Source organism: Erythrolamprus reginae, chromosome 8 (assembly GCF_031021105.1).
Source record: "Erythrolamprus reginae isolate rEryReg1 chromosome 8, rEryReg1.hap1, whole genome shotgun sequence".
Lineage (NCBI taxonomy): Eukaryota > Metazoa > Chordata > Lepidosauria > Squamata > Dipsadidae > Erythrolamprus > Erythrolamprus reginae.
In genome coordinates this window covers 29,685,068-29,829,246 of record NC_091957.1, presented here as the reverse complement: position 1 = coordinate 29,829,246, position 144,179 = coordinate 29,685,068, and the positions used below count along the sequence as shown (strand labels likewise).

Sequence of the window (144,179 nt, the reverse complement as noted above, 5' to 3'; positions counted from 1 at the left end):
CAAGATACGAACCCCTCGTCTTACGAACAACTCGTGATACGAACCCGGGGTTCAGAAAAAATTTGCCTCTTCTTACGAACTTTTTTCGAGTTACGAACCGGCGTTCGGGAGACAGCTGGGAAGCCGCGCGGCTTCCCAGCTGTCTCCGAACGCCGAATGCGGAAGTTCGGGTTTGGTGTTCGGCTTCGGGAGACAGCTGGGAAGCCGAGCGGCTGTTTTAAAAGGTCACAGCCGGGCTGGGGGGCTTCCCAGCACCCCCCGAACCTGGAAGTTTGGCAAAAGTTTGGGGTTCGGGGGGGTGCTGGGAAGCCCCCCAGCCCGGCTGTGACCTTTTAAAACAGCCGCGCGGCTTCCCAGCTGTCTCCGAACACCGAACATGGAAGTTCGGGTTTGGCGTTCAGCTTCGGGAGACAGCTGGGAAGCCGAGCGGCTGTTTTAAAAGGTCACAGCCGGGCTGGGGGGCTTCCCAGCTGTCTCCAAACACCGAACATGGAAGTTCGGGTTTGGCGTTCGGCTTCGGGAGACAGCTGGGAAGCCGAGGGCTGTTTTAAAAGGTCACAGCCGGGCTGGGGGGCTTCCCAGCACCCCCCTGAACCCCGAACCTGGAAGTTCGGCAAAAGTTCGGGGTTCGGGGGGGTGCTGGGAAGCCCCAAAGCCCGGCTGTGACCTTTTAAAACAGCCGCGCGGCTTCCCAGCTGTCTCCCGAAGCCGAACGCCAAACCCGAACTTCTGGGTTTGGCATTCGGAGACAGCTGGGAAGCCGCGCGGCTGTTTTAAAAGGTGACCGCCGGGCTGGGGGGCTTCCCAGCACCCCCCCGAACCCCGAACTTTTGCCAAACTTCCGGGTTCGGGGTTCGGGGGGTGCTGGGAAGCCCCCAGCCCGGCTGTCACCTTTTAAAACAGCCTGGGGGCTTCTCGGCGGCCTCCCGAACGCCAAACCCGGAAGTTCGGGTTTGGCGTTCGGCGTTCGGGAGGTCGCTGAGAAGCCCCCAGGCTGTTTTAAAAGGTGACAGCCAGGCAGCAGCGTTTTTTTTCCGGGGGGTTTTTTTGGTTGCACGGATTAATTGACTTTACATTGTTTCCTATGGGAAACAATGTTTCGTCTTACGAACCTTTCGTCTTACGAACCTCCCCCTGGAACCAATTAGGTTTGTAAGACGAGGTATGACTGTATTTGTAGTTCAGGGTTGAAATGAGGAGTCTTTGGTGCTCTCTGAGTGTTGTTTTCTTGCAGACCAGTAGCGAGTTCCAACCGTTGTGGTCAACATCATTGTACCAGTAGTGAAAATTGAGCTGGGAACGCACCTGTATGTCTCCGGCGTGCACATGTGTTCATCCGAGCAAGATTTTACTTCTCCACATGCCCAGGAAACAAAATCTTGTGAGGGGACACGTACGCACGCAAAAAAGATTTCAGCTATTTTTCGCTTCTACATATGTGCAGAAGCAAAAAAGTCACTGAAATCTGTCTTGAGCACTTGTTCCCTTGCGAGGTTTTGCTTCCTGCACATGCAAAGAAGCAAAATCTCGCTGGGACACGCATGTATGCCGGAGCTGTATACACATTGCACAAGGAGTGGCGGGAATGGAAACCCCTGCCTGTTGCATAAGTTTCATTACCCAAACTAGGTAATATCATCGGCGCTAACAATGACTAGCAATGATTTTGTTCCCTGGCCTGGGTAATGAAATACAGTAATCCCTTGCTTCTTCAGGATTCATCTTTCACGGATTTGCTATTTCATGGGTTTTTTCAATGGGAAAAGAACACTGGGGCAGTGACGGAGGAACACCGGGGCGGGGGGGGAACTGCAGCGGCGGCCTCCTTCAGCCCGCGTGATAGCTGTCTCTCTCAGCGGTCACCAGCGATACGTTGTTAACAATACAGGGAGGGTTTAAAGTCCAAATACTCGTTAAATACATAAAAAATATATTTCCTCTACTTTGCGGAAATTCATTTTTCACAGGTGGTCTTGGAACGCATCCCCCATGGAAAACGAGGGATCACTGTATCTGCAAGAAAACAACTAAGCTCAGAAAATATCAAGGACCCGATCCTTTTCCTTTTTTCATCTGTCAGCAGATATAAGGGAGAAGGTTTTGCATTGCCTGATTTTTCTAAATAAGACCTTGGCAAAAATGTGTGTGTGTGTGTGTGTGGAAATCTTTATGCATTTAGGAAGTTTATATATCTCACTCCTTTTTCTCCTCACAAGCTTTTAGTTCCAAAAAGTCTTATTTTCTGTTTCCAAATGGGCATGTCAACATACAGGGGTTTTAAGGGCACTTCCACAGTGAATCTCTCAAAAAGAAATTTTTAAAGGGGGGCGAACGATGGCAAAGATCTTCATTTTTTTGCCAGGCTTGGAATATTAAGAGCAAGGAGCAAAGAAAGCCATCTCGTCACTGCTTGTCCTTGACTCTCGTGAATCCTGGGGTAAGAAAACCGTCTCCTTGCCACTCTTTGCAAAAAAGAAATAAACAAAATATCTTGGCCCTTCTCCCAACAGCATTCTTACTCTGTGTTTAATTCTCGTTTATCTGCCTGAAAGCCAAAACATCCAAATACTGCAGTTCCTATGAGGCCATGTTTCTCTTTAAAAGACCTGTTGGGGTGACTCCTGTCTGGGAACCGGGCAAAAGTTCCTACAAAGCTGATTAATTCAGCTTTTCTAAGTAACAGATAATGGATCCCTTCTGAAATGAGAATATAATTTGGTTTTTAAGTGTATCCCAGTACTGTATAGGGAGTTCTCAATTTACAACCACAATGGAATCCCAACATTTCTGTTATTATGTAAGACATTTAAGTGAACTTTACCCTATTTTACCACATTTCTTGTCATGGTTGTTAAGTGAATCACTACAATAGATAAGCTAGTAACTTGGTTACTAAGTGAGTGTGGCTTCCCCATTGACTTTGCTTGTCGGAAGGTCACAAGAGGGGATTACATGTTCTTGTGACACAACAACAGTCATAAATATGAAACAGTTGCCAAGCCTCTAAATTTTGATCACATTATCATGGGCATGCTGCAAATGTCATAACTTTGAAAAATGGTCGTGTCACATTTTTCAGTGCTATTGTTACTTGAAACAGTCAATGAACAAACTATGGCAAGTCCATGGCTATCTGTACTTTTCTCTTTACCCATGTGCAGCTGATTTGAAGAATTAACAAATGGACAAGCTTCAGGGCTGCATAAAAAATTGCTAAAAGGACTAAAAGAAGGTTTGTTGCAACAAGGAAAACATGATTTGCTTCCAGAGCTGGGCACCTGAGCTTGTTGCCTGTGCAAACTGTTCCATCTGCAGTGACAGCCGTTAGTTCAGAAATATTCATTCACAAATCTCATTGCTCAATCTGTAGTCAGGCAGCCAGTATTTGGGCTGAAATATTGAGAAATGTCATTTTGTGCTTGGATCGCCAAGACTGTTGCCTTCTTGTTTAAAGCTCTGGGTTCCATCTCTATCTTGATCTGCTTTTGAACAGTGAATTCTTTCTGAAGGACATCTCAATATTTAAAAGTTCTTTTTTTTTAAATATATTTTCAGTTTTCAACTACATTAAAAAAAAAGAAAACATCTCAATAGTCATATACAGATCATTGTCCATTTCGGATTCGTTTTGTATATATCTTACCTCCTTATTAATTACATTCACATCATCATAAAATTGATAAAAACGTCAAAAAGATATATTACTATTTTATATTTATACATTTACTAATCTAATAAGAGAGTCTTGTATATATTTGTGTGCATGCTACGTTTGAGTATTTCTCTTTTCATTTCTCTGAATTGTTCTGTTTTGGATCCATTTGTACGATTTTTCCAAAGGTTTTTCTGTTTCATTGACTTTTATACCCTTGATAGCTCTCATCATTATGACCTATAAATCCCTTCATGGCATCGGACCAGAATATCTCCGGGACCGCCTTCTGCCGCACAAATCCCAGCAACCGGTTAGGTCCCACAGAGTTGGCCTTCTCCGGGTCCCATCGACGAAACAATGTCGTCTGGCAGGACCCAGGGGAAGAGCCTTCTCTGTGGCGGCCCTGACTCTTTGGAATCAACTCCCCCTGGGGATTAGGACTGCCCCCACCCTCCTTGCCTTTCATAAACTCCTCAAAACCCACCTCTATTGTCAGGCATGGGAAATTGATTCCCCTGGGCCGTTCCCGCTTGTGTATGATATGTATGAGATGCATGATTGTCTTTTATATTAAGGGTTTTAAAGTGTTTTTAAGTATTGGATTTGTATTGTTTCTTGTTGTGAGCCGCCTTGAGTCTACGGAGAGGGGCGGCATACAAATCTAATAAATAAATAAATAAATAAATTTCATCCATCTCCGGGCACCTATAAATCTTTTCAATTATTTGACTTTCTGATGGGATACATTGATTTTTCCATGTTTGAGCAAAAGTTATTCTGGTTGCCGTAATTATATGTGTCACTAGATGTAATATTTGTTTGTGATGCTTTTTATTCCATATTCCTAGTAGAAACCCTTCTGGGGAGAGTTCTATCTCTGTCTGCGTTATTTCTAACAGCCACCTGTGTATGGTCTTCCATAGGGATTTATTTATTTATTTATTTATTTATTTATTTATTTATTTAATTACTTAGATTTGTATGCCGCCCCTCTCCGAAGACTTAACATTAGAGCAAGACCACCACATGTGGTAGAAAGTGCCCGCCTCTTTCTTACATTTCCAACAAGTTGCTTTGGATTTGGGGTAAATTTTATTGACTTTTATACCCTTGATATCTCTCGTCATTATGACCTATAAAGCCCTTCATGGCATCGGACCAGAATATCTCCAGGACCGCCTTCTGCCGCACAAATCCCACCAACCGGTTAGGTCCCACAGGACTGTTCTTGAAGGGGAGAGGTACTACCTGTAAAATAATTTATAAAAGTTTTCTTTATAAGCTGCAGATAACATTATTTTGCTAATTGTGGTCCAGGATTTCTCCCATTCTGCTAAATGAATATTGTGGCCTATGTTTTTTGCCCATGCTATCATTGGGCCCTTTAAAGGATCTTTGAATTTATTCTGGAGGTGGAGTCAAAAGAAGGATCAGTCTAGAATCCTTAAGTAGCCGCTAGTGGATTAAATCCACCCGCCCCCAAGTGCCATTGATCCTTATCCAACACCTAGCAGGTGCCAAACATTACTTCTGAAGGTGCATTGGTATGTTTAGTAATAAATCAGTTTAACTGGATCATTTGTGGAGCTAGTCTTTCCCGACTGACAATACACATCCTGATCTCATAATAGGCCTTTAAGCAGAACCAACAGAAACCCTAAAAAGAATTACACTTGCCATACATCAAGAATATCTCAGAAACCATTGACCGACTACTATATCAGGATTAGGGCCCTACCTGATGTAGTATTCCAAATTGCAGAAAGAAGAATTGTAATCAATGTAAAGACTTTAACAATGTAAAACTGTTTAGTCACGGTGAATCTACAGTTTGTAATGTAACCTGATTGGTTGACAGAAGTATATACCATGATGCTCCTTTGCGTTGGTGTGGCTTAGTGTGGCTTGTTATGGCAAAATATTGTGGCTTGTGGTGGCTGATTATTGTTATAAGAATATCGTGGCTGAAGAACCTGTAGCTGCGTATTGTAACTGAGAATAGTAGATAGAGATTTGTGAGTCTTGTGTATAGTGTCGTCTAGAGAGATACAGGTAGACAATTATTCTAGGCCCTCAGCAGTCAGGATTCAGGCCCAGCTACAGCATGGAAACTGCTTTGGTGGTGCTGATGGATGATCTCTGGCGGGCCTGAGACAGGGATTTATCTTCTGTTTTGGTGCTTCTTGACATCTCAGCGGCTTTCGATGCCATTGACCATGGTATCCTTCTGCAACGGCTGGAGGGGTTGGGGGTGGGGGGCACTGTCCTTCAGTGGTTCTCTTCCTACCTCTCTGGGCAATCGCAGTTGGTGTTAGTGGGGGGTTAGAGGTCGACCTCGAGTTTTCTCCCTTGTGGGAGATAGATATAGATACCTCAGGGGTCGATCCTCTCCCCCCTACTATTTAATATCTACATGAAACCACTGGGTGAGATCATCCAAGGGCATAAGTTGAGGTGTCATCAGTACGTTGATGACACCCAACTGTACATCTCCACCCCATGTCCAGTCGGCAAAGCAGTGAAAGTGATGTACTGGTGCCTGGAGGCTGTTAGGGTCTGGATGGGTGTCAACAGACTCAAACTCAATCCTGACAAGACGGAGTGGCTGTGAGTTTTGCCTCCCAAGGACAATCCCACCTGTCCGCCCATTACCCTGGGGGAGGGAATTATTGACTGCTTCGTAGACGGTTCGCAACTTGGGTGTCCTCCTCAATCCACAGCTAACATTGGAACACCCTGTCTCGGCTGAGGAGGGCGTTTGCCCAGGTTTGCCTAGTGCACCAGTTGCAACACTATTTGGACAGGGAGTCACTGCTCACAGTCACTCATTCCCTCATCACCTCGAGTTTTGACTACTGCAACCCTCTCTACATGGGGCTACCTTTGAAAAGTGTTCGGAAACTTCAGATCGTGCAGAATGTGGCCGCGCGAGCAATCATGGGCCTTCCTAGATTTGCCCATGTCTCTTCAACACTGTGGCCTGCATTGGCTGCTCATTAGTTTCCGGTCACAATTCAAAGTGTTGGTAATGACCTCTAAAGCCCTACATGGCATCAGACCAGAAAACCTACAGGACCGCCTTCTGCCGCATGAATCCCAGTGGCCGATTAAGTCCCACAGAGTTGGCCTCCTCCAGGTCCTGTCGACTAAACAATTTTGTCTGGTGGGGCCTAGGGGAAGAGCCTTCACTGTGGCGGCCCCGGCCCTCTGGAATCAACTCCCCAAGGAGATTCAAACTGCCCCCACCCTCCTCGCCTCCTGCAAGATGTTGAAGACCCATTTATGTCGCCAGACATGGGGGGATTGATGCCCCCCCTTCTGACTAGTAGGACTTTAGTGTGGTGCGATTGTGTAGCTTGCCCGTTTTTTAATGATAGTGGGTTTCTTAACTTTGTCTTTTAACATTATTGTAACAAAACAGTATTGTTTTGCTATTGTGAGCTGCTCCGAGTCCTCGAAGAGGGGTGGCATACAAATCTAATAAATTATTATTATTATTATTATTAATTAGATACAGATACCTGTAGCTACAGTGTAAATAGTTAGTGTAGTTTTGCTACGAAAGAAGTAAATCTTTTCTTAAGAAACTCTGCACTACTTGTCTTCAATTGTCTTCAAGATTACAGTTCCTGATATCCTGGTCTGAGGAAGACTCGCTAGCTGCTCTCTGGGTGGGCTAGCTTCTGCAAAACGCTACTCCAACATACTACAACCACATGGAACCAGCATGTGCAGAAGCAAAATTGCACTTGGGGATGTGCGTGCATGAAACAGTACACCAGTAAGAGCAACCTGCTCCTGGATAAAATACAGAATAGAATTTTGTCCCCTGTTCTCAGGGCTTTTCAAAAAGTGCCAATTCTCATCAAGAGGTGGCAGACTAGCAACAGTTGTGAATGCCTATTGACGTGTTCAACCAAGTGGAAACACACTGATAGGAGCCTTGTAGCGATTTCTCCCTAGGTTTATCCCAGCATTCTTTGACTACCAAACTATCTCTGTTTTGGAACTGGGACAAAGGTCAACCAACTACCTAACACTTAGTCATCATACGTTGGCCAAAGTCTAAAGGCCAACCCTCTGTCAATTTACTTTCCACCTCAATTCCTTCCCTCCCCTTGAGTAGATCTTTGGTTTCAACTTGTAAACTGTCAGGAAGAAGTTACAGGAAAGTGGAATTTAGTGTGGGAACATCTTTGATAACTTCTGAACCAGTCAAAAAGCAGCCTGTTAGGAGTGGAAGGAATATGAGCTCTGCCATCTTTTGAGTGTGTCAACAAGGAAAGCATTGACATAAAAAGATGTCGTAAAGGGAAGTGCCACAATTTCACACTTCTGAAGTCGGCTGCCCTTTTAAAAAGGGGGTGTATCGATGAAGATAATTACCATGTTTAAATGGTTGAAAAATAGCAACCAATAGTGAAATAACAATTTATAATTGAAGGATTCTTCAAGATCATGTTGCTGAATTATGTTTTTCAGCCAGTATTGCTTTCAATAGTTTTATATCCTACTGATCCAAAGAAAGATATACTTCTGTTTTTCAACATTTTACAATAGAAAGACTGGCAATTGCTACTAGGAAAAAGTAGCTTATAAGTCCTGAGACTGACTGATTCCATATGAGTTTCATTGTTTCATATGAACAAAAACTCCATGATTGAATTAATTATCCTGGATTTTCTTAAAAGTAATGTTGTCAGTGTTCTCTTTTATTCTTTCTTGAAAAGTAATGACTCATTGATCTTTGCCTTTAGAGATAGTGCTCCCAGAGGTGGACTGCTAAGGTGGAACGGTGACATGTGCTCACCCCCGTGGCTCTGAGTACTAGCGGAGTCCAGCGCAATTATGCTACTGCACCTGGGTAGGTAGCCTGTGGCGCCCCTGTGTGTCTGCATGCGATTTCACTACCTTCCCAGGTGCAGTAGCTTTATTGTGCTGGACTCCACTAGTACTCAGAGCCACGGGGGCAAGCAAACGTCACCGTTCCACCTTAACAGCTCACTTCTGAGTGCCCCCAAAGAGGTGTCGTAGGGTTCATCTTCAAGGACTGTACCATATTTTTGGAGCACTATTCTAGCATCCTCAAACATGCAAGGGGCAGATGTGGGTCAGGACCTTTTAAGAAATAGCAAACATCTTGTCAAATGGTCTACAGTACTCATTACCCAAATTTGATCTCACATCATTATTTTGGGACACGTATATTTGCCTTCATTTCTGAGTAGCAATAGTAATAGCACTTAGACTTACATACTGCTTCACAGTGCTTTACAGACCTCTCTAAAGCAGTTTTACAGAGTCAGCATATCATCCCCAACAAGTTGGCTTCTCATTTTACCCACCTTGGAAGGATGGAAGGCTGAGTCTGGTGAGATTTGAACCTGGTGAGATTTGAACTGCCAAATTGCAGTCAGTCAACAGAAGTAGCCCGCAGTATTCCACTCTAACCACTGTGCCACTGTAGTTCAGTAATTCCCCCTATCATATTATAACAGCTAAAACAAGACTAGGCAGCTGTATCTTCCAGCTATTTGGACCTCCATTGAAACCCAGGACAAAGCAAAAATGGGCTTAACAATCCAGAACATTTGGAGGGTTGCCTGACCCCGAGAATGCTGGATTTTTCTCCTTAAATTAAAAATGTTCAGCGACCCAGGCTTTGCATTTAAGATCCTATAAAATGGAGAAAGGGGGGCAAGGAGGGATTGGAAGATTCTAGAACCAAAGGCATGTGTTACCCATCAGCTTCTACTGCCCTCCTCCAAATTCAGAAAAGTTCCTCCAGGTTTGCTCTTTAGAAACAAAGTATCTTTCTTCTAAGATCCACGAAGCAAACAAAATAGAAGTAAGGATACATCCAGTTTGGGTGGGTTTCACTTGAGGAAAGATCAGAAGGGTGGAGAACCAAGGAGAAGTTTTGAAGAAGTGTGGCTAGCTAGGAGTGCCACACCTGAGCTGTCAATACCCAGGACATTGCAGATCAGGATCCGGACCAGCGAAGGAAGACATGAGTGTTCTCTGAAACCTGGAAAGCCATTTGCTACAGGTTAGGAGAAGGGAAAGTTTCTTCGTTCCCTCTTAAATTGGCACCCCGATTTTTCTTCTAGTGCTTACAAGGGTTTTCTGAAAAGTAAGGTTACAAGATTTTTTAAAAATACAAAGAATGGATATATTCTAATAAAAGTTACATGGATTGCAGCATGGGTATTGCATTATTTTTCCACATAATCACCATTCAGTTCAATATATTTTGTCATCTGAGGGATGAGTTTTTGGATGCCTGTGTCATAGAGGTCTCCCTCTGCCTTTTTGAGCCAATTCTTAGCTCGTTGTCATCGTCAAAGTGTTTTCCACCAAGGTGTTCCTTAAATTTAGTGAACAGAACCCATTTTGTCACATGTTATCTTGATATTATGTCTCTCCATAAACTGATACAATTTAGCGATGAACCGCAGCAAAGTTCATTCCCTTAGCATTCAGGTAGTGTATTACAACACACGCTTTGCACTTGGAGGGAAACAGAATGAGGATGCTCATCTCTAATCTTCACCACAACGCCAGTCGATGATCACTGACCACTGTCACTGCTCGTTCTCTTCCGCTGGCTTCCTGCTACACGATAGTCATACCAACTTCCCTCACGAACATTCCCTGTGAGAGCTCTGTGCTTTGTAATATTACTTTCCGGATAATGCTCATACTTATGGAAAAAGCAAGGGTCTCCAACCTTGGAAACTTTAAGACTTGTGGACTTCAATGCCCAGAGTTCCTCAGCTGGCTTTGCTCTCTGGGAGTTGAAGTCCATACGTCTTAAAATTGCCAAGGAGAGCCCTGCTGTAAAGTAGTGTTTTCCAGCACCACCATGACTACTTATCCACCACCACTAATGTAGTAGGTTCTTGAGGTTCACCTTCACCAGCCTTGCAGCCTTTCAAAGAATTGAGACTGCAACTATCAGAACTCCTAATTAGCATATCTTTTGGGTCCCTTTGTCTCCCAAAAGTATTAGAAAGCATTCTACTATTTATGTTATTTGGTATGCCCCTGAACTGGGACAAGCATCTTCAACCAGAAGTTCTGGTTATCCATTATCCTTGTATGAAAAGCAATTTGGTCTCTCTGCAGCATTGACTGTCTTCACCAGTTATCATTTCTATGGTACCTATTATGTGCAACCATTCATCAATGCATAGGATTCGCCACCTCACTCATTTTCTTTCTTTCTATACTAGTGTTCTTTCTGCACTAGCTGTTTCTAACTTCCTTTTATTTACAATTTTAAATTCCTTCCTCCTTCTCCAGAGAGCTATTAAGAGATTTCTCAACAATGGTCATGCAAAATAGGACATTTGAGAGGAAAACCCCTGAAAGTTTATTTTTCTTTTCTCTCTCTCTCTCTTGTTCTTTGCTTCAAAAGAATCATAACCATAAAAATCTGCAAGGTAAATTCAGAAGTAACCCAAGAAGAAGAGGAAAAGGAGGAGGAGGAGAAGAAAGAAGAGAGAAACCATTCTGTTGGGTTTACAATTTTTAAAAACTGAAAGCACAAATTTTACCCCAATTTTAATTCTGACTTCTAACGATCAATAACAGAAACTCCCAGCAGCCGGTCAGGGCTCCCAGCTAAGCAATGTCGTCTGGTGGGACCTAGGGGAAGAGCCTTCTCTGTGGCAGCCCCGGCCCTTTGGAACCAACTCCCTCCAGAGATTTGGGCTGTCCCCACCCTCCTGGCCTTTTTGTAAGTTTTTAGAAACTCACCTTTGCCAGCAGACTTGGGATCATTGAGCACTAGCATCTTGCTCTCGCTGAATGTATGATTGTGATGAATGAATATGGATGAACTGTTTTAATAATTGAGGTTTTAGACTAGATTTTAAATTTGAATTTCTTACAGGTTTTATTGTACACTGCTCAAAAATATAAAGGGAATACTTAAACAACACAATATAACTCCAAGTAAATCAAACTTCTGTGAAATCAAACTGTCCACTTAGGAAGCAACACTGATTGACAATCAATTCCACATGGTGTTAGCAAATTCAACTTCATACAGAACAAAGTTTTCAATGGGAATATTTCATTCATTTAGATCTAGGAGGTGTTTTTTGAGTGTTCCCTTTATTTTTTTGATCAATATATTTTATTCCTACTTGTTACCAACCCTGAGTCTATGGAAAAGGACAGCCTAGAAGTCTAAATAATAAAGAAAGAAAGAAAGAAAGAAAGAAACAAACAAACAAACAAACAAACAAACAAACAAACATTTGAAGAACTGATTTGATAAACTTTTCACCAAACTTTTGCTTCCTCAGCCAAGATGGATTCCAAATGAAAAATGCTGGACATTAAAAAAAACAATGCTGTTGTACATAAAATACCCCTTGCTTTCCTCTATTGCAGCAACTTGACTTTTACGCTTCTTGTGTCTTTTAAACTCCATACCCTGTGGGAAGCAAGATCTTTTGTCAGCCAAACCAGCTTTCAGAGGTATTCTCCCATTGTGGCAAAGGAAGTTGTCATTCAAAGAGGAAGTTGTGTTCCTTCACTTGAGTTCCACGCACATAGGCCAAATGACACTAATACTCCATTTATTGTTTAGGGAAGTCATTTGGCGTCTAACCACATCTTTATGCTGCCTGAAAAGGAAACTAATTAATAATTCACAAGGCTGAATGAGACTTTGACACTTCCTGTAACACGGCACAATGTTTTCAATGAAACATTGTCTTCGCTGTGAAGATAGCACATATTTGCAGAAATGATTTTTCCACCTCTCCTTTTCATGAACGGCACCCGATTAACATGGTTAGGCTGATTATTATATACCTTGGAATAATACAGCAAATGTAAACTTACTTCTCTCAATCTTGATGTACTGTTCAGAAGTTATACAGGTAGTTTTTCAAGCAGCAGCAGAGGAAACAGTGTCCAAATAGTAAAACAAAATTGTCAAAAATTCAGAAAAAAATATGACAGTGCCCACAGATCAGCACCCAGGGGTGGGCAGCAGGCAGGATGGGGTGGAACGCATAAGATGTGTGCGCAGCTCCAGTTGATTGGTGGCTGTCACTTCCTGGATTACTGGTCTCGGCTTGGCTCTCCTTTTTTCCCTGCTGCTGCGTCTCTGCTCCTTGCATTTTTCCTCTTTCCTCCTTCCTGGCCTCGGACGAGCTTCCCTCTCTCCTGCCCGGCTCCCCTCCAGCCTCATGCGGCCACCTCCTGCCTGAGGTGCAAGCAGAAGGTGTGGGCAGCATTTATGGTTCTGGCAGCACCCGTTCGCCTAACTACCCAGCCTGAGGCGGGGGGGGGGGCAACCCAGGAAGGAGAGCACGGGAAACGCAAAGCAAATTGTCACCCCATTGAGCGAAACTGGTGAGGTTGGAAATCGAGGACTTAACAATTCACTTGAAAGATGATGATCATTCAAGCCACTCCCCCCTGGTCACATGGCCGGCAAGCCACTCCTACCCAGTCACATGACCATTAACCCACACCCACTAAATAAACCACATCCACAGTGTGGCAGTAAAAATTTTGGCTGCCCATTATTGCTGGCACTAACCGAACTGGGTCTGTGACACTATCCTGACACCACCAGGTCGCTAGTGGTTCAGGCGATCTGATCTGAACCGGAAGGAGCCCTCCCCTGATATTCACAACGGTTGCAGACTTATGTGTTCCCCTTCCGACAAGCAAAGTTAATGGGGAAGCCAGATTCTCTTGAGATCTGTGCTACTGACTTAATAATGGCAATGTTTCACTTAGCAACCATGCCCACCAAAAGTCATAACATGGGGCAAACTCACTTAACAAATATCTCACTTAGCGACATAAATGACAATTGCGGTCATAAGTCGAGGACTACCTGGATGCAATTTGAAACTGAGTAGCCGACAGAGCAAATAGATGTATGGACTGAGGGCTGAACTGTTTGCTTGCTTTATTTCAGGTGTTCATCCATCACTCTTTGATGATGAATGTATAATATTTTGCTGAGCCCTTGTGAGTCTAACCATGGCTTGTGGAATAAGACACAATTGGATGGGATGGCAGATTACCATAAAATAAGGGTTATATGTCACAGAGATTGTGTTCCTACAGCAGACTAGTTTAAAAACAAGCAATATTAATACTTGAATATTACCTGAAAGTTTTTTTTACCAGGGTAGAACAAATCAAAATGAACATAGCAACTTTGTAGGGCTAATCGCAATTTAGAATTTAGTTCACTTAATGCATAAAGCTCGTTATTTGTGGCTAGCAAAGGGGATTTTTCAAGAGAGGTTCTGGAACCGTTTTAAAAGAAACAGAACAAAACAAAACTGAAGATATGATTTATTTATTATTTATTTATTTATTAATCCTACTTATATGCCACCTAACTCCTGAAGGACTCTGGGCGGCTTCCAACAAAGAAAAATAACATATAAAAGCAGTTTAAAATACTTAATTAAAACCCTAATAGAAACATACATAATTGTCAATATGATGTTAATTGTCTTTCCTAGAATATGGTTAGTTACTTTTTTTAAACATTGAAATAGTAGGATGATTATGTTACCAATAATCCATTGTCACAAATGATAGTAACAGAATAGCAGAGTTGGAAGGGACCTTGCAGGTCATCTAGTCCAGTGATTTTCAAACTTTTTTGAGCCGCGGAACATTTTTTACATTTACAAAATCCTGGGGCACACCACCAACCAAAATGACACAAAATGACACTCTAACACAGTACATATTATATATATAGCATTGTGATGCATTGTATATCACCTTCTGTGGGGGCCGCTTATAAAAAGAAAAAAGGTCAAATATCTATATACAGTGATCCCCCAGTTATTGCGTCCCCGACCATTGCGAACGGGCTACATCGCGATTTTTCAACCCGGAAGTAAAAACACCATCTGCGCATGCGCCCTTTTTCCTATGGCCACGCGTAGATGGTGTTCCCCGCCGGGCAGATCAGCTGCTGGGAGGCTTCCCTGGGTCTTCCCCCTCTTGCTGGCGGGAGGGCGAGAAGCCCCCCCCCCAGCACCCGCTCGCCCGCCATTCGCCCGCCGTTCGCCCGGCCACCCGCCATTTGCTCGCTGCTCGCCCGGCCACCCGGGTTCGTTTGGCTTCGGGACTCAGTTGGGAAGCGGCACGGGTGTTTTAAAAGGTCTCCGCCGGCATGGGGGGCTTCTTAGCACCCCCCCAAACCCGGGTTGGGGGTTCGGGGGGTGGTAGGAAGCCCCCCATGCCGGCAGAGACCTTTTAAAACACCCGTGCCGCTTCCCAGCTGAGTCCTCAAGCCAAGCGCAGAAGTTAGCCTTGAATCCCTTTGAATCCCGCCGCTTCTGCTGGATACGGGCGATGGGCGGGGCGAGCTGTCACAGCCCCTGGCCGGTTTCAGCTTCACATTCCTCCAAGTCATTTCGCCGCTCGTGTCCTGGCTAAACCGGGCAGCAGGAGACAGGCTTTGAGTTTTGGCTGCGGGGCGAGGGAGTTAGGAAAGTCCTACTTCTCCCCCCGCAGCCAAAACTTCCTGTACTGTACGTAGTCCGGAGCAGCATTCTCTGTGGCCCAAATCTCTCATTTATATTAACGGAAGACAGCATATCGTTTTGTAGTTTTGAATTTCTATCGTTTCCGCAGCTAGCAATGAACTAACCCAGCAGCCAGGAGTCCGTCCAGATTTAATACTTTAAGCAAAACACAGCTTTCTGGGAAGCAATCCTATCAGAAAGATTGCAATCTGCTTTTTGGGGGGAGGGGGAAAAATGTACCCTCTCCTGGAAGCCGCGCGACTTCCCCAACAAAGGAGAAACTTCTGCAAATTGAGTGCCGCCCGGTGAAGCAGGCTCGGAGCTTTAGCAGCTGGCTGGAGGCCACCCGAGCAGGCTCGCGGGCGCCCAATGGGAAAGTCATGGTTTCACCTCCGAAGCCTTCCTTGCCTTGCCGCTGCTGCACTTCCCCCCTCTCTTTTTACTTCTCGTCTCTCTGCCTCCGTCTGCAGCAGAGGCTACCTTCGCGTGGAAAGCCGGATCAGGAGCGGCGCCCCGCCAATCCCGGTGGAATCGGCCGCAACCTTAAACAAGCTGCCGCCCATCTGGTTTGCGCCCCATGGCCCCTGTTGACTCACAGCCATAGTGTGGCTGCTGCGGGCAAGTGGGGGCCGGGGGATGCAAGCTGGGTGGGATTAGCAGCACGCGGGGCAGAGAGGCTTCAGCCGCTGCACAGAGTGGCTGCCAGGCAGAAGGGGCGAAGGAGCAGGGTGCTCCTCGGCAGCCCGCAGGGGCTGAAGCTGCAGTAGCGGCTATCTTGAGCACAGAGAGCGAATCAGCACAGAGAGGGAATCAGATAGGAAAGTCCTACTTCTCCCCCCGCAGCCAAAACTCAAAGCCTGTCTCCTGCTGCCCGGTTTAGCCAGGACACGAGCGGCGAAGTGACTTGGAGGAATGGGAAGTCCAAACCGGCCGGTTTCAGCTTCACATTCCTCCAAGTCATTTCGCCGCTCGTGTCCTGGCTAAACCGGGCAGCAGGAGACAGGCGGTGGGCTGTGAGCCGCAGGAGAAAGGAGCTCGGGCATTGTTCTCCGGACCCCGCCCGCAGCCTGGAGAGGGAAAGGGCCGCCGCGGGGCTGAGCGGGCGGGGTCCGGAGAACAATGCCTGGCGCCGCGCTCCGATGCCCGAGCTCCTTTCGCCTGCGGCTCCCAGCAGCACTTTGAATCCAGCAGCTTCTGCTGGATACGGGCGGTGGGTGGGACGAGCGGCGCGGAAGCCAGGGGCTGTGGCAGCTCGCCCCCCCCATCGCCCGTATCCAGCAGAAGCGGCGGGATTCAAAGGGATTCAAGGCTAACTTCTGCGCTTGGCTTGAGGACTCAGCTCGGAAGCTGCACGGGTGTTTTAAAAGGTCTCCGCCGGCATGGGGGGCTTCCTACCACCCCCCGAACCCCCAACTTGGGTTTGGGGGGGTGCTAAGAAGCCCCCCATGCCGGCGGAGACCTTTTAAAACACCCGTGCAGCTTCCGAGCTGAGTCCTCAATCTTCGGCTCCTCGCTAGCGCTGCGGAAGTAAAAACACCATCTGCACATGCGCAGATGGTGTTTTTACTTCCGCAGCGCTACTTCGCAAAAACCCGCTCGTTGCGGGGGGTCCTGGAACGGAAGCCTCGCAACGAGCGGGGGATCACTGTACACCATCAGGATAGACATAACCAGCTGAGACTTCATCTAGTGGTGGCAATATTTACCTCCAGTTCTGACCAGGATTAGAAATTGGGACCATGGGGAGGAGGAGCAGCTTCAACTACTTGCAGCGGGCGCTCAATGACAAGTGTGTGGCCATCCGAGTGGGGACCTTTGTGGGTTTAATTAGCCTACCTGAAACTAGAGAGGCGAGAGGGGAGGGAGCACTGATGTCTGGGGTGGCGGAGGGTCGGAATATTCCGGTCTTGCTGGGGAGAGGCAGATATGGCGGGGGCCACAGAGCTAGCCGTTCCAGGGGAACGAGGGATCGCTGCTTAATAACGATCCCTTGTTCCAGCTCTGTGAACCCAATCCTAGGTACTGGTGATGAGTGTAATTCTGGCCCTGGGCTCAAGCTGCTGCTACTCAATGCCAGGTCGGTGGTAAATAAAGCTCTCCTCATCCGGGATTTAATCCTGGATGAGGAGGCCGACCTGGCTTGTATAACTGAAACCTGGCTGGGCCCGGAGGGAGGAGTTCCTCTCTCTGAAATTTGCCCAGCCGGGTTTCAGATATGGCATCAGCCTCGACCCCAGGGAAGGGGGGGAGGACTGGCTATTATAGCCAGAGAGAGCCTTGGCCTACGTAGATTCATTGCTCCAAAGATTGCGGGTTGCGAGTCCCTCCTTGTGAAGTTGGACTTAGGGGTTCAGGTGGGCCTGTTTCTCACATACCTGCCTCCCAGCTGCGTGTCACAGGCTCTGCCTGTGCTACTCGAGGAGGTAGCCGGGTTGGCGCTGGAGTTCCCCAGACTCATTGTCTTAGGGGACTTTAACCTGCCGTCACTCGGCGTAACCTCTGAACTGGCACAGGAGTTCATGGCCACCATGACAGCCATGGACCTGACTCAAGTAGTACAGGGTCCGACCCACGAGGGGGGACACGCACCCGGCATGGTATTCCTCTCTGAGCAATTGAATAATGGTCTGAGACTAAGGGGCTTAGAAGTGTTACCTTTGTCATGGTCGGACCATTTTCTACTGTGGCTTGACTTCCTGGCTCCAATCCTTCCCTGCAGGGAGGCAGAACCAATTAGGTTGTTCCACCCCAGGCACCTGATGGATCCAGAAGGTTTTCAGAAGGCACTTGGGGTTATTCCAGATACACTCGTCCACAACTCGGCAGAGTCTCTGGCTGAGGCCTGGAAACAGGCTGCAGCGGAGGCTCTCGACCGAATTGCGCCGTTGCGACCTCTCCATGGCGCTAGACTCCTAGAGCCCCATGGTTCAACGAGGAGCTCCAGGAGTTGAAACGCCAGAAGAGACGTCTAGAGAAGCGATGGAGGAAGAGTAAGTCTGAATCCGATCGAACACTTGTAAGAGCTCATATTAAGACTTACAAAGTGGTGCTCAAGGCGGCAATATGTGCGTATCATGCCGCCTTGATTGCATCAGCGGAATCCCACCTGGCCACTCTATTTAGAGTGACCCGCTCCCTTCTTAACCAGGGGGGAGTTGGGGAGCCCTTGCAGAGTAGTGCTGAGGATTTTAACACGTTTTTCGCTGATAAAATCACTCGGATCCGGGCGGACCTCGACTCCAATTGGGAAACAGAGTCGACTGATAACGATTCAGTCGAGGTGACTGGGGCCCGTACTTGACCACCTGTCTGGGAAGAGTTTGATCTGGTGACACCTGATGAAGTGGACAAGGCCATTGGAACTGTGAGTTCCGCCACCTGTTTGCTGGATCCGTGTCCCTTCTGGCTGGTTTTGGCCAGCAGGGAGGTGACACGGAGCTGGGTCCAGGAGATTGTCAACGCTTCCCTGGGGAGGGGGTGCTTTCCAGATCCCTACAAGGAAGCACTTGTGTGCCCCGTCCTCAAGAAGCCTTCCCTGGACCCAGCCATTCTTAACAACTACCGCCCAGTCTCCAACCTTCCCTTTATGGGGAAGGTTGTTCAGAAGGTGGTGGCGCTCCAGCTCCAATGGTCCTTGGAAGAAGCCGATTATCTAGGTCCTCAGCAGTCAGGATTCAGGCCCGGCTACAGGATGGAAACTGCTTTGGTCGCTCTGATGGATGATCTCTGGCGGGCCCGGGACAGGTTTATCCTCTGTCCTGGTGCTCCTTGACCTCTCAGCGGCTTTCGATACCATCGACCATAGTATCCTTCTGCGCCGGCTGGAGGGGTTGGGAGTGGGAGGCACTGTTCTTCAGTTGTTCTCCTCCTACCTCTCTGGTCGGTCGCAGTCGGTGTTAGTGGGGGGTCAGAGGTCGACCTCTAGGTTGCTCCCTTGTGGGGTGCCTCAGGGGTCGGTCCTCTCCCCCCTCCTATTTAATAGCTACATGAAACCGCTGGGTTTCGAAGGGCATGGGGTGAGGTATCATCAATATGCAGATGATACCCAGCTTTACATTTCCACCCCTTGTCCAGTCAGTGAAGCAGTGGAAGTGATGTGCCGGTGTCTGGAGGCTGTTGGGGCCTGGATGTGTGTCAACAGACTCAAACTCAAACCTGATAAGACGGAGTGGCTGTGGGTTTTGCCTCCCAAGGACAATTCCATCTGTCCATCCATTACCCTGGGGGGGGAATCACTAACCCCCTCAGAGAGGGTCCGCAACTTGGGCGTCCTCCACGATCCACAGCTCACATTAGAGAAACATCTTTCAGCTGTGGCGAGGGGGGCGTTTGCCCAGGTTCGCCTGGTGCACCAGTTGCGGCCCTATTTGGATCGGGAGTCACTGCTCACAGTCACTCATGCCCTCATCACCTAGAGGCTCGACTACTGTAATGCTCTCTACATGGGGCTACCTTTGAAAATTGTTTGTAAACTTCAGATCGTGCAGAATGCAGCTGCGAGAGCAATCATGGGCTTCCCTAAATATGTCCATGTCACACCAACACTCCGCAGTCTGCATTGGTTGCCGATCAATTTACGGTCACAATTCAAGGTGTTGGTTATGACCTATAAAGCCCTTCATGGCATCGGGCCAAGTTATCTCCGGGACCGCCTTCTGCCGCACGAATCCCAGCGACCAATTAGGTCCCACAGAGTGGGCCTTCTCCAGGTCCCGTCAACTAAACAATGTTGTTTGGCAGGACCCAGAGGAAGAGCCTTCTCTGTGGCGGCCCCGGCCCTCTGGAACCAACTCCCCCCAGAGATTAGAATAGCCCCCACCCTTCTTGCTTTTCGTAAGCTTCTTAAAACCCACCTCTGTTGTCAGGCATGGGGGAATTAAGATATTCTTTCCCCCTAGGCTTGTACAATTTGTGTATGGTATGTTTGTATGTATGATTGGTTTTAAAATAAGGGTTTTTAGCTTCTTTAGTATTGGATTGTCGCATGTTGTTTTTACCACTGTTGTTAGCCGCCCCGAGTCTACGGAGAGGGGCGGCATACAAATCCAATAAAATGAAAATGAATGAAATGGGTGTGGATGAGAGGCGGTCTGCTATTTGTTCATCGCTAGTGGTCAGGATGAATCCTAGAAGGTGATTGGTCAGTGAGCGTTTCCTGTGACTACACTCTTCCTGTCGCTGATAGCTAGAGGGATTGTGAGGGGAATGTTTATGTTCAGTTGGAGGTGACTGGAGGCGGGCCAGATAAATGGCCTCCGTGGGCCTTTTCCAGCACATGGGCCATAGTTTGGGGACCCATGTTTAATTTCCCCACAACACACCTGACCATGTCTCACGGCACACTAGTGTACCGCGGCACACTGGTTGAAAAACACTGATCTAGTCCAATCCCAACAGGATGGTTGTTGTGGAGAACTTGGGGGAAGTAAAGTGCGGTGGATTGTCCCCTGCCTTGAGTCATTTGTAAAAATAATAAAGGTGTACTTATAAATAAATGAAAATAAAATAAAAGTTATAGATTTAATGATGATTACAGAATGTAGATGCAATTGAGAATCAGTTTTACAATTCTTGGAGGATTGATGGTGTGCTCTGTTACCTGTGAAATCAGACAGACCATGGATACCAATTTTGCCATCCCATTCATATTTACAGATTTATTTCATGAGTTATTTGCATGACAAAGAAAACCAAACAAGATTGCCTGTTGGTTTGATCCAGCAGGAGTCATCTAACATCTTCAGTTTTCTTAACAGTTCTTTGTGGGTTTTGGGGTGCTCTGATTTACACCGACATGGGCTTTTTTCCAGGGACAACCAAAAAAGCCAATTCAATCCTAAATTGCATTAACAGAGGGATACAATCTAGGACTAGGGAGGTGCTAAAACGACTCTATAAAGGTTTAGTTAGGCCACACCTAGAATACTGCATCCAGTTTTGATAACCAGACTACAAAAAAGTAAAACTCTAAAATTAAAACTCTAGAGAAAGTGCAGAAGAGAGCAACCAGGATGAGAGAGGGACTAGAAACTAAAACATATGAAGATCGGTTGTAAGAACTAAGCGTGGCCAGTCTAGCCAAGACAAGGCCAGGAGTGACATGATAACTGTTGTGGTTAGCTCTGGCCCAGCTCCTGCCTCAAGGACTATGGATGTGGGGAAGACATCCACATGCCGCAGGCCTGTTTTGCTCCTGGTGGAATCTGATGATGAAGGCTCCTCTGACCAAGAAGACATGAGTGACAGGGAGGAGGAGAGTGTGGCAGACAGCTCAGAAGGAGATCAATTATCTCTCTCCTCCTTGGATTCGGAACAAGAGTTAATGATACAGCCACGCATGCGGAGAGCGATGCATAGGCAGCAACAACTGAGAGATTATTATCAAAGAAAATGAGGCCACCTGTGGTTGGGTGGGGCTGTGGTAATTAGTGAGGCTGCTATAAAGAGCAGCGTGTGGGTTTGGCCATTGTGGAGGATTATCTGATCATTGTGTTTCATGCCTGCCTTGCTGACTTCGACCTTGGTGTGTTGCTTTTCCCCCGCTTTGAAACTAAAGCAGAGCAAATGGTGTTTCACTTTGTGAAAGAAGAAGGACTGTGTAATTGCCTCACAGCTGCAAGCAAAGTATCTCAGAACTGATAAGGGACTTGTACCAATTACCAGTTTGTTTGGAGATAAGTGCTCTTTGCTATACAAAAAGAGGGCTTAGTTTAAGTGAATTTTCATTATAAAGAACATTGTTTTGAATTTTCAAACGTGTGTGTGTCTGAAATTTGTACCTGTGAATTTTCGGGAGGATTCTACCAGAGAGCCCGACAGAACAGTAACTGTATTCCAATACTTAAGAGGATGCCACAGAGAAGGGTAGGTCAGGCTATTTCCCAAGGCACCAGAAGGCCAGACAAGGAACAATAGATGGAAACTGATCAAGGAGACATTCAACCTAGAAATAAGGAGACAATTTTTGACAATGAGGACGATCAACCTACCGAGGTTGTGAGAACTCCAACACTTGGGACTTTCAAAGGGAGACTGGACTGCCATTTGTCCAAAATGGTGTAGGGACTCCTGCTTGAGCAGGGGGGTGGGGGTGGGGTTGGACTAGATGGCCTACAAGGTCCCTTTTAACTCTAATGAATGAATGAATAAATAAATAAATCTGGAAGTGCTTGAGGTCACGGTCACCACTCTTCCTTTCTACAAGAGGGACATCTCAATTCTCCAGAGCCGCAACACTGACCATCCTGTTTGAATGCTTTAGAAATTGTCTTCCTCATCCCCCACCATTCTGTGTTCCTTTTTCATATGACAGGATGTGAAAGCTCTTTTGTTGCTAAGAATCACCACAATATTTGAATATATTCAAGGATGCTCTTGTGGATAATGTCCTAAATACAGCTGGTGATGATTCAGAGACACATGCAAAGAAGAAATATTAGTTTAATGTATTTCCTACCATCACCAACTTCTAAATCTATTGATTGAAAGTAAAATTAAGGCTGAGTTAAAGGAAAGTGTGTACTGTACATTGTGTGTGTGTGTGTGTGTGTGTGTAAGAGAGAGAGAGAGATGGGGGGTAGATGAGACGAATAGAAATCATCTTTTATTCAAAACAGGAGAATAGCAATAGTACTTAGACTTACACAGTGCTTCACAGTGCTTTACAGCTCTCTCTAAGTGGTTTACAGAGTAAGCGTATTGCCCCCAACAATCTGGGTCCTTATTTTACCCACCTTGGAAGGATGGGAGGCTGAGTCAACCTTGAGCCGGTGATGAAATTTGAACTGGTGAACTACAGTCAACAGAAGCAGCTTGCAGTACTGCACTCTAATCACTGTGTCACCCTGGCTCTTTGAGAAGTTTTGATCACATGTTTCTGGTCATCAATCGTGACTTTTAGTATCTCCTGTGGACATCCTTGTGGATAAGCAAAGCTGGCTGAGGAACTCTGGGAATTGAAGTCTACAAGTCTTAAAGTTGCTGAGGTTGGAGACCCTTTATGCTGGTCATCTACAGATGCTAGAGATGCAAAGCAAGGGGGCCCTTAACAAGGAACCCTGGACCTGCTGTCTTTTACCTCCCCCCACTCCAATCCTACTGCAATTAATCAATCTTGTTGACAAGAATTCCTTCCGTATAGTACTTTGTCTTTGGATCTGGGGAGAAAGTTCAAAAAAGACTCCCAAGCAAAATATAATCCATAATTACACATCTTTGGCTTTCCCCCCTCATAAATTGATCCTACGGCAGCCATCACAGTGCAACATCCTGTTTAGAGCTGCACTTTTAGTGTCTTTTGCATTTCGTAATTCAGCTCTGAAACTATCTTAGAAAGTTTCCACAAGTCCATTCAAAGCCTGGTTCCCTTGTATTCTTGACATAGGGAATTTAGGTAAGTCCTGGACTAAGAGCCACAATTAGGACAAGAATTACTCTCGCAAGGCAGCTGCTAAGTGAGTCACAGCTGATCTTACAACCTTTTTGCCACAGTTGTTAAGCTGCACTGCAGTTGTTAAGTGAATGACATGGTTGCTAAGCAAATCTGGCTTCCCCAATTGACTTTGCTTGTTGAAGTTGGGTTAACTGGGAAGGTCACACATGCCAATCATGCAACTCCAGAATGCTGCAACCATTATACCAATACCTGAATTTTAATCACGTGATTCTGGGGATGTTCCATTGTTACTTTGAACAGTTGTTAAACAAAGGGTTGTAAGTTAAGAACTCTCTGCATTACATTTCATAATTTGGCTCTGGACCATCTTATAAAGGTTGCTAGGTTCATCTATAATTAAATCAGACCCAAGTTTAATGCCGCTTCTATTTTTTTTAGCTTAATATTGTCAGTCAAATGTTATCAACTTGATGGCAACTGGCATAAATAAAGCCTCAGAACATTCTTTTCCTTTAAAAAAAAACACCAGGCATTGTTCTTGACGTGCCAGTCGTTCAAGACTATATAGCACTTGCTATTTACACAATGTTGTTCCTGCCTGGCCAAAGAGGATCCTCAGACTTTACACTGGAAATAGTTAAAATTCCTTATATTTTCAAAGTTGGAGCGCTTCTCCCCTTGGGCCTTTCCTATTTGATTTTCAAATATCCAGAAATAAGTTGTTTCAAAAAGTATATCTAAAGCTGCAAATTTTTGCCAAAAAACCCTCAAACAAACCCCAATCTTTAAAAGTTTTAAAAATAAAAGTTTTGTTTCTGTTGACCCCAAATTTGGTCAAAATTTATGAAAATGTGACAAAAACATTTAACAGATTCCTTATTCAGGAGAAATGGTTGCGTGCAAATGAAATATATAATAAAAATAAAATCATCATACTTATCATGTAAAAACAGTTGTAGCTTTGACGAAGACAAAAGATATATAGACCAAAAATGTTGGGTTTGTAAGAAGACAACTGAAAAGGAATAATTTTGGTCAGAAAAAGAGTCTTAAGTTGAAACACTGGATTCAGCATTCAATTACTTAAAAAAAGAAAAGAAACATGATATGGTCAAACCAAGACCCGAGTAATGTTTTAGAAATTGGTGGGGATAAGTGCCCATTCAAATCAACCTACAAGACTTTTCCTTTCTAAGTCAGCTGTTGGCATTGGACGCATGTTCTAGAGAAGGCACATGGACTGCAAAAAGATACACTGGTTTATAGAGCTGTTTCTTCACAACCTGGGATTTATGACATGGTTCCTTCTGCTTCTGATAGTCCAGGCAAATTGGACTTGTGAGACTAATGACTGAGCCGGGGTGGTGCAGGTAGAGTGCTGTACTGCAGACCACTGAAGCTGACTAGATCTGTAGGCCATTGGTTCAAATCTCATCACCGGCTCAAGGTTGACTCAGCCTTCCATCCTTTTGAGGTGGGTAAAATGAGGGTCTGGATTGTGGGGGCAACAGGCTGGCTCTGTTAAAAAGTGCTATTGCTAACATATTGCAAGCTGCCCTGAGTCTAAGGAGAAGGGCGGCATAAAAATAAATAAATCTTACTAGGCAGACCACACAGAAAACATAACCAGAAAACATAACCAGAACTAACCTGAAAATGTGAACTAATTTTACTTAACCAGAAAACTACATAGAATATTTCAAGTCTGAAAGTACAAATCTCCCCCTCTTCTTCTATACAGTCCAAAAATGAGGGTTCCTTGGTATCTTAGCATATAGTAAAATATAGGATATGCCCACCCTTCCTTGGCAACGTCGTCAACAAATAAATATCAAAACACAGGTGAATAATTCGTGTGAGAGCATCTTCAATGTAGACAAGGTGGCCTGACATTAGACTGAATGACGGACTCACTACATGAGAATTTGCAAAGCAAAATTTCAGAAGCAAATTCTGTTTCGAATTCAACCAAGGCTGACTTAAGAATTGGTAGAAACAATGCAAGAGAATTTCTCTGCCTGATGGCAATCCTTTTAGGAGCAGATCTACACAATCCGAGCGGTTTACTTTTACTTTTATCCTAAACACAAAGGAGGCAGCTTTTAAGTAAGTAAAATTAAATCATATAGTTTCAGCAGCTTTGTTTGAAAGAGCCATTAATTGCATCCACCCTTCTTTCTAAAACTGGTTTATTTTTCTCCATATTTGTACAAACATAATCAGAGCTGCACTATGTGCAACCAAGGAGAAAAAAAACGGTAAGTATTAGGTAACCCTGAAATTTGCATGGTTATGACTATGTCCTGAGGAGCGCAATGTAATGGAAAAATTAAGAAATCTAAATGATTACTCAGTGACAAGAATGAGGACAAGGTGAGGTCTAAAAATGGGCTGGGAAGAGTGATGGAATGAAATAGCTGGGGGGGAATGGAAGAAAATGGAAAATAAGATGGGGGGGGGGGAACTTGATGACCGGACAAGGAAAGCAGAGTAGAAATGACGTCCAATGCAAAGATAGAATTGCGAATAGAAGCCTTCTGCCGTCTCGCCGATACTTTTACATGGCTGCTCATCATCATCAACAAAATCAAATCCAAGGCACTATTTATAGCTCTGGGTTGAATTGTGGGACTCTTGATGTTCTCTGAGTTTGATCGTTTTCTGGTAAACGTCTCATCACCCAGCTAGGGAGCCTCATCACTGCTAGAAGAGAGCGGGGCTTCCTCTCTGTTTCTATTCAGCAGCTTTCTCTGTCAGCGATGGTGGGAATGTTCTTGGTGGTTCCTTGATTAGACTGATTGTTATTTGGATTGTTTGCTGAATTGGTAGCTCCTTGAATGGGGTATTGTTGCTTGGTTGTTGGTCTAGTATTCATCTTTGTTTTAATCTATGCTTATCTAGATATTCATTGCTGGTGAGCAGGGTTCCTTTTTTTTATCTAGCACTGATAATGTTACCTACATTTACATGAAGTTCATGCATTTTAGAGAATGTCTAACAGATGCACCCAATGCCCTTTCAAAATACTTCAGCCCCCAAACATTTCGTGACAAGGATGTTTTCAGTAGATCTTGTTCCAGGAATCCCTATCAGGAAGTATTCTGTGCTATTGGGAAAGCCTGTTCAGAAATGTTTTCACATGCAAATCCACCCCACACTTCTGCTGAGTGTCTGCAGGTACACATTCTTGTCTCTCTGATGAAGACAACAACACATTTCCCCTTGAAGACAATTCCCCGTGCAGCTCCCTGGTGACATGAGTTGACTGGGGAGACCTGTCCTCCCTTGCCATGCAGCAATTTTTGACTTTTTGACAAACTCCAGGAAAGTGGAAAAGATAGGAATAATACCATATATGTCTTGGTAAGATCACACTTGAAATATTCATCCAATTTTGGTCACCACGATGTAAAAAAGAAATTGAGACTCTAGAACAGGCGTCCCCAAACTTGGGAACTTTAAGACTTGTGGACTTCAATTTCAAGAATTCTCCAGCATAGCTGGCTGAAGAATTCTGGGAGTAGAAGTCCACATGTCTTAAAGTTGCCAAGTTGGAAGACCTCTGCTCTAGAATATACAGAGAAGAGCAAGAAAAATCATTAGGGGCCTGGAGGTGAAATGTAAATAATGATTGCAGGAATTGGGTTTGTCTGGTCTAATGAAAAGAAGGACGGGGGTGACATGATAGCAGTGTTCCAATATTTGAGGTGCTATCACAAAGAAGAGGGAGTCAAGCTATTTTCCAAAGCACTTAAAGCCTGGAAAAGGACCTATGGGTGGAAGATCATTAACGTGAAATACAACCTAGAACTAATGAGAAATGTCCTGACAGTTAGAACAATTAACCAGTGGAACAAGTTGCCTCCCAAGTTGTGGGTGCTTCAACACTGGAGATTTTTTAAGGAAAAGATCGATAAGCATTTTGTCTAAAGTGGTATAAAGTTTCCTTTCTGAGTAGTGGGGTTGAACTAGAAGACCTCCAAGGTCCCTTCCAACTCTATTATTCTTTTTTAAAATATATTTTTATTGATTTTATAATATAAAACACACACACAACATATAACAAGTGCTCAGTGATTAGTGCCTGCCACCAGACAACATTCAGACCTCTCCAACAAAATGGGGGCATATTTTGTATACAGTGATCCCCCGGGTATTGTGATCCCGATCATTGCGAAATGGCTATATGGCGATTTTGCAACCCAGAAGTAAAAACACCATCTGCGCATGCGCGCCCTTTTTCCTATGGGCATGCATGCGTAGATGGCGCCGGGCAGATCAGCTGCTGGGCGGCTTCCCTAGGTCTTCCCCCTCTTGCTGGCGGGAGGGCGAGCGGCGGGCATCAGCGAGGAGTTTCCCCACCGCCCACGCAAACTCCTTGCTGCCGCTCGCCCCCCCTTCGCCCGCCCACGCCGTTCATTCTCGCCGCTTCCCAGCTGAGTCCTGAAGCGAATTGGCTTCAGGACTCAGCTGGGAAGCGTGAGCGAGCGGCGCCAGCGAACGGCTTGTCCGCCGCCTGCCTGCCCGCGCGCCCGCCCGCCCTTCACCCGCCCACGCCGTTCATTCTCGCCGCTTCCCAGCTGAGTCCTGAAGCGAATTGGCTTCAGGACTAAGCTGGGAAGCGCGAGCGAGCGGCGCCAGCGAACGGCTTGTCCGCCGCCTGCCTGCCCGCGCGCCCGCCCGCCCTTCGCCCGCCCACGCCGTTCATTCTCGCCGCTTCCCAGCTGAGTCCTGAAGCGAATTGGCTTCAGGACTCAGCTGGGAAGCGCGAGCGAGCGGCGCCAGCGAACGGCTTGTCCGCCACCTGCCTGCCCGCTAGCGAGGAGCCGAAGATTGGGGGCCGCGCGGCTGTTTTAAAACATCGCCGCCGGCATGGGGGGCTTGCCAGCAACCCCGGACCCCCAACCCGGGTTTGGGGGGCTGCTAGGAAGCCCCCCATGCCGGCAGCGATGTTTGAAAACAGCCGCGCGGCTTGCCAACTGAGTCCCGAAGACAAACGTCAAAGGCGAACTTCCGCGTTTGTCTTCGGGACTCATTGGGAAGCCGCGCGGCTGTTTTAAAACGTCGCTGCCGGCATGGGGGGCTTGCCAGCACCCCCCGGACCCCCAACCCGGGTTTGGGGGGCTGCTAGGAAGCCCCCCATGCCGGCGGCGATGTTTTAAAACAGCCGCGCGGCTTCCCAATGAGTCCCAAAGACAAACGCGGAAGTTCGCCTTTGACGTTTGTCTTCGGGACTCAGTTGGCAAGCCGCGCGGCTGTTTTAAAACGTCACCGCCGGCATGGGGGGCTTCCTAGCAGCCCCCCAAACCCGGGTTGGGGGTCCGGGGGGTGCTGGCAAGCCCCCCATGCCGGCGGCGACGTTTTTAAAACAGCCGCGCGGCCCCCAATCTTCGGCTCCTCGCTAGCGCTGCGGAAGTAAAAACACCATCTGCGCATGCGCAGATGGTGTTTTTACTTCCGCAGCGCTACTTCGCTAAAACCCGATCATTGCTAGGGGTCCTGGAACGGAACCCTCGCAATGATCGGGGGATCACTGTATTCCATTTTAACTCAAGAGCAGTATATCTATTTACATATTATAAAGTGATTCCAATTTATTCCAACTCTATTATTTTGATATTTTAGATAATTCTAAATCAGGGAAAGATTTGGAGACAAGTTTGAGTCTGACATTCTGTGGTTATTGTCTTTTATTATTCTGTAGATATAGATATGTACTATTGCAATGTTAAGATGATGGGATAGATTGAACATAATTCAGATTTCTTGGCAATTTCAACTGGGACAGAAAGCATGCTTGGGAAGAAAAAGGGAGAAAGAATTGCTTTCCCTTTATTAAAACTGGCAAATTTGGACAGGCCAGTTGACAATGATTCCTGCGCATGCTGGGACACGGTTGCACGCATGCCAGTGACCCAAAGCTTTGCGCGCAGCTTTATTTATTTATTACTTAGATTTGTATGCCGCCCCTCTCCGAAGACTCGGGGCGGCTCCAGTTTTACTACTAGTACGATGGCATCAACTGTACTGGTAGGAATCCACTACTGCCACAACTGTTCATCATTCTATTTCGCCTCCAGACCCCTTGTCTTTGTTGCTCTTCTCTGCATACTTTCTAGGGTCAGGGACAGCCTTAAGTCACCCTTATCAGTAGCCATGGGGTTAAATGGTATACATTCCTTACTGCAATGTTGTTCTCCTTATTTTGCAGAGAGAGGGTAAAATGGTTAGGCTCTGTAATTCCTTCCTCTGGGAGCAAATCATGGAGTGCAGGAACTGGGCCCAAAACAGGACAGAGGTAGCAACAGAGTTATCAAATTTCATTCAGATTTAATTTTCTGACCACTGAAGAAAGGCAGAGCCCTGGTTGCAGCTGTGAGGAAGGACCCTATAACAGTGGAGAAGACGAGGATCGATTCAGGAGAACTCCCAAGTTATTGACATTTTATTTATTCTTTAAGCCCTTTTGCCCCTGCAAAAAAAAGGAGAGGGTGTCAGAAAATAAGAAGTATGCAGGGTTCTTTTTGCAGGCATTGAAAAATGCAGACGACAAACATTTGGCTCGGCTCGGCTTTGATGTGGTGTGATAAACTCGATCTGAAGAGGACATCAGATCAGTGATGATGGTGGTGGCGAGCTAGTTCCTGGGTTCCTTCTACAAGTAGATTGCTTGTGCCCTCTCAGGTTCAGCAGGGCGCATATTCACGTCATACTTTTCCCTCCTCCTTTCATCCTCCCATTCTCCTTCCAGCCTTATAGAAAAATGAAAATGAAGGGTGTTATTAATGTATTAAATGTATTGGCCACCCCAGCATCAAGCATTTCACCATGTACTGCATTTTACAGAGTATAAGGTCACCTGTTTCCCCCCCCCCCCCCCACTAAAAGAGGCTGAACATTTGGGTGCGTCTTATACTCCAAATGTAGCTTTTACTCAGCTTTTTTATAAGCCCTAATAAGGTGCTAATGCAATCTTCGGTGCTTTGCTAGCTAAGCGATCTTCCCTTTGCCTGCTTCTTTCGTTGCTGCTCCCTCTGACAATCAGCTGAGCCTTTTTTCATCTCTAACAGTGAAGTGATCTTCTGTGCTTTGCTATCAAGTGATCTTTCCTATTTTTCAGCCCTAACGAGGTATTGATGAGTGAAGGGATCTTCTGTGTTTTGCTAGTGAAGCCATCTTCCCTTTGCCAGATTTTTTCATTGTTTCTCTCTATGAAGAGAGAGAGAAGTGACATGTTTTAGAAACTTTTTTATTCCCCAATGAGGAGATAAAAAGCAAGCACGTGGGCTCAAAACCAGCAAACTAATGTGCTGAAGCTGACCAGACTAAGGACTAGCCAGATGAATACCTGCTAGGCAGATTTTTTTCTTCCATTTTCCTCCCCCAAAACTAAGGGGTGTCTTATAATCGGTGAATCTTATACTCTAAAAAATACGGTGCATGTGATTACAATGATAATAGCATAAAAATAGAAAGAATTGATACATTTAGCAAAACTAAATCTTGCACAGGGGAATTCAAAATCAATTTCATGGAGTTATAGGGATAGAAGGGACCTCAGAGGTCTTCTTGCCTGACCCCCTGAACAAAGCAGTTGCCCAGAACCTGTGTGTCTGCGCGCAATTTCTCTACCTGCCCAGGTGCTGTAGCATAGTTGCGCTGGACTCTGCTAGCACTCAGAGCCACAGGGGCACGCACACGTCACCGTTCCACCTTAGCAGCACACCTCTGCAGGAGCCTTATAATATCCCAGTCAGATGGTCGTCCAGTCTATTCTTAAAAACCTCCAGTGATGGAGCCCCTATAACCCCAGGAGGTAAGCCGTTCCATTGATTAATTGTTTTCACTGTCAGGAAATTTCACCTTCTTGGTTGGATCTCTCTTTGATAAGCTTCCACACTTACCTCTTGTCTTGCCGTCTGGAGCCCTAGAGAAGAAGCCAATCCCCTCTTCTTTGAAAACCCGATATTTCATATTGGTGGGCACGCAAGCTCAGATCTGGCATGCATGCGTGTGCTGGCCAATTGATTTTTAGGCTTTTTGGGTCCAGACCAGTAGGAGTTGGAAAAAAGCCTGTTTTCATTCTCCAGAGGGGATAGGGAAGGGCTGTTTTTTGCTCTACTCAAGCTCTAGAGCCTGGGGAGCCTGGGAAGGGTGAAAGTGGCCTTCCCTCACCTTGGAGGCTCTCCAGAGGCTGGAAACATTCCATGTGCCAACTTCTGGATGAACCGGAAGTTCTGTTGTTGTTTTGGAAAGCTCAAGAGTCTTTTGGGGAGCTTCAGAGGGTGAAAACGGCCTTCCCCACCCCTCCGAAGGCCCTCCAGAGGCCAATAATGGCCCATTTCCCAACTTGAAGAAGTTGGCAAACAGGCCATTTCTGGCCTCTGGGGGGCCTCCTGGAGTGAGGGGGGGGGGAGAAGACCATTTATACACTCCAAGGCTCCTAGAAAGGCTCTGAAGCCTGGGCATGCCATCGCATGCAGGGAGCAGGATGTGTGTGTCATGTATGCATCCATGGGAGGGCATGGAATTATGGGTGTGGGCATGCACGCACCTGCCCCCCCACGCCACCCCTTTTTGGTACACAAACAATAAAGATTCACCATCATTGTTCTAGAGCCAATATTTGCAAAGGTCTTCAAACTTGGCAACTTTAAGACTTGGAGTCTTCAATTAGGGAATTCTAAGAGTTGAAGTTCACAAGTTTTAAGGTTGCCAAGTTTGAGGACCCCTGTCCTAGGGGGTGAACTATTCCATAGGATGGGAGGCCTGGAGATGTCAAATATATAGGAAGTGGAGAGGGGAAAGCGATAGGGCAGGGACCATCAAACAGAACACAGATCGCGGCTAAGGATGGAACGTGTAACAGTAATACCATTGTTGTCGGGGCTTTTGGTACCATGTCCAAGAATTTCACAAAACATATCAAGAAATTGCAGCTTCCAGCAATAACACCAGTGGAACTGCAAAAAACTGTGCTACTTGGAACATCATATATTTTAAGAAGATACTTGGTTGATACCTAGGACGCTGGCAGCAATCCTTATCACATTAGCACCAGCCAGTGGTATTTGTGATACTTTTTAAAATATTCAGTTGACTGAGTTTTATGTTTAATGAATAAAAGATAACAACAACAACAATGGGATAGTAGAACAGAAGACAAAGTATTAAGTTCTGAAAACTGAGGTTGAAAGATTGTGGCATAAACTGGCCGTGGTGGTCCTTTGATATTGCCACACTGGGTGCCACACCCAAAAAATATTGGACAGCATTTAAAAAAAACCCCTCTATATTGACAAAATTTCCATCTGCCAGTAGCAAGAAGCCACAATGCTTGGATCTGCACTTAAACTATACAAATACATTGCAATTTCCCAGGTTTGGGGTAAGAATTAAATGCAGGCAATGTGAAGGCCAACCCCCAGCTAAAGAATTGCACAATGTTTTGTATATAATAACAAAAACACATTATAAAGATTTGCAAATAGAAGCAAAATGGCTATGGCAAAAGAAAGCAAATATAATACCAATAGTATTGGTGCCTTGGGTGCAATCCCAAAACATCTGGAGCACCACTTTAACACCATTATCACTGACAAAATCACCATCAATTGGTTGCAAATAACAGCTTCAGTTGGAACAGCTCACATTTTGTGACGATGCCTTTAACACCATCAACATCTGCCTATACCAGGTCCCTGAATAAGACTGGATTTGGATCAAATGCCAAATCCAGTCTAAACATCTGGTTGACTGTGTGACAAACTATAGTAATACCATAATACCATAATAATAAATGCAATGACATCACTGCCAATTTAAAGTAAAACTTAAACACCCACTGTTCCCAATAAAATATAACATTTGTAGCACTGAGTTGTTATCTGGTTTCAGTAAAAGAGTGTCTGCAAAAAAGCAACTAAGCTCAGCAAGAGCCAGAGAGAGTTCTCCTCCTTCTCCATACCTCACTCCTTTCCAGCATTGATGATGTTACCTAGTTTGTGTAATGAAATGTCTGCAAGAAAGCAACCAAGCCCAGTGTTCTTTTCAGGACTGAATATCAAGGTTTCAGCTAACATCCGAAATAAATCAGCCTCCGAGTCCAAGTATTCCTCAAAGCTCCAATTTATTTCCAGAGCCATTCTGGCATCTACACAGGGAAACCTGGATCTGAGTTTCCCACTCAGTTGAAAGTTCACATCTTTAGTCCCCCACCCACAAACTTGTCACGTTGCCCATTCAGATTGTGCCAGCATGGCCAGTTCTTTCCTCACTTCCAGCCCCAGTGGTTGCATCTGTTCCCACCTGGTAATTCACCCCTCCCAAGTTTCTGCAAACATCAGGTCACATAGATGGTGTGGCAAGCTGTTCATTTCTGCAGCCGCTTGACAGGTGACCTCCCCTCAACCTGGGCACCAAGCACTCCTCAACCTACTGTTTCCTTGTTACTTTTCAAGAGAGCCAAGGAATTTTTGTGCATTTTGTGAACCAACTGCTCCAATAAGTGCCAGAGATCCATAATCCAGAAGACAGAAACTTTTCTAGGCATGATCTTACACATTGTAGGCCTAAAATGTAAATGGTGAACTGTTCATAGCTAGCCACACACATTGCCTCATAAATTTAGAAGTGTCAACTGATTCATTTCATGTTATTTGGGGAAAAAATAGAGCTTTTGCAGCTATAACATGCTGTACTTTAAAGGTCACACAGAACAGGACTCTGATAAATCAGGTTTGACAACCACACTGTGAGTTGAGGATAATAAAATAACATACCTTAAAAGATGTAAACAGCACAGCAGATCTGTAGGAGTAAACAGAAATTCTAGATTATTTTAGATAGATAGACTGAGGAACACTGTTTAAAAACCAAAGGTTTGCCTTCAAAAGTTATTGTTTGATCTTGCTGTGAGTCAGCAACACCTTCAGGATATTCTTGAACCTAATGTCCAGATAGAGAGACACACACAACAAACTAGTAAAAGTTTCAGTAGTTTATCACCTGCCCCATTAGGGCAACATAGCCATACTTTTAGAAAGTTGTGGGACCATCTTAAACCATCATATGTCAGGCATATCGTGTGCAACTGTGCTTTCTTAAGTAGGTTAATGGTTATGTATCTTGGATGAATCCCCAACATCAGAAGGTTTGCTAGTACTATAGACAGCTTTCATGATTGATAGCTTTTCACTAATCTCCCACTCTTGTCTATATCTTCCTTAAGGAAGGTGGCTTATTTTTTCCCCCAGTTAAAATGGACCCTGGAAATCTTAATTTAAGGTTGTGTATCTGGTTTGACCTCTGGATTTAATTCCTCAATGGAAATAGTTGAAATATGGTAAGTGAAACTCTAGGGACTGAGAACATTCTATTCAAAATATTTTTTTAAACATTTAGATTTGTCTTGTTTTATTTATTTATTTTTTATGCCACCTTTACTATTTGTATACATAACTCAAGACAGAAAATCCCTTCCTTATTCTTCCGAAAATAACAACCCTGTGAGGTAGACTGGGCTGAGAGGGAGGCACTGCCCCCAAATTACCCAGCCAGCCTTCATTCCTAGGGCAGAACTAGAACTCACAGTCTCCTGGTTTCCAGCATGGTGCCTTAAAAACTAGAGCAAACTGGCTCTCAAACAAAAGGATGAGCAAGAAACTAACCCTGGACTTGTACAGGAAAGTAAAACGATTCCTTATTAATAAGGTGGTTTGGATTATGCGTTGCTTCTTGCTCAGAAGCAAGAGATAAAATTCAATTGTTTGCATCCTGGGAACAAATATAAACTTTAAGTCCCCAAACTTGGCAACTTTAAGACTTGTGGACTTCAACTTCCAGAATTCTCCAGTTGGCTTTGAAGTCTGTTTTAAGTGTAACCTACAGAGTGTAACCTACATAAAAGGAGAAACCACCCTCATCTCAGAAGATATTCTGCTCCTCCTTTTGAAGCTCCTCTCATCATATCTCATGGTAAATATGATCCCTGAGCAGAAATCCTCTGACTATGGAGTTGAAAAGGCAGATTTTATGAGAGGCAAAATGATCTCTTAGATAGCCAAAACCCAAATCATTAGGGATTACAGCATCTTGCATTTGGAAATAAATTGGTCAGCAATTGAGCTTCTCTACAATGGTGTAAAATGTAGTGCTAAGGTTTAATTGGTAAGCACCAGGCAGTGGGCCATGAAAGCAAGAGATGACCCTGAGTGATCTTGAAGCCCGTTGAAGACCAAGGTTTATGCTTCCAAATAGCATTAGCAATAGCATTTAACATGTAGACTTATATATCGCTTCATAGTGCTTTTACAGCCCTCTCTAAGTGGTTTACAGAGTCAGCCTTTTGCCCCCAACAATCTGGGTTCTCATTTTACCCACCTCGGAAGGAGGGAAGGTTGAGTCAACCTTGAGCCAGTGATAAGATTTGAACTGCTGAACTACAGCTAGCAGTTAGCTGAAGGAGCCTGCAGTGCTGCACTCTAACCACTGCACCACCCCAGCTCTGTCAGGGGTGTCTCAGTCACTCTAAAACTATTCAGGAAGTTCTTGAATATTGTGGTGTCACGACATTTCACTGCAGACTAGCATGGACCAAGTGAGGAATAAGCCTGATGTGTGTATATTGATTATGTCCTACTTTGCAAAGACTCATCTATAGTGTTGGGCGAACCCGTTGAAGTACGGGTTCGGTGGATTTGGACGAACTTGACACCGGAGTTTGGGTAGGTTTGCTGAACCCGAACCCCAAAACCTCTGGCCTGGCGGGAGATGAAGTGTTGGGGGGGAGGCAGCGATTGAGTACGAGCTGGAACGCTAAATTGCGCTTGCTGCCGCGGCTTATATTGTAGCATGGGGCTTTTGTTTTCTTGTTTTAAGGAAACACACAAACACACGTGTATGCGCAACACTGCAGCAATTTATTCTTCATGGGTCCCCGCCTCCCCCTTCTGCCCACCGCCTGCTTGAAGCTGCCGGCCGGGATCCTGAATAGCTGGCCGGCAGAACCTACCTGCCAAGCCCTCTTGCCCGGCGGGAGGCAAAACGCTGGAGGGGTGTGTGTCAGGCTCCCGGCCATCGCCCGTTTGATGGAGCCTGACACACACACCCTCCTGTACATACATGTGTGTTTGTGTGCTTCCTTAAAACAAGAAAACAAAAGCCCCACACTACAATATTTTCACCAAGACCTTCTCCCCCCCGGAAGCCTTAAGTCTCCTTTATGTCCCTTTTCCCTTTATTTGTTTTTTTCATTTTCATCCTTTGGTTCCAAACCCAGATCTTAATCTGCCTCTCCATGAGGTTTTAAATCCCTGCCACCTCGCAGTGCCTTTCTTGGGTGAGGTACATGTTAAAGAGGAATTCCTTTTTCCAGTTCCAGAGTCTGGAATTTGGTGTAAGGGCAACGCTTTTCCCTGGTGGAGCGAGCGTGGATCCAGTTCGTGGCTGGGTTATTTGAGCCAAGCTGATGCTGCGGCTGCTCCTCTTTTTGTTCCTTGAGGTTGCTGAGCGGGCTGCTTCCAGAGGCTGGCTTGGCCGGGCTGAGGACGGCATTGTTGGCCAGGGAGGCGAGAGCAGGTGCGCCCAGCCCATTAGTTGCCTTTCTGTCTGCCACTACCAGAAAGGAGCCGTCGCCTGTATAGTCGGCCCCGTGGGAACGGCCCGCAGGGGAGGAGAAGCTCTCAATCCGTGGGGCCGGGGAACCAGAGGCGCAGGATGGGACGGAGGCGGTGAAAGCGAAGGCCCGGTGCTCAAGTAACGCAGAGGCGGTGGGCTCCCGCTTGTCCATCCCGTAGAGGCGTCCGGGGTGTGTGTGTCAGGCTCCATCAAACAGGCGATGGCCGGGAGCTGCCGAAAATCCCTGCCCCTAGTTCTCTCTCATTTTGGCGGCTCCCGGCCATCACCCGCTTGATGGAGCCTGACACCCCTTCCTCCAGCGCTTCGCCTTCCGCCAGGCAAGAGGGCTCGGGAGGCAGGTTCTGCTGGTCAGCTATTCAGGATTGTGGCCGGCAGCTTCAAGCGGGCGGTGGGCGGGAGGGGGAGGGGGGAGGGCTCTGAGTCAGCCACCACGGTCATTGGCCACCATGGTGGTCTGTTGCTTGAGCTGCTCCAATACCGACTCTATCTTCTGCTTTTTCACTGACATGATCACACACGTTGTGGCGAAAGAAATTAAAGGAGGAGGCGCGGCTGCGGCGTTCAAGCCTTTTTCATTAGAAATAAAAGGAGATTGGCACTCATGCGGCTTCCCAGCCTGTGCTGCACGAAGGTTTTGTCTGACAGGCGGCCGCGGGCTGTGAGATGGTGGGGCCTACGCCAACAGAGAACCCGCCCCCCTCCCCTTTCCAAAGAGCGCTGGGGTGAGCTAAGGCTGCCCTGGGCAATGGGCGCAACAGGCGATTGGTGCAGACTTTGGTTTTGTTTCCTGTGCGGCAGCCAATCAGTATTGCTCTGGGTTTCAGGACAAGCAAGGTGGTGTCGTGGCCTTAACTTCCTTATTTATTTAGTCCAACCTTGGCAACTTTTAAGACTTGTGGACTTGTGGGTGGGTGGGATTATAATATGTATGAAATGAATGAATATGATATAAATGCAATTTCAGGCATACCTGACACTGGAAGGGCAGGAGGTGGGGGGACACTTATCTCTCGGGTGGCAGAGGGTCAAAACATCCCGGTTTTGCTGGGGAGAGGCAGGTATGGCGGAAGCCGTGGAGCTAGCCATCCCAGGGGAAGGAGAGATCGCTACTTAATAGCGATCCCTTCTTCCGGCTCCATGAGCTTAACTCAAGGCACTGGTGATGAGTGTAATTCTGGCCCTGGGCTCAAGCTGTTGCTACTCAATGCCAGGTCAGTGGTAAATAAAGCTCTCCTCATCCGGGATTTGATCCTGGATGAGGAGGCCGACCTGGCTTGTGTGACCAAAACCTGGCTGGGCCCAGAGGGAGGAGTTCCTCTCTCTGAAATTTGCCCAGCCGGGTTTCGGATATGGCATCAGCCTCGACCCCAGGGAAGGGGGGGAGGAGTGGCTATTATAGCCAGGGAGAGCCTTGGTCTACGTAGATTCATTGCTCCAGAGATCACGGGTTGCGAATCCCTCTGGTGAAGTTGGACTTAGGGGTTCAGGTGGGCTTGTTACTCACGTACCTGCCTCCCAGCTGCGTGTCAACAGCCCTGCCTGTGCTGCCAGAGGAGGTAGCCGGGCTGGCGGTGGGGTTCCCCAGGCTTATGGTCTTGGGGGACTTTAACCTGCCGTCGCTCGGTGAAACCTCTGGGCTAGCACAGGAGTTCATGGCCACCATAACAGCCATGGACCTGACTCAAGTAGTGCAGGGTCCGACTCATGAGGGGGGGCACGCACCCGACATGGTATTCCTCTCTGAGCAATTGAGTAAAGATCTGAGATTAAGGGGCTTAGAAGTACTGCCTTTGTCATGGTCAGATCATTTTCTACTGCGGCTTAACTTCCTGGCTCCAATCCTTCCCCGCAGGGAGGCGGAACCGATTAAGAAGTTCCGTCCCAGACGCCTGATGGACCCAGAGGGCTTTCAGAGGGTGCTTGGGGTTATTCCAGATGCACTCGTCCACAGTTCGGCAGAGTCTCTTGCTGAGGCCTGGAACAAGGTTGCAGTGGAGGCTCTCGACCGGATTGCGCCGTTGCAACCTCTCCGTGGCACTAGACCCCGTAGAGCACCATGGTTCAACAAGGAGCTCCGGGAGTTGAAACGCCAGAAGAGACGTCTAGAGAAGCGATGGAGGAAGAGTAAGTCTGAATCTGATCGAACACTTGTAAGAGCTCATATTAAGACTTACAAAGTGGCGCTCAAGGCGGCAAGATACGCGTACCATGCCGCCTTGATTGCATCAGCGGAATCTTGCCCGGCCGCTCTGTTTAGGGTGACCCGCTCCCTTCTTAACCAGGGGGGAGTTGGGGAGTCCTTGCAGAGTAGTGCCGAGGACTTTAACTCATTTTTCGCTGATAAAATTGCTCGGATCCGGGCTGACCTCGACTCCGATTGGAAAGCAGAGTCGACTGACAATGAGTCAGTCGAGGTGACTGGGGCACGTACTTGTCCACCTGTCTGGGAGGAGTTTGATCCAGTGACACCTGATGAAGTGGACAAGGCCATTGGAGCTGTGAGTTCCGCCACCTGCTTAATGGATCCGTGTCCCTCCTGGCTGGTTTCGGCCAGCAGGGAGGTGACACGGAGCTGGGTCCAGGAGATTGTCAATGCTTCCTTGAGGAGTGGGTCCTTTCCATCACCCTATAAGGAGGCACTTGTGCACTTGTGCGCCCCTTCCTCAAGAAGCCTTCCCTGGACCCAGCCGTACTTAATAACTATCATCCAATCTCCAACCTTCCCTTTATGGGGAAGGTTGTTGAGAAGGTGGTGGCGCTCCAACGGTCCTTGGAAGAAGCCAATTATCTAGGTCCCCAACAGTCGGGTTTCAGGCCCGGTTACAGCACGGAAACTGCTTTGGTCGCGTTGATGGATGATCTCTGGCAGGCCCGGGACAGGGGTTTATCCTCTGTCCTGGTGCTCCTTGACCTCTCAGCCGCTTTCGATACCATCGACCATGGTATCCTTCTGCGCCGGCTGGAGGGGTTGGGAGTAGGAGGCACTGTTCTTCAGTGGTTATCCTCCTACCTCTCTGGTCGGTCGCAGTTGGTGTTAGTGGGGGATCAGAGGTCGACCCCGAGGTTTCTCCTTGTGGGGTACCTCAGGGGTTGGTCCTCTCCCCCCTGCTATTTAATATCTACATGAAACCGCTGGGCGAGATCATCCAAGGGCATGGGGTGAGGTATCATCAATACGCTGATGATACCCAGCTTTACATCTCCACCCCATGTCCAGTCAATGAAGCAGTGAATGTGATGTGCCGGTGCCTGGAGGCTGTTGGGGCCTCGATGGGTGTCAAGAGACTCAAACTCAACCCTGATAAGAAGGAGTGGCTGTGGGTTTTGCCACCCAAAGGCAATTCCATCTGTCCGTCCATCACCCTGGGGGGGGGAAATATTGACCCCCTCGGAGAGGGTCCACAACTTGGGCCTCCTCCTCGATCCACAGCTCACATTAGAGAAACATCTTTCAGCTGTGGCGAGGGGGGCGTTTGCCCAGGTTCGCCTGGTGCACCAGTTGTGGCCCTATTTGGACCGGGAGTCACTGCTCACTCATGCCCTCATCACCTCGAGGCTCGACTACTGTAATGCTCTCTACATGGGGCTACCTTTGAAAAGTGTTCGGAAACTTCAGATCGTGCAGAATTCAGCTGCGAGAGCTTTCATGGGCTTTCCCAAAAATGCCCATGTAACACCAACACTCCACAGTCTGCATTGGTTGCCGATCAGTTTCTGGTCACAATTCAAAGTGTTGGTCATTACCTATAAAGCCCTTCATGGCACCGGACCAGGGTATCTATGAGACCGCCTTCTGCCGCACGAATCCCAGCGACCGGTTAGGTCCCACAGAGTGGGCCTTCTCCGGGTCCCGTCAACAAAACAATGTCGCTTGGCGGGGCCCAGGGGAAAAGCCTTCTCTGTGGCGGCCCCGACCCTCTGGAATTAACTCCTCCCAGAGATTAGAATTGCCCCCACCCTCCTTGCCTTTCGTAAGCTCCTTAAAACCCACCGCTGTCGTCAGGCATGGGGGAATTGAGATACTCTTTCCCCCTAGGCCTTTATAATTTATGCATGGTATCTTTGTTTGTATGGATGTTTAGTTTTATAATAAGGGTTTTTTAGTTGTTTTTAGTATTGGATTTACATGATGTTTTTTATTACTGTTCTTAGCCGCCCCGAGTCTACGGAGAAAGACGGCATACAAATCCAATAAATAAAAAAACAAACAAACAAACAAACAAACTCCCAGAATTCCTCAGCCAGCCAACCTTGGCCACTTTAAGACTTTGTGGACTTCAACTCCGAGTTCCTCAGCCAGCTTCACTGAGCCACAGCCCTCCCCGCCTCCCCCCCCCCCGCCCACCACGATGTTCGAGCGAACACTGAACCTGAACACAGACTTTTTAAAAAGTCCGGGTTCAGGTTCGGTATCCCGAACACCGCAAATTTCTTCACAGACCCGAACTATGCAAGTTCAGTTCGTCCAACACTACTCATCTACTTTATTTTTAAAAAGTAATAATAATCATGGCCACCCTCTAAATTGCATAGGAAATCCTGGAAGGGCGGGGGGATTCCCAATTGGCCATTTGAGACACTCTGCCCTTGCAAAAGAGAGGCTAAGTTCCCAGTGGCTAATTTTTTTTAAAAAAAGATGCATTTTAAATTTAATCCTTAAAAAGTTACATCTGTTTTGTAAATACCACGTAAACATATTTGGGAAACCAGCCAGCATCCAGCATGTATCTACTCAGAAGTAAATGCCATTAAATTCTTTGGGGTTTCTTCGAGGTTAAAGGGTTGAAAACTAAACTTCTGGCTGATTTGGCAAAAAGGGGAAAAAATACAATCTTCACTAACTTTATGGACCAGTCTGAAGTGCTGTGAGTAGATCACTTTGCTCCGATCTGATACCACCAGAGAGCTGAAAGCTTTCAGCTTCGTCCGTATGTAATTTCTGTGGACATGAAAGCTCCCTAGGCAATTTCTAATTTTCATTTAAGACTTCCTTTTCTTTGTTGAAAACTGAATGATTTCCTTCTGTGGTTTTATCAATGAACCAGGACTGATAAGATTGCTTCCTTCCTCTGCTCCGTGTGCTTGGACTTTTGCCATCCATGATGAAAAGTAATATATTTGCCTTCCTGTCTTGAGCTACAGCTAGCTGGAGTGGGAGATGATTTAAGTGCCTTCATTCAGAAAAAAGAAAAAAAAGGCAGCCAGTCAAAGGAAGAATAATAGAGTGGCATCCAAACAAATTAGAAAATTCTTTCTTGCATTTTAAAGCAATCTTTGATAGTGTAGGTAGGAAAAGACATAGACAGACAGTTGTCATGCTCACATTTTTGTTTCTCATTATTATTATTATTATTATTATTATTATTATTATTATTATTATTTATTAGATTTGTATGCCACCCCTCTCCGGAGACTCGGAGCAGCACAAGAGGTCATCCATTGGGAAAAGAGGTTGTGTCCTACTGTATGACAAAGATGTGAATCAATATTCCATTTTGCGGTGAGACAAAACTTTTCAGGAGTCCTACAACAGAAGTACAGGAATAGGATCAGAGAAAGAAGAGCAATTGAGAGGATTAAGGGCCTGGAGACAAAAACATATGAAGCATGGTTGCAGGAATTGGGTGTGGTCAGCCTAGAGAAAAGAAGGACTAGGGCCATGATGCTGCCTGCCACAGGTGGCACGCAGAGCCATATCTGCCAGCACGTGGACCGTTGCCCTAGTTCAGCTCCAGCATGCATATGTCGGACATTAACACCCTCGAAAATTTCAAAGATGCTTCACCAGAAGAGACCATCACCCCTCCACTCGAAACAGAATACCGTACGAAACTAGACTTACAATCCTGGGCCTAGAAAGCTTAGAATTACGATGCCTGAAACATGATCTAAATATTGCCCAAAAGATCGTATGCTGCAATGTCCTGCCTGTCAACGACTACTTCAGCTTCAACCACACAACACAAGAGCACACAACAGATTCAAGCTTAATATTAACCGCTCCAAACTTGACTGTAAAAAATACGGCTTTAGTAATCCAATTGTCGAAGCGTGGAACTCATTACTGGACTCTGTAGTGTCATCCCCAAACCCCCAACACTTTACCCATAGGCTATCCATGGTTGACCTCTCCAGATTCCTAAGAAGTCAGTAAGGGGCGTGCATAAGTGCACTAGTGTGCCTTCTGTCCCCTGTCCTATTGTTTCTCCTATAACTCATATATCTTTTCTTCTATTCTTTCATTATTATATTTTATTCCTATATCTTCTCTTCTCTCATTGATATATTTTACTCTAGTATATCCTCTATACAGGGGTCCTCAAACTTGGCAACTTTAAGACTTGTGGACTTCAATTTCAAGAATTCTCCAGCATAGCTTGAAGACCTCTGCTCTATAACCTTCATTGTGTATTGGACAAAATAAATAAATAAAATAAATAAATGTGTGCCCACCAGCTGATTTTTGGCCAGCATGGAGGCTGTGAGAGGGCAATTTCAGCCTCCAGAGGGCCTCCAGGATGGCAGGAGGGAGCGTTTTCGCCCTTCCCAAGCTCCAAGAAAACCCCTGGAGCCTGGGGAGGGTGAAAAACGGACCTTACCACTCCCAGTGAAAGTCGGGAAACAGGGGAGTAGGGGGGTCATGCACACATGCGCAGGGGAGTGGGGCAAGTGGAGGGCTTTGAATTATGAGTGTGGGCACACATTTTAGTGCGATAGCACACACACGCACTATTTCAGCACCCAAGGAAAAAAAAGGTTCGCCATCACTGGACTAGGGGAAACAAGTTAGCAGTATTCCAGTATTGGAGGGGCTACCACAAAGAGGAGGGAGTCAAGCTATTCTCCAAAGCACCTGAGGGCAGGACAAGAAAGATTGGAACTAATCAAGGAGAGAAGTAACATGGAATTAAGGAGAAATTCTTAACTGTGAGAAGAGTTAACCAGTGGAACAGCTTGCCTTCAGAAGTTGGGTGCTTCAGCCGTGGGTTGCTCCCAGTTCAGCCTGGTTCTAAGAACTGGTAGCGCTGGTGGCGGGATGCTTTGCCCACCCACGCAGAACGCTTCTGTGCAGAAGCTTCACGCATGTGCACGGACTGGTAGCAAAGGGTTTTAGACCCCAACATTGGTAGAGGGTATAGGTAAATGGTTCAGGTTCTCCTGTTTGAGCAGAGGGTTGGATTAGATCAGTGATTTTCAACCTTTTTTGAGCCGCGGCACATTTTTTACATTTACAAAATCCTGGGGCACACCACCAACCAAAATGACACAAATCTAATCTAATAAATAAATAAATAAACAAACAAACAAACAAATAAATGCATGCATGCATGCATGCATACATACATAACCCCCTCATATATACAATCCCATGTAACATCCCCTTATAAATACAGTCAATCATCAATCATCCCTCCTGAAATTTATACCACTGTCTTCATTTCTGGGTACTTCTCCTGTCTTTCCCCCTTTTCTCTCTCATGTTTCTCATTTCTCTCTCTTCCTCCCTTTTCCCCTCATTCCTTCTCCCTCTCACTTCTCCTCTTTTTCCATCCCTGTCTCTCTCCCCCCCTTATGTGTGTGTGTGTATACACACTCGAACCATTTCCAAAACCAGTTGAGGGCTGGGGTTTTTTTCTCTTTTATTCTTTTCAAAAACAGGTGTGGGCTGGGGGGGTTTCTTATTATTTGGATGCTTTTTACCATATGCTTCAAGAATCACCTCTCTCTCTCTTTTGTTTCTCTCTCCTCTCATTCTCTGCCTCAATCATTTTCTCATTTCTCCTTTTTTCTCCCCTTTTTGTTCTCATTTCTCTCCCTCTCCTTTCCTCTCCCTATCTGTCTTGCTTTCTCTCTCTCTTGCTATCTCTTTTTCTCTCTTGCTTTCCTTCTCTCTCTCTCTCATTCTCTCTCTTATTTTCTTTCTCTCTCTCTCTTGTTCTTTCTCTCTCTCATGCTTTCTCTCTTGTTCTTTCTCTCTCTCTGTTGCTCTCTCTCTCTCGTTCTCTCTCATATTTTCTCTCTCTCTCATGCTTTCTCTCTCTTGTTCTTTTTCTCTCTCTCTCTGTTGCTCTCTCGTTCTCTCTTATTTTCTTTCTCTCTCTCTCTCTCTCTTTCCTTTCTCTCATTCCCTCTTTCTCTCTTTCCTTTCTATCTCTCACTCTTTCCTTCTCTCCCTCCCTTTCTCTCTCTTTCCTTTCTCTCTATCCTTTCTATCTCTCACTTTTTCTTTCTCTCCCTCCCTTTCTCTCTCTTTCCTTTCTCTCATTCCCTCTTTCTCTCTATCCTTTCTATCTCTCCCTCTTTCCTTCTCTCCCTCCCTTTCTGTCTCTTTCCTTTCTCTCATTCCCTCTTTCTCTCTATCCTTTCTATCTCTCACTCTTTCCTTCTCTCCCTCCCTTTCTCTCTCTTTCCTTTCTCTCATTCCCTCTTTGTCTCCTGGGGCTGACTGCGCCTGCCCTGCACCCCCCACCGTGGAGGGAAAGCATTTGGCATCGGCACCGCCAACCCCCCCTCCACGAGCAGCAAAAGCCTCAGCGACGGAGCCGAAAGGCAAACGGCGCGATCCGTTGCTGAGGCTTTTGCTGCTCGTGGAGGAGTGGCGCTGATGCCGAAAGGCAAACGGCGCACCCCGCCGCTTAGGCTTTTGCTGCTCCTGGAGGGGGGGAGGATTTTCTCCTCCCCGCCCCCTGGGCAGCCAAACATCGCTGAGGCTTTCGGCATCAGCGCCCACCCCTCCAGAAGCAGCAAAAGCCTAAGTGGCGGGGGGCGCCGTTTGCCTTTCGGCATCAGTGCCTTCCCCTCCACGAGCAGCAAAAGCCTCAGCGATGGAGCCGAAAGGCAAACGGCGTGCCCCGTCGCTGAGGCTTTTGCTGCTCGTAGAGGGGTGGCGCTGATGCCACTCCCCCCCCTAGGAAAGAGGGGCAGAAAAGCAGCGTGTTTAAAAGGCGCACTGCTTTCACGGAAAGCAAACCCGGCTTTCCTGGCTGGCACAGGGCGTTCCTGCCGCTCTCCCCCCGAAAACACAACGGAGGATGACAAGCAGGACGAAGCGGGGTGGAGCAACGCGAGGCTCAAACAGGCAGCTTCCGCGCGTTTCTTTCGGTGGAAGAGGAGGAGAGGGAGCGGATCGGGCGGGCGGGGGCAGCGCCTTCTACTGCCGGCGCCTCCCCGCCCCCCATGGGCTGGCAGGGGGATGGGGACTGCGCGCCCATGGAAAAGGGCGCGCGGGGGGGTATTTTGGGGTGCGCGGGCGCTCACGCGCGCAGCCTATGGGGAACGGTGGTGCCAATAGCGGCGGCGGTGGGCAATAGCCGGGGGGGCGGCTTCTGCAAGTGGGAGCTCCAGGGCTGAAGCCTCAGCCCTGGAGCTCCCACTTGCAGGAGCCGCCTTGCGGCACACCTGACCATGTCTCGCGGCACACTAGTGTGCCGCGGCACACCGGTTGAAAAACACTGGATTAGATGACCTCCAAGGTCCCTACCAGCTCTATTCTGATTGATTGATTAAAACAGAGAAGGAACTACAGATATTCTCGGCTTCTCACAATGGGGAAGCCCGATTCAGTGAACAGCTCTGTTACTAACTTAACAAACTACAATGATTCACTTTAACAGCTGTGGCAGGAAAGGTCGTGAATTGGGACAAAACTCACTTATTGATTGATTGATTGATTGATTGATTGATTTGATTTGTATGCCGCCCCTCTCTAAAAGACGGCTCACAACACATGAAAAATACAAAACAGTAAACATTGCAAAAAATCCAATTAATATGACTAAAAAACTAAAACTCTAATATAATTAAAAACTTAACAAATGTCTCCCTTAGCAACAGAAATTTTAGGCTCAATTGTGACCATAAGCTGAGTACTACTATTACCCTACGTAAATAGTTTGTCAGATATCAGAGGTTTCATAAAAGAGGGTTCTCCTGGCGAGTTGGATGACATCCAGAAGCTTCCAATATGTTTTAAAGCCTTTGTTAGGATCAGCCAAGAATGCAGCAAAACTATAAGCAATAAGCATGGAATTTTCCAAAACTCTCTCAAGCGGGAAACAGTTTCTGGGTGTGTAGTACATTTTGTTCACCTCCTTGTTCATCTGTTCACACAGTTCTACCTTAAGCTTGTATAAAACTGTGCTTTGGCAGGCAAATGACAAAAACATGCTTTTTTAAAGGAATTGAAGAAAGAACAAAAAACCTACAGTTCTACTAAAAGCAATGCAAAAGCAGTGATGTGCTCCTACGGCTTCGGTCAGGTATACAGTACCGGTAGCAAAATTTTAATTTTTTTCTTTTTTTCCCTTCTGGGCTCTGGGTATGTTTTTCCTATTGCAGTAAATGAGGTTGAATGTGTATAATTTTAGAAGAGCTGTGTATATAGTAGATGGGGTGGGCTACTGCCTGGATGGGCGGGGGAATGCAGTGGGGTAGTGAAAATGGAGCTCTATCCCAAAGCACCTAATTTGCACTGAAAGATGTTGAAACAAAATGCATAAGTCACACCCACAGTGTGGTAGTAAAACTTTTGGTAGCTCATCACTGTGCAAAGGTTACAAGGACTAAGAGATTATTGCTACAGTAAATAGCTCTTAGTCTTATCTGCAATGAAATAAGTATGGAATCTATATAAAGGAGATGAAGAGACTTCCTTAACTAAGAGAAAAGAAAACTCAATGGAGCATACCCCCAAAAAACCCCACCAGAAGAGCCGGGCTGGCGCAGTGGTAAGAGTGCAGCACTGTAGGCTACATCACCTAATGCTAGCTATAGTTCAGCAGTTCAAATCTCACCACCAGCTCAAGGTTGACTCAGCCTTCCATCCTTCCGAGTTGGGTAAAACGAGGACCCAGATTGCTGGGGACAATAGGCTGACTCTGTAAATCACTTAGAGAGGGCTGTAAAAGCAGTATGAAGCAATACATATGTCTAAATGCTATTGCTATATTTCAACTGGTGGGTTGTATTGCTGGCAAAGGAGATTTTGCCAGGCGTTGGACTAGTACAGGGGTCTCCAACCGTGGCCACTTTAAGACTTGTAGACTTCAAAGCTGGCTGAGGATCTCTGGGAGTTGAAGTCCACAAATCTTAAATTGGCGAAGGTTGGAGACCCCTGAACTAGAAGACCTTCAAGGTTTCTTCCAATTGTATTAAATTGTATTAAAAATGGCTTGGAAATGGCAGTTGACTAAAGGAAAGTCCGTGACCGTTGATGACTGGAAGAAATCTGTGCCGCAACATTTCAGAACATCAGTTTACTCATAATATTCTTAATAAACCTGATGAATCTACTGACTACCCAGTGATTTTAAGGTAAGGATGTGTAATTGAGATGTGGAAGAGACAACAAAATATGTTGCTCTTCAGTAATATATTGGAGCAGCAGGATTTGGCCAACACACACAAAAAACACCTGAATTTGATGTGATTTAATTGACATTTGTTTTATATTTAAATTAAATTTGACAAATGTGACCACTGTTCTTCCAATCAATAATGTATCTTTTAAATATTAATAATTACAATTCAGTTCTAAATTGGGATGGAGGGTCTCAGATGACCACAGCCTGACCATTCAAAGTTTAGATAGTTTAAAGAGTGGGATATTCTCATTTCCTGCCCTTTAGTCAGAGATCAGTAATTTGGGTGTTGATGGATGACCCATCCCATTAAACCTCACTCTTGTGATCTTCACGCAATTTAGAGCTGAATTGAAATTATTAATATTTAAAAGATGCATTATTAATTGCAAGAGCAGCAGTCACATAATCAAATTTAAATTTAATTCAAATTAAATGTTAAGCTAATGCAAATTAAATCACATCAAATTTGGATTTTTTTGTGTGTTGGCCAAATCCTAGAAAGGATGTTCTGCATCATACCCGTTCTTGCTTTAGGCTTTCAGCCCAAAGGAAATCATTTCATTCTGCAAGTTACGTCCGGTCCCAACTAATAGAAATACAGGCAGTCCTTGGTTTATGACCACAATAGAACCCAAAATTCCTGTTGCTAAAGCAAGACTGTTGTGGGTCTGCCTTATTTTACAATGTTTCTTGCCACAGTTGTTGAGTGAATCGCTGCAGTTGTTAAGTTAATAACTCCGGCTTCCTCATTGACTTTGCTTGTCCAAATGTTGCAAAAGGAGATCACATGACCCGGGAACAAAGCAATGGTCATAAATATGAACCAGTTGCTAAGTATCTTAATTTGGATCATATGACCATGGATATGCTGCAGTGGCTGTAAGGGAGAAAAATGATCATAAGTCACTTTTTTTCAGTGCTGTTGTAATTTCAAACGGTCACTAAGTGAACTGCTGTAAGTTGAGGACTAGTCGTAATGCATCCTTTAAATTAGATTCCTTAAAATGTCCTCAAGGTTGTGAAAAGTTTTCAGTGTCAAGGTTCCAGGGAAAATCCAAGCTAAATCAGAATAGTCAAAATACTCCTCAAAGTTCCAATTTATTGCCAGAGCCATCCTGGCACCTTCACTGGCAAACATGAATCCAATTTTCCCACCCAATTAAAAGTTCACATGCCTTGTCCCCCACTCTACCAAACTTGTCATGTTGCCCACTCAGATTGTGCCAGTGTAGCTAGTCCTCCTTCTGCTTCCACCCAGGTGGGTGGGCATAGGATGTCCTTGAACCCCTCAAAAGAATGCTTTGTGGCTGCATCTGTTCCCTCCTGAAAATCCCCTCTCCCAAGTTCCCATAAACATCAGGCCTTCTACAGATAGTGTGGCAAGCCGTTAATTTATCACCAACTTCTGCACCCGCTTGACATTCAGGCTTTGAAAAGCCCCCCTTTCCCGCTTTCCAGGAATGTAATGTTACCTGACATTCATCCAGCCATCTTCACCCAGTTGTAGCTGAAACACAACCACATTCCTCACATGATTTGGTTAAGCTGTAGAAGTCTCATGTCCTTATTAGGAAATGTAAAAGATGAAGTCATAACATGGACCAGTCACAGCCAGGAGACAATACCTATCCAAACTCCTGCACTTATTAAGCTGACAGAAATCTAAATTATCAGGGTGTTAAACGATTAGGCTTCAATTGTGCTTGTTTTTCAACTGTTCTTTGTTTACCACCGAGTCTACAAGCCAGATTTTAAAGCCAGAGTTTAAATAATATAATGGTTTTCTATTGTAAATCATTCTGTAGCTTAATAATTTAAACAGAAGAAAAATTGCCTGTCTAGTCACTCTAGGGCAGTATTGTTCAACATCAATGACTTCACCATCATGTTAGCTGGGGAATTCTGGGAGTTGAAGTCCACTTGTTTGAAGTTGCTAAATTTGAGAAATACATTCTCAGTGGTTCTCAACCTGGGGGTTGGAACCCCTTTAGGGGTCAAATGACCGTTTTACAGGGGTCGCCTAAGACTGTGGGAAAAGACAAATTTCCCACAGTGTTAGGAACTAAAGCTTCTATTCTGGCGCCTTGGAACATATTTTTGCAATCCAAACAATCAGGCATTTACAATGGAGGTGTATTTCGGACCTTCCTGCCAATCAGCTTAAAGCTCTGTTTGGAGAATTGGTACTCAACTTATGGTTGGGGGTCACCACAACATGAGGAAATGTATTAAGGGCTCGCGGCATTAGAAAAATTGAGAACCACTGAATACTGCTTTGGTAGTTCAATAATGTAAAAAAATGAACACAATATACTGCTGGTTTTAGAAAATTGTTTGATTTTTTTGACATCAATCCCAGAAAGTATCTAAAAGGAGACTTTGTTAGATCGATATATGAAGATGTCTTGCAGTGGGTCAGATCATTAGCTCAGGAGTAATGTATCCTCTATCAGTAACTTGCCAATGTCCTTGATAGTTATTTCTACAACTTGTACTTTCTGGTCCTGTTTAGCTAGAGACAGCTGTAGGAAGGACATCTGATGATTCTGAAGCTAAATTAAGCTGAAGTCTCACTTCATCAAATATTCTTTGTCTCACAGTTGCTTTGTTCTGTTTTTAAAACATCTAAATTTGTGGTCATCATTCTTGTCCATCACATCCTTTGGTGGCAGTACATTCTATGGTTTAATGGGATGTTGGGGAAAATGTTTCCTTTTAACTGTCTTTAGTCTCCATCCTTTAGTATCAGTAGATAAACCTACATTTTAGTTATGTGTGAGAGAGAACATTCTCAATCCTCTATCTGTCCATCCATCCGTCTGTCTGCCTCTTTGTCTATGCATATCTATCCTTGTCTATTATCTATCACATCTGCTCTACTACCTGTTGTGAGTGGTCCATATCCGACTTAGCTGGTCACGAATTTCAAGGACCAGGAGACAGAGGAATACTGGCATTGCAGTCTGAGAGTGAGAATGAAGGGGAATTGGAGACTGGGGAACTACCAGAGACTGTAGAACCCCCAGTTAGGGTATTGTGTGAGTCAGAGGACGGTGGGGACTTTAAGGACCCCCTGTTAGATGCGAGGGTCAGAAGAATGAGAGCCAGGCATGAATATCTCTCTAGAAGGGGGTCTAGACATTGATTAGATCTATGGGACATTTAGCTACCTTGTCAGTATATATAGGACAGGCTGATGGGAGAAGAGGTGTGGCAAGCAACGTTCATCATGAAGATGGTGCCTCGAGACTGTTTCTGACTCTAAGGATTTAGATTCCTGCTTTTACAGAAGCTGGTTAATCCCTGAACAGCGAGTGAAGTGAAAGATACCAGAGACACCTCATTAGGGAAGATTTGTGTCTCTAGCTGGCATGCATCTGGGACTGTTATCTATGCTCCTTAGACAGGAACGCTGTCAGCCTGAAATGCCTTAGAATTCCCTTATTTCTTGCTGGACTTTCTGTACATAATAATACTTTTACCTTTACATGGGCGACTCCCCGCCGCTCGCCCATGGCCGGCAGAAGATCGCTCTTGCCCGGCTTCCCCGCGAGGCAGCAGGTCAGCATCCTCGGCGGGCGAGCGGCGGGGAAGCCGGCGGCTGTGGCAGCTGCTGCAAGAGGCTTCCCCGCCTCCTCAAAGCAGCCTCCCAAACCCGAACTTTCGCTGAGAAGCCCCGCCGCCTGGCTGTCACCTTTTAAAACAGCGGGGGGAGGGGGCTTCTCAGCAGCCTCCAAATGCCGAACCCGGAAGTTTGGGTTTGGCGTTCGGGTTCAGGAGGCTGCTGGGAAGCCCCCCCCCCCCCCCGCTGTTTTAAAATGTGACAGCCGGGCGGCAGCGTTTTTTTGTGGGTTTTTTTTTGTTGTTGCACGGATTAATTGACTTTACATTGTTTCCTATGGGAAACAATGTTTCGTCTTACGAACCTTTCGTCTTACGAACCTCCTCCTTGCACCAATTAAGTTCGTATCATGAGGTATTACTGTAATGCCTTTTCTTTTTCATTTTTTTTAACTGTCTGAGTTGTTACCATGGCATTCTGTTGAAATGCATTTTACTGATTTCTTGGAACCATGTCAAGAATATAATTATCATTCATCCCCCCTTCTCTTTTCTTCCTCTTCTGATAATTTCTTCTTTCTGAGTGATCTGAGTTCCTACTTAATGTATGATTACTGCTATCCATTTGGCTTCCCTTTCACTGTCCTGATTCACAAAAGTTCAAACTATTTACATTTGAGAGCCAGTTTGGTCTAGTGGTTAAGCCATCAGGCTGGAAAGCAAGAGACCATGAGTTCAAATCCTGCCTTAGCCATGAAGGACAGTTGGGTGACTTTGGACCAATCCACCGGGAGATGATTGAGTTTTAGCCCCATTTTAGGCATGAATATGGCTGGATAACTTTGAGCCAGTCACTTTCTCTCAGCTCACCTCACCTCACAGGGCTGCTGATATAGGAAAATAGGTGGACAAAGGTGTGCTGGACATGTTCGCTGTCTTGAATTATTTATAAAAATAATAAAGTTGGGATATAAAAAATCAAATAAATTTAAAATAATCAAATAAATTTACACAGTATAGTGTGTTAGTTTTTCACCTTGGCATTGCACATTTAGAGAAGATGAGAGAATGGGGAAAACCAATGAGAAACAACGGGGATTAAACCTCTATAACCTGGCAATGAGCTGCCTACACCAAGCAGATGCTCAGCAATGTCCATTCTTGATACTCCTTTGAGGTGGGATATTTCCTGTGCCCAGGTGACTCAGTCGCTATTCCTTCTTACCCGCACCCTTTGGTGAGTTTTAGATGCTCTGCAAATCGATATATTGTAGTTGTCACTCAAGGGTCTAGATAAGTGTTTCCCAACCTTGGGAACTTGAAGATATTTGGACTTCAACTCCCAGAATTCCCCAACCAGTGGATGCTGGTTGGGGAATTCTGGGAGTTTAAGTCCAAATATCTTCAAGTTCCCAAGGTTGGGAAACACTGGTTAGATACCTAAACAGGACAGAGAAATGAAACCCAGAGATTGATTCAAGAATGGGGTTGCTGTTGGCTTAGACCATGGACAAAGTGATATGATAAATTGATGACATATTTGGTCCTATTCTTACTTAAGATGCTCAAAAAGTTGGGTATATCCCCCTTCATGACAGGAAAATTTAAGCAATTTATATAATGACCATAGGTATATGTATATCTTTATTAACATAAACACACATTCTGTGTCTTTTTTTGAAAAGTGAGAAGTGCCATGAGTGAAATTTACTCAAATTTAACTTTCTTGAATTGGAGGATGGCTGAGCTGAAGCATTTTTGAAAATGGTGGATTTACTTCCAAATCAGTCAATTTGGAATTCCCATTTTTGCAACTCTGTGTGTGTATAAAATAGATCTACTGTATTTTGATCTTATTATGCTCACCTGCTAGCCACACCGTTACCAGGATTTGAATCTTCAGAGTCTGCCTTGTAAGGCAGTTGCTTTAACCTCTAGAAGAGTGTTTCCCAACCTTGGCATTTGCTCCCTCCTTCATTGTTTTTTCTGACCTCTGTAGTATGATTAATTGGGTTGAGTGTGTACGAGTGTATATTATGTTATATTAATGTTTTTTAATTGACTTTTTAAATTTTAATATATATATAGACATGCAAAATATTACACAGGGCAAAACCCGAACTCAGAACAATCTACATATATATATATATGTGTGTGTGTGTGTGTGTGTGTGTGTGTGTGTGTGTTAAATGTTTTTTTTGCTGGAATTTTAAAATTAAGGGAGACTAGGATGGTCCCATTTCGGCCTTGTTCTGGCCTCATCAGCTAGCCACACCCTTTCCTTTACTGGGATTCGATCTGGTGAACTCTGCCTTGTAAAGCAGAGAACTAGCAGTGTGAGCTATCAGATCAGAACCCTTCCAGCTTTGTACCAGGGAGGGGCTATATGTTTTTCTTAAGTCGGATCACCCTGGTATATTTAAGGAACGTCACAGCTCCTTTTTGCCTCTAGGTCCAACCCAGGACCACTTCAAGGCGGTTAATATATTTATAGCCGACAAGTAAATTCCAGCTAAAAAAAACATTTAACACATACAGAATATAGTTGTCGGCTATAAATATATTAACCGCCTTGAAGTGGTCCTGGGTTCGGCCTAGAGGCAAAAAGGGAAACGGAGTCTGTCCATACTTGCCAATTACTCATGGAATCTCCTTAGGGATGGTCCTACTGCAGTTTAGAAGAGAAAAGCCAAAAAGGGCAGTTTAGATACCAAATAAAGATGGAACCTTGTTGTTTAATCTGATGTTAGAGCTTGTCAGTTTTTCATGCAAACAGCAAGAAAAGCCAATAAATGAATGGAAAATCGTGGTTTATAATGATTGGTATAGCACCATTCTCAATGCTATATCACATTTTGCAGAAAATAATGGAGTATAATTGCACACCCTCCTTGTAATTTTGAATTATTTGAATGTAATTTTGACCTGAATCTTGGAAATGAGAGCCAATTAATACTCCACTTAATTTTCCTTTATTAGTGTCCAAAGCCTGGTAAAATTAAGCTACTTTCATTTCCAAGGCTATCTCCTTTTTATTTACTTACTTTTTATTTGTTTGTTTTGTCAAGTACCGTATGTATTGGTGGTATACAAAGATATAATAATGTTTACATACATGATACTAGTAAGAGAGTAACATTAGGAGAGGGAATTGAAGGCATTCTGGTGCACTTATGCACGCCCCTTACTGACCTCTTAGGAATCGGGCGAAATCAACAGTGATTAGTCTAAGGGTAACGTTTTGGGGATTAGGTGATGATATACAGAGTTAGGTAGTGAGTTCCATGCATCAACTACTCAGTTACTAAAGTTGTATTTCCTGCAGTTGAGTTTAGAGCAGTTTATTTTACGTTTGTATCTGTTGTATGCTCTTCTGTTGTTGTGGCTGAAGCTGACAGGAAAGACGTTGTAGCAGATTATTTTATGGGCTATGCTTAGGTCAGGTTCAAGACGACGTAGTTCTGAGCTTTCTAAACCTAGGATTGTAAGTCTAGTTGCGTAGGGTATTCTGTTGTGAGTGGAGGAGTGGGGGGTCTCTTCTAGTAAAGTACTTCTGGACATTTTCTAGAGTGTTTATGTCTGAAATGCGGTGCGGGTTCCAGACAGATGAGCTGTATTCAAGGATTGGTCTGGCGAAAGTTTTGTATGCTCTGGTTAGTAGTGTTTTAGAACAGTATTAATTGTTCTCAGTGTTAGGAAAGCTCTTAATTCTAGATTGGATCTCTCTTTGATAAGTTTCCGCCTGTCACTTCTTGTCCCATCCTCAGGTGCTTTCAAGAATAGGTTGTCCCCTTCTTCTTTGTGACAATCTCTCAAGATAGCAGCCTACTCTGGAAGACCAAATATGGCACATCCTCCAAGTGTGGTTCATTGTACGCTATATTTACTTTAACAAAACAGGTCTCAGTGACTAAGCAACATTCGGAGGGTTTTCCTCCCCTGCTGCATGATGATGAATATGCAAATATTTTAGCTAATCGTGAAATGCACACACAGCTCTGTAAAGCATTCACCTCTGGGACAGGCAGTTCCTTATTAATGTACACAGTCCTCCTTGGGAGGGGGTCAGCTGTCTTTATGGAACGAAAAGGTGGAAAAATAGTGATTGTGCACGGACAGAATAATCTGACTAAGTGAGATCCTATAAAGTGGGGATCTAAGAATTGGGGGCTTTTTAGCATTGATTGATTGATTGGTTTGTTTGTTTGTTTGTTTATTTATTTATTTATTTATTTGACTTATATGTCGCCCCACTTGGGGCAGCTTACAACATTTTAGTAAAAAATACAATAAATACAACATTCTAGGCCAATTAATAGGATAATAACTTTAAAAAATTTCTTAAAACAAAACATTTAAATCAAAAAGTCACACACATACTATCATACCAGATACATTCATGGGCCAGAAGCTAGGGTCTAATTTAGACTTATGTACCGCTTCATAGTGCTTTTACAGCCCCCTCTAAGCAGTTTACAGAATCAGCCTATCACCCCCAACAATCTGGGCCCTCATTTTACCCACCTCGGAAGGAAGGAAGGCTGAGTCAACCTTGAGCCGGTGGTGAGATTTGAACTGCTGAACTACAGCTAGCAGTTAGCTGAAGGAGCCTGCATCGCTGCACTCTAACCACTGCACCACCCTGGCTTTTCTCTGACTCAAGTATCTGGTCTAAAATACAGTGATACCTCATCTTACAAACCCCTCGTCATACAAACTTTTCGAGATACAAATCCAGGGTTTAAGATTTTTTTGCCTCTTCTTCCAAACTTTTTTCACGTTACAAATCCAAACCGCTGCCACTGAGATGCCCCGCCTCCAGAATTCTGTTGCCAATGAAGCACCCGTTTTTGCACTGCTGGGATTCCTCTGAGGCTCTCCTCCATGGGAAACCCCCACCTCCGGACTTCCGTGTTTTTGCGATTCTGCAGGGGAATCCCAGCAGGGGAATCCCAGCAGTGCAAAAACGGGCGCTTCACTGGCAACAGAAGTCTGGAGGTGGGGTTTCCCAGCGAGGGGAGCCTAAGCGAAATCGCAGCATCACAAAAACCCATAAGTTCGGAGGTGGGGTTTCAAGGACTTCCGTGTTTTTGTGATGCTGCAATTTTGCTGAGGCTCCCCTCGCTGAGAAACCCCACCTCTGGACTTCCGTTGCCAGCGAAGCACCCATTTTTGCACTGCTGGTATTCCCCTGCAGCATCACAAAAACACAGAAGTCTGGAGGTGGGGTTTCCCATGGAGGGGAGCCTCAGGGAAATCCCAGCAGTGTAAAAACGGGCGCTTCGGCTGGCAAAAGGGGTGAGTTTTGGGCTTGCATGCATTAATTGCTTTTCCATTGATTCCTATGGGAAACATTGTTTCATCTTACAAACTTTTCACCTTACAAACCTCATCCTGGAACCAATTAAGTTTGTAAGATGAGGTATCACTATAATTTGCTTCTTCTGGATCAGACGGTTCTACCTTCAAGTTCATAAAGATACTGTTTTTATGAGTGGATATACCAACTCTCATTTAATTGTAGAATAAAAATGTATAACGGAAGCAAGAAATTAAAGGCAGTAGAAGTGATCAGAGCTCAGAGCTTAAAGGACCAGGAAATCAAATATGGCTGTGCTTCAAATCAAGCAAGTGATCCCTTCAAATCAAGCAAGTGATCACAATGAGCTGCCCAACTGGGAAGAATCTCGAGCCTCAGTGGCACAGTGGTTAGAGTGCAGTACTGCAAGCTACTTCTGCTGATCACTGGCTGCCAGCAATTTGGTAGATCGAATCTTGGTAGGCTCAAGGTTGACTCAGCCTTCCATCCTTCCAAGGTCGGTAAAATGAGGACCCAGATTGTTGGGGGCAATAGGCTGACTCTCTGTAAACCACTTAGAGAGGGCTGTAAAGCACTGTGAAGTGGTATATAAGTCTAAATGCTATTGCTAATCTCTAGACTCACCTCAGGTATGGTTAGAGCTACCCATCTGGGTAATAAGAAGTTTACCACTATTCAATGGCATTAGAGACTTGAAGTTTTCTCTTCCTCTTCCCTGCCAGCTAGTGGTTATCCAGACTTTTGCAGCCTAAATACACTAGTTCTAATTTTCAAGAGACTGGCTGATAATAATGATAATAACAATAACAGAGTTGGAAGGAACCTTGGAGGTCTTCTAGTCCAACCCCTTCCTTATGCAGGAAACTCTACACTACTTCAGACAAATGGTTATCCAACATCTTCTAAAAATCTCCAGTATCAGAGTATTCACAACTTCTGGAGGCAAGCTGTTCCACTGATTAATTGTTCTCACTGTCAGGCAATTTCTCCTTAGTTCTAAGTTGCTTCTCTCCTTGTTTAGTATTCTAATCCTTGATAAGAGGAGAATATTTGTAACACAAAGTTGAAATGTGGGGTCCTTGGAGCTCTCTGAACTTGGTTGTTTTCTTGCAGACATTTCATCACCCAACTAAGCAACATCATCAGTGCTCAGACTGATTGACGAACTCAACTGTTGAATTGCACTTGGCAAGAGATCAATCAAACAATATCCTTCTTGCTCTTCCATTCATTGCAGAGGCAACTGAATGACTGAGCCAGATGATATAACTTGGATGTGCTGCTCTGTCCTTTATCCTGCACTTATTCAAATATCCTGTGTGTATGGAGCATTTAACATTCCCTAATGGGTTAGGCTGCATTTCTAGACAAACTCCATGCAATCTCCACCCTCCATGAGATCACTTCATAGGACTGGGAACCTTAAAGCCTGGTTGGAACAACATCTTATGGTACATTACACTAACTGGTGCCATTTGGTTTATGACAGAAGCTTCCCCTCAATTGTTATTCTTTAAGGAAGTGGAGGTGCACGAACAGGACAATCAGGTCTTAGGGTTTGACATGAAAACTTATGTCAGTTTTTTTAGATGATATCCTTCACTTGGGAAGAAGAATCCGAAAACCTCAGGGTAAAAAAGTCAGAACCAGGAACTTGTTTTTTCCAAGTTCATTGAAAGCCTGAAGGGCTACATTCATGACCTCCAGGATAAACCCCCAGATAGATTCCATCCTAGCAGGAATTGCCTCCTTCCCTTGTTAAAGACCAACAAGGTCCACCTCTTTTGTCTCAAATGTCTTCTAAAAACTAAAACATATGAAGAATGGTTGCAGGAACTGGCTATGTCTAGTTTAATGAAAAGAAGAACCAGGGGAGACATGGTAGCAGTGTTCCAATATCTCAGGGGTTGCCACAAAAAAGAAGGAGTCAACCTATTCTCCAAAGCACCTGAGGGTAGAACAAGAAGCAATGGGTGAAAACTAATCAAGGAGAGAAGCAACTTAGAACTAAGGAGACAATTCCTGACAGTTAGAACAATTAATCAATGGAACGAACAGCTTGCCTCCAGAAGTTGCAAATGTCCAACACTGGAAGTTTTAAAGAAGATGTTGGGTAGATCTGTCTGAAGTAGTGTAGGGTTTCCTGCCTAAGCAGGGGGTTGGACTAGACCTTTTTTTGCCTCTGGTTGTTAAGTGAAGGCTGCAGTTGTTCGATGAATATCTGTTACTGACTGTTCCAATTGCACTGGGAAAAAAAGTGTGTCTCCACACGATTTTGCTACCTGCCCATGTGCCGTAGCAGAACTGCGCTGGGCTCCGCTAGCATTCAGAGCCACAGGGGCAAGCACACCCTTCCACCTCTGGCCCCGGGGTCATGCAGTCCCCTTTTGTGACCTTCTGACAAGCAAAGTCAATTAGGAAGCCAGATTCAGTTAATGACCGTGGTCAGTGAAGGGCTACCAAAATTTCTACTACCATACTGCGGGCGTGGCTTATTTTCTGGGTGTGGATTGATGGTCATGTAACTGGGTAGGAGTGGCTTGCTGGCCATTTGACCAGGTGGGAGTGGCTTGGCGATCATGTGACTTGACCAAGGATTTTCCAAGAACCTCAAAACAATCCCCATATCAATGGACTCAAAACAAGCAGGTCATTGAATTCAGCCACATCCTAGAAGTGAGCAGCTATAGAACAGTGAAATGACTGAAACATCTCACTTAGAATTTTGAAAGCACATTTTGAGCATTGTCATAAAGGTGCCTTCATGATTAAAATGGCCGCTCACAAAATAATTACTTACTTAAAGTCAACAGTCTAAATTGTTCCTTGTTATTTTCACAACCTAAGTGAACATCCCAAAATGTTCTATTCCACATAACAGTCTTAACCCTTCTTCCTGCAAACTACCAAACAAAAATCAAGGTTTCTGGCAAACCATTAGGTTTCAAGCATTATTCATTTTATTTTCTGCAGCAGGGGTCCCCAAACCTGGCAACTTTAAGACCTGTGAATTTCAACTCCCAGAATTCTCCATCCAGTTATGAAGAGCTCTGTTCTAAAGACTAAAGCCATTTGGAAAGGAGGGGGAGGCAGAAACTCAAATCACGTAGAATTCATTCCAGATCTGATCTCCTTATACTTTTCCTAGACACTTTGGTTTGTAGCAGAATCGCCAGCTTTGGGGGTTTTAAACGCTTTTGGGAAGAATGCAGAGGCTGCCCAAAGAGGACGCCCTGCATTTCCTTTCAACATCTTCCGGTGCAAATTGGGTGCGGTGGAACTCCATTTTCGCTACCCCATTGCAACAGCCCACCCCTGACCATGGTGCTAACTTAACAACCACAGTGACTTACAGTACTTATCAACTGTGGCAAGGAAGGTCATAACATGAGGCAAAACTCACTTGTCTCCCCTAGCAACCAAAATTTTGGATTCACTTGTGCCTGTAAATTGAGGACTCCCTGCATTCCTATTTGCTAGGACCTGGTGTAAGTTGCAGAATAAACTGATTTTCTTTGTGATGGCATGCACAATGCGTTTGATTCCTTCACAAGGACAAGCCAGGCTGTGTGTTGGACAGACAAGCAGGACACAGCTGGGAGGATAGGATGAGGAAGGTGCCTCTATTTATCATCCTTTCTTTTGCTCCACTTTTTATCCCTGTGTTTCCTTGTAAATATTTATTTTCCCTGCTGCAAATATTGAGGCTGCTGCTGATCCATCTTGGTGGTTTCTTTTTGCATGTGGCTAATTCTCTTTAATTTCCAGGGTGGGAAGAAGGAGATTGCGAACCATAACACTCATTGTATCTATTTGTATTTCTATTTATATTGTTATTTTAAGCCGCCCTGAGTCCTTTGGGATTGGGCGGCATAGAAGTTAATAATAATAATAATTATTATTATTATTATTATTATTATTATTATTATTATTATTATTATTATTATTTATTGGATTTTTATGCCGCCCCTTTATGTAGACTCGGGGTGGCTCACAACAAAATAGTAACAGTGTAACAAATCTAATATTAAAAACATTGGGACCATACAACACAACACGTAAAATGTATAAGCCTGGAGAATATCTCAGTTCCCCCATGCCTGGCGACATAAGTGGGTCTTTAGTAACTTACGAAAGGCAAGGAGGGTGAGGGCGGTTCTAATCTTTGGGGGGAGTTGATTCCAGAGAGCCGGGGCCACCACAGAGAAGGCTCTTCCCCTGGGGCCCGCCAGACGACATTGTTTAATCGCCAGGATCCGGAGAAGGCCAACTCTGTGGGACCTTATCAGTCGCTGGGATTCGTGCAGCAGAAGACAGTCCTGAAGGTATTCTGGTCTGATGCTATGTAGGGCATGTAGTGAGCATTACAGTAGTTGAACCTCAAGCTGATGAGGGCATGAGTGACTGTGAGTACTCCTGTTCCAAATAGGGCCGCAACTGGTGCACCAGGCAAATCTGGACAACCGCCCTCCGCACCACAGCTGAAAGATGGTTCTCTAATGTTAACTGTGGATTGAGGAGGACGCCCAAGTTGTGGACCCTCTCCGAGGGGGTCAATAATTCCCCCCCCCCAGTGTAATGGATGGATAGATGGAATTGTCCTTGGGAGGCAAAACCCACAGCCACTCCATCTTGTCAGGGTTGAGTTTGAGCCTGTTGACACCCATCCAGACCTTAACAGCCTCCAGGCACCGGCACATCACTTCCACTGCTTCACCAATTAGACATGGGGTGGAGATGTACAGCTGGATATCATCAGCGTACTGATCATACTTCACCCCATGCCCCTGGATGATCTCACATAGCGGTTTCATATAGATATTAAATAGCAGAGGGGAGAGAACCGACCCCTAAGGCACCCCACAGGGGAGAGACCCGGAGGTCGACGTCTGACCCCCACTAACACCGACTGTGACCGACCAGAGAGGTAGGAGGAGAACCACTGTAAAATGATGTCTCCCACTCCCATCCCCTCCAGCCAGTGCAGAAGGATACCATGATCAATGGTATTGAAAGCCGCTGAGAGGTCAAGAAGCACCAGGACAGAGGACAAGCTCCTGTCCCGGGCCTGCCAGAGATCATCCGTCAGCGTGACCAAAGCAGTTTCCATGATGTAGTTGGGCCTAAATGCTGACTGTTGAAGGCCTAGATAATTGACTTCTTCCAAGAACCGCTGGAGTTGCAGTGACTCCACCTTTTCGACAACCTTCCCCATAAAGGGAAGGTTGGAGACTGGATGATAGTTATTAAGTACAGCTGGGTCCAGGGAAGGCTTCTTGAGGAGGGGGTGCACAAGTTTGTTTATTTATTTATTGGATTTGTATGCCTCCCCTCTCCGCAGACTCGGGGCGGCTAACAACAGTAATAAAACAGTATATGACAATAATCCAATACTAAAAACAGTTAAAAACCCATTATATAAAAACCAATCATACAAATCCAATAAATAAATAAATAAACTTGTGCGCCCCCTCCTCAAGAAGCCTTCCCTGGACCCAGCCGTACTTAATAACTATCATCCATGCATAAAATTGTAAAGGCCTAGGGGGAAAGTGTATCTCAATTCCCCCATGCCTGGCGGCAGAGGTGGGTTTTAAGCAGCTTACGAAAGGCAAGGAGGGTGGGGGCAATTCTAATCTCTGGGGGGAGTTGGTTCCAGAGGGCCGAGGCCGCCCTAGAGAAGGCTCTTCTCCTGGGTCCCGCCAAGTGACATTGTTTGGTTGACGGGACCCGGAGGAGACCCACTCTGTGGGACCTAACTGGTCGCTGGGATTTGTGCAGCAGAAGGCGGTCCCTGAGGTAATCTGGTCCGGTGCCATGAAGGGCTTTATAGGTCATAACCAACATTTTGAATTGTGACCGTAAACTGATCGGCAACCAATGCAGACTGCGGAGTGTTGGTGTAACATGGGCATATTTGGGAAAGCCCATGATTGCTCTCGCAGCTGCATTCTGCACGATCTGAAGTTTCCGAACACTTTCCAAATAGGGTCGCAACTGGTGCACCAGGGTAATGGACGGACAGATGGAATTGTCCTTGGGAGGCAAGACCCACAGCCACTCTGTCTTGTCTGGGTTGAGTTTGAGTTTATTGACACCCATCCAGGCCCCAATAGCCTCCAGGCACCGGCACATCACTTCCACTGCTTCGTTGACTGGACATGGGGTGGAGATGTATAACTGGGTATCATCGGCATATTGATAATACCTCACCCCATGCCCTTGGATGATCTCACCCAGCGGTTTCATGTAGATATTAAAGAGCAGGGGGAAGAGGACCGACCCCTGAGGTACCCCACAAGGGAGAGACCTAGAGGTCGACCTCTGACCCCCCACTAACACCGACTGCAACCAACCGGAGAGGCAGGAGGAGAACCACTGAAGAACAGTGCCTCCCACTCCCAACCCCTCCAGCCGGCACAGAAGGATACCATGGTCGATGGTATCGAAAGCAGCTGAGAGGTCAAGAAGCACCAGGACAGAGGACAAGCCCCTGTCCCGGGCCCGCCAGAGATCATCCATCAGCGCGACCAAAGCAGTTTCCATGCTGTAACCGCGCCTGAATCCAGACTGTTGAGGACCTAGATAATCGGCTTCTTCCAAGGACCGCTGGAGTTGAAGTGCCACCACCTTCTCAACAACCTTCCCCATAAAGGGAAGGTTGGTGACTGGACGGTAGTTATTGAGCATGGCTGAGTCTAGGGAAGGCTTCTTAAGAAGGGGGCACACAAGTGCCTCCTTATAAGGAGCCGGAAAGGACCCCCTCCCCAAGGAGGCGTTGATAATCTCCTGGACCCAGCTCCGTGTCACCTCCCGACTGGCCGAAACCAGCCAGGAGGGACATGGATCCATTAAGCAGGTGGCGGAACTCGCAGCTCCAATGGCCTTGTCCACTTCATCAGGTGTCACCAGGTCAAACTCCTCCCAGACAGGTGGACAATGAATGAATGAATGAGTAAATAAGTAAATAAATAAATATTCAAGTGCTCAAGTCATTGATTAGCTTTATTTATTATTGCAATTTATAAGCCGCCCAACTCTTTCCAGACTCTGGGTGGCGAACAACAATATAAAACACAGTAAAAACAATTTTAAAACCCTTGATACTAAAATATTTGTATCCATTCAACTATGGCAAGATGGAGTTGTTCACCGGCCCCAGGCTTGCTGGCAAAGCCATGTTTTCACAAACTTTTGGAAGGCTAGGAGGGTGGAGTTTGTGTGGATCTTCGGGGATAGTTTGTTCCTCCCACGCGGCTCCGCCAGCCAACATTGTTTAGCTGAAGGGACCTTGAGAAGACCAACTCTTTGGGCCCTGACCAATGTTCCTCTAATTTTTTTTCGGTGTGGGCGGAAAGGTATAGTGTCTGAGCGGCACTCCCCTTGGGACTGGGCGGCATAGAAATAAATAAATAAATAAATAAATAAGAAAAAAATCCCTTCTTTTTTATTAATAGAAATTAATAATTTAAAAAAACCAAAATCCATTACTATTAAAACTAAAACAACCAGCAAAACTAAAAACATAACTATTAATAAAAACAAGTGAGGGCTGGGGGTTTTTTCTCTGTTATTATTTAAGTGCTTTTATCATGTGCTTTAAATCAAGAGTCACTTCTCTCTCTGTTTCTCTCTCTCTTTCCTGTCATTCTCTGCCTCAATCATTTTCTCTTTTTTTCTCCCGTTTCTATCATTTCTCTCTCTCTCTTCCTTCCACTCTTCTCTCTCTCTCTTGCCTTCTTCCTCTCTCTCACTCTCTTCCTTCCTCTCTCATCTCTCTCTTTCTTTCTATCTCTCTCTCTCCCCCTCTGGCTCTCTCTCTCTTTTTCTCACTTCCTCTCTCTTGTTTTCTTTCTCTCTCTCTCTCTTTCTCTCTCTCTCACTCTTTCTCTCTTGTTTTCTTTCTCTCTCTCGTTCTCTCTCTCTTGCTATCTCTTTCTCTCCCCCGTCTTTCTCTCTCTCTCTCTTTCTCATTTTCTCTCTATCTTGCTCTGTCGCTCTCACTCTCTCTCGTTCTCCGGAGGCTGGCGAAGGAGATTTTCAATGTCGGGCGCACAAGCCGGCATGCGTTCTCCCCATCCCCCTGCCAGCCCACCAGGAACATTTAAAGTAAGAAAAACCTTCGCTGGCGCGCCCGACATTGAAAATCACCTTCGCCGGCCCCCGCTGTGAGAGAGCACTGCGAGAGCAGCGAGACGGGCGTTCCCACTGCGGGAGGAGCCACGACCCAAGGCGGGAAGCGGAGGAGAAAGAGAGGCGGAGCGGGCGGGCGAGCGGGGGCAGTGACGAGTAGCCAGGGGCGCGAGGGGGCTAGAGGCGCGGGGGGGTGGGGGCGGCCGCGGCTCCGTGCGTGCCCTTGGGAAAGGGTGTGCGGGGGGGGCGTTTTGGGGTGTGCTGGCGCAGGCATGCGCAGCCTACAGGGAACAGTGGCCCTGACTGGCTGCTGGGATCTATGTATGTATGTATGTATGTATGTATGTTTGTTTTTTGACTTTTATGCTGCCCTTCTCGAAGCAAGTCATGGCGGCATACAACATTGTAAATACAAACAACATATGTGAAGAAATCTAATTTTCTTTTCAAAAGAGATATACAAAATTAGCAAAGATTCTAAAAACCACACATATAGTCATCCACATTCATCCAATTCAATCATTCACATCATTAGCCGGAGACAATCTCATTGCTCACGGCCCCAATGCCCGTCAGCAGAGCTAGGTCTTTAGAGCTTTATGAAAGACTAGGAGGGAGGGGGCAGTACGTACCTCGGGAGGGAGTTCATTCCAGAGGGCCGGGGGCCCTATAGAGAAGGCTCTTCCCCTAGGCCCCACCAGACAACATTGTCTGGACCTGGAGAAGGCCAGCTCTGTGGGACCTGACCGGCAGCTGGGATGCATGAAGCAGAAGACGGTCCCGTAGGTAGTCTGGTCCTAAGCCATGTAGGGTCTTGTAAGTCATAACCAGCACTTTGAATTGTGCTCAGAGATCAATTGGCAACCAATGTAGCTCATGAAGTGATGTTGAAATGTGGGCAATAGCTCGCACGGCTGCATTTTGCACAATTTGCAGTCTCCGAACCCTCTTCAAAGGCAGCCCCATGTAGAGAGCATTGCAGTAATTGAACCTCAAGGTGATACGGACATGAGTGACTATGAAAAGTGGCTCCCTGTCCAAATAGGGCCGCAACCAGTGCACTAGACATACCCCTGCAAACGGCCCTCTCACCAAAGCCAAGAGATGGTCTTCTAAGCTCAGGTGTGGATTGAGGAGGACGCTCAAGTTGCGGATCCTCTCTGAGGGGGGCAAGGACCCCCCCCCCCAAGGGTTATGGACCGACAGTTGGAATTGCCCTTCGGAGGCAAAACCCACAGCCACTCTGTCTTGTCGGGGTTGAATCTGAATCTATTAACGCCCATCCAGACCCTGACAGCCTCGACTGCTTCACTGAGTTGACACGGGGTGGAAATGTAGAGCTGAGTGTCATCAGCATACTGATGGTAACTCACCCCATGCTGTTGCATGATCTCACCCAGCTGTTTCATGTAGATATTAAACCGCAGGGGTGAGAGGACTGAGCCCTGAAGAATCCCACAAGGGAGGGATCTATGAGTTGATCTCTGGCCACCTGCCAACGCCGACTGCGAATGGCCAGAGAGGTAGGAGGCGAACCACCACAAAACGGTGCCTCAAAACCCCAAACTCTCCAGCCAGTGCAGAAGGATACCATGTTCGATGGTATCAAAAGCCGCTGAGAGGTCAAGAAGCACCAGGATAGAGGATTGACCCCTATCCCGGGCCCGCCAGAGATCATCCATCAGTGTGACCAAAGCAGTTTCAGTGCTGTAGCTGGGCACTGAAAGATGCTGAAACAAAATGCCACGCCCACAGTGTGGTAGTAAAAATTTTGGTAGCCCATCACTGGATACGAAGATGAATTTGGCCAATGAAACTGATCTGCGGGAACTAATGGGACGATGGAACAAGGTGAGAGAATATATGGTCAGTAGAATTCGAGACCAAGCTACAAGGAATAAATTGGAATCACTTTATAATATGTAAATAGATATACTGTACAGTTATCCCTCGTTTTCGCGGGGAATGCGTTCTAAGACTACCCATGAAAAACGAATTTCCGCAAAGTAGAGGAATGCTATTTTTGTATGTATTGAATGAGTATTTGGACTTTTAAAACACCTCCGTTAACAACCACCTCTGCTGACCGCTGAGAGAGACCGGTCCTCTCAGCTACCGCGCGGGCTGAAGGAAGCCACCGCTGCAGTCCCCCCCCCCACACACCCCGTCCCTGCCCCGGCGTTCTTTTCCCTTTGAAAAAACCTGTGAAGTAGCGAATCTGCAAAAGATGAACCGCAGAGTAGCAAGGGATTACTGTATTGCTCTTGAGTTAAAATGGTATATACAAAATATGCCTGCATTTTGGTGGAGGGGTATGAATGTTGTCTGGTAGTGGGCACTAATAACTGAGCACTTGTTATATGTTGGGTGTGTTTTATATTATAAAATCAATAAAAATATATTAATAACCCCCCCAAAAAGGTCTGTCCGGATCTGAGCTATTTTATCCGCGAAAAACTCATTTAAATCCTCAGCACTACCTTCAAGGGTTTGTCAACTCCCCTTTGTTTAAGGATTCACACTATCCCTGCCCTACCAGCCTTCCAGAAAGCTATTAAGACCTGGATTTTCCAGTGGGCCTGGGACCATGAATGGCTGAATGTTTGAAGATTTTTAATAGGGTTATTGATTGTTTTTATATTTCATTTTTTGTTTTAAAAATAGACTTTATTTAAACAATTAAAATAAACAAAATTAACAAACATGCTTAGCATTGGTTGAAGTTTTTAGGATTACATTTCAGCAGTTTGCCGTTCTTTTTTCTACATACATTCTAGATCAATTAAGTACATTTATTTAATTACCCAGTTATCTTATCACTTAAGCCTAGACTGAATTTATGCATGATAAAGAAAAAAAGAAAGAAAAGAAAGAAAAAGGGAAAGGTAAAAGGAAAGAAATACTATTGGTCAACTATTTCCTTTGGCTCACATATTTAAGCGAACTGTTTCTAAGTGTATTTATGCGATTCATTTTGATAGTGTAATTTTTATAATTGTTTTTTATATTTGGTTAGCCACCCAGAATCCACTGGAATTGAGCAAGATATAAATCTTGTTAAACAATTAAACAATTAAAATGTGTCTTCAAGATTTTTGAGAGGCAGGGAATGGTGGTCCTCCTGTCTCCTGAGGAGGTACATCTGGTGGGACTCAGAAGCAGGGCCTTCTCTGTGGTGACTCCTCCCTTCAGAATAACATCACTGCAGAGATTAGATTGACCCCCATTTTAATACTCCTTTGCAAGGCCCTGAAGGCCTGGTTTTGCCTTGGGAACCCAGAGTGGGATAGAGCCCATCAAGTGGCTTGTCTGATTGATTGTTGTCATTGGGGTAGGTGAGAAGTTATTGTTTGTAATGTTTTTATACTGGGTTGGTTTGTTTTTTTAATTTTTGTAAGCTATCCAGAGTCACTGTGACTGACTGGGAGACCATACAAATTGGGTATAATTTTTTCTCCACCTGAAAATAAAACATACATAAGCAAAAAACACAACATCAGTGCCTAACGATATACCTGTATAAAGAGGAATGGTTTTGTATATATAGAAGAAAATAGAATCCAAAAGTTATATACAGTGGCACCTCTCTTTAAGAATGCCTCTACTTAAGAACTTTTCTAAATAAGAACCGGGTGTTCAAGATTTTTTTGCCTCTACTTAAGAACCATTTTCTACTTAAGAATCCGAGCCCGGAAAAATTTCCCAGGAAATTTGAGAGCAGCACAAAGGCCCGGCCAGTTTCCTGCCTTTCCCCCTTTAATCCTGGCCATCTTGGGCTTTTCTGGGCTGCCAGAGGAGCCTTTCGGTGGCACTTAAGGAGGCTTTGGCAGTCCAGAGCGAACGGAGCGTTTTGCTTTCTCTGGGCGCTTGGAGAGGGAATAAACCTCTGCCAGCGCCCAGAGAAAAGAAACCCTCCCTTCGCTCGGGGCAACCAAGGAGTCACCACAGTGAAGGAGGGCGCTGACTACAAAGCGAGCAAGCAAGAGGAGAGGGGAGCCCTTCAGCATGGGAAGGAAGAGGCAGCAGGTAGCAGCAGCAGCCGCCAGTATATGGGGTGGCAGTGTATGGGAGGCAGCCTCATGTGCTCCTCCTTACCGCCTCAGAGTCCCTCTTTTTTTTAAAGTCTTAAAGTTTTGAATTTTTTTAAATTCTCACCTCACCTTCTTCCTTCAGCAGGGACTGTCCTCCTCCTCCTCTTCTTCCTCCTCCTCCTCCCACCCAAATTCCAGAGCTTTTATTTCTTTCCTAATGGGTTTGCACGCATTATTTGCTTTTACATTGATTCCTATGGGAAAAATTGCTTCTACTTAAGAACGTTTTTACTTCAGAACCTGGTCACAGCACAAATTAAGTTCTTAAGCAGAGACACCACTGTACTTTGATGAAGAAGGCAGAATATTAATGGCGATGATAATGATGAATAACGAAGAGACCATACAAATTTTCTTCAGTAACTCAGTAAAGACTTTCCCAAGTTTCCTTCCCTTATGGAGAAGACTACTGGGGGGGGGGGGGTGTTATATGAAGTGCTCTATCCCTACTTTTTATTAATATTGTTTCCTGGTGACCCCTATGATAATCACTAAGTGTTGTACTTCATGATTCTTGACAAATGTATCTTTTTTTTTAATGTACACTGAGAGCATCTGCACCAAAGGCAAATTCCTTGTGTGTCCAATCACACTTGGCCAATAAAAAATTCTATTCTATTCTGTTCTGTTCTATTCTATTCTTTGAATTTTCTCTTAGTGTTTCTGGGTGGTTTGTCTTTGTTAGCGAGGATCACAAGAGTGCCACTGGGGTTGTTTACTGTGATTCACCTTTCTGTTTGTTTGAAGCCTCCTTGGCTGCTGACATTTCCCAATCTGAGATCACTGCGTGGGAGGAGTTCCCTCTTAATGTTTTTTTGGATTTAATTAAAATGTGGGAAGACAGGGATTCTGCAGACAGTGGGAGAGAAGATTGCAGAGAGAGAAAGAGAGAGAGAGAGACGGGATTTTCACACACACTCCCTCTGGCCACCTCATCAGTCAGGAAGGGCCAAAATGCCACACCTGTCTCTGAGAATTTCAACTCAAACTATCTTCCCCTTTCAGGAGGATTTGGAGAGCCAACGCTCCTTCCTCTGGCTGAGGGAACGTGAGAAGAACTAAAAAGAAATTTCAGGTAGCCCTCCTCAACTTATGACCACAAAATTGAGTCCCAAATTTCTGCCGTTCAGCGGGACAGTTGTTTCATTGAATTCTCCACCATTTTATGACATTGCTTGCCATGGTTGTGAAGAGAATCACTGCACTTGTTAAATTAGTATGGCGGTTGTTAAGTGAATCTAGCTTCCCCATTGACTTTGCTTGCCAGAAGGTCAGAAATGCTGAGTCCCCTGGGACACAGCAATGGTCGTAACTATGAGTCAGTGGCCAAACATTTGAATTCTGATCAGGTTGTCAGGCTGAAGCCATTGTTTTGAGTTAGAGACTTTGGCTTGACACAAGTAGAATAGTACTGTGGGAATTGGGAGGGGTGGCTGCATGAGAAGGAAAAATACTAGCCACGACACATTCCTCCCAGAGATTTAAGGTCATCTTTTGTTCAGCACCATCCGGAAGTACAGGGGAGGATTGTGGACGTTGAGAGAACCGGAGTGGTCCATGTGATGAACTTGTGGGTGTGGGGAAAAGGAATGAAACTTAACCTGGGTGGAGAACTGTAGGAAAAGTTAGTACCGGGAAGACTACAGTTCATAACCAACATGCTCTGTCAATAAATTGGAACTTGGGAGAAGGCCAAGCTTAAGACTCCGATTTATTTCTCAAATGCTATTTGGAACACTGACGCAGGTGATTATGGGGATACTGCAATGGTTATAAGTGTGAAAAACAGTCATGTCACTTTTTTCAGTGCCATTGTCAGTAAGTGAACTGTTGTAAATCAAGGACTACCTGTAATTTTGAGTTGAGAGCAGTGGCTCAGAGGACCAAGTCCTTCCATACATTATATTTCATCATGTAACTCCCATCATTCTATAACCAAGTCTTCCAATGCTAACCAGGAAAGGTTGGTCCAGCTCTTCTTAGTAAGCTCAGGGTGAAAATTCCTCACCGCTGGGTTGAGTCTCCATTTGAGGTCCATCTTCAAAGCAACAAGAAAGGAAACTTTCAAGGATCAAAACCCAAGCTGCCTTAGCTTTGTTGCTAAGTCATATCACAGCTGATCAAGAGTCCAAACTATCTTGAATTAAGTGGACATTGTGTTTCAGTTGACAATAATACAGCTTCTTGGAGGTGACGTTTCAGAACAAGTTGTTCTGGGATCTCTGCCAAGCCACGTGACTCATTCTGGGATTCCAGAGAAAACACCGCAAGTCAATTTTCCACTCAGAGTCAGGTGGCACGAAAGGAAAGGGCGCACAATGTCCGGGCCATCGGGGTAGGTTGCAGAGATGGGAAAGAGATGAGGTTCTCCTATTGGATGGGAAGAGTGGTTGCAGGATTTGGGTATAGCTGGTCTAGAGAAAAGAAGCTCTAGTGGGGACAGAAGAGCAGTGTTGCAATGTTTAAGGGGATGCCAAAAAGAAGAGGGGGTCAACTTATTTTTCACCAGAGGGCAAGATCAAAAAGAACAGACCGAAGCTTCCTCATGGAGGGAAGCAACTTGGAACTTCCTAGCAGTGAGAACAATTAACCAGTGGAACGGCTCGCCTTCAGAAGTGGTGAGGGCTCCCTCACTGGAGGTTGTTAAGAAAAGACTGGACTGACACCTGTCTGAAATGATATGGGTCCCCTGCTTGAGCAGGGGGTTGGACTAGAAGACCTTCAAGGTCCATTCCAGCTCTATTCTGATTGATGGATTGAGATCTTCTAGCTCCATGATGGTGAATCTATGGCATATATGCCACAGTAGCACATGGAGTCATATGTTGTTGTGGGTTTTAACTGGGGTTATTGTTTTAATTTGTGCTTGACTTCTTTTTATTGTTAACTGTACTTTTTTATATTATTGTAAGCCACCCTGAGTCCTCCAGGATTGGGTGGCGTAGAAGTCAAATGAATGAATGAATGAATGAATGAATGAATGAATGAATGGATGGATGAATGAATGAATGAATTTTTGAGGACACACAAAGCATTGCTCTATGTCAGCTCCAGCCTGCTGGCCAGCTGATTTTCACACTTCTACAGGATGTGGGGGAGACCGTTTTCGCTTTCCCCAGGCTTTAGGAGGCTTTCCTGAAGCATGTGGAGGGCGAAAAACGGCCCAATGGACCTAACAGAATTTCATTTTCGAACTTCCAGTAGGCCTGCTGGGCCCATTTTTCTCCATCCACAGAGTCTGGAGGCTTCAGTGAGACCTGCCGGGGGGACAGTGTGTGTGGTTTGTGTGCGCATGCATACAGGAGGGCATTGCATTATGGGTGTGGGCACACACACATGAATGCTATCACAAACGCATGTGCTCTTTTGCCACCCAAGCAAAAAAACAGGTTTGCCATTGCCATTCTAGCTGGTGCTTCCTCCTTCCGTGGGCCAGCGTGAAAGAGCAGCCCGCTTCTCATGAGTCCTGCGGGCAGGAGGCTTCCCAGTAATTCCTTTCTTTTCATGGGGCAAGCCAGGCTGATAGAAGGCTGGAGCAGCAAACTGAATGCTGAGCTGGGCATTTTGGTGTGGGTAGTTATCAGGTTCTCAAGATTCTGCAGATCGTCCTTGAATTACGACCATTTGTTTAATGACTGTCTGAAGTTACAATGGCACTGTAAAAAAAAAGATTTATGACTATTTTTCATAAGAAATGTAGCATCACTGTGGTCACATGATTAAAATTGAGACACTTGCCAACTGACTCATATTTACGATCATTGCAGGGTCGCAGGCATGGGTGGGCAGCAGGCAGGACTGAGTGGAATGCAGTTCCACTGGCAGAAATGAAGATGTGTGCGCAGCTCCAGCTGATCAGCGGCTGTCACTTCCTGGATTTCTGGTCTCAGCTTGGCTCTCCTTTTCCCTGCTGCTGCTGCTGCATCTGCGCTCCTTGCTTTTTTCCTCTTTCCTCCTTCCTGGCCTCGGACGAGCTTCCGTCTCTTATACCGACTCCCCTCCAGCCTCACATGGCCACTTCCCATCTGAGGTGCAAGCAGAAGGCGTGGGTGGAAGCGGCGCTGGCAGCATTGATGCTTCTGGCAGCACCCATTCACCTAGCGACCCAGCCTGAGGTGGGGGGGGGCGACCCAGGAAGGAGAGTGTGGGAAATGCGAAGCAAACTGTCACCCCAGCTAGAGACACTGGTGAGGTTGGAAGTCGAGGACTTAACAGTTCACTTGATCGATGATGATTGTTCAAGCCACTCCCATCTGATCACATGGCTGCCAAGCCACTCCTACTTAGTCACATGATCATTAAGCCACACGCACAAAGTAAGCCACACCCACAGTGTGGCAGTAAAATTTTGGCTGGTTGCAGGGTCACTTGATCCACTTTTGTGACCTTCTTACAGGCCACGTCCAGGCGGGGTTTGCTGGTGCATTGCATGTGCAGCTTTGTGTCTTCGGTGTGCGCATGCATGCTTCCCAGCAAGATTTTGCTTCTGTACATATGCAGGGAGCAAAGTCTCATGAGGGGACGCATGCATGCGTGAGATTTCAGCACTTTTTTCATGCACACACACGTCCCTCCCCAAGATTTTGCTTGTGCCTTGTTGGGATGCGCACATGCGCACGCCAGACACAAGAGCTATACACACAGCTCAACTTTTACTACCGGTGCAGCATACTCATCTGTAATGGTGGGAACCCGCTAGTGGCCAAGTGAAGGCGGAAGGCAGATCCACTTAATGTTGTGTTGCTAACTTGACAACTGGAGCGATTCCCTCAATGCAGCAAGAAAGGTTGTAAAATTGGGGCAAAACTCTCGCTTAGCAGCAAAAATTTTAGGCTCAAACTATGGTCATAAGTCGAGAATGACATATTATTAGATCCTGTGACACTAAAGTAGCATTCCAATAACTCAAGTGGTGCCTGTTTCCTAATATGGCTTACCTCGCAGGGCTGACTGTAGTAGCAAGACCTCACCCTTGAAAGGCAACCCTGGTTTTTTGTACCAATCTGCTCTTAGTGGAAATCCTGACTCTTATTAAAAACAATAAACAAACTGGAAGCTTGCAAGCTACCTGAGAAATGATTGCTCTCCACAACATTCACTACTTCGGAGGTCGAATTTGTAACTGCCAGGCCTTGGATCTGTGCTATCTTAGCAGTGCAGCTATCCAAAATTATTAACATGAAAGTGGTGTGGAGAGCTGCACTTGTGAGCAGCAGATTGCAAAATAATCGTTCAAGGTTAGCAAAGAGATAAAAGAGTATTGCATTGCATCAGGGCACATCAACATATTTACAAGCCTCCTCTGCAAGTGTAACGCTTGGACCACTTGGTTGTGTTAAAGTTTATTTCTCTATAATGTTCCACAACTCTCGCAGTTTAGGGGAAGGTTCAAATAGCTTTCCTTCCTGGTCTGTCCATAGAATAAGAAGGTGAGAAGGAAACAAAGAGGCTTGGATGCCAAAGAGAAGGCATTGTTTCCAAACTGGCCTTCTGCAGATGTGTGGGGAGTGGTCTTCCTCAAGCAGGAAGTTCATGGCTTGGCTCATAGAAACATAGAAACGTAGAAGATTGACGGCAGAAAAACACCTCCTAGTCCATCTAGTCTGTCCTTATACAATGCAGTTATTGTGGATTTACCAACCACAAGTTTGTTCCAAGCATCTACTACTCCTTCAGGAAAATAATATTTTCTCACGTTGCTTCTGATCTTTCCCTCAACTAACCTCAGATTTTGCCCCATTGTTCTTGGGTTCACTTTCCTATTAAAAGTGAAGGCATTGAAATGCCAAATGGTCAAACCATCAAGTGCCACCAGTCAGAAGCCTACAAATACTTGGGCATCTTGCAACTGGATAATATCAAGCATGGTCATGTGAAAACTGATCAGCAAAGAGTACATCCAGTGGACCAGAAATTTTTTGAAGAGCAAACTGAATGGTGGCAACACTATCAAGGCTGTAAATACATGGGCCATGCCTGTCATTAGGTGCACAGCTGGCAGAGTGAACTGGACTCAAGCAGAGCTGGACAACTTGGACAGGAAAACCAGAAAATTAATGACGATCAATCAGGCACTACATCCCCGCAGTGATGTTGACAGGCTGTATTTACCAAGGAAAATAGGTGGCAGAGGACTTTTGCAAATGAGGCAGACAATGGAAGAAGAGAAGAATGCATTAGCTGACTATGTGAAGGAGAGCAAAGAGTCAGTGTTGATAGAGGTCAACAATAGGAAGCTTCTCAAGGTGAAGCAAACCAAGGACCAGTACAGGAAACTGTAACTCAATGTCGGATCGACAGCTGGTGGGACAAAGCATTGCATGGCCAGTTCTTGGAGAAGATTGAGGGCAAAGTGGATTAAAAAAAGACCTGGTCATGGCTTACAAGTGGAACACTCAAAAAGGAGACAGAAGGACTAATTCTGGCTGCACAAGAACAGGCCATTACAACGAATGCTATCAAAGCCAGGATTGAAAAATCAAAAGACGATCCAAAGTGCAGACTCCATAAAGAAACAGATGAAACAATCGATCACATACTCAGATGCTGCGAAAAGATCACATGGGCTAACTACAAGCATAGACATGATGCTACATCACACAGTCCTAGGTGCTTGGGAAGTGCCAGACTGGTGATGAAATACAAAATCCAGCATAGTGATCTCGTTTGCTGTGTTGTATTGTTGATACTACTACTACTACTACTACTACTACTACTAGTAGTAGTTGTAGTAGTAGTAGTAATAGTCGACTGGAGTGATTGATCTCATGATGTAACTCCCTATTTCCTTTAACAAATTTACATTCCTCACTTTGGAAAGCAAGAGGGAAGAATACTCTATGTTTCAATTTTATGATTTATCCATTTTGATGAAGCAGTTACTGAATATTTTATTACTCTTAGAAGCTGCATTGGCAGCACGGTTGAAAAGCAGGATAAAAGTTTACAAATCGAGAAGGGGAAGGATATAAACACTTTTCTCCCTTGGAATAGGATAGTTAATGTACAGGTAGTCCTCGGCTTACGACCACAATTGAGCGCACCCTTTGTGTTGCTAAATGAGACACTTGTTGAGGGAGATTTGCAGCTTTTTACCTTCCTTGCTGCAGCTGTTAAGCAGAGGTGGGCTGCTAAGGTGGAACGGGAACATGTGCTCACCCCCTGTGGCTCCGAGAGCTAGCGGAGTCCAGCGCAATCCTGCTACTGTACCTGGGCAAGTAGCAAAATCATGCACGGACACGCAGGTGCACCCGTGGTTGCCCAGGTGCAGTAGCAGAATTGTACTGGACTCCACTAGCACTCAGAGCCACGGGGGCGAGCACACATCCCCATTTCACCTTAGCAGCCCACCTCTGCTGTTATTTATTTATTTATTAGATTTGTATGCTGCCCCTCTCCGAGGAAGTGAAGTAAACTGAATGCAGTTGTGGAGTTAGTAAGAGGTTTGTGATGTGATTCTGGCTTCTCCATGGACTTTGCTTACAAAAGGAGATCACGTGACCTTGGGACACGGCAACGGTCATTAATATGAACCAGTTGCCAAACCTCTGAATTTTGATCACATGACCACGGGGATGCTGCAAAGATCGTTAACTGTGAAAAAGGGTCATAAGTCACTTTTTTTCAGTGCCGTTTGAACGGTCACTAAATGAATCGTTGTAGGTCAAGGACTACCTGTATCATTTTCCAACATCCCTTTTCCCTGCTCAGTGAGGCAGCCATTGTGATTTTTCTAAAAATATCCCTTTCAAGTTAGTCACAAGTAAGACACGTAAAGTTTTATTTATGTGCAAAGGTATTTTCCATACTCCAGCTAGCACAGAACGAACAAACAAAAGAATGAATGAAGTGGTGGGAGGAGGGATTTTTGGGTAAATCAAGATTATACAACGAGCCTTGGATAAATGAACAGAATGATGAATGTTGCTGCCTGGACGGAAGTGATTCAAAACACCCGATGCTTTCAGCTTATATAATTGCATCAACTGCTTGAACATAATCTAGTTCCTTATCTTATTAAAAGACTAAGTGCAATTCTATACTTCCGTATCCAAAAAAAGATTCCACTGGGTTTAGTGGAGCTTATTCTTGAATGCAGAATAATCCTCAACATATGACCAGAATTTTCATTGCTATGCCAAGAGGGTTGCCTCCAATTTCAAGGTCTTTTTGCCATGGTTATGAAGCGAATCACTGCTGACGTGAAGGGAGTCATGGGGTTGTTAAGCAAAATGTCCAGGTTTTCCATTGACTTTCTTAGTTGTAAATCACCTGGGCGGGTTTCAAATGAGGATTACATGACCCTGAGATTCTGCAGACATTGCAAATAACTGTCAGTTGCCACGTGTCCAAATATTGATTACATGGGGGAATGCGGCAATGGTCATAAGTGCGAGGTCTGGTCCTGAGTCACTTTTTTTGTTATAACTTCAAATGATTGCTCTGTAAATTGAAGATACCTATATTCAGCCAAATACTCTCTGATTAGGATTTGGGACCAAAACATCAAAATTGCCAGTGCATTGCTACCAGCTGTTCCTGAGCCTTACAGCCCACCAGTTGATATCAGCAGCAAAGCTGTGTCTGGAACATGCAAACACTGAGCAGAATTAAGGGGGGGGGGAAACATGCATGTGGTTCACTTATTTTGGGTTTCAATGCAGAGTGAGTGGCCATTTCCCACGGAATGACGTTCCTGATTTTCTGCCAAGGGTTTTTAATTTCAGCGGACTCAGAAAAGGGATGTGGGAAAAATATTTTCTTCCTTGCTGTTGTTTTCAAACAAATGAGCTCTTGGGGAAAATCTGATGCATTACAGAATTCCAAGTCAAGCCTTTGTTCTAAACTGTCTTTTTTCTTCTTCGTGGAATTTAAGAGACTTTTCTCCATGGCTCTGGAGGATTATACCTGTTGTTATATGCATGCCTTCTGGGAGAATGTCAGTGTCTCACGTATTTCACTTCTCCACTATTTGCAAACATGGCAATATTGCTATTGCTAACAGGTTGTAAGCCGCCATGAGTCTAAGAAGAAGGGTGGCATAAAAAAAATCGAATAAACAAATATCTTTGCCCATTTCAATATTCAGGGAAAAGCCTTGGAAAAGAGCAGAGAGGGAAAGATTTTCAAAGTGAAAAAGAAACAAGTTTAACACAGGCACTCCTCAACTTACAACAGTTCCTTTAGTGATTGTTCAAAGTTACAGCACCATTGAAAAAAAGTAGTCTAGAGTACTATATCCAGTTTTGGTCACCACACTACAAAAGACATTGAAACTCTGAATAAAGTGCAGAAGAGAGCAACCAGGGTGATAAAGGGACTGGAAACCAAAACATACGAGGGAAGGTTGCAGGAACTGGGCATGGCCAGTCTGGCAAAGAGAAGGACCAGGGGAGACATGATAGCAATGTGTCAATATTTGAGGGGCTGCCACAGAGAGGAGGGGGTCAGGCTGTTTTCCAAGACACCAGAAAGTCAGACAAGGAATAATGGATTGAAGCTGACCAAGGAGAGATTCAACCTGGAAATAAGGAGAAACTTTCTGACAGTGAGCGCGATCAACCAGAGGAACAGAAGTTGCCTGCGGAGGTTGTGAGAGCCCCAACACTTGAGACTTGAGTGATTTATGACTATTCTTCACACTTATAACCGTTGCAGCATCCCTTTGGTCATCTGATTAAAATTTGGATCCTTGGCAACTGGTTCGTATTTATGATGGTTGCAGTGTCCCGGAGTCACCTGATGAACTCGTGTGACCTGACAAAGCAAAGTCAGTAGGGAAGTCAGATTTACTGAACAACTGTGTTACTAACTGAACAACTGCAGTTGTGGCAAGAAATGGGGTGAAACCTACTTAACAAATATTTCACATAGCAGCATAAATGTTGGGATCAGTTATGATCGTAAGTCAAGGACTACCTGAAAATACCTCAACGTTCACTGTTTTGGTTGTCATCTGCTAATACTTTGAAACCCTTCTCCTTGTATAATTGTGGGCTGTTAGGTCCTTCAATAAACCGATAACCAAGGAACTTATAATGGCTTGGATCATGCTATCATCCTGCTAGGTAGCCAATCAGAAACACTAGCAATAGCACTTAGACTTACGGAGAGGGGTGTCATACAAATCTAATAAATAAATAAATAAAATAAATAAATACCACTTTACAGTGCTTTACAGCCCTCTCTAAATGATTTACAGAGTCAGCATATTGACCCCAACAATCTGGGTCCTCATTTTACCGACCTTGGAAGGATGGAAGGATGAGTTCACCTTGAGCTGGCCAGAATCGAACTGCTGGCAGTGAGGCAGTGAATAAGCCTGCAATGCTGCATTCTCGCCACTGTATCACCATGGCTCTTAATCAATGGTGAAGGAACATATCATGTTCCCAGCAGCCAGTTAGAGCCCACAGAGTTGGCCTTCTCTGGGTCCCGTTAGCCAAGCAATGTCGCCTGGCAGGGCCCAGGGGAAGGGCCTTCTTTGTGGCAGCCCCAGCCCTTTGGAATCAACTCCCCCCAAAGATTTGAAACCCCCCCCCCCTCCTGGCCTTTTGTAAGGCTGTAAACACACATCTTTGCCGGCAGGCTCAGGGCCATTGAGCATTGTCTTCTCGCTCCAGCTAACGGTATCAGTGAATGATTATGATTGGTTTTTAGTTCAATGCGTTTTAATTGCTGAGGTCTTAAATTTGGTTTTATATTAAGTTTCTTATATTTTGTATTTTCTATTGATTTTATCATGTAAGCCGCCCTGAGTCCATTGGAGAAGGGCGGCCTAGAAATCCAATAAGCAAACAAGTAAAAAATAACCAAAAGGGCAATGCAGAGAGTCCTCGACTTACAGCTATAATTGGGCCCAGAATCTCTGTTGCTAAGCTAAGTGAGTTGCGTCTGATCTTACGACATTTTTGCCACAAGGATTAAGCAGATCCCTGCAGTTTCAAGTAAATGGTTGTTGGGCAAATTCTGCTTCCTCCATTGATTTTCCTTGTCAGAATTTGGCTGGGAAGGTCACAACCAGCAACCATGTGACCCAGGATGCTGTAATCCTCATAAATACATGACAGTTACCAAACACCTGAATTCTGATCACTTGACACCAGGATACCCTGAGGGTAGTAAGTGCAAAGACCGGTGGGAGGTCATTTTTTTCAGGGTTGTCTTAACTTTGATCCCTAAATGTGTTAAGTTGAGGACTGCCTGAACCTGCAGACCAAATGAACCTTGCACCGCAAATCAGTCAGCAGGAAGGGAAGTAGGCAGGCAAGAAGAGGATATAATGGTATGCTTTTCTTTTCCTTTAATTTTTTTTTAAAATTTAATTTAATTTAATGTAATAATTTATTTGACTTCTATCTGCCCAATTCCATTGGGACTATTTATAATGCAATTGTAAACAAACAAATATAAAAAACAAAAAGACATGGACATGATGTGATATTCCAGTTTACACATTTTAATATAGGTTTTTATCTCTATATAGATATACCTACATTTTATATATAGGGCTAGTTCCATTTTTTCCCTTTGATAATATGAAAATGTAAACATGTCCAATTTGTCACTAAATTGTAATCCCAACATTCCTCTTAGATTCCCACCAATAAAATAATTTGTCCCAGGTTTCGAAATATTCTGATTCATTTTTATCTTTTAGTTCTGTCATGCGTCTGTCCATTTGGTATGCTTTTGCATAGCTTTCTTGGCAGTCCCAAGCAACAGACAACTGGGCTTCCTTTCCTTTTTCCTCCCCTTAAAAACATTTCATTTATCCAAGAATTTTTTTCAATTCAGAAGTGAGACATTTCTAATTCCAATTTCCATTTCGAAAAACAACCCAAGAAAGTCCGGTGGCCTTCTGGAAAAGCGCATCTGGGACGGCCATGACCTGGATGATGGAGAATCTCCATAAACATCTTTCCCAGCAGTGTTCGCAAGCAGGGCCAATTTTTTTTCCAATTAAATCCTGATTTGTTCCTGGAATGAAAATCACCAAGGTGTATTAACTTTACTGATATCTAGGCCTGAGCAAATAAAAAACAATTCAGTCAAGGTACTTTGAAAAGCATCCCATCAGAAAGAAAGCGTCTCTCCCTGTCCCTGGCTGAGTCCCCAGATATGTGCCTAGACAGCTTCACCAGGGAAGGGCATGTAAGATGTGCAAACAGCTGGGGACACCTGGGGACAACTCTCAAGGCAGCCATGCAACCCTGGCCAAAAACGTGTCTGCTTTAATATGTTGCAAGCAGCTCTTTCATATTAGGCATCGCATAGCCTAATACAGTGACGGCGAGCATTTTATGGCTTGGGTGCCAAAAAGAGTGCGTGTGCGCATGTGTGCAGACCCGTTGGGCCATTTTTCACCATCCCCAGGTTTCAGGAGACTTTCCTGAACCTTGAGGATGACCAAAAAAACAGGCCAAAAGGCCAATCGGAAGTTTGTTTCTGAACTTTCGGTTGGACCATTGTGCTGTTTTTTGCCATCCCCAGGGCTCAGGAGGCTAAGGGGCGTCCAAAAGCGCACTATTGTGCCTACCGCCACTGTCCTTCCGTTCTATTATCCTTTTTATCACTTCTTTATACAGTGGTACCTCTACCTAAGAACACCTCTACTTAAGAACTTTTCTAGATAAGAACTGGGTGTTCAAGGGTTTTTTGCCTCTTCTCAAGAACCATTTTCTACTTAAGAACCTGAGCCCAGAAAAATTTCCCAGGAAATTTGAGAGCGGCATGAAGGCCCGGCCAGTTACCTGCCAGTTTCCCTGGGTTTCTCTCACTGGCGCAATGCATGGGAGGCAGCCTTGCACCAGGTGTATGGGAGGTGTGTTACGCTCCTCCTCGCCACCTCAGAGTCCCTCTTTCTTTCTTTTTTAAGCCTTAAAGTTTTGGATTTTTTTTATTCCCCTCCCCTCCCCTTCTTCCTTCTGCAGCGACTCTCCTCCTCCTCCTCTTCTTCCTCCTCCTCCCACCCAAATTCCGAGCTTTTATTTCTTTCCTAATGGGTTTGCACACATTATTTGCTTTTACATTGATTCCTATGGGAAAAATTGTTTCTACTTACAAACATTTCTACTTAAGAACCTGGTCACGGAACGAATTAAGTAGAGGTACCACTGTACTTCGTTATGTTAATACAAACTATAACTCTATACTTGTTTGACAAATACAATCAATCAATCAATCAAACAAACAAACAAACAAACTGGCCAGAAAAAAGCCCCAAAATCAGCTGGCCTGCACTAGATATGGCTTCTCATGCCATAGTTCGCCATCCATGGACTAATATCTAATACAGTACTTTCCCCCAAAGTGTTGTTTCATGAAACGGAGAATCTGGGTCTACAGCAGGAGTCTCCAACTTTGGCAACTTTAAGTCTGGCGGACTTCAACTCCCAGATTTCAGCAACCAGCTTTGCTGGCTGGGGAATTCTGGGATTTGAAGTCCCCCAGGCTTAAAGTTGCCAAGATTGGAGACTCTGCTCTACAGTTGTACAAGGTTAAAAAAATGAATTAAAATGATCATGAGCATCTTTCTGGGGGGGGAAATGGGGCTTTCTTCCACGTCAAAGGGCAGAGGCCTTTCTAAACGAAGAGAAAATCAATAGAAATATTTTCTTAGAAACTGTGGGAAAGAGGTTCATTGAGAGTATATCTCCATGAAATGAATTGCTGGTCAATTTAGATCTGAAAAAAGGGAACTCCTTCTGTGTATAACGTAGAATTCGTTGATGGGATTCACAGCTACAAGATAATTAGTTTAGATGGTCTTAAAAGGGAATTAGGCGGAGCCATGAAAGAGAGCCCTGAGGTGTGTGGACGGCTAATAGTTAAATGAGAGTCGAGGTTCAGTAGAGGGAGCCAATTAGTTGCTGAGGGGCAAACAGACAATGATCACGGCTGCCAAATGTTTTGCTGATATCTTGGGATCTCTTGCAAGTCCAGGAATCAAGCCACAGGGACGCCTCGACTTCTGATCCAATTTGAGTCCAAACTTTTTGTGGCTGAGTGAGGCATTTTACGACCTTTCTTACCACAGTTGTTCAGGGAATTCACTACAGTTAAGTTAGTAGCCTGGTTATTAAATGAATCTGGTTTTTCCCATTGACTTTGCTTGTCAGAAGATTGCAAAACATCTCCAGGACGTCACAAGTGTAAGTCAATTGACCGTGTGGTGCTGCAACAATCAGAAATGTGAAAAACGGTCATATCACTTTTTTCAGTGCTGTTGTAACTTCCAATGGTCACTAAATGAACTGTTGTAAATCAAGGATTACCTGTACTCAGGCTAGGGCTGCCAAAAATTTTACTGCCACACTGTGGGTGTGGCTTATTTTGTGGGCGTGGCTTACTGGCCATGTGACCAGGAATGGCTTAAAGGTCATGTGACCGGGTAGGAATGGCTTACATACCATGTGACTGGGCGCCAGTGGCTTGCTGGCCACGTGACCAGATGTCATGTGACAGGATGGGAGTGGCTTGAAGGTCATATGACCGAGTGGGGGTGGCTTGCAAGTTCATGTGGGGGGGGCGAAATAGTATGAGGTGCCTTAGGTGAGGTTGCCCTTCTGCCCCTTTGCTCTTCTAAGCAAACTGCTGAGAAAAATGAGGCTCTATCCTTTGCTGCTGCCTGGATGCATTTAGTCCTCATTCATGAGTCTGTACGCCAAATATCCTCTGAAGTGCTGCCCTCCTAGAAATTTAAAAAATAATTCTGTACACACTCACATATTCAAAGGCTGGGCTCCTCCATTAACCGATGTCTCACCACATGTACACAATAAAGAAATACTGTAAACCCTGATAAATTTTAAAAATTGTTCCTTACCGGGGCAGCAGGTTCTCCTCTTGCCCACCAAAGAATTTGTAAAGTAGTTTAAGAGACTGCAAAAAGTAAGGAAGGCAACTTGCAAGCCGCAAGCTAGAAAAACAAAACCTTCCCCTAAAGACCAGCATCGGTGTACAGAGAAGCAAGATGGGCAGGGAAGTGATTGGCGAGCCAGCAAATCAGGGACCTGCTGGCTCATCAATCACTCTCTTTGCACATGTGCAGATGGCTTTTAAAAAATAAATAAATAAAATTTAAAAAAAGATTTTAAAAAAGATTTCCGCCAGTGGAACTGCGTTCCACCCTGTTCCACTCCATTCCACCTGCTGCCCACCCCTGCCTTACTTAAATATTGAGCTAATCCTACAGGGGCTCATTTGAGATTCCTATATTTACAGCGGTAACTTCTCTGCAGTCTCATGTCTAAAAGATTCTTCCAACATTCTTTGAATGCCATTTTAACCCTAGTCGTATTAAAGTTAATTGGGACCAATCGAAGCAATGAAACCAGTGGTGAAAGGCAGCTGTCTCTAACCGGCTCGCATGGGCCGGTAGAGCGGACTGTTCAAAGCCCCGCCCATGCGTGCTGACATCATGATGTCCCTTTTTTGGGATGGTTTTCATCAGTAATGGGTAGCCAAAAATTTTGCTGCCATACTGTGGGTATGGCTTAATTTGTGGGTATGGCTTAATGGAAGGAGTGGTATCCCCACAGTCACGTGATCAGAATTCAGGTGTTTGGTAACTGTCATGTATTTATGATGACTGTAGCATCCTGGGGTCTCATGGTTGCCGGTTGTGACCTTCCCAGCCAAATTCTGACAAGGAAAATCAATGGAGGAAGCAGAATTTGCCCAACAACCATTTACTTGAAACTGCAGGGATCTGCTTAATCAGTAATGGGCAGTCAATTTTTTTACTGCCACACTGTGGGTGTGGCTTATTTTGTGGATGTGGCTTAATAGTCATGTGACCAGGTGGGAGTGGCTTGCCAGCCATGTGACCAGGTGGGAGTAACTTGAACAATCAACATTGTTCAAGTGAACTGTTAAGTCTTCGACTTACAACCTTACCAGTGTCGCTCGCTGGGATGACAATTTACTTTGTGTTTCCCGCACTCTCCTTCCTGGGTCACCTCAGACTGGGTAGCTAGGCGAACGGGTGCTGCCAGAAGCATAAATGCTGCCAGCACCACTTCCACCCAAGCCTTCTGCTTGCACGTCAGGCAGGAGGTGGCCGCGGGAGACTGGAGGGGAGCCGGGCGAGAGAGAGGGAAGCTTGTCCGACGCCAGGAAGGAGTAAAGAGGAGAAAAGCAAGGAGCCCAGATGCAGCAGCAGGGGAAAAAAGGAGAGCGGAGCCGAGACAATTAATCCAGGAAGTGACAGCCGCCAATCAGCTGGAGCTGTGCACGCATCTTCATTTCTGCCTGTGGAACTGCGTTCCATCCCGTCCTATCTGCTGCCCACCCCTGGTTTTCATGCACTGTGCATGCACAGAAAGCTTTGTGCATGCTCAGACAACAGCTCTTGCAGCACATGCACATTTGCGAGCTGGAAGGTAAGGTAAGCGGAATTCACCCCTTGCAAGAAAATTGTTTGATTGAAATGGAATATGTCTTCAAAATAAATGTTGGAAAATGGGTTTGATATAAAAGAGCTCTCCCTTCCTTCTCCACCCCACCCTCCCAAAAATGTCTGTATTTTTCTTTGTTGATGCCATATTCTTGTTTTTCAAAGTTTGCAGTCATTCAGCTTTACTTTGATGTGATGCTGTGAAAGCAAGGTCATTTGGACACACAGCTCAAGGGGACGTCTTGTTTCAAAAACCTGACTGCTCTTTCAAAGTCTTTATAAAGGTTTTTAGTGGACTAACCTGTTGCTCTGATTGCCAGTGAGTCAGGAGAAAGGTTAAAAAGTTCCAGAGATACTGTGAGATTGTTTTGTTTTTCTCCAAAATTCCTTTGGACTCAGTTTCATTTCACCAGTTGGAAAGACCGGTGAAGGTCTTCTGGAGCTGTGTGCATGAACAGCCTGCATCTTCCAAGTTAGTGGCTGATAGACAGTAGCTTTTGGAATGAGAAGGGTATACGGCAGTGGTGGGTTTCTACCGATGTGGTCCTATGCACTGCCAATTGTGCAATTCTGATGCAACGGCTCCCCTCTGTCTTTGATGGTTTGTGTGCGCCATTTTAAAAAAATATTTTTCATGATTTTTGGCTCTCTGAGCATGCACAGAAGGAAAATTGTGCTTGGGGATATGCATGTGTGAGTGTAGTGAGCGCACAGGTTCACAAAACATCATGATGCACACACAGCACACTGGTAGGAAGGTAAAAAGAATCCACCCCGCTATGGATGCATACTTTTTCAGACCTGGTTGTTAGATAATATTCCATTAATGATAATAACAACACTGGAGCCAAAATCTGTATTCCTGAACACCAGCTTGATCATATAAATCTCACTGTTAGAGAAGAGTGGCTAATTCACATGTATCTCAATCAAGAATAGAAGCAATCGTTTTGTTCCACAGTTACACAATGCAATTGCCCATAATCAGTAATGGGCAGCCAAAATTTTTACTGCCACACTGTACGTGTGGCTTACTTTGTGGGTGTGGCTAATGATCATGTGACTGGGTAGTAGTGGCTTGCCGGCTATCTGACCAGGTGGGAGTGGCTTGAATGATCATCATCGTTCAAGTGAACTGTTAAGTCCTCAACTTACAACCTTACCAGTGTCACTCACTGGGGTGACAATTTGCTTCGCATTTCCCGCACTCTCCTTCCTGGGTCGCCCTACCCATCTCAGGCTGGGTAGCTACGCGAATGGGTGTTGCCAGAAGCATGCATGCTGCCAGCGCCGCTTCCACCCACGCCTTCTGCTTGCACCTCAGGTGGGAGGTGGCCACATGAGGCTAGAGGGGAGTTGGCAGGAGAGAGGGAAGCTCTTCCGAGGCCAGGAAGGAGGAAAGAGGAAAAAAGCATGGAGCGCAGATGTAGCAGCAGCAGCAGGGAAAAAAAGGAGAGCTGAGCTGAGACCAGTAATCCAGGAAGTGACAGACGCCAATCAGCTGGAGCTGCACACGCATCTTCATTTCCGCAGGTGGAAATGCGTTCTACCCCATCCTGCCTGCTGCTCACTCCTGCCCATAATGAAAGAATTGCATATAGGTAATTCAGGACACATTTTTTCCATCATAAACATTTTTTAAAAAATTTAATGTAATAATTGTGGGTTCAGTCCAGGTACAATAAGAAGTCAATGATACCTGAATTCGCGTTATTCTAAATGGCTGTAAGGAATCTACTTTAAGCATAAAATTGTCTGAATCTAATTATTTGATTACTGTAATCAGTATTCATCTTCTTGTCTACATTTTTGTTAAAAATTGGGGAGAAAGTAAATCTTGATAATAAATGATTAACAACAAGAGTAAATAAATGTTGTCCCTGACAACAGAATCTCAAGCTGCAGTTACTGTAAATATTGGATGATGCACAGTTCCCCTTGTTCCTTCAATGTACGAAAAATATTTTTCTTCCTACTACAACATTTTATTGCTGTAATAGTTTACTTAAAAGAAAACTTTTAAAAAAAAGTTAACCATGAAATTAGTTGAAACTCTGAAAACTCAAAGAATTGCATCTGTGTTAAGTCAAAGTTTCCCTTCTCATAAACCTAGGGCATAAACCTTTAAAAGAATCTTATAAAAATAGTTTATAATATTTTTGTGCAAAAAAAGTAACTTCAGAATAAGCAAGGAGCAAGTCAGGGAGATGCTGGAGAGAGGGTAAATGTAGGGCAAATTTGCACGTATTTCTGAAAATGAGAAATAAAAAGTACATAGAATTCTAGCTTTGCATGCTGCTGATAAATATATGTTTTGGATTGTTGCTTTCTCTGAATTTCCAAAGTATAGTTTATAGAGAAGCTCTAAAACTGATTTTAAAACAGATAAAGAATATAAATCAGGAAAAAAATCCATTTTGGTGGGAAGATAGAATAAGAGGAAATACTAGCTTTGCTTATGTAAAACATGGGTCAAAGAGTTACTCTAAGCTAAAATATAAGAGTGGTGCAGAAACAACGTAGAAACTTTAAAAAAGGTCAAGCAAACAGCATTCAGATATCAATTCATCAAATAATTGAAGGAGGTTCATAGAACGTACTGTCCTACTTGGAACAGGGTGGAGTTGGGCATATAAAAATGTCCAAGCCTGAATGAGTTCCAGTTTGTGCCAGGTGGAAGGGATTGCATGAATGATATGCTGCAATTGAAAAAAAAATAAAACCCTTTCTGTTACAGACAGACGGACGTGGTGATTATTTGCATAGTCACTGCTATTGGCTAATCTAGCGGCGGGAGAAATAAACTCCTGTCAGTAGCTAGCAGGCTTCATGGAAGCCCTTTAAAGCGGCTTCCCTGCAGCCTGCCGACAGTTGGCATTAGTTGTAGTTAATAGACAATAAAGGCGCTGAACTGTTCCTGTGACATGACTCTTCATTTACGCGCAAATCTAACATAGGCGATGAAGGTGGTAGAAGAAGAACCACAGAATAAAGACACCTTGTGGTATCCACAACCATCTTAAGAAGCAAACCCCAACTTATGCCACACAGACATCTCCAGCTCCAGCCTTCTTCACAGAAGAATGGTGAACATACATGTCTTGTTTCTGCATGATCCTGGAGGCAAACCATTTCCAGGATCGGCCGGACAACAAGAAGAGGGTTCTCTTCCTCACCTACTGCAGGTCACAAACAGACAAGATGGCTCAGACCCTGGTGGCACCAACAGACATTGAGTCCATCTCCTGGTCAACCCTACAGATCAAGGTAGCCAAACATTATGAACCCTTAGCCCCTCTGATGGTCAGCAGGAATGAGTTTTACCATTGACGCCAACACGAAGGTGAATCCATCAACGACTTGTGGCTAAATTTTGGGAAATCGCATCCACATGCAAGTTTATCAACCCAGAGGAAATTTTGAAGGATAGACTCATCCTAGGCATGATGGACTTTAATTTACAAAATAAGTTGCTGATCTGGAAGGGAGCAATCTTTAAAGACGTGGTCGAGGAAGCAAGAGCCACAGAATCCTCAGAAAAGTCTTGTGACTGATATGCGCAAAACCAGCTCCGCATCCATTCACAGACTGATTGGATGACCGAGGTCCCAGAGGAAGAAGAGGAGTATGAAGATGATGACCACATGCACCACATTCATCAAGAAAGGAGGGTGAGCCACAAAGAATTTGATCAAAGGCAACTCTGCTGTACCAGCTACTTAGGAAGTCACACTAGAATAACCTGCAAATTGAGTGTTGTCATTTGCCACCATTGCCAAAAATAGGGACACATTGCCAAAGCTTGCAGACCCTCTCAACCTTCCTCTACCAACCTGTCCCATTCCTACCCAGAGTATCCATGGGATCCAGGAGATGAAGCCAAAACCATCCAGGCAGACAACAGGGCAGGCGAAGGGATGATTTTAATTACCAAAGCTCAAAGGACTATACCACACTGTGCGCCATTCCAACGTTCCATATAACTATTACCGGTACAATAAAAAGACTCTCCTGCAACAGCATTTACTATCATGGCCTGGAGCAGAGACTTTAGCTGCCATGCCTGGAGGCCAGTTCCAGATCTTTCCATGGAACGATGGAGGAGCAGCAACAGGCATGTCTGCTCCAGTCAAAGACTCCCAAGGAACTGAATTGCACAAGCCAGTAGGACTGTCAGGTGACCTGTTTACTTACGGGGCTATGTAACCTTTATTAACTCCTGATTGGACACTCCAGAAATGAAGAGGGGAGAACTGTTATGTATGGACCTAGGTGGTGATTATTTCATAGCCACTGCTAGCAACGGGAGAAATCAACTCCTGTCAATGGCTAGCAGGCTTCAGTGAAGCCCTTAAAAGTGGCTTCCCTGCAGCCTGTCAACCGTCTGTATTAGTTCTAGCTAATAGACAATAAAAGTGCTGAACTGTTCCTGTGACTTAACTCTTCCTTTATGCATTAATCCAACACTTTCTGATCATAACCCTTTTAATTTTAGATGGTAAAAGCAATCTCATGACCATCTCAAGTGATGCAAGTGGCTTCTAGATTCTCAGGTGACAGAATGTGGTTCCTTAGCTTCTGAGAATATGACTGCTTCATCCAACTCATCTTATCAATGCCAGGGAGAAAACTCACTGGCTGCCTTTCCACCTTTCCCCTAATCCCAGCTTGAAAGGCTAAGAGGTCAAAGTGGAGATTCTCAACCATCCAGGTCATGGTTGTCCCAAAGGACTTTCTTGAAAACGTCTCGTACCAGATCCGGTGCAGGCTTTATGTACCAAACCTGGCAGCTGTTCAATCTTTTCTGTGGAAGCTCATTGTTTGTTTGGCAGATGTTTAGCACTTTCTCCACTTCCTTCAGGTTAAATATTCTTTGGAAAGATAATCCATCCTATCTTCTGGTGAAAATTTACCCCATGACCAGCCACATTACTGTGATGGTGAACCAGTACCGTGATGGCCGAACTAGTACTGTGATGGCTGTTTTCGCCCTCCCCAGGTTTCAGGAAAGCCTCCGGAGCCTGTGGATGGCAAAAAAAACAGACCATACGGGCCCACCAGAAGTTCAGAAATGAACTTTTGATTGAGCCATTTTTTGCCCTCCCAACCTTCCTGCAGCCTGTGGAATTCTGAACTTCCAGTAGGACAGTTGGGCCATTTTTTTTGCCTTTCCTAGGCTTTTTCTGAAGCCTGGGCAGGGCAAAAAAATGGCCCAATGGGCCTACCAGAACTCTAGAGATTAGTGAAGTCTGTACAAATGCACTGGGCTGTAGCAGGAGGTTGTGCACACATGTGCAGGGGAGGGCATTGCATTAAAGATGTGGGCATGCACATACATGCTATTGCATGTGCGTACAACCTTTGGGTACCCAAGCAAAAAAAAGGTTCGCCATCACTGTTCTAGTACAACAAGCTTCTCCTCCATACAAACCTATAGCCCATATAACAAACCTGTTAAGGCCCCATCTCCCAATTGAGTATGGAAAAAGCCTGAGCTATTTATACTGAAAAGCCTGAGCTATTGATACTATTGATCATGACTGAATAGCCTGAATACCTAGTTCGTTTTAAACCTCTTATCCCAAAGGTGCTTTGCCAAAAGGCAACTGGACTTTCTTGATTTTTCCTTGAAAACTTTTCACTTCTCATCCCAGAAAGCGTCTTCAATTTGGGACTGAACAGAACAGACTGTAAATTATCAGAATTTATCATGATGTTATCAATAGCTTAAAATTTTTCCGTACTCAACTGGGTGATAGGGCCTGAACAGAGTTATATGGTGGGTTATAACTGTAATTGGCTGTAAGTTTGTATGAAGGGAGTGGGTTGTTTTACTAGAATGTGGCTAGTCAGGGTGCAAATTTTCAACAGAAAATAGGATGGATTATCTTTCCAAAGAATCTTTAATCTGAAGGAGGTAGAGAAAGCACTAAACACTGGCCAAACAAACAATGAGCTTCCACAGAAAAGATTGAACAGCTGCCAGGTTTGGTACCTAGAGCCTGTGTCAGATCTGCCATACTCAGCCTGTTAGACATTCAGGTTGACTCACAAAATTGGATTGCAGCGGTCTGTTGTACTGCATGAAACATTTCTTAACAGATGGGATGCTCACAAATGTTTCAACACCAATCCGATCAAAAGCTTCAGGGCTGCTAATAACCAGTAGTGTAAATATCTCAGCATTTTAAATTAGCAACTGCGTGGAGCACCGTTCCCCATAGGCTGCGCGTGCGAGCACATGCGCGCCCCAAAATACCCACACACACACCCTTTTCCACGGGCGCGCAGTCCCCATCCCCCTGCCAACCCGTGGGGGGGGCGGGGGGCGGGGAGGCGCCGGCAGTAGAAGGCACTGCCCCCCGCCCGCCCGATCCGCCCCCTCTCCTCCTCTTCCGCCGAAAGAAAAGCACGGAAGCTGCCTGCTTGAGCCTCGCGTTGCTCCACCCCCCTTCGCCCTGCCTGTCATCCTCCGTTGTGTTTTCGGGTGGGGGGGGAGTGGCGGGAAACCCCTGTGCTGCCCAGGAAAGCTGCTTTCTTGCAATTCTTTCCTGGGCAAAGCCGTCTTTCCTGGCCGGCACAGGGCTTTCCTGCCGCTCCCACCCCGAAAACACAACGGAGGTCCAGGATGACAGGCGAAGCGGGGTGGAGCAACGCGAGGCTCAAGCTGGTGGCGGAAGACCTCCGTTGTGTTTTTGGCTGTGGGGTGGCAGGAGGACCTTCCTGGCTTTCCCGGGCAGCTGGCTTGAGCCTTGTGCCGGTCAGCAAAGCCGGAGACGTGGAGAGAAAGAAGGGAAAGAGAGGGAGGGAAAGAGGAGAGGGAGGGAGGGAGGGAAGGAAGGGAGAGAAAAGTGAACAAGAGGGAGAGAGAAAGGGAGGAAGAGAGGAAGGAAGGAAGAGATAAATACAAAGGGAGAGAGGGAGAAAGAGAGGGCGGGGAAGAGGGGAAGGAAGGAAAAGAGAGAGAGAAAGAGAAAAAAGTGGAAGTAAGAGAGAAGGAAAGAAAGGAAGGGAGAGAGAGAGAAAGAGAGAGAGAGAGAAGATAGGAAGGAAGAGAGAGTGAGAGAGAGCAAGAAAGAAAGAGTGAGAGGAGAAAGGAAGGAAGAGAGTGAGAGAGAGGAAGAAAGCAAGAGAGAGGAGTGGAAGGAAGAGAGAGGGAGAGAGAAATGATAGAAAAAAGGGGGGGAAGAGAAATGAGAAAATGATTGAGGCAGAGAGTGACAGGAAAGAGAGAGAAACAGAGAGAGAAGTGACTCTTGATTTAAAGTATATGGTAAAAGCACTTAAATAATAACAGAGAAAAAAACCCCCACCCCTCACCTGTTTTTATTAATAGTTATGTTTTTGGATTTGCTGGTTGTTTTAGTTTTAATAGTAATAGAGTTTTGGTTTTGTTTTATTATTAATTTCTTTTAATAAAAAAGAAGGGATTTATTTTATTATTTATTTATTTATTTATTTATTTGTACTTCTATGCCGCCCAGTCCCAAGGGGACTGCCGCTCAGACACTATACTTTTCTGCCCACCCCGAAAAAAAATTAGAGGGAACATTGGCGCGGAGTCCTCGGTGCTCTATGAGCTGGGCTGTTTTCTTGTAGACATGTCATGTCCCAACTAGGTAATACTCTCAGTGCTAGAAGGGAGCAGGGTTCCAGCACTGATGACGTTGCTTGGTTGGGTAGAGACAGGAATGGGCAGCCAAAATTTTTACTGCCACACTGTGGGTGTGGCTTAATGATCATGTGACTGGGTAGGAGTGGCTTGCTGGCCATGTGATCAGGTGTGAGTGGCTTGAATGATCATCATCATTCAAGTGAACTGTTAAGTCCTCAACTTACAACCTTACCAGTGTCGCTCGCTGAGGTGACAATTTGCTTCGCGTTTCCTGCGCTCTCCTTCCTGAGTCGCCCTCCTGCCTCAGACTGGGTAGCTAGGCGAACGGGTGCTGCCAGAAGCATCAATGCTGCCAGCGCTCCTTCCACCCAGGCCTTCTGCTTGCACCTCAGGCAGGAGGTGGCTGTGTGAGGCTGGAGAGGAGCTGGGCAGGAGAGAGGGAAGCTCATCCAAGGCCAGGAAGGAGGAAAGAGGAAAAAAGCAAGGAGCTCAGATGCAGCAGCAGCAGCAGCAGGGAAAAAAGGGGAGAGACGAGTCGAGACCAATAATCCAGGAAGTGACAGCTGCCGATCAGCTGGAGCTGCGCATACATCTTCATTTCTGCTGGGGGAACTGTGTTCCACCCCGTCCTGCCTGCTACCCACCCCTGGGTAGAGAGCAAGAAAACCACCAAGTTCTGAGAGCACCAAGGTTTTCACATTCAACCCTGAGCTACCCATATTCCCTTCTATCGGTAATTAGCAACTCTTCCTCAAATGTTTGATTTCAATTGCTCAGCTTTGCTAAAACCAAGTCAGTCCCCTCCATAATTGCAACAACCCAATAGCCTTGGCTACTGTGTATGTACAATGCACTATTGCACCTATATTCTTCTTCTTACGGCACTGTAGTTCCTAGTCCTTCATATGAAAGAAGGTGGAATTAAGGAGAAACTTCCTAATAGTGAGAACAATTAACTAGTGGAACACCGTGCCTTCAAAAATTGCGTGTGCTTCATCACTGGGAGTTTTGTAAGAAGAACTGGGCAGCCACTTGACTGAAATTGTACATGGCCTCCTGCTTGAGCAGAGGGTTGGACTAGAAGACCTCCAAGATCCCTTTCAGCTCTATTCTAATAAGAGAATTAAATTGATGGAGGTTTCTGTCTTCAGATTGTTGTCCGGAGCCCTCCTGTGTTAGTTACCCTTCCACTGTACACCCTGTCCTAGCACAAATTTCACCAAAGCCCATATACCTGCATATGCAGTTTATTATAGTAGCATGTGCACGGGAACTGAACTGAGCTCATCCCCCCTCTGGACCAGCTTACAAAACAAACTTCCTGCTGGCCGCACGGGCAAGAGTACACTGAGGCTGGCTGTGGGCCAATGGAACATGTCCCTTTATGCAACGCAGAATGGAGAGGGATGACTCAGAGGGCCTTTAAGGAACGGTTGTTTATCTGAGCCGCTCCCAAAGTTACTATACGTAGGTGAGCTCTGCCCAGGACTACAAGTAGTAGTCACTGCATAATCGTAAGGCTCTGAGATGTGTAAACAGCCTTCGGAGCATCTGGTGGATTTCTCTTTCTGAACATTTGGCACATGATGGACTTTCAATGTACTCTGACCATTCTGCGTCCTTCATCCACAGGCCAGCAGCATGTGGTGCTCTTTGGGAAATGGCCCACAATAAACAGTTTGTGTTGACAGTCAGAGCCACTGGGATTATGATTTCATTCAGTTTGTTTGTTTTAATTGTTCTAAATTAGCAACTTTATCTATGGTTCATTGATCTAGGAAGAAAATCCTGTCGTTTACATTTCAGGTTAACTTTAATATATCCATAAAGTTTCTCTCATGCTTATCTGATACCTACAATCCCATTACAAAGGGCTGCTATCAAATATAAGGAAGGAGGGAGTCAAACAAATATAACCAGCATAACAGGGAGAAAGCTAAGTGAGAAGCCTTGTCTCCTAGCTTCTCACTTCAGGCGCTTTAAAAACGGGGTTTAAAAAATGTTTTTTCTTTTACTGTTCATCCTCTTAGATCTCTTTTATTACACTGTCATTGAGGTTGGACTTCTAGTTATGCACTGCAAGATTTTCCTCTATCCATCTTATTTCAGATTTGGTTGCATCCTTAATTCCTTTCCATGCTTGTTCCATATGACATTGGCACAAAAGGTGGAACGTTCCCATGATTACTCAGGTTTTCCTAAATAGATCCCTTGTTCTTTCTAGTCTGTTGTATTGTATTTGTCTTCACTCTGCTTTCAGATATAACTCTTTATCTCTTTTTACCTGTTGCTAGATTATGTTCCTGATCATTCTGACTTTTGCCAGTCTCCCCCCACTCCGACGGCCTTGTTTGATGTCCTGTATGTTGTTGCCCACTGGCACAGTTATATATTTAGTGGCCAAAAGACTAAATCAATACAATTTTTCGTTTGTTGTGTTCTGTTCTAGTCCATCCCCTTTTACAGTCATTTAACTTCTTGTCAACATTCCTTGTGGTCCCATCCACTTGGTGCAGGTATTTATTTCTCAATTTTATATACTTCTGGATCTGGAATGGATTCTAGATTGCACCTAATTGGGACTGCATCTTTTCTAGTCTATTTCAGTATGATGTATGTCTATTTCTGTGATTAAGAACTGATGGACTGAATCAGTCACCACAATAACTGACTGTGCAATTCAGCCGAGAGCTTTTCCATTGTTGCTACAGGAGGTGAAATTTATTTGATTGGAGAGGTCCAGGTGTAGAACCGTTTTTTGTGCTGTTGAAAGGCATGTCGCATAGCTTACTTTCTATACAGAGGTCTATTAAGTCATTGTCCTGCCACCACTGGGGGTTCCTAGTTCAAATTTTCTAATGTTTGCTGTACAGAACTCAATTCAACTTTTGTATTAAAGTTGCCAATTATCAGAAAACCTGTCTTTAATTTTTAATCATTGTAACATTCGATGGACTTCTTCAACATCCATTGTTGGTGAATGTACAATCATCAAACTGAATGGCTATTCTTGGATCATAATGGAAATTATTATGTCATTGACCAGGTATATTTTATTATGAATCATGTGGTGAATGCTCCCATTCGGAAGATTGTTCAATTCTAGGTAGGGCAGATGTTTCACTCCTATGGCTCAAAGGAAAAATATCTGCTGTGAACTCTGTGGGGCATCAGGAAGGGCATCCAGCCGGTAAACACTCAGATCCATCTAGGTCACTGGTTCTCAACCTTTCTAATGCCATGACCCCTTAATACAGTTTCTTATGTTGTGGTGACCCTCAACCATAAGTCCAGCACCAATTCTCCCAACAGAGCTTTAAGCTGATTGGCAGGAAGGTCAGAGGGACACCCCCACTGTAAACGCCTGATTGGTCAGATTGAAAAACATGTTCCAAGGTGCCAGAATAGAAGCTTTAGTTCCTACTACCATGGGGAATTTGTCTTTTCCCATGGTCTTAGGCAAGCCCTGTGAAATGGTCATTCGACCCTCAAAGGCAGTGAAGGGCTACCAACATTTTTACTACCACACTGTGGGCGTGGCTTATGCAGGACACCCTGCATTTTCTTTCAACAGCTTTCAGTGCAAATTGGGTGATCTGGAGTGGAGCTCCATTTTTGCTACCCCACTGCGTCCCTCCCATCCAAGTAGTAGTCCACCCCTGCCCAAAGGGGTCCTGACCCCCAGGTTGAGAACCACTGATCTAGTTGCTCTGAGTCTACTCTGAATTGAGGGTTTACAGAGTCGTAAAAAAGAAAGTTTGGGTATATCTTATTACAGTTCAGTGAAACGGTTGTTTAAGTGAAACGGTGGCTAAGTGAAACTGCAACTGTTTATAATCTGACTTCAGCTTCCCTATGTTTTACAAAACTGTGAAGGTCACAAATGTGAAGATTGGTTGGAATTACTTTTTCATTGCTGTCACCATTACAATTAATAAACCAGGGCTACCTGTAAATGTGTGAATAGAGACCATTTTATTTTGTGTATTCTAGACCAGATAGATTCTTTCAGATCTCTTGCTATTGTTTATGATTTCCACAGCATGATTTCATACACTCACATAGGTATATCATTATTGGAGGTAGCTTCACTTTCAATGGAAATTATCCAATGAGCAAAAAAATACCATTTTAAATTAGATCACCATTATTATTTTTTTACAGAGATGGGAAAATTTGGAATTTGCATGAAGCTGTTCTTTCCATACATGTCCTAAAGTTAATTCCTCTTCATTTTGGCAGCTCCTGTTTGGAAAAAGGACTAAACACCTTTTCCAAAATACCTAATTAAATAAAATGTATTACTAGAAAATGGATGGATTTTGTACAAGTCAATTGGTTGAATCCTACTTAATATTCTGAATTATAGAAAAGTTCATGAATTTACAGACTGTGTAATCCCTGAGTCTGTAAACAGGAAATGCTAATCAAGCAGTTATTTTCCTATAGGTTAAAAAAAACTGTCATGGCAACTGTCAAAACAAGTCGATGGACAAAGAATAAATTGCAAGTAAACAAATGTTTTCTGGGAATGTTTCTTTCCACATTGCCTTCAGCAAAATATTCTGAGTTCAAGAACCTGAATACAGTAAGCCCTAACAACCTTGTGGTGACAATAGGAGAAAAAGCAATAATGTTGATTATTCTTAAAAAGGTTTTTTTTCATGAGCTATCAGGATGCTGTGCTAATTTAATAGTACATTTTTAGAGTAGTTTGCTAGTGTATTTAATAGTTTGGAGCCCATTCATTCCATTTTGCCAGTGCAACTACATTATGATTGCAGCTGTTTTCACTGCAATGTTATAATAACTTTGTGTGATCTGCTTCTAAATGTGTTTGTAATATAGCAAATATATTAAATGCACCCATGGACAAAAAATACATCTGCATTTGGGATATTTTAAATGATAAGTTAAAATAAGAACTTGCAAATAGTTACAATTAAATGATGGTAAATTATGACAATCAGGAGAAGTTGTGTGAATGATTTTGCAATGCCTAATAAACCATTCAGGAATGTACATCCTTCATATCTGGCCAAAGAAAGTATGCTGATTGGGAAACGTGAAATAGAAAGGGTATGTGAGTGGCAAAACAGCATTCCACTGTCTCTAATAGTACATCACATCCTTGATGTTTCGTACACAAATGACTGTTGGCCTTTTAAAACTTTGATTGCAATCTTACACATTTTTAATAAGGTAAATCTCCCTGATAAAGCTTGCTTCCATGCAAGTATGCTTAAAATACTGATACAATAGACTTATACTACATATAGACGATAGCAAGTATGGACTAGAATTGGAATCTAAGTAATGTCTTTCATCTCTTGATTGTCAAAAGAGTGACCTTTGGATAAGACTAAACTCTGTAAGAAACTTTACGTTCTTACATGAAGTACATTGCGACAAAGCTAGTAGAAGCAAGCTGTACTTCTGCAAAGAATGACTGATTTACATGTACAACTCAGAAGAATCCTCAGTTGAATCTCTCGTATCATTTGTTCTGTTCTACTGCAAAGTGGCAAATAAGTGGCAAAACCCTGCTTGCTAATTCAAATGTTTTTAAAAAGGGCCAGGACAGGTACCATGGCTGAAAAATCCCTTCCGAGCCTGAGCAATATCTTGAGATAAGTTCCTTTGGCATAACGTTTTGCTGCCATCTGCAGAGATATATCTGCTTTCTGGAACTTCACTTTCACTTGTATGTGGAAGTAGAGGACTAAGGAGAGCATCACCCATATCTACTCTTTCATCCTCTAAAGCACAAGATCCGTGTTGATGACTGGACTATGAGGAAAGACCTGTCCTGTGGATACCAGGGAGTCATGCGTACTACTAGTAGTGTATACTTAAAGAGTTAAACCAGATCAAAGTTGCATTAACTGCACTAAATCGTTAGACAAATCCTGTAATTTGTTGAATGTAAACTGGAGAGTCAAAAATGGTGCATCCTAACCAACATTTTCCTTTCTGTGAATCAGAAGACTAACAAATAGTGACCTAAATACTTCAATGACACAGAGGTAGGACAGTATAACCAAGAGGTAGGCGGCAGAGCTTAATATTGTTTTTGGTTTTCTTAATTTGGGTCTTACCTGAAGAGAAGATGCTATTTATAATTGATCCTGAATATGGATATTATCATCAACCCCAAAGTGGTACACTTTTTAAAGGTGTTTTGCACATTAAAAACATATTACATACATTTCTCTCAATCTTGGAATATCGACTTTCATTTTCATTATTTTCATTGTCTTCTCATTTTTGTTATGTTTAAGGTATTCGGATAAATCATTGATTCCATTGTGGATAACCATCCCAATATTCTAATATAATGCTTTTTCCTGACTTTCCTCCACACCTGTAGTAATGCATCTCTTATTAAATGGTTTGGGAAAGATGACTTTTTTGTGTATTTTTCCTCCCACAAGTACGAACGCCACCCTGCTTGCAAATCATGTCCTTCTAATAAAAGTGTTCTCTTATTATTTAATAAAATCCATTCTTTTATCCAAAGAAGTAATGCTGACTGATACTATAATTCCCAATCAGGGAGTCCAAAGCCACCACCGATCCTACTATCTTGTAATAATTGAAGTTTAATTCCGGGTTACTTCCCTCCCTTAGTGAATTTGATTATTGTATTGTTTAATTCACCCCAAAAATTTGGCCTAATTTTATGGGGATTGTTGAGAATAGATATAGCCATCTTGCTATTTTCTTAGAGATCTTGAATTTCTCCTTTTTAAAATTTATTGTCAAAAAACAATCTCAGATTAGATGGAGAATTGTTTGCAATGAGTACATATCTTTCTCTGTGATAATGTGTTAGAAAATAAAAAGGGGATTTAGTATTTGTTAATGTTTCTCAAATCTTGAATATGGGATCGTTTAATAAAAGCAAAAATTCAAAAAAGACTGAAAATATTGCTTCTTTGCTTGCTTAACTACCCTACTTGGGAAGGCCTCCCAGTGTAGCTGCTTTTCAAGGGGCCTTTCAATGGATTTTGGTCACACTGGTGAAATGCATGGTGTTACTGCCTCCATGTCCTATAAGTTAGTAACCCAGTGGGAAACTGGAGATAGGGCAGGTGGGTCTTGGGTTAAATCTAGATAAAATCTTGAAATCTCACTGATAACATTTTCCATCAGCTCAAATGAAATGAAAATGATTGTCAGGAGGTGAATACAAAACAATTGCACCATCTCTAAAGAGGAAGCATTCTCTTTGGCACAATTCAGTGTCTTCCCTACAATGGTCTCAGCACTACAATGGCATTTCTTTTGGTCGTGTGTGGTGGGGTTAGGAAGGAGAGGGAGGGGGGAGGGGGGGAGGAAGGGAGGAAGGAAGGAAGGAAGGAAAGCCAGAAAGCAAGAAAAAAGTAGGAGGGAGGGAAGGAGGAAGCCTGCCGTTCCTGGAATATGGAATAAGAGAAGGGAAAATACTTCTCAACTTTTCTCATCAAAATATAAACTATAGCAGAGAAAATGAACAATGAAAATATAGTGAGTAAAATCATCCAACAAAATTTCCCAAAAGGTATATTTTCCACAAGCAGAAAAATATAATGTAACAAATATGTAAAACAGATATAAAGAAACAGCAATAGGTAGTTAATAGAAGAAATCTCTATTTCACTAATGGATCATTGAGTGTATATTCCTGGTGAAACAAATAGTATCATCTCCTGTAAACAAAACTAATCTCAGGTCAGGCATATAGTGAGGAATATCTCAAATATTACAAAAATGTGATTAATCTTCACTTTTCCGATAATACATAGCCTTGAGTTCCTTTCAATTAGATGCCCAAGTTTTAACATTACTGTCTTTCATCAGAAGAGAATTAATTGGATACTTGCATTCCTCTGATGCTTTACATAATCTATCAAAATTCAACAAGTTTGTTTTTGCAATGTTCTGTCCCTAACTGCTAGTAGCCATGTGCGTTTTAACCAATTGTATTTTCATTATTTGCTCCTCTTTGCTGTGTCACCCAGTTTATGCTCATATTCAAGGGAATACTCATCTGTGTATTTGGTTTTTTCCAGATTACATCTTATAAAAATTTGGTCCACAATTTATACTTTGACTTTAATCATTCATATTGTTCTTTTTCAGGTATAAGAGATTGCAGCTTTGGTGGTCAAAATATATCTGCAGGGAAACACTAAGCACCCCTTGTTTACCAGCAGTTTATGTCTCCGATTATTTCAGTTTTTAAAGAGAAACTTTTAAAATAAATCATCAAAATCAGAAACAAAAGCACTGCAACTTTCCCAAGTATAATGACCTCAGTTTACTAGAGTTCAGTGCAATGGTTCAACTTTCCATTGTACTTACATCTCCAATTTAACATTATGCAAATTCTTAAGAGGAACATAAAGGGGGCTTGCATAACTGCACCAGCATGCCTGCCATCCCGGTCTTACTGTCCTCATTTATCTGTATTTACTTCCTTTATTCACGCTTATGTTAAATACCTATATTTGTTATGTTGTTCTTTTGACAAACAAAAAAGTGGAAATTTCATCTAGGAGGGCTTAACAGCACAACAAATTTAATTTGATTTATATGTGCACAATCCCATAGGACTAGGGCAGCTGAGTTGAGCAGGGAGGTTTCCGACCACCCTAGAGACCTTCCTTATAATTTGTTTTGCATCAACATGCTAAGGTTTGACCATGGCAGGCTCCTGGCAATGTCTTCCAGGCCTGGAATCTCCAAAGGTTTGCCCATCCAAGGTCTGACTAGGGATAACCTAAGCTTAGCTTCCAAGGCACAGCCACCGCCTTTGATCTGGCCATGTTGGCCTGAAGGCTGGCTCCACTCCTGAGTCCTCTACAATCATTCCCCCCCCTTTATGTGTGGGGTATGTGTATGTACGTGTATGTGTTTGTGTACACCTAGTCCATTCCTTTGCAAAGAATACACCTGCATGTGTTGAGTCCCACTCCATTTTTCTGTAGTGTTTGTGTGCCCTGGTTTGGTGAGTCCCAGTCCACATTTGTCCTCTGCAAACCCTGTTTATGTGCTATACTATACTGTTTTACAAAAAAATAAATGAATGTCAAAGCCCACATTCTGCTGCAGGGGCGGGGAGTGTAGAGACGTCAAATCTGTGGGCCCCATTTGCTTGTTGGACCAGTCCTCTCAAACAGGGCCCCTCTGAGGTGCAGCTCCTCAGTCCACGGCCCATCAGGAATCCTCTCTGCCCAAGAACCGCCTTCTAGACCCGTTTCTAGGACAGCCTTCAGAACCAGGATGCATTTGCCCTGGGCTAGAGGTGGAGCTCTTTGCCTCACAATCCAGTTGTGGGTTCGATCCTAGGTACAGGCAGATGCTGGGCAGGGGGCTGGACTAGATGACCTGCAAGGTCCCTTCCGACTCTTGTTTGATGAATTTCCATAACGCTTGTAATCCGGGGCCAGGAGCAGGGCAACTCCCCAGCCGCCCCCAATTCCCGCCTTTTATTTCAGGATTAACAGAGGAGGGTAATTGAGAAGCGCGTCTCTAGCCCCCCCGCAGAGACCCGTGTTGGCGCCTTTCACACGTTCCTGCTTCCCTTCTCCCCTCGCCACCGCGGGAGGCGTGGCTTAGGCGTGACCGCAGGGCACGTGGTCGAAAGCCCCGCCCCGTCCCCTCGGGCTTCCCAGCAGAGGCGACGGTTGATTTTGCGCCCCTCCCGCCGCCGCCGCCGCCTCCAACGGTCGCCCGCGCGCCGACGGGTTGTTTACTTCGCCGGCGGCTCCACCCACTCCTCCTCCCCCCGTCCCTCGCGTCCGGCGATTGGCCCTCGCCGCACCCAATCCCGGCCCTCGAGGCAGGCGCGGGGAGGAGGCGAAGTGCGTGTGTGAGGCGCCCTTCCTTGAAGAAAAAAAAGTTGTAAAAGGGGGGGGGGAGAAAAACATCCTACCCTTCTCCGACAAAATGCCTTCCTTGCCCTGCTTGATTGGCTGGCCGCGAGGGAATCGTGCCCCCCGATTGGTTGGCCGAGCTGCAGCTCAATCTGCAGCGGCCGGCCTCTGTGTATTTGTATTTTCTTTTTCTCAGTCACTCATCTTACACGCACGCACGAAGCTGCTCCGGCCTCCGCCTGGCGTCTGTTCCACTGTGTGAGAGGATGATTGGATAGCGCCCAAACCCCTCCTCCCGTGCCTCTTGTCTCTCAAAAAACCCATACACACCTCGACGACGTTCCACTCCCCGGTCCCTAACTATTAATAATTCCCGCCGTTCATTGGGTTGAACGGCTGCCCGTCATTCTCAAAGAGGCGTAAGAACCCACCCGCCAGCCAAGGGCGGGGTGGCTGACGATTGGAGCCATGGAGAAAAATCCGCCGACTCCTATTGGTTACCGCCCCGCCCGCTTCTCCAGGCTCGGCCGCGGAGTGTCCCCGCGCCGCCCCGTCCCGCCCCTGGGCGGGCCCAAGCGCGGCCTCGCCTCGCCTCCCCACTTTTTCCTCCCCGCCCGCGCGGGAGGGGTTGTGGGTCACGTGATGTTTTCGCCGTGGTGCCGCCGAGCCTGCTCGCTGGTGTGAGGAGAGAAGCGGGAGAGTCGGAGGGAGCCCGGCGCGTCCGACCCGCCGGTGGCGAAAGCGGGGAAGCCGCCGGCTGGTCCTTTGCCTCGCAGGCCGGGAGCCCACCGGCTGGGCCGACGCCGAAGGTCCCGCGGGCACACACATGTCCGGCCGGGCCTGGGCGACGCTTCTCTTGTGAGGGCGGCTGCTCCCCTCGTCCGCCTGGCGTAGCGATCTGGAACCTGCCCTGGCCCCCCTAAGATGGCGAGCGCGGTGATGCTGGGCCCCGGCGGGGAAGGCGGCTGCATGGCGCTGGAAGGCAAAGGCGAGTCGGGAGGCAGCGCGGCCGGAGGTGCAGCCGCGGGAGGCGGCAGCGGCTCCTCCAGCGGGGCGTCCAGGCTGGCGGCGCCTGAGGAGAACCAGGAGCCGGCCGAGAGCGCTCCCTGCCTGCCCCCTGCTCAGCCCCCCCATCACCTCATGCTCCTGCTGAGGAAATCGCCCAGCAGCTCCCTCTGCCTCGTCCAGGAAGAAGATGCCTTGTTGCCCGGGGACCCAGCCAGCCTGGGGCGAGCGGGAGCCCCTGCCACCCCCCTAGGCCGGAGTGGACCTCCAGCCCCCTCTGCCCGGGGCTCTGCCCTGACGCCCCCGGCCAGCATCACCTGGGGAGAGGATGTGAGGAAGTGTGGTTACCTGAGGAAGCAGAAGCATGGGCACAAGCGGTACTTTGTGTTGCGGGCGGAGAGTCACCTTGGTCCGGCACGACTGGAATACTACGACAGCGAGAAGAAGTTCAAGAGTAGTTTGAGAGCGGCGGCAGCGGCTGGAGGAAATGTGGCCCTTTGCTGCCCATCTCCCAAAAGGGTGATTCCTCTCTACCAGTGTTTCACTGTCAGCCGGAGGGCAGATGCCAAGCATAAACACATCATTGCCCTGTACACCAAGGATGAGTACTTTGCCATGGTGGCTGAGAACGAGCCTGAGCAAGAAGGGTGGTACCAGGCCATCAGTGAGCTCATGAGCCAAAGCAAGAGGGGGTTCTTGGAGCAGGAGGACCAGGCTGATCAGCAGCTGGACGACGACGACGAGCATTATGGAGCTGCCCTCCGCCCAGGGACTGTGTTCAAAGAAGTTTGGCAAGTCAACGTGAAGCCTAAGGGTTTGGGGCAAACCAAGAATTTGACGGGGGTTTACCGGTTATGCCTTTCCAGCAAGGCCATTCACCTGGTCAAGCTGAATACTGAAGTACCTTCTGTCCACTTACAACTAATGAACATTCGGCGATGTGGGCACTCGGAAAACTTTTTTTTCATTGAAGTGGGCAGGTCAGCCTCCATTGGGCCAGGTGAGCTATGGATGCAAGTAGATGATTCAGTGGTTGCCCAGAACATGCATGAAACTTTTCTAGAGACCATGAAAGCTCTGAAAGCCTTTTCTGAGTTCAGACCTCGCAGCAAGAGCCAGTCTTCTGGTGGTGGCAGCAGTACCAATCCTATTTCTTTCATAACTACTAGGAGGCATCTTGGTAATTTACCACCTAGTCAGACTGGCCTACAAAGAAGGTCCCGAACTGAAAGTGTTACAGGGGGGACTCCTCCCATTACCAAAACCAGTAGTGCTTATCGCTTCAGAACTTCTAGCGAAGGGGAGGGGACAATGACCAGACCATTTAGATCAGTTACTGGAAGCCTGATTCATTTGAATACTGCAAGGATGAATTTGGGCCGCCAAGAAGGGAGTGGACGATATGTTAGAGCAGCATTTAGCTCTTCTTATCATACCAGGTCTGCCTCTCTACCAGTTTCTCATTTTCCTTCTACTACTAGTCCTATCAGTGTTTCTTCAGGAAGTGGGCATGGATCAATTACCGATAACTTTGTGAGGCCTTCCAGTTCATCTGTCTGTGGGTCCCCAAGCGATGGAGGTTTCATTTCCTCAGATGAATATGGTTCTAGCCCTGGAGACTTTAGGTACTTTCGTGTGAGAAGTAACACGCCAGATTCCTTGGGCAATACTCCACCAATCAGAGAAGAAAATTGTTTAAATGAATACATGTCCATGAACAAACAGCAAATGGATAATAATTCAAGAGATGATTACCGGGAGGCTGACAAATGCTTTAGAAAAAGAACATACTCGTTAACTAAGCCTGCTTCAGTACCAGGGCAACAGAAAACAATCCAAACTGCTTTAGATGAAGATTCCTCAGGAAGTCATGGACGTCTGTCTTGTTCTGAATCACCAAGATTCAAAAATAACCCTGAAGCTGATTATGAGGAGTCAATTCTTGATTCTGTATGTAATCAAAGCAAGAATAAAGCCAGAGATGATGGGTACATGCCAATGATGCCAGGAGTTGCATCTTCTCTGGCAAGCAACAGTGACTACTTGCCCATGACTCCTAAAAGCATGTCTGTTCCAAAACAGATTAACAGTTCCTGGTTGTCACTTCAGGCTGACTCTAAAGGCTACATGATGATGTTTCCCCGAGCTGTCTCTTCACCTATACGCAATCCTTTAGCTGAGTTTAATTCTAAATCTGGTCATGAGAAGTCAACAAATAATGAGTATATGGATATGTCTCCTGGAAATTCTGCTGCTCCAAAGCAACCCTGTGATCCAGATGATATACATGCCAACATCGATTCCAAAAGTTTTGGCCCATATTTCTCTCTGCCACGAAGCTTTAAGGCTCTAACCGGGGAACATGATGAATATGTTCCAATGTCATCACCTGGAAAGTTATTGTATGTTGGATCTGAAAATGGGAAAAGCATCAGCAATGAAGTTCTGTCTAATGGCCTTTCCAGATCACCCCATCTGAAAAGTTCAGAAGAAGGCCTTGCACAGAATAGGGTTATTAGGCCTACGAGACTTCCACTCAGTACTAGAGGTAGTAACACCATACCAAGAATGTACGATCGCACAATTCCACTTGAGCCATCTAGCCCTGGTGAATATATAAATATAGATTTTGGTGAAAAAGCAAGTAACACACCATATTCTTTATCTGCAGAAGGATCTCCATCATCTCTTGGTTCCAGTAGTGACCATAGGCAGTCGCCACTTTCTGACTACATGAGTGTTGATTTGGATATCCAGTCCCCCAAAGCTGCTAAAGAACTATCTAACTCTTTGACAGACATTTCAATTTATGCAAATTCGAGTATCCCTAGAAACCTGCCTGATGCTGATTATGCCAGACTTTCATTTGGTACGGCTTGTGTTAGCACAGCATGTGGTAGGATTGATGACTACACCGAGATGACCTTCAACATGGCAGCCACACCACCTGGACCATTTGCCACTGAAAGCAAAAATGGATTAAAGATTGACAGTCCTCCCTCTATAGTTAATCGATTGTGCATTGTTGACCAATATGCCAGTCACAGGGACTTCCCTGTCTCTAATCCTGATCCTCCTGTAGTACCTAAAGTCATTCGCGCTGACCCACAAGGAAGGAGGAGGCACAGTTCTGAGACCTTTTCTTCTGCAGCCACTATTACCCCTTCTTCCTCTTTCTTTACTGAGAGTAGTAAAAGGCACAGCTCGGCCTCTTTTGACAACGTGTGGTTGAAACCTGAGGAGCATATTTCAGATGGCCATGAAAGCAAGATGTCCAGAGATACTTCAACTGGATTTCAGAATGGCTTAAATTATATAGCTCTGAATTTACGGGAGAATTCACTAAACTGTGAGGAGAGCCCTAATACACCAAATTGCCACCTCCCAAATGGTACTCTAAATCTGGAAAGCGGAGTGTATGTAAGCATAGATTTCAGCAGATCAGACAGTTTGAAGTGCAACTCCGCAAGGAAAGGTTTGTAATTTTGGCAGACACCTGCTATAATACTTAATGCATGTAAAGTTTCAGTGTATTATTTATAAAATAAGATCTGTGTATCTTAATTAACCCTTTTCATTTCCCAAACCTTTTCCTTGGGTGGCACCCCTATATAAAGCACTATTCCCTAAACCAGAGGTCTTCAAAATTGGCAACTTTAAAACTTGTAGACTTCAACTGCCAGAATTCTCCAACCAGCAATGGTTGGCTGGAGAATTCTGGGAGTTGAAGTCCACAAGTCTTAAAGTTGCCAAGTTTGGGAGCCCCTGCCCTGAACAGCCCTTCTTTGCTAGACTGCAACACCTACCACCCTCAACCAAATGTTGTGGGTGTTCAGTGGCAGTCAAGGACAGACTGAAAAATTCTGAGCAAAAACAACAACATAGACCAAAGTGTTAAATCATTACCACTAAATGTAATTCTTCGACATGGTATTCTTTTTGTTAAATTATCCTTATTATACTTGGTAATACAGTAATCAGATTTAAAATATTTGGCATAAAGCATAAAACCATGCTTGAACTTGTAATTCCCAAGTTTGGGTCAAAAGTTTTACATCGTTCAGTATAATAGCAAAAAAGCAATAGCTCTCTACACATATCTGAAATATCTGAACATTTATTTTAAATCCTAATGTTTCAGGTGCCTAACATTTATTTTCTAATTCATAGTTTTAGAGATCCCTTGAAAAACAATCACATTTTCTCGGAACTTGGGGAAGAAATGCTCCAATTTCAGTAGTTTCCCTGTTTGTTTGTTTTCCCCCTGTGGCAGGTCATGTTTAACAGGCTGTAGGCCAAAGTAAGATTTGTGGCATCATTTGTTTTTATTGTTTTATAAAACTATAGTTTAAAGTTAAAAGTATTACAGGGAATTAAATTGGATTCTCTTCCCCCAAAGATTTCTGGGAATAGTAGTTTTTGGAAGAGAAAAAAAATAGAACACACCTCAGTGTATTCTGTTACATGATTCTAATTACTGTTTTAAGGTCACTTAGCAACTGCCGGTAATGATTATTTGCATGCATTTTTTGTACATAGTATTTAAAAATACCAGAATGACAACCGAGTAATACATTACAGTACTATTATTTTTTTAACAAGAACTCTTTGACTCACTTTGACTCACTGTACAGACATTATAAAAGTGTCTTGGAATTCATAATTTTGAACCATGTGTTCTTTGTACACTTTATATTTTGGGGGCAGTTTCTAAAATTGAGTCCCGTGTTTGAGCTCCTGTCCTCTGTACCTTTACAGTACTAGCTGAGAGTTGGGAAGAGGGATGAAGTGGTAGTTCTGTGCTTCCTGAAGTCCAGGTTGGGAAAGTGCTTTAATAGCCTATGGAAAAGATTACATAAAAGATGAGTCAATCTGTAAGCAGGGCATTGGGATTTAGAAAAATATGCAGCTTGCCTTGGTGTTCTTTTCTCTTGTTTTGACTTTGGCTAGATTCAAAGCGTTTAAGTATTCTCCCTAAGGGATTGAATTTCAGTCCTGCCTGGAATGTCATCTTTTTGTAAATTAAGTGCATTCAGCTTCATTAGAATAAAAACTAGTGAGACTTTGTGCTGCTTTGGAACTGCTTTTAAGAAAAGCGCAGTTTATGTCTGCAAAGTATAATTGTACCTACCAGTATACGTATACATATCTGTATCTGACTGTAGCAATTTAAAACTACAGATTAAATTTTTAGCATGTTACTTACTATCTTATTGATACCTCGTTTGAAAACTTAAGAGAATGATTTTCTTTTGCCTGTGCTTATTTATATATTATTCTGTCCAGAGATTTGTTTGTTTGTTTGTTTGTTTGTTTGTTTGTTTATCTATCTATTTATTCGATTTTTATGCCGCCCTTCTCCTTAGACTCAGGGCGGCTTACAACATGTTAGCAATAGCACTTTTTTAACAGAGCCAGCATTATTGCCTCCACAATCCGGGTCCTCATTTTACCCACCTTGGAAGGATGGAAGGCTTGGTTACTGTTAAATATGAAAGATGAAAAATTTGGGAGTGATAACAGTTGCTTAGTTTGGTATATTTTAAGATCCTGACTTGTTTTCTTATTGAAAAGCCTTTTGTGCACATGCAATGAGAGTTAGTGTGTTGTAGGCAGTTGCTACAATCCAGCCCAGAATTATTAGCACTTAAGCTTATTGACCTAGTGCTCCTTATTTTCCATTTCTCCCATGATTAATCACCATATTTGAATAAAGCCCATTCCCTGTGGTTAAAAAATTTGCTTTCCTACTTGGAAGGAGTTGGGAGCCTTTTGGGTCCTACAAAAGTAGAGTTTTCAAGTATTTTTCCTTAATAATTGTACCAAGTGGAACAATGAAATATAATAATATTAAAGACGGTAGCTTATGTCTGTCTTGTTCAGAGGTCTTCAAACCTGGCAACTTTAAGACTTGGATGGAGAATTCTGGAAGTTGAAGTCCACAAGTCTAAAAGTTGCCAAGTTTGGGGACCCCTGGTCTTGTTACTATGTTCTGGTCCAACCACCCTTCATTCTAGCATACTGTAGGAACCCAGCTTTTGTTGTGTGAACTTTCAAACAAGAATAAAATGAATAAACAATGACTAAATTAACTATGACTTACATGCTGTGAATACAGCCTTTTTCATTTCATCTGTGAGCAAAGAAAGCATGAACATCATTACATGCTTATTCAATCTTCCTTAGGCTACTTCAAGGCTGTGTCTGGGACGTGTTTGTCTCTAGATGTTGTCTTATTAACAATCTAATATCAGAGGTGTTTTCAGTATTCCGGGATTAAGAGCTAATCATAAAGGTGCATCTTATGTTTGTGATACAGGCTGAATTGCTCATTTACTTTAAGCATCTTCACTCAGATTTTGTAACATTGCTTACACTTAAAATGCAACAAATTTCCCAGAAGTATGAATTATGGTGAAGGGAATCTGATTCTTTTATTCCAAGGCATCATGCGTTTTACTTACAGTAGATGGGAGGTCTGAATACAAACATTTCTGCTTAAACCTGTAAAGCAAAAGATGAGTTTAACTTGTTGAATACACCAATTTTTCTCATCATGTTTCACATCTTAACATATGCATCTTTTGCTTAAAAATATTATTCTTTAATATAATATTGCGTATTGTTTCTGTAAACAGAACATGAAAGGGTTTGTTCTTAAAGGATTATATATTAATTAACACAAAAACTTAATAAACTCTGAAAAGTTTTGTTCTGAGAAGCAAGACTGCTCTGCAAGAAATTGTGTGGCACTGAAGTTCCCCCTTTTCCTGGGATCCAAGCAAAATATTACTAGCAGTTATTCTATTACTATGCCCCTCCTCCATGCTTTTTATGAATAGGAAGAGTTGATTCCTCTTGCCAAACAACTAGAACTAGGGAAGCAGAACATTATATTGTGATAAATTGAAGGCGACATCTTGTGAACAGGAGTAAACATTAGACTGAAGTGAATTGTAACAAAACACCAGTCATTTCTTCTCACAGAAAAGTTAATTCAGGCTGTGGCAGTTTGTAGCAAAGGAGTGGAAACAGGAGTATCCAATTCAGCTGTACTGTACTGTTTATTCTCCCAAGATTTTTTTTAAAGCTTCTTTTGGCAAGTGGTTTTAGAAAGAAATGTCAAGCAAAAAGTTAAGAACCTTTCCCCAATCTTTCATTTCTTCTTCCAGAATGCTCCCCCGACAAACTGGTTTGCTTTAACACAAGTAGCGCCTTGAGTTTACTACATTGTCAGAGCTAAAATGACCTGGTTTTAGTCATAGTATAACTTTTTTTAAACAAATTAATAACTCTTTTAATTGTATTGGCTTAAACAATTGGAACATCCCCCTCCCCCTCAAAATAATTAAAATCTGATCAAAAGTCTTAAAATGGAACTAATTTGTACAAAAGAAAACATTTATATGGATTTTGTTACATTTCAAAATGAATAAAAAAGCATTGAAAATTTTTGGGAGAAAGAATACTGGCTAATAATTCTAGTAATACACTTTTCAGATGTTTTATAACATTGGAGTTCCAAATTCTGGCACAATTATTTACTTATGATACACATCTGAATTTGGTAAATTTGTGTGTAATCTAAAGTACAAGGAAAGCCATTTCACATACAGGTAGTTCTCAACTTATGATCACAATTGAGACCCAAATTTCTGTTGCTAAGTGAGATATTTGTTAAGCGAGTTTTGCCCCATTTTACAACATTTCTTGCCATGGTTATTGAGTGAATCACTGCAGTTGCTAAATTAGTAACAGTTGTTAAATGAATCTAGCTACACCGTTTGTCAGAAGGTCGCTAAGCGTAACCCCAGGACATTGCAACCATCATAAATACAAGCCAGTTGTCAATTCTCTGAATTTTGGGTCATAAATGTGAAAAATGGTCATAAGTCAGTGCCGTTGTAACTTTTGAGTTATCACTAAAAAAACTTGTAAGTTGAGGGCCACCTGTAGAAGAAACTCACTATTGGAGGGCAATTTAGATTGTATTGAGAATGACAGAACAAAACAAGTATTATTGACACTAGTTACCTTGCTTGTAAAAATTACATTGATTGTAATCATGAAAAGTAATCTCTTCTACTCTTGACATTGTCCTGTTTATTTGACCTAAGAAAACTCCATTCCAACGTACCACCTGTGATAGAAATATTAGCATAGTATTTCACAGCCTCTACTCATATAGCATGCTAAATCTGTAGTTGGTTACAGAGCTGCACCTGCCATCTACTCCCTTCAGATATTTACCTGAGGATATGTGTGTCATGCAGACTTACCCAGGAAATTATGTATTACTAAAATAATTCAGTTTTTCTAATCATGATTTGTTTAACAAATCATGGTTTAATGTGGTCTGAAATATGTAGTCTGCTCTTACAGGCTCACTTTAGTAATACGATTTCTGCATTGTCAGTTCCTATCAGTTCCATACCCAAAGCATTAAAAAAAGACCTTTTAACATCAGAAGTGCAAATCATGGTTTAATTTTGTTTGCAGTTCTGTTTTTTTCATTTCAAATCATACAGTTGACTAAATGACAGATTGGAAAATACTTTGTTAAACTGAATGTATAAAAATAAGAATGCTTGCTTCCATGCATGCATGTTGTTCACTCCCAGTCTTCTAAACTTGAGAAGGTGACATATGGATATTTCACATCATGTGCCTAAAAGATGCAAAAAAATTATTTCACCTGCTAATTATTTTCCCCCAACCATTTTAGTTGGGGAAATAAAGCACAAAAAATGTTAAAGTAAAATTTTGGTTGAAAAGTTGCATGTATGGTACATTAAAAGGAAAAGTGTAATAGTTGAAAGCTTGCCTGTTTAAAATGTGTGCAAGACTGTCTTAACACACATACCAGAATCTGATCAAAGTTGGAAAATGCAATGGCATATACCTTTTGCTTTGAATTTACCAGTAAATGATTAGGGATTTTCCTATATAAGAATAGTAAACAAAAATATCTAAATTTTAAAGAAAATAAAATGTCCAAGCTTCACAATTGAAACTGCATTTTTGTACACTTCTTAAAGTAACTGGCACTTCAGTGCCAGCTATAAATGAACATGAATTGGAATTTAAGATTCTATCTGAAGATGACAAAAGACACTTAACAGATTTCTTTCTAAAACATTTTAGAAAGAGAGATCTGAATAATGAGAAAAGAAATCTGCATGAGAAAAAGTGAACTAAAAAGTGACACGTGGCTGCAGTGATGTTGGAATGATGTGTTCTCTTTCAAATAGTATTGTGTAGACATAAGTATCTTACTCTGAAGTACTGTATTGTTAACATAGCTCATGACCTTTGGAAAGCAAATGGGAAGAAAAAGCATAAAATTTAAGAGCTGGTAGATTATCCAATACTGGAATCTTAGCATGCATTACTTATTTATTAAGATTTAGGATCCAGGATCTGGTTTGTTCCCAAATGCATAATTTGCTCACATTTGGGACAAAATCCAGGTCTGGTTTTGAAGCTGAAAGTTTTTAAAAGATCGGGGGGGGGGGGGGGGGTTGAGATTAAAACATGGAGATTTTTGTTTACAGTACATAATACAAAAAGGGTTTGGTTAAAAGTGAGGAGATATCTTTTAAAAACTTCACAATCGTACTATGTGGAAAGGGTTGGGGGAGGAAGAAGAGAAGGAGGAGAAATCCTCACCACTGTTTGTCCTAAAATTATGACTCATCCATAAACTGTTTGTAGGATCCAGAGAGCTGCTTGCTGGGCCCACCCTGCAAATTGCTGTTTGTTTTTTTTAAAAAAACTTGGGTCATATGTAATTGTATTAAGCATCTGAAAGGCAGCCTAATGATTACCTTGGTACTGTACATGTCGAAACAGAAACCTATGGCTTTCTGGGGTGAATTAGCTAAATTTAAAGAAGGTAAAACATCAAATCATGCCACAACTATTGGAATAGCTGTCTTTCCCTCACTGGGCTGGGTGCCTCCATTGTTTTGTGATAAGAATTTTTCAGCAACTGAAACTAACTAAATGCTAAAAGAAACTTCACTCAGTTTTCTGCCTATTAGGCCATTGTTGAACGTACAAGAACTGTTTTAGAATGGAAGCAGTACTTCAAATAGATAAAATAGCTGTTTGCATGGGCTATCATCCTTACATCTGATATACAGATTTGGGTAGTGACACAATAAAATATCTACACACGCACACAGGATCTTACATTAATAAAATATTACAGGGGTCATCAAACTTGGCAACTTTAAGGCTTGTGGACTTCAACTGCAAAAATCCTGGGAATTGAAGTCCACAAGTCTTAAAGTTGCCAAGTTTGAAGACCTCTGAAATACAGTGATCCCTCGATTTTCGCGGGTTCAATCTTCGCGAAACGGCTATACCACGGTTTTTCAAAAAATATTAATTAAAAAATAGTCCGTGGGTTTTTTTCTATACCACGTTTTTTCCCACCCGATGACATCATATGTCATCACCAAACTTACGTCTGCCATTGCTGATTGGCCGAAATCTCGGCCAATCAGCTTTGCCATCGCAAAAAGTTTGCCCGACAATGCTGATGCACCGAAATCTCAGCCAATCAGCATTGTCATCGCAAAAACTTCGCCCGACAATGCTGATGGACAGAAATCTCTGCCAATCAGTGGTGTTATCCCAGCATGCTTTGGAACTTTTGCAACTTGTTAAAACTTGTTGGAAGATGGCTCCTAAACGTTGCACGCGGAGCGGAGGCGGCGACGCTAAAAAGAGCAGGAAGATGCTGACAATTAAGGAGAAAATTGAACTTTTGGACATGCTAAAAGAGGGAAGCTCTTATGCAGATGTTGGTCGGCATTATGGGATCAACGAATCGAGTGTGCGATACATTCGGAAAGACGAAAAGAAGATAAGGCAAACTTCTCTGATAACATTCAACAAGGCTGCAAAAAGAATGGTGATGCCTAGAAACAAACGCCTTATGAAAATGGAAGCTGCTTTGTCCATGTGGGTACAAGACTGCCGTAAAAAGAGCATTGCTTTGGATACCAACACCATACGGACAAAGGCACAGCAACTCTACACCCATCTTGCAAACAAAGAAGGAGGCGATGCAGATGAGGGAAAAGAACCATTTTCAAACACAGGTGAGGGCTGGGTTTTTTATTCTGTCATTATTTAAGTGCTTTTACCATACTGTATGCTTTCAATCAAGAGTCACTTCTCTCTCCCTTTCCTGTCATTCTCTGCAGATGAGGGAAAAGAAGGTGCTGGTGAAGGTGCTGATGACTCTGAAGACCCCTAGCCATCAACATCTACTGCTTCTTTGGCCCCATCCACATTCACAGCAAGCAAAGGGTGGTTCGATAAATTTCAACGGCGCTATGGCCTGAGGAGTGTGTCATTGCACAGAGAAGCTGCCTCAGCAGATACAGGTGCAGCCGAGCAGTATGTCCATGGCACGTTTAAAGACCTAATTGAAGAAGGGGCCTACCTTCCAGAACAGGTGTTCAACATAGACGAAACAGGCCTGTTCTGGAAGAGGATGCCTTCACAGACTTTCTTGATACAAGATGAAGCCAAAGCCCCTGGTTTTAAGGCCCAAAAAGATCGGGTAACTTTGATCATGTGTGGAAATGCAGCAGGCTTTTTGATGAAGCCAGGGCTAATTTATAAGTCACGAAATCCAAGAGCCCTCAAGAACAGAAATAAGAATGCATTGCCAGTGTACTGGATGCATAATCCTAAAGCATGGATTACAAAAGCCCTCACACGGGACTGGTTTCATCAATGCTTCATCCCACAGGTGAAGGATTATTTGGCTGGCAAAGGACTCAATTTCAAAGTGCTTCTCCTAATGGACAATGCTGGAGGCCATGATGACCTGGCACATGAACATGCTGGGGTACAAGTCGAATTCTTGCCACCAAACACCACATCGCTTATCCAGCCGATGGATCAAGGTGTTATCCGCGCATTTAAGGCACTGTACACGCGCAATTCCCTTGGAAGCCTCGTGGAAGCAATGGACGCTGATGAAAACTTCACATTGAAGGGCTACTGGCGTCAGTACACGATCGCATCGTGTCTGAAGAACATTCAGAATGCCTTAATGGATATGAAGTCACAGACAATGAATGCCTGCTGGAAGAAATTGTGGCCAGAAGTGGTGCATGATTACAAGGGATTTGCTCCCGAAGAAATTCAACATGCTGCAGTCCAGAAATCTGTGAAGCTGGCACAGGCACTGGGTGGAGAAGGCTTCATTGACATGACACCAGATGAAGTCAATGGTTTGCTTGATGAGCATGGCCTACCGCTGACAGACAAAGATCTGGAGGAGCTGACCAGGTCAGCAAGTGAAGAAGAGGAGGAAGAGGAAGCTGAACAAGCTGAGGAAGAAGAAGATGTTGGCCTAACGCTTGAGCGGCTTGCAGAACTGCACAGAGCTGCTGCACATCTCCAACACATGGTGGAACTTTGGGATCCCAACATGACTCGCTCTATACACTTTAAGGCCTCCCTTGACAACACCATTGCACCATACAGAGCCATGTTAGCCCAGAAAAAGAAACTGCGCCAACAACTGCCCATAACTATGTTTGTCACGAAAACCAAGAGGTCTGTCACACCATCACCTTCAGCGTCCATTGTAGAAGTGCCCGATGAAATGGTGATAAAAGAAGATCCCGAGTTATCCTATTTATGCTAATATTTTTTGCAAATAAACCCCCACCCCAAAAAATGTAAATAAATAATTATCATTTATAACTCAGGATGACTAAGTGTCTTATTCAATGTACAGGTAGAGGTACAGTAATGGGAAGGGGAAATGGTAATTAAGGGGATGGGAGATGGTAATTTATGGGTTAAAAGTGTTGGGACTGAGTGACATAGAAGAATGAATGAGTGAGTGAGTGAATGAATGAATATTGTACCTGTATGTAAATTCCCCCCCTCAACTGTGTGTGTGTGTGTTTGTGTGTGAACTCTTGAACCATTTTCAAACACAGGTGAGGGCTGGTTTTTTTTTATTCTGTCATTATTTAAGTGCTTTTACCATACTGTATGCTTTCAATCAAGAGTCACTTCTCTCTCTCTTTCCTGTCATTCTCTGCTTCAATCATTTTCTCATTTCTCTTTTTTCCTCCCCTTTTTTCTATCATTTCTCTCTCTCTCTCTCTCTACCTTCCACTCTCCCCCCTCTTGCTCTTTCTCTCTCCCTCTCTCCTTTCCATCTCGCTCTGTCTGTTGCTCTCTGTGAGAGCGCTCTCAGCCAAGGGACTACAAGAGGGGTGGGGCGGGCATTCTCAAAGCACTCAGAGCGGCTAGCGGCCAAATGAGGAGGCCGAGAAGCCGTAGCCGCCAGCGCTGCTGCAGGAGGACTCGTGCCCCAAGAAAGCCGGTGAGAGGGGCGAATCGGGCGGGCGGGGGGTAGCGGCGAGGAGGCCGGAGGCGCTGGGTGGGTGGCCGACATTAAAAACAATCTTTGCCAGCCTCCGCACTTTCGTCGCTCCCCGCCTCCAACTTCAAGCTCTTGCGCGGCCATGGAAAAAGGGTGCACATGCGCAGATGGTGTTTTTACTTCCGCACCGCTACTTCGCGGAAAATCGACTTTCGCGGGAGGTCTTGGAACGTAACCCCTGCGAAAATCGAGGGAACACTGTACTACAATTGTTGGTAGCCAATATGTGCACCTGTAAATGTTACTTTGATTTATGTCCCATCTTAATGTTTGTTTATTTATTTATTGGATTTGTATGCCGCCCCTCTCCGCAGACTCGGGCATTATGCACAATTATCTGAAATGGAAATGATTGAACATTTTAAAAGGACATGTTTTAGGAACAAATTAAGACTCCTTTTGTAGGGTATCAGTGATGGAGGCATCCCACTATTGCTTCTACCATGGAGACAAGTTTGATATTTTTCCTTTGCAAATCAGATTATCCTTTCTTATACTTCTCCCATGTTACAACCCCACCCCTGACGTGTGTGGTTTTTTATTTTTATTTTTGTTTACATGTAGAAAGTGATCTTTGGGAACGTTCAGATATTATCCTAATTTGCTAATAGAATTATTCAACAGGATATTTGTTAACATGTGGTTCAGTTCTTTGAGGTAAGAAAGAATGTGGGTACATAGAGAGCCTGTTGTTAGGGGAGGACCAAATCCACAGGGAGGAATTTTGGAATCACACTGAACTTGCCCAGTGGGATAGATGATTGGTTTAAATACATTTAGTAAATAGCTTTAGCATAAGTAAAGGTGAGAGCTACTGGTGTTTTGCAGTGGCTGGAAGAGCAATAATGGCTGGTGTAATTCTAAAAACTCAAAATTCTCACTTTTGTTCTGCTTTTGGAAGTAGAGTTGTTGATTGGGTTTCATTTTTCTCTTCTGTCCAGTAAATAATCTTTGGTGTGTGTATATGTGTGTTAATGTGGAAATTTAAAGTCTCAGGGCAGTTTAACTTCTTCATTTGCTATTACTTCATCTATTTTGTGGTCCCACCCGTTCCTCCTTGCAAGCAGATGATATTTTTTGTGAGATTATTTCAAGATGATGTGTTAATTTTGCGGGAAAATCTTGGGTATCAATAGAATTTTGATTTATAAGCTTGCTTGCTTTGCTACAAGGGATAGTTGGGACAAGCCTCTCTATCTTCAGTGGAGAGCCTAACCCTATTCCTGGGATTGTGCGGCAATTATGTAGCTATCCAAAATTGTACAGCATTTGGGAAACCATAGGCTTATGGACAGAGTTTGCTTGCTTGAGGGATGCCACGTTCCACCCAGGTGGTAGATTGCATGCTAAATCGTTGTGCAACAATTTGCTGGGGGAAAAATAGGCAAGTTTTTTTTCCTCTGTTGATGTTTTTTATCCTTTGTAATGTTGTGAAAAACTATCCAACTTCTAGAAAAGCTGCTGTGTGCAAACAGCTTACAGTGACCTCCATGTGCTTTGGTTTATTTTCAAAGTTTAAATCTGTTAAACTAATGGATCATTTGGTTTATCTCAGTGTGAATACTTTGAGACATCTGAATTTATTCTATGTTAAGTGGTGAGATGAAATAAGAAAAAAACCCTTTAGGGAATTCCTTTTCATGACATCATTCCTAGTTAATACCAAATTACAATAAGTGTGTTTGTTGTTCCTTTATTGCTGTGTCAAAAATATTGTTACACCTATAATGTACTACCAAGGAAGGGATCATAGAATAATGCCTTTTGTGGAGCAGAACTTTATATATGTAGAAAACCTATCATCTGTTGCTTCATGCTTTGTGAATATTTACTTATCTAAAGAGAGAGAAACAGATTGACCACGGGCAGGTAAAAAGATAGTAGGAGCGGGAGTAACTTGATTTCCTGCTGGCTTCCCAATGACCTTGCTTATGTGAGCATCGAGAATCATAATGATATGAACATAGCTGACTGGTGGTGTTGCAGCAGCCGCAAGTTTACAAAATGAACTGACCTGAAGATTCTTGAAATTTTAATTCCATTGGAGCAAGGAGTCCTAGTTTTGGGGCACATCCTTTACGTTAGCACATTTGCAGTAATTCAGTTTAAAAAAACATTGTTCTATGGTGCACCATTTTGGCTAAATGAAGGATACAAACAGACAACATTGAGAATTTTAATAGTGGGACAGTGGTTAGAATGCAATACTGCAGGCTACTTCTGCAGCCTGCCGGCTGCCTGCAATTTGGCAGTTCAAATCTCACCAGGCTCAAGGTTGACTTCCATCTTTCCGAGGTGGGTAAAATGAGGACCCAGATTGTTGGGAGCAATATGCTGACTCTGTAAACTGCTTAGAGTGGGCTGTAAAGCAGTATATAAGTCTAAGTGCTATTGCTATCTATATTCTAAGATGTATGATAACATCCCAGTTAATTGGACATTATTCTAATAAAATAAATATCATGCCACAGAAGTACCCATATACTCTGTATTATCATCATTTACATACCTATGGGCTGTCTTAAAGGAAACAAATGCAGGGCATCTTCTATTAATCCTTGAACAGCTAAAACTGTACAGATTATGTGTGATAATTCAGAAAAATAAATTTGGCCAACTTGCATCGTAGCTTTGAAGAACAGGGTATGGACCGGCTTCAGTGGAATTTTTAATGGAGTTTCATAGCCGTAAACTGTCCTTGAAAGTACGTGAATATACCAATCAGAATTTTAGTTTGAATTCCTGTGGAAACAATGCGAAAGTCTCTTTCCCCTCCCATTTCAGTTGCACTAAAATATTTTTGTTCTTTTCCTAGACTGATGGCATTGCCATGGAAACCATTGTGAGAAGAGCAGGCTTTCCAGCTGGTATATCCATAATTGTGTGGTGCTTTTGGAAGCAGAGCCCATCTCCAGCCAACTCTGTTCACTTCCACCAGCACAGACGCGGACATGCATCATTGGAATGAGATTTCATTGAGGGTGGTTGAGTCTACAGTCGCGCTAATCCAAATGAACTTTTGTCATGGATGAGTTTAGATTAAAACAGTCCCCCCCCCCTTCTCTCCCCCCCCTCCTCGCTGGCTCTCCCAGCACCATCTGTGAGACGATACGAATGCTCGAGTAGCAAAACAATAACTTTCTGCACTACTTCTACATCTCTTGCAGCCGTTTTTTGTTTCAAGAAGTCGCAGTATTAGAGAAGCTTCCTATCATGGATTTGCTTTTCTTGTACTTGAAGTGATAATTGAAACAATTTATCATTGGCTTAGAATTATTATTATTATTATTGGCGATTATCAACCTATTTTGAGAGGATGGGAAACACATGTCAAGGCGATAATCCTAAACAAACTTATTTGTAACTCTCATTGAAATCAGTAGATCATAGTTTCAGAGCTAGAGGCCTGCAGATAGTCTTTTGGATGGAAAAATTCCAACACATACATGCACACAACACTCCCAGTTCCCCTTAAGTAAAACAATAGAGCCTGGGAGAATGCTGTTTCCATTGCCTGCCTGTTCTTGCATGCACCATAGAGATGCTCTTGTTTACCTTATTCCCTGCCTCCTCTAAGAGAAGCTACCACCTCTCTTCTCTCTCCCACCTTGGCAAAATAGTTCTCAATTGTTCCCCTATTGGCCCTTGGGAAAGTGACCGCTGATGGTAATTACAATTGCTGGAAAGCAGATGAACTAACTGCCAGTTGGTGGGTGGGAGCACCTAGCATGGTTCCTCTTTTTTTCTGCAAGAGAATGAGGCAAGCAGAGGTCACAGTCTGGTACAGTCTGGAGGAAGAGCCTGTGAATTTATTGGTACTTAAAGGCCAGCACACATAGAACAGGACTGTGAATGAACAGTCCTCTCTCATGCTGATTGATCCCCACTAGGTGATGGTGAGATTTCACAGCCACAAAGAGCAATTTGCTATAAACAAGAGAAGTGGTACTCTCTTTTTTTGTTTGTTTAATTTCACTTTATGGTACAATAAATTTATGAGTCCTATATCTTTTTTAAAAAAATAAATTTATGTCCTCTTAAATTTAAGAGTGTTCTGAGAATATCTGGAATGTAAAAAAATAGAACTGAAGAATTGGTTGTATCTTGATTATAGTTAAAGCATTTTCTTATGTCCTTGTATAGTTACTTCTATGACTTTTACATTTTGGATAAACGGGGAGTTGATTTTTTTATAAGCTGAAATGGGCAAAATTGCAGGCTCTGCAATTGTATATTACCCTTGCGTTACAATGTTAATGTGCTGTAGAGCTTTTATAGAGAGAATCCCTTAATCTTACACTTTGATAAAAGATCCCTTTTATTTGGAGCCATTCTTTTATTTTCCCCCTAAAGTAGCAACAATGTAACTAATACTTTATTATTAATAATATTATTATGGCTAATGTGGGGGAAAAGAAGACCTTTCTTACTAGGGGTGTTGCTTAAAATTGAAAATTCAAAATTGTAGCGAAAACTAGGTATAACCATCCTAGGCTTCTGTCCTTAGAGAACATGAGCCTAGTATCGATACATTGAGTGTGCATTAATAATTAGAAACACTGATATTTGAAGGAGTTGAAAGCAGGACATAGATCCTCAGGTGCCACATGGCTGATATTCCTTTACCTTGAATATTGTACAAATATGAAGTGCTGCCTCATGTTTTGACATCTGATATTTTGCAAAGCAAATTAGATCCTTTTCCGTTTTGATGTTCATCACCATGTACTGGAATTTTTTTTAGTTCAATTTAATGTGCTTGTCACCTTACGGTCAAGGGAACTTTTGCCAAATATAGCCGATACCGATGAATTTACATGGAGTGCTGTAATCAGAGAGAAAAAAATTGTTGCGGAGTTTAAAAGCACAGATGAGTTTTTGAATCTATTAAAGCAGGATTTTCAAGAGTAAAGTTCAGTTGCTGCTAACTTTAAAAGTATGACCACTTTTCTAGACCGCAGTGCTCTCTTGCCACATTCTTTTGGTTAGGATTCTGTAAATTGGCAATCCAATAGGCTAGCCCTCACTAAAGGAGCATCCTGACCAATTTGTTTAGTTTACCTATCCCAGATTCCTCAGTGATACCAGCAGGAATTCTGGGAGTCTGAACATCTCTGGAAGAGTGCAAATTTGGAAGAGGCTGCAGAAGGTACTTACTTCATCTTTTAGTTGAATAAATAAAATTGGGGTGACAGCTCAAAGAGATGAATTGTGAAAAAAGGTTGATGAAAGCCACATGCGCTACATATGAATTCCCGAGGCGGCCATAGAGCACTGATTTTACAAATGCTGAATCAATGGGTAACCTCACAACTACTGGTACAAAGATTAACAGGTACAGCATAATATGCAATCTTTCTTGTCTTAGTTTACAGCAACTAACTTATTCAGTATTGTGCTGGAGGACAAACATATTGCTCTCGTGTGGGCACCTTCCAGCCACTCGTTTGATGCTGCTGTAGAGTACAGAGAAACCAACAATGGAACAATGTTTGTCCTGTAAATTTTAATTTGATATTGGACAGTTGTCTGTACAAACTAAAAGCATATATGTTTGAAATTGTTCATTATATTTGCTATTTTTGCTTCACTGATCTGTTTAAAGGTTTGAGCTGATTTATCTGGCTGTGTCTTCCATTGTAAATATTGTTACATTGTTTTTCATGGTAAAATGCAGCACATTTGCAATTTTGGGAGACTAGCTTGAAGCTCTGTATAGTGTTTATATTTATCTGAATTGGCTTTCCATAGAGCTACTTGCAGTAAATGTGTTCATGTAGTGAGTGGTTGAGTGATTCTTTAAGAGTCCAGACTTAAAGAGTGACATGTACCCATGTTCAGTTCATGTTAAGAGTGGATTTAAATCTTTTAAATGCTGCACGTCTACGTCTTCAGCTAAACCCAACTGTGGGTTGTTTTGAATGCCCCAAGGATAGTATTTTTATTATTCATTTAAAACAGTAACAAGCACAAACCTAAATGTGATTTAAATGGAAATATGATTTAATGCACTTTAATGTATTCTGGTTTAACTCCTATATAGCTCATTTTTTCTTTAAAGCAAGGGTGTCTACCTTTGCCCATTTAAAGACCTGTGGACTTCAACTCCCAGAATTTCCCAGTCAGCATGTCTTGACTGGGAATTCTGGGGATCGAAGTCCAGAAGTCTTAAAAGTTTCCAATGCTGTAAAGGGAAAATGGAGAAAGCTTTTTTTAAAGCAAGGGGGCTCATTGTAAATCATTCATAGCCATTCACTTCACAGAAAATGCCTTTCCAGATGCCTAAAATAATATATGAGCCAGAGGTCATGAGTGGCTTGTGATCAATTATGAATTTCAGAAAATGACACTGTTGTCCAAAAATCCTCCCTTCCCAAGTTTCATTGTTCCAACAAGATCATCCCAGGCCTAGTCCCAGAACTGGTTCCAAAGAACATTGGAATTAAAATGGACACAAGGGGAACACTTATTTTGGGGTGTACTACCACTATTGAAATACCAATCAATAGGAGTTGTCTGATATCTGAAAATAGTATAAGAACTTTTCACACTTTTACTGGATGATTCAAGCTTTCTATATAGTTTTCATTGCTAGGACTATATATTTGATAGAGGCACAAACCTCACATCCCCAGAGAACTATAACAATTAGACTATCCTAATCATTGTTAATGTTCTTCAACTGCCTTCTCCAAGGTAGTTCTGGCTATGGCCAAATAGGAACAATGGTTTAACCAATTCGGGAGGTGCCAGCTTCTGAGAAAAACTGGCTTATGTATTCTCCTTTACCTCACAAGTTAGGACTGGAACAGGAGTAAAAAGTCTTGTGGAAAGAAGAATTGAAATCTGGAGACAATATTAACTATGTGCAATTTTGAAACAACCTTTGGCACCTTTTGGAATAATAGAACTCAGCCTTTGAAGAGATCCTTCTCTATCTGTCTTTCTGAAAATGTCTGCAGCTATTTGGATTCTTGACTTTACTGTATGTGTTGGGGTTGGGGGGGGGAGAGATACTTAGGTGTTACTGTGACACTCTCCTCAAGTCCCGTAATACTTCCTGGAGCTCTTGCAGACCTCCCCACCACCACCCCCAATGGCGTAATCACCGAGACAAACACAATTTCCCCTTTCCCTGTTCCTTTAGCTCTGCTGGACTAAACTTAGCAGGTTTAAGGATCTTTAAGAATCTCTAAGACCTTTGATGCTGGAAGATTGATCTGGATGTATTAAGTGCTCATCATGATACCTTGCCTTAATCTTGCCACAACGCTAAAGTTAACCCTGCAGATTTGAAAGCTGCAAACCAAACCAAACGTGTGCCTAACTTGGCTTGGCACATGGCTGAACCCAGATGAAGACAAACCTGATTTTTTTCTTCCTGGAATAAATTTAATTGACAAAAGAATATTTGTAGCCCAGGGTTGAAATGAAGGGTACTTGGTGTTTTCTGAGTTTGGTTGTTTTCTTGAAGAGATTTCATTACCCAAACTAGGTAACATCATCAAGAAAACAGCCAAGCTTAGAGAGCATCAAGGACTCTCCATATATTGTGAGATATTGTGGTTATGGGTGATTTTAACATGCCTGATGTTGACTGGAATATCCCCAGTGCCCTTACATGCAAAGGTAAGTATATAGTAGAGGCCTTTACAGGAGCAGCTCTGGCACAGCTGGTTAAGACACCAACTAGAGGGGACAATATTCTAGATTTCGTTTTTACGAATGGGAATTGGGTTTCAGAGGTCAAGGTGGGAGAAAATTTAGGTTGCAGTGACCATCTATGTTTGTGGTTTGATGTAAAAACTGATCGTGAGCAATCCTATACTGCAACCAAAGTATCGGATTTCAGAAAAACAAATTTTAATGCAATGGGGGAATATTTAAATAATGAATTAAAGGGGAGGGATAAAATGGCAGGAGCGAGCACCCAGTGGACTGTATTAAAAAAGGCCATCTTAAAAGCCACAGGATTGTATGTAAGGCAAATAACTAAAGGTAAAAGGAAGAAGAAACCACTATGGTTTAGCAATGATGTAAGGGCTATAGTCAATGAAAAAAAGGCTGCCTATAGGAGGTATAAAGAGTCTGGAAGTATAACTGATAGAGAGTGTATAAAATGAGACAGAAGGAGGCGAAGCAGATAATATATGCTGCTTAAGGCTCAAAAGAGGAAGAAATTGCCAAATCTGTAAAGAAGGGGGATAAACCCTTCTTCAGATATATTAGTGATAGGAAAAAGAAAAACTGCAGCATCACGAAGCTTAATACCGGGAATAATACATGCATTGATGGGAATAAGGAGATCGCTGACCATTTCAATAGCTACTTCTGTTCAGTTTTCTCAAAAGACACCTTACAAAATAATACTATCGAGGGATATAGCATTGCTTCCAGCTGTACGGATTCAGCTCCAGTAATCTTAGAAGCCGATGTCTTAGAAGAACTTGAACGATTAAAGATAAATAAGGCAATAGGTCCAGATGGCATCCACCCCAGAGTTCTTAAAGAACTCAGATCTGTCATTGCTACCCCCCTGACTGATTTGTTTAACCAATCCCTGTTAACAGGAGATGTTCCTGAGGATTGGAGAATGGCCAGTGTTGTGCCTATCCACAAGAAGGGCAGTAGAGAAGAAGCTGATAACTACAGGCCAGTTAGCTTGACATCAGTGGTAGTTAAAATGATGGAGACTACTCAAAAAGAAGATAAATCAGCACCTAAAAAACAATAACTTATTGGACCCAAATCAGCATGGCTTTACTGAAGGCAAATCATGTCAGACTAATCTCATTGATTTCTTTGACTATGTCACAAAGGTGTTGGATCAAGGTGGTGCCGTGGATATTGCCTAGCTGGACTTCAGCAAAGCCTTTGATACGGTTCCACATAAAGAGCTGATAGATAAATTAGTGAAGATTGGACTTAATCCCTGGATAGTTCAGTGGATTTCAAGCTGGCTGAAGCATAGACATCAGAGAGTTATTGTTAATGGCGAGTATTCTGAGCAGAGAAAGGTTACAAGCGGTGTGCCACAAGGGTCTGTTCTGGGTCCTATTCTTTTTAATATGTTTGTGAGTGACATAGGGGAAGGTTTGGTAGGGAAGGTTTGCCTATTTGCTGATGACTCTAAAGTGTGCAATAGGGTTGATATTCCTGGAGGGGTCTGTAATATGGTAAATGATTTAGCTTTACTAGATAAATGGTCAAAGCAATAGAAACTGCAGTTTAATGTTTCCAAATGTAAAATAATGCACTTGGGGAAAAGGAATCCTCAATCTGAGGATTCCTCATTGGCAGTTCTGTGTTAGCAAAAACTTCAGAAGAGAAGGATTTAGGGGTAGTGATTTCTGACAGTCTCAAAATGGGTGAGCAGTGTGGTCGGGCAGTAGGAAAAGCAAGTAGGATGCTCGGCTGCATAGCTAGAGGTATAACAAGCAGGAAGAGGGAGATTGTGATCCCCTTATATAGAGCGCTGGTGAGACCACATTTGGAATACTGTGTTCAGTTCTGGAGACCTCACCTACAAAAAGATATTGACAAAATTGAACGGGTCCAAAGACAGACTACAAGAATGGTGGAAGGTCTTAGGCATAAAACGTATCAGGAAAGACTTAATGAACTCAATCTGTAAAGTCTGGAGGACAGAAGGAAAAGGGGGGACATGATCGAAACATTTAAATATGTTAAAGGGTTAAATAAGGTTCAGGAGGGAAGTGTTTTTAATAGGAAAGTGAATACAAGAACAAGGGGACACAATCTGAAGTTAGTTGGAAAGATCAAAAGCAACGTGAGAAAATATTATTTCACTGAAAGAGTAGTAGATCCTTGGAACAAACTTCCAGCAGACATGGTTGGTAAATCCACAGTAACTGGATTTAAACATGCCTGGGATAAGCATATATCCATTGTAAGATAAAATACAGGAAATAGTATAAAGGCAGACTAGATGGACCATGAGGTCTTTTTCTGCCATCAGTCTTCTATGTTTCTGTTTCTATTTAATCAAAGCCACCCTCTGTATTTTAACCCAGATTTTTAGAGCTACTAGAAGATATTTTCCACCCGAGACATTTTCACTCCCGACCTATGCTGAAAAGGCAGAACCTATTTACACATCCTTAATTATTTGGGGGAAATGTAGCGATAGCAAAACCAAAGCATTTTGTTTTTTGTATTTTCCTATGGAGGAATCCTATCGTGGAGATAAAGTGACACAGAAGTGATGAGTAAACTTTTCCCATGAGACCACCTAAGGGTATTAACCAAACACAGCGATTCATATTATATGTGTTTGTGTGCCATTTGTTTTTGAAGCATGCATATAATTCCAGGTGCTACTGGAATTAAAACAGGAAATATTTACAGGGCTTTTCTCTCTAATTGGACTTTGTTTTTTCTGGAGGAAACAGGCAAACCTTTCTCTTTCTCCCAAAGATTAAAATCATAACCCACAGCAAAATCACTGTGTACCGCATGCTTTCCAGATGAAACAGACCATGCAGCCAGCTCCCCTTTCTCCTGGCCTCACAGCAGACAGTATATGTTAGGAAGGGGGGGCGAACCCTCACTGCTGCTACATAGCAGAAAGTCATGCGAGCAATAAATAAACATGGCACATTATCCAAACTTTTTTTTTTCTGCAGAAGGGGCTCTGCTTTGGAAATGACTTACTGAACCTGAAAACGGTGGTCAACACTTATGCTTCAGAGTTTCAGTGGCCTTGGTGAGTTTCTGGCCGCTGATGAGGCCCCTCTCCAGAGCAGAGGGACAACTGTTCTAAGAAGGTCAGCTGTTTGAAAGACCCTCCCCTTTATGAAATTCCCCAGAAGTGGGAATTTGATGCTTAGAGGAAAAGAAGAGAATGGGGGAAAAATAGAATTGGACTTTAAAAATAAAAACCAAAATCCCTGGTTTAACCTAGAAATGGTTCTCTGCAGAATCCTGCCTTTCCAATTTCTTAGCTGATAATTTCCCTGTTGGGTTTTAATTAAGATGATGTTGAAGTCTGTCTTTCTAATTTCTTTGGAATTTTTTTCCCATGGGATGGTTTGCATGGGTGGACAGAGAAACAAAAGAGATGGGAAGTCATACAGTTTCATAAAGAAGAGGACTGGTGATGTGTTTTTCTTAAAAATAAATGCATTTCTCGTTCTATAGCCTTGGCTGCCTAGACCTTCAAATTTGAAAATGCTCCAAAGGGGAAATTGCTTCTAGATATACTTGATGTTGAACTAGCTGATCTTCTCATAGAAGCCTAGTTGTTTCTTCCTCAGAATCATCTATACTTCATCCTGAGACTAATAATTAGCCACTTTTGGGGGGAGGGTGGTAATAGAGTACAGTGATCCCTCGATTTTCGCGGGTTCAAACTTCGCGAAACGGCTGTACCACGGTTTTTCAAAAAATATTAATTAAAAAATACTCCGTGGTTTTTTTTCTATACCACGGTTTTTCCCGCCCGATGACGTCATACGTCATCACCAAACTTCTGTCTGCCATTGCTGATTGGCCGAAATCTCAGCGAATCAGCATTGTCATCGCAAAAAGTTTGCCCGACAACGCTGATGGGCCGAAATCTCGGCCAATCAGCATTGTCATCGCAACAATTTCGGCCGTCATTGCTGATGCCCCAAAATCTCAGCCAATCAGTGTTGTCATCGCATAAATTTTGCCCGACAACGCTGATGGACAGAAATCTCGGCCAATCAGTGGTGTTATCCCAGTGTGCATTGGTACAGTACTTTTACAACTTATTAAAACTTATTGAAAGATGCCTCCTAAACGTTGCACGTGGAGTGGAGGCTGTGACACTAAAAAGAGCAGGAAGATGCTGACAATTAAGGAGAAAATTGAACTTTTGGATATGCTAAAAGAGGGTCGCTCGTATGCAGACGTTGGTCGGCATTATGGGATCAACTAATCGAATGTGCGATACATTCGGAAAGATGAAAAGAAGATAAGGCAAACATCTATGATAACATTCAACAAGGCAGCAAAAAGGATGGTGATGCCTAGAAACAAACGGCTTATGAAAATGGAAGCTGCTTTGTCCGTGTGGGTACAAGACTGCCGTAAGAAGAGCATTGCATTGGATACCAATACCATACGGACAAAGGCACAACAACTCTACACCCGTCTGGCAAACAAAGAAGGAGGCGATGCAGATGAGGGAAAAGAAGATGTTGATGAAGGTGCTGATGACTCAGAAGACGCCCAGCCATCAACATCCACTGCTTCTCCGACCCCATCCACATTCACAGCAAGTAAAGGATGGTTTGATAAATTTCAACGGCGCTATGGCCTGAGGAGTGCACGGAGAAGCTGCCTCAGCGGATACAGGTGCAGCCATGCAGTACGTCCATGGCACGTTTAAAGACATAATTGAAGAAGGGGCCTACCTTCCGGAACAGGTGTTCAACATGGACGAAACAGGCCTGTTCTGGAAGAGGATGCCATCACGGACTTTCTTAATGCAAGATAAAGCCAAAGCCCCTGGTTTTAAGGCCCAGAAAGATCGGATAACTTTGATCATGTGTGGAAATGCAGCAGGCTTCATGATGAAGCTAGGGCTCATTTATAAGTCCCGAAATCCAAGAGCCCTAAACAGAAATAAGAATGCATTGCCAGTGTACTGGATGCATAATCCTAAAGCATGGATTACAAAAGCCCTCATGCGGGACTGGTTTCATCAGTGCTTCATCCCACAGGTGAAGGATTATTTGGCTGGCAAAGGACTCAATTTCAAAGTGCTTCTCCTAATGGACAATGCCATGATGACCTGGCACATGAACATGATGGGGTACAAGTCAAATTCTTGCCACCAAACACCACATCGCTTATCCAGCCGATGGATCAAGGTGTTATCCGCGCATTTAAGGCGCTGTACATGCGCAATTCCCTTGGAAGCCTCGTGGAAGCAATGGACGCTGATGAAAACTTCACATTGAAGGGCTACTGGCGTCAGTACACGATCGCATTGTGTCTGAAGAACATTCAGAATGCCTTAATGGATATGAAGGCACAGACAATGAATGCCTGTTGGAAGAAATTGTGGCCAGAAGTGGTGCATGATTACAAGGGATTTGCTCCCGAAGAAATTCAACATGCTGCAGTCCAGAAATCTGTGAAGCTGGCACGGGCACTGGATGGAGAAGGCTTCGATGACATGACACCAGATGAAGTCCATTGGTTGCTTGATGAGCATGGCCTACCACTGACAGACAAAGATCTGGAGGAGCTGACCAGGTCAGCGAGTGAAGAAAAGGAAGCTGAACAAGCTGAGGAAGAAGAAGAGGTTGGCCTAACGCTTGAGTGGCTTGCAGAAGTGCACAGAAGTGCTGCACATCTCCAACAGATTGTGGAACTTTGGGATCCCAACATGACTCGCTCTATACACTTTAAGGCCTCCCTTGACAACATCGTTGCACCATACAGAGCCATGTTAGCCCAGAAAAAGAAACTGCGCCAACAACTACCCATAACTATGATCATCACAAAAACCAAGAGGTCTGTCACACCATCACCTTCAGCGTCCATTGTAGAAGTGCCCGATGAAATGGTAATTGAAGAAGATCCTTAGTTATGCTAATAATTTTTGCAAATAAAAAACCAAAAAAAAATGTTAATAAATAATTATAATTTATAACTATCAGGATGACTAAGTGTCTTATTCAATGGTGAGTACAGGTACAGGTAATGGGAAGGGGAAATGGTAATTAAGGGAATGGGAAATGGTAATTTATGGGTTAAAAGTGTTGGGACTGAGTGACATAGAAGAATGAATGAATGAGTGAATGAATGTTGTACCTGTATGTAAATCTCCCCCCCCTGCCTGTATGTGTGTGATGTAAATCTCCCCCCCCTGCCTGTATGTGTGTGTGTGTTTGTGTGTGAACTCTTGAACCATTTCCAAACACAGGTAAGGGCTGGGTTTTTTTCCCCCTGTCATTATTTAAGTGCTTTTACCATACTGTATGCTTTCAATCAAGAGTCACTTCTCTCTCTCTCTCTCTCTCTCTCTCTCTTTCCTGTCATTCTCTGCTTCAATCATTTTCTCATTTCTCTTTTTTCCTCCCCTTTTTTCTATCATTTCTCTCTCTCTCTCTACCTTCCACTCTCCCCCCTCTTGCTCTCTCTCTCTTTCTCCCTCTCTCTCTCCCTCTCTCCTTTCTATCTCACTCTGTCTGTTGCTCTCTCTGTGTGAGAATGCCTGCCCCGCCTCTCCTGCAGCCCCCTCGCTGACAGCTGGGACGAAAGCGCTCTCAGCCAAGGGACTGCGAGAGGGGTGGGACGGGCATTCTCAAAACACTCAGAGCGGCTAGCGGCCGAATGAGGAGGCCGAGAAGCCGTAGCCGCCAGCACTGCTGTAGGAGGACTCGTGCCCCAATAAAGCCGGTGAGAGGGGCAAATCGGGCGGGCGAGGGGTAGCGGCGAGAAGGCCGGAGGCGCTGGGTGGGCGGGGGCAACCGACATTCAAAACAATATTTGCCAGCCTCCGCACTTTCGTCGCTCCCCGCCCCCAACTTCAAGCCCTTGCGGGGCCTTGGAAAAGGGTGCGCGGGGGTAGTTTTGGCTGTCCATAGCCAAAAATTGTGTTTTTACTTCCGCACCGCTACTTTGCGGAAATTTGACTTTCGCGGGCGGTCTTGGAATGCAACCCCCGCGAAAATCGAGGGAACACTGTACTAGTAAACTTCAAAGTCAGAGTAAAACAATTGGAAGGTACCTTGGAGGTCTTCTAGTCCAACCTCCTGCAGGAAACCCTCTACCATTAAAGACAAATCTCTTGAAAGCCTCCAGGGATTGAATACTCACAACCTCTGAAGGCAAGCTGTTCCACTGGTTAATTGCTCTCACTGTTAGGAAATTCATCCTAAATCCTAGATTGCTTCTCTCCTTGATTAGTTTCCATCTATTGTTTCTTGTCTGTCCTGGTGCTTTGGAGAATAATTTGAACCCCCCTCTTCTTTGTGGAAGCCTCTCAAATATTGGAAAACCGGTCATATCTCCTGTTCTGTCGGGCTCTCTGGTAGAATCCTCCCAAAAATTCACAGGTACAAATTTCAGACACACACATGTTTGAAAATTCAAAACAATGTTCTTTATAATGAAAATTCACTTAAACTAAGCCCTCTTTTTGTATAGCAAAGAGCACTGGTCAACAAACAAACTGGTAATTGGTACAAGTCCCTTATCAGTTCTGAGACACTTAGCTTGCAGCTGTGAGGTAATTCACAGTCCTTCTTCTTTCACAAAGTGAAACACACTTTGCTCTGGTTTAGTTTCAAAGCGGGGAAAAATCAGCACACACAAAAAGTCAAAGTCAGCAAAGCAGTCATGAAACACAACGATTAGATAATCCTCCACAATGTCCAAACCCACAGGCTGCTATTTATAGCAGCCTCACTAATTACCACAGCCCCACCCAACCACAGGTGGCCTTATTTTCTTTGATAATAATCTCTCAGTTGTTGTTGCCTATGCATCGCTCTCTGCATGCGTGTCTGTATCATTAACTCTTGTTCTGAATCCAAGGAGGAGCTAGAAAATTGATCTCCTTCTGAGCTGTCTGCCACACTCTCCTCCTCCCTGTCACTCATGTCTTCTTGGTCAGAGGAGCCGTCATCAGCAGATTCCACCGGGGGGCGGGCAAAACATGCCTGCAGCATGTGGATATCTCCCCCACATCCACAGTCCTTGGGGCAGGAGCTGGGCCAGAGCTAACCACAAAATCACCCCTAATTTTTTAACAGATTAACAGAATTGGAAAGGACCTTGCAGGTCATCTAGTCCAACCCCCCGCACAAGCAGAAAATTTTACACCATTTCCGACAGATGACAGCCCAGCCTCTTTTTGAAAGCTTCCAACAATGAAGCTCCCACAATTGAAGGCAAGTGTGTTCATTGGTTGATCGCTCTCACTGTCAGAATTTCTCCTTATTCCAGAGTTGAATCTCTCCTTGGTCAGTTTCCATCCATTATTCCTTGTCTGGCCTTTGGGGTCTTTGGAAAATAGCACGACCCCCTCCTCTCTGTGGCAACCCCTCAAATATTGGAACACTGCTATCATGGTCCTTCATTAGACTAGCCATGCCCATTTCCTGCAACCATTCCAGAGGTGGTATTCAGCTGGTTCGGACTAGTTTGGGCAAACCAGTAGTGGCGATCTGCGAATGGGCCCACCCACCTTGCCCAGCACTATGCTGGCTTATTTCTGCATGTTTTGTAGCCATGCGTGCTCACATTTGCGAACCACTCTGAACTGTTCATCGTATGTTTTAGCCTCCAGTCCCCTAATCATCTTGGTTGCTCCTCTGCACTTTTTCTAGAGTCTCGACTTTCTGACGGTGAGAGTGATCAACCCGTGGAACAGACGTTGCCTGGGGAGATTGTGAGAGCCCCAACACTTGAGACCTTCAAGGGGAGATTGGAGTGCCATTTGTCTGAAATGGTGTAGAGACTCCTGCTTTAGTGGAGAGTTGGACTAGATCAGTGTTTCCCAACCTTGGCCACTAGAAGATATTTGGACTTCAACTCCCAGAATTCCCGAGCCAGCAAACGCTGTCTGGGGAATTCTGGGAGTTGAAGTCCAAATATCTTCAAGTGGTCAAGGTTGGGAAACACTGGACTAGATGATCTACAACAGAGGTCCCCAACCTTTTTAGCACCAGGGACCGGCTTTAAGTTAGACGAGTTTTCCACGGCCCCGGGGGGGGGGGGGGGCTTTGGTCATATGGGGGTGGGGTTATGGAGGGGTGGAGCTTAGTGACGCAGCCCTCCACACTTCTCCACAGGGCGGGGAGAATGAGGAGGCTCCTTTGGCGGCTGGGGGCTGCCTGGCTTTGTGATTTTGGCTGGGGGGGGACTTAGGAAGGTCCTACTTCTCCCCCCCCAGCCAAAAACTCAAAGCCTATCTGCTGGATACAGGCGATGAGTGGGACGAGCGGCGCGGAAGCCTCTTGCAGCAGCTGCCACAGCCACCGGCTTCGGCGCCGCTCGTCCCGCTCATCGCCCGTATCCAGCAGATAGGCTTTGAGTTTTTGGCTGGGGGGGGGACTTAGGAAGGTCCTACTTCTCCCCCCCCCAGCCAAAAACTCAAAGCCTATCTGCTGGATACGGGCGATGAGCGGGACGAGCGGCGCCGAAGCCGGTGGCTGTGGCAGCTGCTGCAAGAGGCTCTCCGCTCTCGGGAGAGTTTAACAACAGAGGCTCTTTGGCTGCCCGGGGCGCGCGCGGGCGCACACACGCACACACAAAAACATAACCCCGTAGATGGGAAAAGGCTGGATTCTTTCTCCCCATCTCTTCCATTCAAGGGAGGCTTCAATAGACTCAGCCACCAAACAATAATAATAATAAAATCAGCGAGCGCCAACCATAACCCCCCTTCTTTATTTTTCAAGCTCGAGCGGTTCTTTTCTCCTCGCTCCAGAAACTTGGCGATCGCGCCCCACCGCCGCCGCCTCCTCCGTTTCCCCCAATGGCAAGCAATCTAAACGCGGGAAGGGCATTCCGGCGCTTCCCTTCAGCCTCAGAAGCCCCCTCGACGCTTGGCGGGCTGGCGTAGCTACGAACGGGCATCCCCCCGCGAGCGGGGCAGCTGCTGTTCTCTTTTGACCCTCGCCTGGAGAAAAACATGAAGAGAAAGACTCACTTTTCGGCGCGCATTACGATCCGAGATCTTGCAAGTGGGGGCACCCGCTTCGGATGAACTGTGGCGGCTGGAGGGATGGTTATGAGGGGAGCGAGCAAGGAGAAGAAGACGGGAAAAGGTCTCCGGGTGGCCCCGCTTGGCTCCGTCTCCCTCCATGCAGGATGGGCTTTGGGTCTCCGACGCCCTCGCCCGTTCCCTCAGGAGCGATGAGTGGGACGAGCGGCGCAGAAGCCTCTTGCAGCAGCTGCCACAGCCACCGGCTTCGGCGCCGCTCGTCCCGCTCATCGCCCGTATCCAGCAGATAGGCTTTGAGTTTTTGGCTGGGGGGGGAGAAGTAGGACCTTCCTAACTCCCCCCCAGCCAAAATCACAAAGCCAGGCAGCCCCCAGCCGCCAAAGGAGCCTCCTGATTCTCCCCGCCCTGCCCGACGCCCCACCCTGTCCTGCATAATGTGCTCTGCCGGGAGGGCAGCGGCGCCGCGGACCGGCTGGAAAACCCCAACGGCCCGGTCCCGGTCCGCGGACCGGCGGTTGGGGACCTCTGATCTACAAGGTCCCTTCCAACTCTAATAATAATCCAATCTATTTTAATTTAATAAATTTAATTTACTGTAGTAGGCCTATATTTTATAATATGGTGACCAAACTGGATGCAGTATACCAGGTATGGTCCAGTTCTTTTCACTAGACTAGATGAACCCAATTCATGCAACCATTTTTCATACATTTAGGCTCCAGCCTTCTAATAATCTTTGTTGCTTTTTTCTGCACTCTTTCCTGAGTCTCTACCTCTACCATTAACTGCCTTCCCGATTCAGCCTAGAAGAGTGAACCTTACAAGAGACTTCACAATGAAACAGCTTTAGGATCGAATTAAGCCACGGTCATCCAGTTAGAAATGGAAAGCCAACATGTAATTCAAAACCCTTCCGAACATAACAACCCCCCCCCCACACACACATATAAAAGCAGCTCACTATACTGCAGGGCAATCTTGATGGCAAAGGTACATCCCATAGGAGGTTTTCTGAGAAGCTTTGAGGAAATGCTGGAATGCCATCATTCATTTGCCCATTGGCATCCTTCAGTCTGGAAAGACTAGAGTATCATGCTCTGGAAAGAGTTCCTAAAATGCCGTATGCAAAGCTGGAGTAACCTCTCCAGAGCATGAGGCCTGCGTAGGTTAGTGTGGAGGATAGACTGTTACCCAAGCAGCAGATCGCCCCCTCTCCAAGTCTCTGAAATAATCCAGCAAATATGATGGGTCCCAGCTACGTCTCGGGACTTATCAGAACGTGACTGTACACAGTCCCGAACTGCTTCCGGGACTCCGGCTCCAGATTTTGCCTCAAGGTTGACTCGTGAAGCCTTTTCCAATGATGGATAGAGCCACAAGGCAGTGGAGGTTTGCAGTCAGAGCTTCCCTTCTCTTAGAAGATGATTTTGCTGCTTTATTTTATTTTATTTATTTATTTTGTTAAGTACTTATTGGTAGTGTACAAAGAAATAACACTGTTTATATACATGATATTGGTACTAATAAGAGAGAAACGTAGGACAGGGATGGCAGGCACGCTGGTACACATGCACCCTCCTTACTGACTTCTTAGAAATTGGGTGAGGTCAACAATGGAGAGTCTAAGGCAGTGATGGCGAACCTATGGCACAAGAGCCACAGGTGGCATGTGGTGCCATATCTGTTGGCAGTCTAGCCATTGCTTTAGCTCAGCTCCAGCCCGCATGTGCACAACGGCCAGCTGATTTTTAGCTGTATGGAGGCCCTGGGAGGGCATTTTTGGCTTCCAGGGGGCCTCTGGAGGGATGGAGGAAGGCATTTTTGCTCTCCCCAGGCTCCAGGGAAGCCTGGGGAACAGAAAGAGGGTGAAAAATGGGCCTACTGGGCCCACCAGAAGTTAGGAAATGAGCCGTTTCTCGCCTACAGAGGGCCTCTGAGGGGATCAGGGAGGCAGTTTTTGCTCTCCCCAAGCACTAAATTATGGGTGTGGGTACTCCTGCAGGCATGATAGTGTGTACGTATGCACTTTCGGCACCTGAAGGAAAAAAAGGTTCGCCATCACTGGTCTAAGGGTAAAGTTTGGGGGGGGGGGGTTGGTAATGAAACAACAGAGTCCGGTAATGAGTTCCAGGCATTAACAACTCAGTTGCTGAAGTCATATTTCTACTTTCGAGTTTGGAGTGGTTTACTTTGAGTTTGTATATGTTTTGTGCTCATGTATTGTTGTGGTTGAAGCTGAAGTAGTCATGGACAGGAAGGACATTGTAGCAGATTATTTTATGGGCTATTCTTTGGTTGTATTTAAGATGGCGAAGCTCCAAACATTCTAAGCCAAGTCTGGTTGCATATGGTATACTGTTGCGAGTAGAGGAGTGGAGGACTCTTCTCGTAAAGTATCTCTGGATGCTTTCTACCATTTTATCTACCGTTGGGACATAGAGCCTTCTTCCACCTTCAAAACCATTGACCATCTTCTCCTGTAACCCTGGAAAGGCCCCCTTACAGGGTGTTACAAGCCAACCCAGCTGGACCAAGGTTTTTTAATGAGGTATTACTCCTCCAACATGGTGGTGTAACAAACAATGGAATGCCATAAACATGATGTTTCAGAAGTGCTGGCCATGTTCATCATTTTCCCCATCAGAGATGCCAATACTGATACCACAGACCAGTTTATGTTCTAGACCAGAGGTCTTCAAACTTGGCAATTTTAAGACTTGTGGACTTCAACTCCCAGAATTCTCCAGCCAGCTATGGGAGTTGAAGCCCACAAGTCTTAAAATTGCCACATTTGGAGACCCCTGTTCTAGACAGCCCAATCCAAGGACAAAGACAATTATTAGTTTTGGTTCAGCAGACAGGATGGTGGAAGAGTCTTCGGAGAAGAGCGGCATATAAGTCCAAATAATAAATAAGACTTTAAGACTTCCATTAATGGTGGTTGATAACCACAGATTGCCAGATTCCAAGAATATGTCCAGATTACATCCATGTTGTTTAAATGCCCTCCTCTTAATGCCTCCATCCTTTGCCCTCTCTTCACACTACAGCAGGGGTCCTAAAACTAGGCAATTTTAAGACTTGTGGACTTCAACTCCCAGAATTCTCCAGCCAGCTATGGGAGTTGAAGTCCACAAGTCTTAAAATTGCCACGTTTGGAGACCCCTGTTCTAGACAGCCCAATCCAAGGACAAAGACAATTATTACTTTTGGTTCAGCAGACAGGATGGTGGAAGAGTCTTCGGTGAGGAGCGGCATATAAGTCCAAATAATAAATAAGACTTTAAGACTTCCATTAATGGTGGTTGATAACCACAGATTGCCAGATCCCAAGAATATGTCCAGATTACATCCATGTTGTTTAAATGCCCTCCTCTTAATGCCTCCATCCTTTGCCATCTCTTCACACTACAGCAGGGGTCCTAAAACTAGGCAACTTTAAGATTTGTGGACTTCAACTCTCAGAATTCTCCAGCCAGCTTTGCTGGCTGGAGAATTCTGGGACTTGAAGTCCACAAATCTTAAAGTTGCCAACTTTGAAGACCTCTGCACTACAGCCTCAAGTAGAGATGAACACCCAAGGGAGCAACATAATCTTTCATCCAACAGAACAGAATGATGTATTGTACATTTCCCATCTTGAAGAGATGGAAATTCCAGACCAATGATCAAATTAGGCCAATAGAGGTTCAGGCTGTGGTTTCCTATTCAAAAAAAATAAGCCACTTCTGTCCCGAGACTTAACTTGTCTAATATTTACAGACTTTTTATTTTTAGATGAGTAAGTCTGTATTTTTTTGCACCCCCTTGTGAGACCATTCTGGATGGGCTTGCTGATCTGTGGCTGCTTAAAATGCCTGCCCTTTCTCCTTTTCTGTCATGTCTGCATTGATGGGTGAGCCCTTTGAACAGTGACAGATTTATGAACTTTAACTACGGAAACCCTCTTGTTATCTGCAGCCACAGCTTATTTTTCAACTGGGTTGGCAGAACAGCCTCTCTATTTTATTTGTACTGTATATGTATTATTTTTCTCAGTTATGTTATGTTTGTAAGTCTCATTTATTTTTTCAATTTAATGATGACCTTGTATTACCAACCCTCCCTTGCACACATGTGTGGCAATCTACTCAATTCTTCAACTTCATTAGACTTCTCTTGGGATATTTTAATAAACCAGGACTCATTTATTTTGTAGGTCGCAATGTTTCCTGGTAGGTTGCTGACATGATTTGTTGACATTTTTCAAAGAGTTTGGTCATACTTTATGAGTGAATGTTGGATTAGGAGAAATTATTCCCTTTGGCACGGTAGAAGGGGTAGAAACACTGGAGGATAATAGTGGATAAATGGGATTGAAGAAAACATTGGAATATCTAGAACTATAAATAATCACCTGGGGCAAGTCAAGATGTGGTTCAACTTGGTGGTTCATCCCTAATTAACCCATTGAGAAACTCTATTGTCCTCTCTTGTTCACTGCATGTCCAACACTGGTGAGCATGTTTTGCTAATCGACAAGCTGTACAGTGGTACTTAAGAACTTTTCTAGATAAGAACCGGATGTTCAAGATTTTTTTGCCTCTTCTGAAGAACCATTTTCTACTTAAGAACCCAAGCCTGGAAAAATTTCCCAGGAAATTTGAGAGCGGCACGAAGGCCCAGTCAGTTTCCTGCTATTCCCCCTTTAATCCCGGCCATCTCGGGCTTTTCTGGGCTGCCAGAGGAGCCTTTTGGTGGCGCTTAAGGAGGCTTTGGCAGTCCAGAGCGAACAAAGCATTTCCTTTCTCTGTGTGCTTGGAGAGAGAATAAACCTCTGTCAGCGCCCAGAGAAAAGAAACTCTCCCTTCGCTCTGGGCAGTGCCTGTCCTCCTCCTCTTCTTCCTCCTCCTCCCACGCAAATTCCGAGCTTTTATTTCTTTCCTAATGGGTTTGCATGCATTATTTGCTTTTACATTGATTCCTATGGGAAAATTGCTTCTACTGTACTTACAAACCTTTCTACTTAAGAACGAATTAAGTTCTTAAGTAGAGGTACTTATATTCTGTATGGTCCTCTGTAGTAATTCAATTTACCTGCTACCCTCTTATAGAAACTTCTGCTAAACGTGTACAGCTCAAGCAGGAACCTTACAGCAAAAGAGTGTGCAGTCTCTCTATAAAAATCTCATAACTTCTGGAGGCAAAATATCTTTGAAAATGGAGCTTGATGCTTGGCAACCAGCACATATTGATGATGGTTACAGCATTCCAAGGTCCTGCAACAGTTTACAATGGGAAATAACATCCTTGATTACTTTTTGCAGCTTACCTTCAGCTCGACTTATGACCATAATTGAGACCAAGCTTTCTGTTACTCAGTGAGACAGTTATGTGACTTTTCTCCCATTTTTTTACAATTATTAAGTGAGTCCGTATAGTTATGTTTATAAAATGGTTGTTAAGTGGATCTGGCTTCCCTCATCGACTTTGCTTGTCCAAAGGGCATCCCATTTAACAGCCGGGATGGCACAGTGGTTAGAGTGGAGCACTGCAGGCTACTTCAGCTAACTGCTAGCTGTAGTTCAACAGTTCAAATCTCACCACCTGCTCTGGATTGACTCAATCTTCCAGAGAGAGCTGTAAAAGCACTATGAAGTGGTATATAAGTCTAAACGCTATTGCTATGATCCTGGGACACAGCAGCTGTCATAACCATGAGTCAATTGCTGAGCACCTGAATTTTTATCACATCACCATCGTCGTCATCATCATCATTTATTTTATTTATTTATTACTTAGATTTGTATGCCGCCCCTCTCCGAAGACTCGGGGCGGCTCACAACACGTGGAAACAAATCATAAATAATCTAACAAATTTAAAATTAAAAAATTTAAAAGACCCCATATACCAACAGACATACACACAAGCATACCATATATAAATTAAACATGCCAGGGGAAGATGTTTCAGTTCCCCCATGCCTGACGGCAAAGGTGGGTTTTAAGGAGTTTACGGAAGGCAGGAAGAGTAGGGGCAGTTCTAATCTCCGGGGGGAGTTGGTTCCAGAGGGCCGGTGCCGCCACAGAGAAGGCTCTTCCCCTGGGGCCCGCCAACCGACATTGTTTAGTTGACGGGACCCGGAGAAGGCCCACTCTGTGGGACCTGATCGGTCGCTGGGATTCGTGCGGCAGGAGGCGGTCTCGGAGATATTCTGGTCCAATGCCATGAAGGGCTTTAAAGGTCATAACCAACACTTTGAATTGTGACCGGAAACTGATCGGCAACCAATGCAGACTGCGGAGTGATGGTGAAACATGGGCATACCTAGGTAAGCCTATGACTGCTCTCGCAGCTGCATTCTGCACGATCTGAAGTTTCCGAACACTTTTCAAAGGTAGCCCCATGTAGAGAGCATTACAGTAGTCGAACCTCGAGGTGATGAGGGCATGAGTGACTGTGAGTAATGAGTCCCGGTCCAGATAGGGCCGCAACTGGTGCACCAGGCGAACCTGGGCAAACGCCCCCCTCGCCACAGCTGAGAGATGTTTTTCTAATGTGAGCTGTGGATCGAGGAGGACGCCCAAGTTGCGGACCCTCTCTGAGGGGGTCAATAATTCCCCCCCCCCCAGATTTGTATGCCGCCCTTCTCCAAAGACTCAGGGCGGCTCACAAGATACAAGATACATGATCGTGGTAGGTTGCAATAGTGTAAAAAATGGTCAGAAGTCACTTTTTTTTTTCAGTGCCATTGTAACTGGTCACTAAATGAACTGTTGTAAGTCAAGGACTACCCGTATTTCTCTTTCGAATGTGTAGTACAACCTTTGCTTAAATTGCAGGGGTCTCCAACCTTGGCCTTAAGACTTGTGGACCTATGAAACATATAATATGTGAAACATATGAAGAACAGTTGCAGGATTTGAGTTTGGCTAGTCTAGGGAAAAGAAGGATTATGTCAGCAATAATCCAGTATTTGAGAGGCTGCCACAATGAGGAGGGGGGATCAATTTATTTTTCAAACCACTAGAAGGCTAAGACCAAAAACAATGGATGGAGATTAATCAAGGAGAGGAGCAACCTGGAATTAAGGCAAAACTTCCTAACAGTGAGAACAATTAACCAGTGGAACGACTTGCTTGCAGAAGCTGCGGGGGTTCCATCACTGGAGATTTTTAAGAAGAAACTGGATAGTCACTTGTCTGAAATGATAGGGTCTTCCCCTGAGCAGGGTGCTGGACTAGATGACCTTCAAAGTCTCTATTCTGATTCTGATTCTGACTTCAACTCCCAGAATACCTAAACCAGCTGCTGGCTGAGGTATTCTGAGAACTGAAGTCCAATGGCCAGGGTTGGAGACCCCTAATTTAAAGAAAGCAACTTTCTTGCAGGTCTGGTTATGAAGATAAGAATCTGCAGAGGTCTCAATAACAGTTTGCAGAGTTTGTTCCTGCCAGAACAAGAGAGCAAATGTCTTAAATACGCCTGGGAAAACGACTGTAATTCATTGGAGAGACACAAAAGGCTTTGCCTAAGGGCCAAGTTATAAGTGCAATTTCCAAGGAAGTCTGGTGGAACAACTCCTTGTTTACAAGCTGTTGTACATCACTCTTTGGAGCCTTCTTTAAATCAGTGGCCAGTTCCATTTCAGCATATTTTACCTGGCAAGATTTATTACCGGAACATGCAGGATATATTATGCAGTGTCAAGGTGTACTTTTACAAACTTAAAAATAATTAGTTGTAGTTGGGCAACTATTACTGGTATTAATAAAGGAGAATATTTGTAGGTCAGGGTTGACCTGTGGGGTTCTTTCTGAGCTGGCTTGTTTTCATGCAGATGTTTCATTACCCAAACAAGGTAACACCAGTAGTGTTAGAAAGGAATGCTGTTTGCTGTCCATTTATATTCTAGCCCAGTGGTTTGCCTGTTGATGATGGATGGTCTTAGAGATTCTTCAATTGAGCTGTTTGCTGTTCACCTTTTGGGATGCTTCTTGACTGGGGTCTTCTTTACTTGATAGTTGGTCTGAAGTCAGTGAAGGGCTACCAAAATCTTTACTACCACATTGTGGGTGTGACTTATGTAGGACACCCTGCATTTTCTTCCAACATTTTTCAGTGCAAATTGGATGCTCTGGGGTGGAGCTCCATTTTTGCTACCCCATTGCGTTCCCCCACGTCCGGGCAGTAGCCAACCCATGTTTGAAGTTAACCTTGGAATTAATCTATGCTGATCTGGGTACTGATCGCTAGTGGAGAGGTGCTTGGGTCTTTTGGTTCCTGAGCTGATTTGTCTCTTTTGCATAGTCTATAGATGTTGATAATGTCTATCAGTCTATTGATGTTGGATTTGTCAGAGTGGCAGACTTCTAGAAATTCGTATTTTTCCAAGTAAAGCTTACCATATTTTTCAGAGTATAAGACGCACCGGAGTATAAGATGCACCTTAGTTTTGAGGAAGGATAATAGGGAAAAAAAATAATGTGCCTACCAGATATTCATCTGGCTAGTCCTTAGTCTGGTCAGCTTC

The 144,179-nt window shown here is 44.2% G+C and overlaps 1 protein-coding gene and 2 long non-coding RNA genes across 3 annotated transcripts; 1 reads left to right on the top strand and 2 right to left on the bottom strand.

Moving 5' to 3' along the window:
* Positions 1-29,891: 29,891 nt before the first annotated feature.
* LOC139171319 (uncharacterized) lies at positions 29,892-103,845 on the bottom strand. The gene is made up of 3 exons (XR_011559732.1): positions 103,621-103,845; positions 34,363-34,390; positions 29,892-30,333 (listed from the first exon to the last, which is right to left on the bottom strand). It is a non-coding gene; the product is annotated as an uncharacterized lncRNA (long non-coding RNA).
* Positions 81,126-98,395, bottom strand: LOC139171320 (uncharacterized). Its single transcript, XR_011559733.1, has 2 exons — positions 93,934-98,395; positions 81,126-81,666 (listed from the first exon to the last, which is right to left on the bottom strand). It is a non-coding gene; the product is annotated as an uncharacterized lncRNA (long non-coding RNA).
* A 240-nt stretch (positions 103,846-104,085) lies between the features above and the next one.
* On the top strand, positions 104,086-123,774 carry IRS4 (insulin receptor substrate 4). Its single transcript, XM_070759425.1, has 2 exons — positions 104,086-108,041; positions 120,811-123,774. The coding sequence occupies exons 1-2, from the start codon at positions 104,486-104,488 to the stop codon at positions 120,813-120,815; spliced, it is 3,561 nt and encodes a 1,186-aa protein (XP_070615526.1). The 5' UTR covers positions 104,086-104,485; the 3' UTR covers positions 120,816-123,774.
* Positions 123,775-144,179: the final 20,405 nt, after the last annotated feature.

Coding starts and splice junctions, on each gene's coding strand:
- IRS4 (XM_070759425.1), top strand. CDS start 104,486: ATGGCGAGCGCGGTGATGCTGGGCCCCGGCGGGGAAGGCGGCTGCATG.